This window comes from Saccopteryx bilineata, chromosome 6, assembly GCF_036850765.1.
Source record: "Saccopteryx bilineata isolate mSacBil1 chromosome 6, mSacBil1_pri_phased_curated, whole genome shotgun sequence".
NCBI classification, from domain to species: Eukaryota; Metazoa; Chordata; class Mammalia; order Chiroptera; family Emballonuridae; genus Saccopteryx; species Saccopteryx bilineata.
Window position 1 is genome coordinate 157,883,418 of NC_089495.1, and position 144,179 is coordinate 158,027,596.

At 42.0% G+C, this 144,179-nt stretch overlaps 1 protein-coding gene across 8 annotated transcripts; it reads left to right on the forward strand.

Moving 5' to 3' along the window:
• The first annotated feature begins 2,145 nt into the window (after positions 1–2,145).
• On the forward strand, positions 2,146–120,322 carry MAP2K6 (mitogen-activated protein kinase kinase 6). Of its 8 annotated transcripts, none has more exons than XM_066237368.1 (13): positions 32,450–32,544; positions 73,980–74,046; positions 81,115–81,163; positions 81,766–81,879; positions 83,489–83,608; positions 84,764–84,880; positions 85,914–85,965; positions 88,989–89,116; positions 90,027–90,104; positions 91,509–91,648; positions 98,900–98,945; positions 105,610–105,728; positions 120,301–120,322. In XM_066237368.1, the coding sequence occupies exons 1-12, from the start codon at positions 32,484–32,486 to the stop codon at positions 105,688–105,690; spliced, it is 1,053 nt and encodes a 350-aa protein (XP_066093465.1). In that variant the 5' UTR covers positions 32,450–32,483; the 3' UTR covers positions 105,691–105,728; positions 120,301–120,322. The 8 variants fall into 8 exon arrangements, with proteins under 8 accessions (XP_066093467.1, XP_066093466.1, XP_066093465.1 ...); XM_066237365.1 differs by lacking the exon at positions 120,301–120,322 and adding an exon at positions 117,542–118,061; XM_066237367.1 differs by lacking the exon at positions 120,301–120,322 and adding an exon at positions 117,715–118,061.
• The last annotated feature ends 23,857 nt before the right edge of the window (positions 120,323–144,179 follow it).

Consider the following 144,179-nt stretch of genomic DNA (forward strand, 5'->3'; position numbering starts at 1 on the left):
TGACCTCATGGTCGCTGGCTTGAGCCCAAGGTCGCTGTCTTGAGTAAGGGGTTACTCATTCTGCTGTAGCACCCTCCCCATCAAGGCACATCTGAGAAAGCAATCAATGAATAAATGAGGTGCCGCAACGAAGAACTGATACTTCTCATCTCTTTCCGTTCCTGTCTGTCTGTCCCTCTCTGTCACTGTCACAAAAAAAAAAAAAGAAAAAAAAAAAAGAGGTGCTGAGATAGAGCATGCAGGAAAGCAAGGAAGAGAGAGGCAGCAGGGACTTGCCCAGGACAGTGAAGTGAGCTAGTAAGTCCCCACATTAGTGCACATGGGACAGAAAGCCCTTCCTCTTAGGAGCAGAAATTGATAGGAACATGATGACTTTCGTTCACTATCCTGTCAGTAGAAAGGATCAACTTATCGAAGTTAATGTTTGTTCCATGACCTGTTGTGTATTTGTTTTTAAGAGCTGATTTGTAGCTGAGACATGGTGGCCTTCTTCACTCAGATTCATCCACTGCTCAGAAGGCCCTCATTTCCTGGAACTCGTCAGAAAATTCCAATAGTTCTCACCAGCCGTCATCAAATCTAGCTGAATCTTCTTTCAAGGGGCCTCATGCCTCATTTTGCATTTCAAGACTGACTTGACCTATCCCTTGCCTCTCCCAGTTTCAGCCCACCTTGATTGCAGAGGGAGAATTTATCTTCTTAAAACAATGCTTTCATTAAGCCATGCCTCTTTTCAAAAATCCTCTCACCACCTCTCAAATACCTGCAGGATACAGTTCAAACCTCCAGGCCTGCCTTTAAGGCCCTACAGTCCTCACCTATAAATTCCAACCACCCCCACTCCTTTCATATACCCGACAATTCAACATCCTTTGTGTTCCCTGAATACGCTGTCCTCATTCCTCCACTGTGCTTGGCTCATACCTCAGAAGCATGAAATTCTCAATTCTTTCCTCTACTTTTTTCCTCTTTTTGGATTTTTTTAAAGAGAGAGAGAGAGAGAGAGAGAGAGAGAGAAAGAGATTTGTTGTTCTACCCATTTATGCATTCATTGGTTGATTCTTGTACTTGCCCTGGTGGGGGATCGAACCTACAACCTTGGCCTATCTGGAAGACACCCTAACCAACAGAGACACCCAGCCAAGGCTTTCCCTCTGTACCTTAAAAGCACATGTTTGAGTCTGGTCCTACTATGTGAAGTAGAAGTCTGAGCTCATTTAAGCCCCCGCCTCCTCACTCCTCTCCCTTCCCTGCATGGAAGTGTCTATGCATCTCTGTCCTCTGTTGCAATCCATACCCTAGCCATGAGCAATAATGACAAATGGGTGAATGACTCAAAGCCCCAGAAAGGTGCCAGGCACATCTCAAGAGCTCAACAAAAGTCTGTTAATTTTAAGAAATTCAACAGATCAAATATTTGCCATTGTTAATTTAAGATTACCACCCACTTTTCTCCCTTATGTTAGGGACTTTCCTCGCCCCAGGTGAGAAAAAGCTTCTAAACATTTTAACTTTGATAAAGTTAGCTTTGATATATAAAAAGCAGAACTTCCTCTTTAACCCTTCAAGAAATGAGAACTCCCTAACCCACCCCCACATCCCTACTACTGAGTTTCAGGTTACTTTAAAATAACCAACGTGGGTCATTTCTTACTATTTAGAAATCTTCTCTGCAGTTGCAAAGGTAACCTTACCACTGGCCAGCCAAGCCACCAACACATTCTCCGTGCGAGAAAAATGTTTTAAAAAAATGGAGGTAAGAGAGAAAAACAGCTTCAGGCAGGACCAGAACAACAGGTGCTCCCTGCAAATACTAGACACCCAGACCGACTTTCTGAGCGATCCGAGAGCTTTTAGCTAACATAATGTTCTTAGCTGTTGTTTCAGGGGCTTTTCGATAATAAAAATGCCCCCCTCCCCTTGGCCTTGCCATTCTTCGCCCACCACTTACTACCGTGTACGTGTCTGACTTCTGATATGGGCGCAATCTTTGTCGCACCCAGTCACCTCGCTCAGCGACCCGCGCAACCACGTTTCCTTAAATCAGAGCCCTGTGGACTCAGTCGTGAACTACATTACCCAGAGGCTCCCCGCGCCCCTCGCAGGAAGAACGTCTGCGCACAAGATACTCAGTTCCAAGTTTGGAGCTTTTAGCTGCCAGCCCTGGCCCATCATGTAGCTGCAGCACAGCCTTCCCTAACGTTGCAACTGGGGGAAAAATCACTTTCCAGTCTATTTTGCAAGGTGTGCATTTCCATCTTGATTCCCTGAAAGTCCATCTGCTGCATCGATCAAGAGAAACTCCACTTGCATGAAGATTGCACGCCTGCAGCTTGCATCTTTGTTGCAAAACTAGCTACAGAAGAGAAGCAAGGCAAAGTCTTTTGTGCTCCCCTCCCCCATCAAAGGAAAGGGGAAAATGTCTCAGTCGAAAGGTAAGAGCCTATTTGCATTAATTGCAAAAATGCAAAGTGTTGTGCATGCATTTATGAATGCATGGATGCAATTTTCGCCTAGCGATTGCATGTTTAAGTTTGAGGTTTTCCACAGCTCAGTTGCATTTCCTGTTTAGTATGTGTCTTTTTTTTTTTGCAGACACAGAGAGTTCCTGTAAGGCAGGGCTTGCAGTTCAGCTGTGCATTGACGTTATTTGCATTCTTCTACTAGGATTACTGAGCTCTTTTTGCCTTTTGCACAGTCAGGAGAGATAGAGCAGGTTGGTAGTGTCTAAATGTGCAATGCTTTATGTAAGTGTAAAATTCTTTAGTATGCACGCATATTATAAGTAATTTTCTGTGCAACAGAAATACAAACTTTTAAAAAGTCTGTGGGTGAAGATGAAAGGTAAAACTTGAGTTCAACTAGTAGGAAATTAATGTAATCTTAGATTCCTTTGGGAGTGAGCCGTGCTGTGCCAGTATTTAGCTAAATTTCCATTGATACGCTTTGAACATTAAGCAACTCTTGATTTTTAAAGGAAGTAAAGGTGAAGTGTGCATAATAGCATAGTACAAAGAAAGAAGCAGACAAGAAGTCTTTCTCTTCCGAGATTTCACACTTTATACTAATTGCTTATTGACTCACGGTATTTAGAAACAGCGACGAGGACATTGATGTTTTATGTCTTACATTTGGGAGATGCATTGCATCTTGGGGTGGGGGCAAACATTAGGGAAAAAACTGTCCTTAGAAGCATTATGCCAATGTGGAGGGACTATCTTATTTCATTAACGACTATAATGAAATCTTTCAAGTGTAATTGCATATATTTAGTCAACTCTAATATGTCAGAAGTTCAGGGTTATGGTTGTTTTCTTTCCTTTTCTATTTTTTTAAACACAGTTTTATTTGGAGGGCTTAATGTCATGCTGGCGAGGGGATTAAAAATATGAAATTTCTGACATGGCATCAGAGAGCTGAGGTGGTGTTGTCAGGTGCTCTAGGACCCTAAGTCACTTGTTCCAGAACAAATCCTTGACCGTAGGTAGAGAAAGCATATGCCATGTGACAATGTATGCATTGAAAAGGCCATTTAAGCATTAGGTGAGTTAGGCTACCTGAGGTAGGCAGTGTAAATGTGTTGAAATGAAAGTGTCTCATAAGCTTTCTGCCACTTTTTTTGGGAGTTGTTGCGCCACTTTTTAATTCTATTGGACGGGAATCATACATTTCAGCCCAAGAAAAAAGTGATCTATGTTTTCAAGAGTTTGCGGTGGGGCTCTGCTTTTCTTTGAGTATTAGGGGAGCGTGAAAATCTAAAAAGCTGAATGCTGAAGAACCTTAGTATTTGGCATTCTAAGTTGCAGAGTTTCCTTAACAAAAAGGACATCTACAGTCTCCTAACTGAGCAGAGAAGTAACAGCTTAGAAGGGGCATTCCATGCTTTGATGTATTAAAGAGATGGCATCTAGTTAGTTTGTAATTGATATATATTCACTCATTCAGTTCAGTTTAATATATGTATAAATATATTATGACATATATGTATATGTGTGTATGTATATATTATATTATATTATATAATATAATATATATCACCACGCACTGCACAGGATTCAGGTGCATTCAGAAAGTACTTTAAAATGTAGTCGTTTGCATTAGGGGACCTACCACGTGGTTGATGATAGAAAGCGTGTATTGCTAAAAGAAAGCAAGTCATTTTGTTACAAGATAAATTGCATTGATACTGAAGAAAAATGGCAAAGTTGGAGTTTAAATATAAAAGTGATCTTTTTTCTGGGAGATAGGCAGGAAGGTTTCATGAGGAAGGTGGTGTTAATAGTGATGTTATCTTTGGACTGTAGGGTCTAAACTACCGTAAATCAGGTTCCTATTTGCATTTTTTGGGACACACTCCTAAGGCATAATTCTTTCCTAGTAGAGCAGTTTTTGAGTTGGGAAGCTAAAAGAGATTAGCATGGTACACTTCCATTATGGATATGCCCATGATCAATCAGGTAGTTTTCTTAATTGGGTCCCATTTGGAAGGTGCATCTGGTGTGAACTTCGGGTTCCTGTCCAAAAGGAAAATTATTGATAGAAAGAAGTAAGTGATCATTTCAGAAATGGCAAAGGAACCTTGGCCTGGACTTTAAATGTGGAATTGGCCTAATTCAGCTACAGTATTCTCAAATGGCTAAGACATTTTTTGCAGTACCAAACTTTTTTGTAACACTAAAACCAAATGAAATGGGAGGAAAAGTGAAAGGTGGATACAACCTCTTAGCACTGAAGAATTTAACAACATGTTCAATTCAAGGACCTTTACGAACTTTCTAGATCACTATAATTCGGTTTTACAGACCTCTAATTTAAGGCATAGCACAGGCACAAGAATTACAGACTCCCTGGGAGCTGGAAGGACTGGGTTACTTCTTTCCAGCTTTACCAACAGTGAGATTCCGAGAAAGAATTTCTTAAAAAGAAATTTTGTTTTCCACTGTTGTAACTTTAGGTGGTATGCTTTTCAGCTTGTTTATATTAGCAGTCTGGGGTTGAGCTGACATTTTTCAAATATTAAAGTGGTAGAATGCCTTTTGAGGAAATCTGAAATGTAAGTTAACAGGAAGGGCACCCAGAAAGTGCAGGAATTCCTGCACTTTACAGGAAGACAGGCTACAGGAAAAATGTGTCATCTACATTACCCGGGAGAGAAAAACTATTGTTATCAGCCATAATGATCCCAGGGAAGGAGGGAGGGAGGGAGGGAGGGAGAGAGGAGAGTGACTGGTCTGGCATCTGCCTTTTCACCTGAAAGTATGCAAAAAGTTTGACCCTGTTAAAATGTACTGTTTTTCACCTTTTCCTCCAGTCTCCTTTTAAAAATACTAACTTATCTTAGTTTAAGATAGTAAATATTAGATATTCACCTTTTAAAATAACTTAAAATAAAAAAAAACCCTTTAAAAATATATAGTTATAGGTCAATCATGACGTGAGAAATGCGTGTGAGACATAATCCAAAGGCGTGTTGGAGAGTGGCAGGCGGGGCTTAACCTTACGATGGGTTCTTTGCTTCTGTAATTCATTCTTCCCAGGGAAATGAGATGTGTTCATTTCTCATTTTCTGTAAATGCCTTCGTTAGGTCGTATCAGACGGACTTGTCATGCTTAGCCTGTAATCTGAGCCAGTATGTTTTATAACCTCGTCCATCTCAGGACACAAAATCAGAATAGGTACCTTGGGTTTCCTGAGCTCGTTTTGTATTGGTGTGGCTGCTAGCAGTTCAGACTGGCGGGGGGTCTCTGGCGGTCAACTTCATGCTGGAGGAAATGGTGAAGGTTCTCATCCCTTGGTTTTTCTTAGATTTGTATTATTGTAACCACTTTTCAGTGTTTTAAAATCTGAAAGGTATATAAGGAATATATGCAAAACTTAAAAAAAAACCCATAAATAATACTTGTTCATTGTAGAAATATCCAGAAATATAGAAAAGTAAAGTAAGAATCACCAGTTACTGCAGTGTACATTTTTGGCATAGATCCTTCTGGACATTTCTTTTCATATCTGTCTATCTATCTATCTATCTATCTATCTATCTATCTATCTATCTATTATCTATCTATACACACATACATATATGAATATTTGTATATATATATATATATATATATGAATACAAAGTATGTTTAAAACTAATATATATTACCTTTTGTTTTACTTACCAATACACTGAAATATTTCCAAGTTGATTTGTTTCGGCGTTTATAATATCCCAATCATTTTTGTATTTATTTGAATAGAACCATAGCGTTTATTAACTTTTAAAATAACTGAGGAATAATTAACATGCAAAATTCTATTAGATTCAAAGTGTATAACATGGTTCAATATTTGTATATATTGTGAAATGATCACAAGTCTAGTTAACATCCATCACCATATACTGTACAGTGTGTCTGTAAAGTCATGGTGCACTTTTGACCAGTCACAGGAAAGCAACAAAAGACGATAGAAATGTGAAATCTGCACCAAATAAAAGGAAAACTCTCCCAGTTTCATACCTATTCAGTGCAGTTCGATGTGGGCTCACGCACAGATTTTTTTAGGGCTCCTTAGGTAGCTATCCCATATAGCCTTTACAGACTCGTCACTGACTGATGGCCTACCAAAACGAGGTTTGTCCACCAAACTGCCAGTTTTCTTCAACTGCTTATCCCACCGAGTAATGTTATTCCTATGTGGTGGTGCTTTGTTATAAATGTGCCGATATTCACGTTGCACTTTGGTCACGGATTCGAATTTAGCGAGCCACAGAACACACTGAACTTTCCTCTGTACCGTCCACACATGCTGCCACATCATCCTACAGAAACTGGGAGGGTTTTCCTTTTATTTGGTGCAGATTTCATATTTCTATCATCTTTTGTTGCTTTCCTGTGACCGGTCAAAAGTGCACCATGACTTTACGGACACACTGTATTAGTTACAGATTTTTATATTTGTGATGAGAACTTTTAAGATTTTACTCTCTTAGCAAATTTCAGATATGCAATACAGTATTAACTGTAGCCACCATGCTGTGGGGTACATCCCCATGACTTATTTATGTTATAACTGGAAGTTTGTGTCTTTTTGACCACTTTCACCCATTTTGCCCACCCCCACCAGTGGCAACCGCCAAACTGTTCTGTGCATCTACTAACTTGGTTTTGCGCTTTCTCTTTTTTAGATTTCACATGTAAGTGAGATCATATGGTATTTGTCTTTCTCTGTCTGACTTATTTCATTTAACATAATACCTTCAATTTCTATTCATGTTGTTGCAAATGGCAAGATTTCATTCTTTTTTTACAGCTGAATATATTCCATTGTATATATAGAATATTAAAATTATATGTATATCTAACATTTAAAAAATTTTATTAATTTTATATGTCACACTTTTTTTATCCATACATCTGTTGGAGGACACTTTGATTGTTTCCATATTTCCATATCTTGGCTATTGTAAATAATGCAGTGAACATGGAGGTGCTATTAACTTTCAATATTATGAGTTGTTACCATGATAATCATCCCAATTTCTGTTATTGTGCATGCTGTGACTTTAGACTAAATTGCCATGGTTATCCAGTTCTTCTCCACTCTCCATTTTCTTCTCTACCTCTTAGAAATAGCTTTTGAAGTTATTGTAAAATGATATATATATATACACTGAAAAATAAATTCAAACCAAAGAGAAATTTATAATAAGAAAATAAGAGTCACTCAGTCATACCACCCAGAGCTAATTACTGTTAATGTTTTGGCAACTGTCTCTTGCATTTGCACAGACATATATATGTATATAGGTATGCATGCTGTTTTACACACTATATATGACAGTTTGCAACTTGCTTTATACTCTTGATCATCTTTTTACCTCATATAGTTACCTCATTCATTTTAACAGTTGCTTATTTTAGTTTATAAAAAGGTAGCCACTTAATCTCCAAATGGACTTTCTCAAAGTTTTAATTTTTTTCTTTTTTTTACAATTATAAACAAAATTGCAAGGAATACTCTGAATATACATCTTGGCTGCTCTATTGTCTCTTTAGGATGAATTCCTAGAAGTGGAAGTGCTAAGTCAAAGGGCGTGCATAGATATATTGCCAAATTGCCCTCCAGAGAGCTAGTAACACTAATTCTTGTTGCCACCAGTTTGCAAGTGTCTATTCTGTCCTCTTAAATATCATGGTAAATATTGCCAAATAATTGCTCCCCAGAAAAGAGAGCCTACTTTTCTTCATCCTGGGTAGAATAATTAAAAAAAAAACAAAACTCTACCAATTCTATAAAAGGTACTAATACTTTAATTTGCTTTTCTTAGTAATCAAGAAGTTGAATATCCCTTCCTTTTTTTAAACATTTATGTTTCATATATTTGAAATTTTTTTCCCCGTAAAATGTATCTTTAAATTTTTTAAATTGGGTATCAAAACATTTTCGAAGTTAGGTCAGAACATTCCAAAATTGCAAAGCTGAAGTAATCATGGGTGGAAAGATGGGTTCTACGCATTTAAACAGTTATATTCGCTGGTGAATTCTAAGTTTAATTTTAATGGAAATGTCTTATGTAAACATCACATATTTTATAAACTCATTTTGTTATACTGTCTATCGCTTTTGAGAACTGTATGAAAATAATAAGGAAAATGCAATGATCTGATTAAAATTCCAGTCTGGGAAATAACTTACTACTGGACATTTCTGTATTTTTCAGTTATCTCTACAGGTGAAAATAGTTTTTCCGTAGTTTCATATATAATTGTTACATAGCATATGGTTGTACTATGTGTATTTTGCAAAATAATTTAAAATTTTTTTTATTTTCAAGTGCAATGTTTAATCATAAAGGGTGTTTTACTTTAGTTTACTAGATTTGTTAGAGGAATTCAGATTAGGATCTCTTTTTATGACCTCACAAGTAAATAAGTCAGTCACACTTAACAAATCCTTAACATAGCCTCCCATAGTAAATGTGCCTAATTATTATGTATATGTGACAGATTTTAGAGCTGTGAAAGAAGTTTTGTAGTGCCACCATATCTTTTAACAAATGAGCCAGTGGATGCCTTGGAAGGAAGTGCTTTGCCAGAGGTAGAACTTATATCTCTTGACACTTTGTCCCAAAATTCTTTTCACTAAACCACACTCCAACACTAGTAATCCACATTCGCAGAAACATTTTTTTTCATCATAATCTTTAGTATATTTCACATTTTTTATTTTTGTAGCTTTTGTGGGGAGCAGATTGGCAAGGGGGCTTATGGTACAATCAGTAGGGTTTTTTTTCCATGCCTAAGAAATGATGATATGTGAATCATGGCGGTGAATTTTCTTACCAGTTCCCTGCCAAAGGATATTTTGCGAATGCTCTCATTGTAATTCCTATGCCTACCCTATACAGCTGCAAGTTTTAACCACTGTAATCCTTGTTTGACTTTTTCCAGACAATCTCTGAAAGCCCCTGCTGGGTAGCTAACTTTTTCCTTTGCATCTCTTTTAGCACTGTGCTTATAAATGATAGGTGCTCAATGGATGTCAGACCATGATGGTATTTTTCATGAATAGGGATCTCTATCATGCCCCTCCCACCAGATCTCTATAATGTCCCCCCACCTTTCATAAAAGGTTTGGGGTAACTAAATTATCATATAAATCTCTTCCTATGCTTCCTTGTTTGCATTACTATTCCCATTATATCCTTGCTTGATTTTTTGGAAATTGCAAGGATAGCATAAAAGGCAATTTAGGACAGTTGAAGAAGAGTCATTTCTCCTACCAATGCCCTCTAAACAGATTTAAAGGTTGCAGGATCCTTGGCTAACTAACTTTTCTTTTTAAAAATATGCAGAACTAAGATGAGTTGTCCAAAGAATCTAATGGGATAGAGATGAAGTGAATTCTTCCATTCTGTGCTGGTGTCCAGAACTGGTTTGCAAGTTACCTTTGAACTTGAGCCTCTGAAGAGTTGTCAGAGATAATTTGAACGTTTTTAACAGCTGGCTGCCCTACGACAAAACAGGGAACTCTGCGTGGATAATCCCCTAGTGAAATGAGTTCCTGCTTCCTCCTTGACCACTGTCTCTGTCACTGCTGTCCACTTCCACCGTAGGTTTTGTTTCAACTCTGTCTACTTAGACCAGGGGTCGGGAACCTTTTTGGCTGAGAGAGCCATGAACGCCACATATTTTAAAATGTAATTCCGTGAGAGCCATACAATGACCCGTATATGTTACGCATTATCCAATAAAGATTTGGTGTTGTCCTGGAGGACAGCTGTGATTGGCTCCAGCCACCCACAACCATGAACATGAGCGGTAGGAAATGAATGGATTGTAATACATGAGAATGTTTTATATTTTTAATATTATTGTTTTTTATTAAAGATTTGTCTGTGAGCCAGATACAGCCATCAAAAGAGCTACATCTGGCTCCCGAGCCATAGGTTCCCGACCCCTGACTTAGATGGTCTTCTTTTTCTGAGCTGCTTCATCCAGTTTGGTATGCAGTCCTTGAAACTTTCTTTCTACAGTTGTGGGATGTTCGGGTTGTCTAGCACAAATCATCGTAATTTAGTCAGCTCAGTTCTGAGTTGAAGTATTACATGGGCACTTGTGGAACTCCCGTCATCTGTTTTATTTTCTATTCTACCCATCCCTCCTTGAGTTGGGTTAGTATCAGCCTTTTTTAAAAGACTGTTATGTGCAGATCTAGATGCTGAGCATAACCCACACCCCTACACCCAATGCTATCATCATCATCATCAAAATGTATTTTCTGGGAGTCACTTTCCAAGTATTATGCTTTTGAATGACACATTAGTTCTATGGGAATAAATTCTATTACACTACCATCAGTTCACAAATGGAAAAAACTGATGCTCCGGTGAGTGAACTCACTTGCTCATGGTTGGGTAGCCAGTAAGCAGCAGAGAGGGTGCAAAGCCAGGCTTGTCTGACCACAGGGTTCATGGTCATAACCAGGGGTAGGCAATTACAGCCTGTGGGCCACATCCAGCCCTACCTGTTTTTCAGTTCAGCCCATGAACTAAGATTGGGGGGAAAAATCAGAGGAATAACATTTTCTGACACATGAAAATTGTATAAAATGCAAAATCGGTGTCTACAGATAAAGTTTTATTGAAACACAGCTAGGTTCATTCATGTATATATTGTTCATGGTTGCCTTTCGCTCCTCATGGTAGAGTTGAATAGTTTTGATGGAGACTGTTTGTCCCACAAAGCCAAAATATTTATTGTCTGGCCCTTTTTTAAAAAAAAAATCATTTGATGACCTGGTCCTTTATGACTTGACTTAGTCACTGCCTGGAGTCTTTTCATGATGGGTCCCCTGTATTACATTCCTCTTTGGCTTTAATTGGAAGTTGTTAACCTGGATAACTACTTGCTCGCTACTCAGCCAGTGACCTCTGAGGCCCACCCACAGGAAATGTCTGAGAGATGTTTCTCCTGGTTATGAGATTTGTAGGCCATTGCTCACTTCCGTTGAGCTGAACTGCTGGTCTCCTTTAGCCCATACTGGGGTCCTTTCTCCTCAGCTGCACTCTTCCTGTTTGCTTTATTTTTCTTTTCTTTGAGAAGCTGCTCATTAGTTCTTTTCTTTGGCCCTGCTTGCTTCCTTTCTTGACCCTATATTTTGTTTAAAAAGCAAATAAGTGAAAAGCAACTCTGATGCGACCCTGTTACCTGGTTTGTTGGTTATCATGACCCAGGTCAGAGGGTCCATCCTTTCTTTTGCGTGGTGGAAAGATGGATGGAAACCCCCCTCCATGGTAAGACAGCCTCCAACAAACCCAGAGAGGTTTCCGGTTATCATCTCCTGCAAAAGTTAGAGCTATTTTCTCACAACCCAGGATGGACAATATTTTCAGGGGAGTGTGAGTATCCTTTTGCTCACAGAGTCACTTAATTTGTGGGTATTGTGTGTATTTAGGAGGGAAGGTCACGTTAAAGCTTCTGAAAATGACGGGAGAAAGGGGTGGGATGGAAACTGCATGGAGATGGAGTAGCTTTGGTGGGATGAGCCTGGTATTGTTCACTGTGTCCAGAATGCGGTAAGTTTAAGTCACATACAAGGAAGTGCTAACTTGTGCCCTCTCAGAATGTAACACCCCTATGGATTGTTTTCATATCCCAGATACTGTGCTTGGTGATGCACAGGAATGTTCTCATTCTTCCGTCACTGGGGCCTGGTGAGGTGATACCACATTTCGTATATGAGCAACCTGGGGCCAGAGAGGTAAAAGGACTTGCCTTTGATGGCAGAGCAGGGGCTTTAATCAAGGTTTGTCTGCTCCTAGAAGCTGAGCTCTTGGCTACTCCTCCTGATTTGTCACTTCATGATAAATTGATGAACCTATTACCCAAAAGATATGGTTGGAGATAGGACACATGAATGGATCCCATGGGGATTTTGGCATGTCAGGGACAGGGATGCTGATTAAGATGGGCTGACCTGTGTCTGTGTTCCCTTTGACATATTCCTTTAAGTCTCTGTTGAACGTAGAATGCTGAGTCTGACTCATTCTGACTGTTAACGGTTGAATTTCAAGTATGAATTGTCCACTGGTTGAAAGAAACTAGTTACAGTTGGTTTACTGATAGATATTGGTCTCTACAAACTGAAAGTGTATGGTATGTTAAATATCAGCAATGGATATTGATTCTATTAGCTATCCTATAGGCTGTAATTAAGGAGACCCAAACTTTGTGTTTCCCTACCCAGTTAGGTTACGTTATTTAAAGCAGTAATAAAAACCATTATCCCACCATACCTAACCAGAGGAATACTGCAGCTCTTTTTTTTTGGCTTAGAGATTTCTTTTCTTCATGGTTATTTCTATGTAAATGTGACAAGTGTTGTTTCCTTGAAATTGTGAATGAACCTATGTCCCCACTGTTTTCCTCTTGTACTGTACAGTGTGGAAGGAACTAGAATGACCTCTTTTTATAGTAGAGGGGGTTTGGGAATGAATTTTCTTTTAAACTAATGGGTCTTCTCTCAGCTTTCTGTTTTGCCAAAGCAGAACAGCCATGCCTATGCCTGAATTCTTTCCCACGATCCACGCTAAAACCATGAGAATAGATGGTCTGGATGTTGAGTGACAAGTTATTAATTCACTTTCTCTCTTCCTCCTCCTCCAATCCCACATGGGAAGGATGAGTTAGAGAGAAGGTTAAGGCTAGAATCTGAAGAATTGATGAGAAGAGAATGGCAAGGAATCATTTTGCAGTGAATGTGCAGAGACAGCCTTTCTGTGATATTTGGGAACTTATATTTGGGAAAATATGCCTATATTTTCCCTACTTTATTTACTCCTGCACCCCAAACTCCTTTGCCATTTGAAAAAATAATCTCAAAGTCTCTGAATATACCTAAAGTGAGCACTTGGATAAGGGATTTTTTTTTTTTTTTGTATTTTTCTGAAACTAGAAACGGGGAGAGACAGTCAGACAGACTCCCGCATGCGCCCGACCGGGATCCACCCGGCACGCCCACCAAGGGGCGACGCTCTGCCCACCAGGGGGCGATGCTCTGCCCCTCTGGGGCGTCGCTCTGCCGCGACCAGAGCCACTCTAGCGACTGGGGCAGAGGCCAAGGAGCCATCCCCAGCACCCGGGCCATCTTTGCTCCAATGGAGCCTTGGCTGCGGGAGGGGAAGAGAGAGACAGAGAGGAAAGAGAGGAGGAGGGGTGGAGAAGCAGATGGGCGCTTCTCCTGTGTGCCTTGGCCGGGAATTGAACCCGGGACTTCTGCATTCCAGGCCAACACTCTACCACTGAGCCAACCGGCCAGGGCCTGGATAAGGGATTTTTAAAAAGTGTTTTAGTTTATTTTTTTGAGAGATGAAAGATAGTGCAGGGGGGGGGGCACCAACTCACAGTCGTTGCTTCTCATATATGTGCCTTGACCTGGCAAGTCCTGGGTTTTGCACTGGTGACCTCAGCATTCCAGGTTGATGCTTTACTCACTGCCACCACTGATCATGTGGATAAGGGATTTGTTTAGATCAATTCAGTAAATAAATTCCTGATCTATTGTTAAGACATTTAGGCCATTGTGGCAGGTGAAACTAGACAGAAATACATTTTGCTCTGCTGTTCCACTTAACTAGCTATGACCCTTGAAAAATCTACTTAACCTCTAGCTTTGGCTTACTCATCTGTTAAATGGAGAGATTGACCCTCATTTACTGGATTCTTATGAAACTTAAGCAAGGTCATGTGTGTGATATGCGTTGGCTAGTGCTTGGCATTCATTTATTCAACCATTATTTACTGAGTGCACTATTGTGTTTGAGGCATTGCCCTATCATAAATGCATCATGAACATAGGTTTGCTTCATGCTTCTTTTTTCTCTAGCCCTTGAGGAGCTCATAGTCTTTAGACGGAGGTAAGAAAAGCAGAGAGAGAGGTACAGAAGACAAGCTAGAATCCTAGATAGGCTTAAAAGAGGTGCTATGAGTTGGGAGGTTCTGTGGATGAGGGGGAGATCAGGAAAGTTTTTACAATGAGCGTGGAAGGACCAATGTGACTTTTAGAGTTGATGAGGAAATTGTGTCCTAGATCCAAAGTTAGGTATGGGGAAGGAATCTTGACTTTAAGTATCTAAGGGCACTAATAGAGTGTTAAATATAAGCAGAGCTGTTCTTTAGAAAAAAAGAAAAGATGCTCTAACAACTATCTGGAGCTTAAAAGACCTTACTTGTGTTTTCTAAAAGCTTCCTTTTCCTCAGCAAACTGTAGTCTCTGTTATTACTTACAATCAAAATAGGTCAATAAATGGAATATATCATATCACATACTTTTAGGTGTTTTTGGATTGTGGAAACTCCAGGAAATTTAGCAGTTAATAGTTAAACAAGTATATCATCATATCAACAAAGTTTATAGGCACACTGTAATTATAGAAGCAAGCTGTTGGTTCTATAATCAATGTCTAGCTAGGTCAGGGAATATTTACCAGAGCTTGGCCAGAGCTGTAATTTTAATTTTTCATAACCTGCCAGTCTGCCTTTTCCTTTTTTTTTTTAGTGCTTTTCCCTTTTGTAGAATCATCTGAAGTCAGTTCAGGAAGGGGAAACTGTTTAATGGACTTCTGAATTCTCATTTTACTAGTGGAGCTCGAGGTGGCTTTTTTTTTTTTTTATCAGACTTACTTTCTCATGCATGATATTGGATCCTGGCAAGGGAGTTGATAAGTTTTTTTTTTGTGTGTGTGTGTGTTTGTGTTTTTAATTTAGGAAAAATGTCATTGAAAATATATATTTAATAAAATGGACAGATTGAATTAATTTTTCTTGCACTATCTTCATTTCAAACACATAGCGACCTAAACTCCAGAGCTACGGGAGGTTTTTTCTTGGTGCGACTATTACTTCGTCACCTTCTTTCTCCTCAGTGGCTTTATTCATCTCAGGCTCAGCGGAGTGGGTCAGGTGGGTGGGCTGAATCAACCAGTCAGAGCCTGGCAAGTCGGGGCAGTTTTTACCTCACCTTGCTGTACAGTTAAAGAGAGCATCTACCTGGCCTGTCGTGGTGCGGTGGATAAAACGTTGACCTGGAATGCTGAGGTCACCGGTTCAAATCTTTGGGATTGCTCAGTCAAGGCACATACAAGAAGCAACTACAATACATGCTGATGCTTCCCGCTCCTCTTCCCTCCTCTCTCCTGTCTCTAAAATCAGTAAATAAAACCCTTAAAAAGGAAAATAAGAGAGCATATGATCCAGCCAGGTGGATAGGACTTACCAACTATATTCTCTCATTCAAATAGCTTGCCAGATTTTCTTGCATGGGACTTTATTGCTCCTGAATGCACTTCTATTTTTATAGGTACAGTAGAGGGGAAAATGCAGGTTTAATACTAGAATTGATTTTTTTTTTGTATTTTTCTGAAGTTGGAAACGGGGAGGCAGTCAGATAGACTCCCGCATGCGCCCGACCGGGATCCACCCGGCATGCCCACCAGGGGACGATGCTCTGCCCATCTGGGGCATCGCTCTGTTGCAACCAGAGCCATTCTAGCGCCTGAGGCAGAGGCCATGGAGCCATCCTCAGCGCCTGGGCCAACTTTGCTCCAATGGAGCCTTGAGGGGAAGGGAAGAGACAGAGAGGAAGGAGAGGGGGAGGGGTGGAGAAGCAGATGGGCACTTCTCCTGTGTGTCCTGGCCGGGAATCGAACCTGGGGACTCCTGCACGCCAGGCTGATGCTCTACCACTGAGCCAACCAGCCATGGCTTGGAATTGATTTTAAAATGAGACTGAGAAATGTTGATATATTAGGAGTAGAATGACTTTTGCCAAATTTCAATTTCTTTTCCCTGGTTATGACCCAGCTAAGAACAAGAGAATCAATGTTAGTGGGATGGGGTGTGTGCAGTGGATGGGTGGACGGGTCAGGGAGCTGAGGGCCATATGTTTTTTGGTTGCATTTAGCAAAGCTTATTATCAAAATTAAATCAATAGTCTTCATCCAACACTGTGCTAGGTGAATGCAAAGATGAACAGGGTTCTGTCTCTACCCTCAGGAAGCTCACAGTTTTTTAGCAGGAAGCATTCGCTTGCTAGGGCTGCCATCACAAACTCCCACAAAGTAGGTAGGTGGCTTGCACAACAGAAATGTACTGTCTCACAGTTCTGGAGACTAGACATCTGAGATCCATATGGTGCCAGGGTTGGTTCCTTCTGAGGGCTGAGAGGGAAAATTTCGTCCACGGTTTGGGTGGTTTGCTGACAATCTTTGGCATTCCTTATTGCATAGATGCACCGTGGAGATCTCTACCTTCATATTCACGTAGCATTCCCCCCTGTGTGTGTTTCTGTGTCAAACATCCCCTTTTTATGAGGACACCAGTCATGTTGCGTTAAGGGCTGACCCTCATTCGGTATGACCTCATCTGAACTAATCATGTATGCAACAACCCTATTTCCAGATGAGGGCACATTCTAAGGTACTGGTAGTTCGGACTTCATATAGGATCGGGGGTAGGAGGAACTCTTTGTAAAGTACGTGATTGTCTAACTGCTATGTTATATATTTACAACTAATGCATTGAATAGAAACTGTGATTAAAAAATAAAATTTAAATAAGAGAAAAAGACTTCAACGTAGGAATTTGGGGGGAAGGGTGACACAGTTCAACCCATACCATGAGAAGACATACATGTCAGCAGACTAGTGCTACTCTGTGCGATGTACAGGTCAGTTTTGGTACAAGATGGTGAGATGCTAAGGAAGGCGGAGGGTATAATTCAAGCTGGGAAGATCAGGAGAGCCTGTTGGTAGAGGGAGGATATTAACTTGGTATATGAAACTTTACTGTGGTTCTTCTCATAACAATAACTAAGTAAAGAGACTTACTATCTGGTCCTGGAGCAGACTACCTGCTCTTTCTTCTGATTTTCGATTGTAATAACAGACTAGATGCTTCTAAATGGGGTAATTAAATTAGAAAGCATGTGTGCACCCGCGCGCGCGCACACACACACACACACATGCTGTTGCTGTATTGATTCCCCACACATTCAGCTGTCACAAGCAGCTTTCATGTATACAGGTGGCACTTGGAGTTTGTTCCCTTTGTAACAAATGGTTCTAGTTCTAATGGAACAAAGCTTAAGAGAGAAAGAGAGCAGGTAACCAAGGATCTGTAGCCAGGAAAAGCTTATTTTTAGAAAAGACCCGTGAGCTTTAAAGGAAAACATACTACTCGAGCATTAACAAGCTCTTCCAATATTAGTTATTAACAAATGGTCTTTTCAACTGTGTGTATGCTTGATAGAGTTAATAGGCAGCTGTACAGTCTTAATGTGGTCTGAGTATGTTTAGCATAAAATTATATATAAAAATACCAGGATCAGCTCCAATAAGAGGAGACTGACTGTAAGGGATGAAATTGTCAGGACATGTTGTGTGAGGTGGTCGGGGATAAGGTCAGTGGAAAGGGACTTTCCCAGCTAAGAACAGACATCTGTCATCGGTCAAATTGTCCTGCCAGGGAGTTGATGGTGACATGCTTCAAGCGCAGGGGCCACGTGGGCACCCCAGAAAAAGCCACAGGAAGGTGAGGAATCTGTCAGAGCTCAAGGGATTGGTTGCTGAGAGTGGTGACCCAAACAGCACGAGAACAGGTGGGCAGCAGACGTGAGGCAGAAAGTCAAGTACTAGATGAGTCAACATGGAGGGGAAAGAAAGAAATTGTAATCAGGGAGGTCAGTGGGAGAGCAGGGGTCAGGGAGTGAAACGGTCCGAGATACCAGCCTGCAGAATCCAGGCGTACATGTTGTTTTTCTCAATTCCATATAAGCCCTGAGTATAAGGAATGAGGATCCACCTCACCTGTTTCTTTCTTTCTTTTTCTTTTTTGTACTTTTCTGAAGCTGGAAACGGGGAGGCAGTCATATAGACTCCCGCATGCGCCCGACCGGGATCCACCCCGCACGCCCACCAGGGGGGCGATGCTCTGCCCATCCCCCATCCGGGGCGTCGCTCTGTCGCGACCAGAGCCACTCCAGCGCCTGGGGCAGAGGCCAAGGAGCCGTCCCCAGCGCCTGGGCCATCTTCTGCTCCAATGGAGCCTCGGCCGCGGGAGGGGAAGAGAGAGAGAGAGAGGAAGGAGAGGGGGAGGGGTGGAGAAGCAGATGGGCGCGTCTCCTGTGTGCCCTGGCCAGGAATCGAACCCGGTACTCCTGCACGCCAGACCGACGCTCTACCACTGAGCCAACTGGCCAGGGCCTCTTTTTCTTTTTTGTATTTTTCTGAAGCTGGAAATGGGGAGGCAGTCAGACAGACTCCCGCATGCGCCCGATGGGGATCCACCCGGCATGCCCACCAGGGGGTGATGCTCTGCCCATCCGGGGCGTCGCTCTGTTGCGACCAGAGCCAGTCTAGCGCCTGAGGCAGAGGCCACAGAGCCATCCTCAGCACCCGGGCCAACTTTGCTCCAATGGAGCCTTGGCTGCGGGAGGGGAAGAGAGAGACAGAGAGGAAGGAGAGGGGGAGGGGTGGAGAAGCACATGGGCGTGTCTCCTGTGTGCCCTGGCTGAGAATCGAACCTGGGACTTCTGCACGCCAGGCCGACGCTACACCACTGAGCCAACCGGCCAGGGCCTCACCTGTTTCTTTCAGCTGCGGAAGCGTTCTTTGTTCCTCCGGCTATTGTGTGCTGATGCATCATAGGAAGCCTGGGGAGGTTGGGTGTAGAAGGGTACACAGAAAAGAAGCAACAGAAACTACTTTGGGCTTGTTTACAACAAGCCCAGACTCATCCCCACACTGAGTACCTGGGCACAGCTCTCTGAGTGGGACCAGCAGAGTCAGAGGAAAACAGGAAGTGGCGATCCAGGTGGAGTGGCAGGCCACTTGGGTGAAGACCGAAACCAGGTACTGGTGGTTCTCTCTCAGGTTAGGGTGTGGAGATGCAGCCCTGGCTTCTGGATATCCCATTCCAAGGGAAAGCTGGGAAGCAGCAATTGTTCTGAAGGTGTATCCTGGGATGCTGGCTCAGGCTTTGCGAAAATAGTTGAGCCTTAACAAGATCCTGTACAATTTTTGTTTCCTTTGGGTCTAGCATTTCCATTTCTGAGAATCTATCCTATGATAGCTAGTGATTTTTTTTGAGTGCCTACTATGTGCAAGACTTTGTGATAAGCACTTCGTTAGTGCTAACTTTCATACAAAACTGCAGGGCAGGTGAAATTATCCCCGTTTACAAAGAAGGAAATTGGAACTCAGGTTAGTAGTAACTTACCCCAAATTATACAGGTAGTGGTGGCAGAGCTGGGATTTGAATCAAGTTCATTTAAATTCTAAAGTTTGTGTTTTCACTACATAACTGCCATGTCAGAATAGTGAAAAATAAAAACACTTTATTACATAATAATAAAGGAATTGTTTAAGTGACAGATACCCACCAGATGTAACAGGTTACAAAGAGAGGGCAATGACAGTAATGGAAAGATGCTTATGGCCCAGTAAGAATGGATAAATATGTGCCTATATGTGAATATATGTGTGCGTGTTGGTGTGTATTTTGTTTTCTGTCAATTCAGAGTCTTTATTAGGGAGAATTTCACTGAACCCAGGTGCAGCGGGGCCTGCGTTTTCTGACTCCCTCTTTCCCTCTCTCCCTTCACTGGGGCCCTCATTCTGCTTTTCTGAGTCTTTTCTGCTTTCCCCTGTGGGTCAGGTTCTTGCTAACTCATCAATGTGGACATGGTTTAAAAGAGCTAACAGCTCTGCATCTGTCTGACTTTGTTTTAGTACCCACTGTACTTTGACTAGTTATAGTCTCTGGTCTGAGATCAAATTCTGTATCTTGCAGAGAAAAAAAATTTTTTTTTTCCTGATCAGAAGTGGCCGCTGGACTGGCCAGACCTGTGTCAGGTGTTCATCCCTGTGTACATGAGGGGTGAGTAAGCCCGTGGCCCATGGCCCACTTTGAGGTGCTGTAGAAACAGGTTTTCCAAGCAGGGGGCACAATTGCAACAGACAAACGGGTTGATCTACTAATGCATGTGGGAAGGAAATACATGAGAAAAATGAAAGCAAATCTGGCTGCTTAGACTTAAACTTGAATGAAGCTTTGACAGTATTGTGACCTGTGGGGTTTTGTGTCATTTTAAAATTTGCATACTGTTAACTATAAAGAACTTGATTATTACAGAAGGCAGTGCATCTCTTCAGCTTCTCTCATTTTCTTCATGTGTGAAAGAGGCCCAGACCACACCCATCATCCTTTGTAGATCATGGCCTTTTTTTTTTCTTTTTTAAGTGAGAGAAGGGAAGAGAGTGAGACAGATTCCCACATGTACCCCGACCAGTATCTACCTGGCAACCCCATCTGGGGATGATGTCCGAGTACTGAGCTATTTTTAGCACCTGAGGCTAATGCACTTCAGTGGAGCTATCTATCCTCAGTGCCAGGGGCCATGCTTGAACCAATTGAGCCACTGGCTGTGGGAGGGGAAGAGGGAGAGAAGGGGGAGAGAGAGCAGTGGGGCAGAAAAGTAGATAGTCACTTCTCCTGTGTGCCCTGACTGGGAATTGAACCCAAGGTGTCTATATGCTAGGCTGACACTCTAGCCACTGAGCTACCAGCCAGGGCCTCATAGCCTTTCTAAAGAGACCACTTGAGCTGTAAAAAAAAAAAAAAAAAAAAAAAGAAATAAGACAAGAACACAAAAAAAGGTGCACCAGTCCTCTCTGATGGCTAAGTGATAAATACAAGGTTAGTTTCTTGATGCTGTGACAGTTGCCCAGTTGCATGTGGTACAGAGTCTGGGCAATAGATGTAAAGAGTTTGGAGCCATAAAATGTTACAGGTAGCAAGGACTTTGGAAATCATCCAGGCTGAACACCTCATTTTACAGATGAAGCAATTATGGTCAAGAGAGATTAAGTAACAAAACCAAGGTGATGGTGAGCTAGGTCTGGAAGGCCACTCTCCTGACATATCTGGGCTATTGTTAGCATCCCGGGAGCATCCTGATGCTAAGCCTACCATCAACTCTGCAGAGCCCTTATAATCTTCTGATAAAGATAGAAAGTAACTCCTGAGTCTTAAAGATAAAAAAAATAAGCCAGGGCACCAGGCACGGTGGACATCAGGACCTCTGTTGACTCCACCTGTCATCAGATGATTGAATGGGTCTGTTCAATCATGCAGGCAGCCAGCCATGCGTCCATTTATTCATTCCCTGTACATTGATTAGATTCTTCTCAGTGTGGTTCACGGTGAGGCACCAAGGAGTGTGCAGAGTGACAATTTCTACTTGCAAGAAGCTCACATTTCATGGGTACAGTTGTGTGTATCAACATTTATGATTTAGGGGTAGCTCAAAGGAAAATGATTAATTGCTTTGATCTTGGAAAGTAAATGAGAGAGTCAGAGATTGGAGGTGGTGGGGGAGGGCCATAGCAGGCCCAGCTCTGGTCTGTGGAGCCTTATGAAATGGCAGGAGTGTCCAGAAAATCCTACAACTCTTTGGAATGTAGGGGTCATCCAGTAGAGCAGTGAGAGATAAGGTAGGAAAAACAGAGCATGGTATGGAAGGCCTTGTACTCCTGGAAGCATTTGTTGCCTGATTCAACTACACAGTATGAAGTACTACTGAGAGAGGGTTTCTCCTAGAAGCTATATTTAATATACTTTCACATTTTAGACTCAAGCATGCATCTATGTCCCTGAGCAATAGGTTTTGTTAATATTCTGAGTTCAGTATGAAATGGAGAGCCAAACTGGCATTGAAAAGCTAGCCTTTGACATATCTAGGACTAGCTCTCGTAATCAGGTGGGTGCGAGGAGAAAGCCATTGACCTTTATAAGGAAGAAGAGTTCACACAGGTTGATTAGTATTGAATGTAGTTTTCTTTAACTTACCATCTGACGACTTGATTCATAATGACATTTTATTGGAGTTTCACCAACTTGCACTTGCCACAGTTCTACAGGGCGTGCCTTGAGATCTGATTATACGGTTTTCATTCATATGGCCCTGTCTCCCTGCCTGCCTTTATTGTTTTTTAGCTAACTTGACATTCCTGCCTGCCAGCTTGACGGGAGCTTGACGGCTCACCATTTGCTTCTGCCTTGAGCTCGCATTTGAGTGCCTGCCATTCTGGAGGTTTAACAGAACAGAAGCTCTAGCCTCTGTGTTCTAGAGCCAGAGATTCTCACCAGCTGGATCTTTGGAGGTCAGTCTTGATCTCTGGAAGAGGAGACTGCTCCATGGTTCTAAAGTCTTACAGAAATGCAAAACCAAATCTAAGGTGATTTCATTACAAATTATAAAGCAGTTAATATTATGTTTCAACTTTCTTCTTATTTTTTTTCTTTTTCTTTTTTTTCATTCAATGAGAGGAGGGGAGGCATAGACAGACTCCCGCATGTGCCCGACCGGGGTCCACCCGACATGCCCACCAGGGGGTGATGCTCTGCCCATTTGGGCTGTTGCTCTGTTGCAACCAGAGCCATTTTTAGCACCTGAGGAGGAGGCCATGGAGCCATCCTCAGTGCCCTGGGCCAACTTGCTCTAATGGAGCCAGGGTTGCAGGAGGAGAGGAAAGAGAGAGAAACAGACAGAAAGAGAGAGAGAGAGAGAGAAAGAAGCAAGCAGGGGAAGAGTGGAAAAGCAGATGGGCTTTTCTCCCATGTTCCCTGACTGGGAATCGAACCTAGGACATCTACAAGCCGGGTTGACGCTCTACCACTGAGCCAGGGCTCTTCTTTTTTTTTTTTAATGAGTAATTTCCAAAGCTTATATCCACAGCCTCGCATAGGCATAGTTCCTAGTAGTAAACTCAGCAACAATCAGAGAAGAAATATGAACCTTGTTATCTGCATTTTAAATTAAATTTGTCATCTCCTCTACCTCATCTAACCTCCTTGGGCCTCTTGTAACTAGGTGGTATGTTGTTCCAAAGAAATTCCTAATTCCATTGGGAAGATGCAGTAAGACTAAAACATGTGGAGATAATAAAGATATATGCGGTGCAAATAAAGAAGCATAAAATCAAGAAAGGTGAATGCCAGCAGATGGAGTGTTTCAGACATTTCACCTTTCCTCAACTCCAGGTGGGCTCAAGAGAATCATCCATGCTCTTCTTGGTTTTGGTAGATGTTCTTGGTTTGGAAGACATCAGCTACTTAAACTGTACTCTCATATTTCACTGGACTCTTGTTTATGTTCCAAAATTCATTTATGCATTTTCACTCTGCTAAGAGTAAAACGTAGATATTGGAGCTTGAGGAAGAACTTGGCTCTTTGTGGAACAGTTGTACATGTCAGGATACACGGCTAGGAAAGGATATGAAGTCTATAAGAAAAGGACAGAAAGCAGTTTTCCGGCTTCCTTTAGACTTGACGATCCTAAAAGTTTTTTTTATTCTTTTAAAATCTAAAATAGATTCCATATCATTTGGAATTGATTTAAAAGAAGAGAATGTCACGTCCTGCTAGCAGTGTTAGACTGTTAGACTGCAAACTTGATGCTTTCAAAGGAGCGACCAGCTGTCACACTTCTCTGTCCTCAGTGGAGTTAGCTTGGGAAAGATAACAGATTTGCTAATTAACGGATCTCATCTGAATTCCATCCTTTTCCCCTGGAGCCCTTGCCGCCTTGACTCCACTCCTCCCAGGAGCACAGACCTTGGGTTCTCTGAGCCAGACTGCATTCGCTCCCATTTTCTCATTGCTGGGTATGCTAGCTATTAGGCCGTCTTCACATGAGAATTGATGAAGAAATGCCATCCTTTTTCTTCTTTTACTTTTATAATAATGATTCTACAGTAAATAGTCTGCATGTATTTTTTATAAATATGGCTACATGGAGGCTTTTGCTCTGCTTAACTATAGATTGGAAAGAATTTTAAGAACTATTTTGCTATCTTGGTTACTCTTTTATCTTCAGAGCCTGCCACATAGTAGGTGCTCAACTAGGACTGTGATAAAAAAATGATTTATTAACAGTCTACAGGATTAGCCTTATGCAGACTTGTAAAGTGGACTAAGATGGCCTTTGATAAATTCAGTCTCCTTTTTTAAGTTCTCTCCAGTAAGAACTTCTTATCACACCTGCAGAATCCTCATGCATCTTCTATATATTTTCTTAAGTGGGGTGAAATACACAGAATATAAAATTTGTGATTTAAATAATTTTAAAGCATACAACTCTGTGGTTTTTAGTATATTCACAGGGTTGTGCAACCATCACCAGTCTCTAGTTCTAGAATGTTTTTATCACCCCAGATGGAATGCAGTCACTCCATACCCCCCCTCCACCCAGCCCCTGGCAACCACTAATCTATTTTCTGTCTATGGGTTTGCCTGTTCTAGATGTTTCCAATGAATGAAGGCATGCAGTGTGGGGCCAATTGTGTCAGGCCTCTTTCACTGAGCAGAATGTTTTCGAGGTTCATACATGTGGTAGCAGGTGTCAGTACTTTGTTCCTATTTTCTGGCTGACTAGCATTCCATTGTATGGATATATCCCAATTTTCCCTCTTTATAGCTTCTATCAAAATCTAGCATCTAAAGAACTGATTGAAAATTAGTTAGTACATTGCATATAAATGTAGATAATAGAACTTAAAGGAAAAATTCATTCAGGAGAGTTTGCCCTGCTAAATAGAAAACAGCTTAAAAATAAAGTAATACATTTCTCAGGGATGGAGAAACATTCCCCAAGAGGATAGGGGACTTTTTTTTTCATGTGCCACTGAATTAATACATTCATGACTATCTGACTTCTTGTAAAGCCAAATCTACCACTGGCAGTGGAACTGGAAAAGCTATTGAATTGAGTGTGTGGGCACAAGGGTTAGTTTTTAGTTTACTGTGTCACCTGCATTTTCCTGGGCCTAGTGTTTTGTTTGTTGTTTTGGTTTTTTTTTCTTTTTTAAATGAAAGGAGGGGAGATAGAGAGACAGACTCCTGCATGTGCCCTGACTGGGATCTATCCGGCACCCCTCCCCCCATCTGAGGCTGATGCTCTGCTCTTCAGGGGCCATGCTCACATTGAGCTATTTTTAGTGCCTGAGGGGGAGGCTCCATGGAGCCATCCTCAGCACCTGGGAAGATGCTCTCAAACCAATCGAACCATGGCTGTGGGAAGGAACAGAGAAAGAGAGAAAGGAGAGAGGGAGGGGTGGAAAAGAAGATGGTCGCTTCTCCTGTGTGCCCTGACCAGAATTGAACCTGGAATGTCCACATGCTGGGTCGATGCTCTACCACTGAGCCAACCGGCCAGGGCCTCGGTTTGAGTTTTGAACCTCACCCTCTGCTAAGTTCTATTGCATGTATTATCTCATTTAATCCTCACAAAATTGTATGGGCTTGGTTTAATTTTTATCTGCATTTTATAAATGAGGAATTAATAAGTGAGATGTTGAAAGACTCAATATCATGACTGAAGTTTAACACTTAGTAAATTGTTAGGGCAAAACTTAAACTTCTGTCTGCTCATCTTTAGCCTGAGCTTAAGACCACTGCACTGCAGGGGTTGGCAAACAATGGCCCACCACGTGTTTTGGTACAGCCTGTGAGCTAAAATGTTTCATCCACTTTTAAGTGGATAAAAAAAATCAACAGAAGAATATTTCACGACACATGAACATTATATGGAGTTTCAGGTTTCCGTGTCTGTGAATAAAGTTCTATCGGAACACAGCCACACTCAATTGTTTATGTATTATCTCTGCTTTCGTACTGCAATGGCAGAGTTGAGTTAATGGGCCAGAAACTATGGGCCACAAACCCTAAACTATTTTGTGTTCTGCCCTTTATGGAACAAATTTGCTTGTTTCATCATCTGTAAACTGGAGGCAGGAAAACAATTCAGTTAAGTACCTCAAGTCCCCTGCAGCCTTAATGTTTTGAGAATGTTAGAGAAAGTTCTTTAATCTTGTGCTTTGATCAAAACAATTGAGTCCATCTAAAATAGAAATCTCCCCATCCCCCCATTTCATACATCCATGGCCTGACCTCCCATCTCCCACTGCATCTAGCCTTTCACTGATTCATCTATTCTGAGTAATCACAAGGTTACCATTCATTAGATGTCTGTGATACCCAAGCACTCCATGGGATTGTGAAGAAGGTTCATAGATGGTATATGTAAAGTCATTTATTTTTTCTATTTTAACTTATGTTTAATGTTTATTTCATTGATTTTAGAGAAAGAGGAAGAAAGAGAGAGAGAGAGAGAGAGAGGGAGAGAGAGAGAGACAGGAACATAGATCTGTTCTTGTGTGTGCCCTGACTGGGGATCAAACCGGCAACCCCTGCACTTCCGGATGATGCTCTAACTAACCGAGCTACCCGGTCAGGGCCATTCTTTCTATTTCAGGCATGTGAGAACTGAAGCTTGGGGAGTTCAGATTCTCTAGTAAGTGCTAGTTAATAAGCTGTGGTGCCAGAGTCGGAACCCCAGCATGAGTTCTTCTGACCATTCTGACCATTCCCAGTCCCCACCCCATCTGAGATTCCTCTCCTCTTGGATGTATTTGGGGCAAAGAGCCATGAATTATATCTGGTTCTTCCCCTGCAGCTCTGCCACCTTGAACACAGTTCAGTGCTAATTCTGAGTATCCACATCTGTAAAATGGAATGATGATAATAGCAACCGCCAGAGGCTTGATTCAAGAATCAAATAAGATCAGTTACACATGCCTGAAACCTAATAGACACTAGGAATTGTAGCTCTTGGAGTTCTATTATGATAAAACAGTGTTTTCTATCTTATTGCTCAGTCCCTAGCCCAAGAATTAATTTGCTCAGTTTTCTAGGGTGATTTGTTGTTTCTTTCTACCCAAACTGTCTGATTTATATTCACCATATTTTTGTCCCTAACATGCATTCTTTTTTTTAAGATTTTATTTATTAATTTTAGAGAGAGGAGACAGAGAGAGAGAGAGAGAGAGAGAGAGATGGGGGGAGGGAGCAGGAAGCATCAACTGCCATATGTGCTTTGACTAGGCAAGCCCTGGGTTTTGAACCTGCAACCTCAGCATTCCAGGTCGATGCTTTTACCCAATACGCCACCACAGGTCAGGCTAACATGCATTCTTTTCCCCTAGTCAGCCTCTTATCCTTCTTTCCCCTTAACATCTTACCCCTCCCATACTTGGTACCTATACTTAGATTGACAGTTTTCCCCTCCTTCCCTTCAAGTCCTGCATATGTTTTAGGCCTCAGCTTAAGTGCTAGCATCTCCTCTGACTGATAACCCCATCCTAATTTCTTTCTCTATGAACTTTGTTTGAACTTGGAGTTCCAGAGCCACAGACTGCCGCCGAAAGGCACCGTACCATGCTGTTCTTCCTACTTGGCCAGGTTAAGTGTCTTCGGTAAGGTTATTCAACAAGTCTGTCCGACATTACTATCTCTGTATCACATAAATATCTGCATCATGTACACTTTTCTTGTATTATTCACCATTTAATGGATAAAAGTCTGAATGCTTATTTTATGATAGGCTCTGAGTTAAGAAACAAAGACACTAAAGACCAATTTTATGCACTTGTACTTGAGAGTGAGTGCCTCTTTAAATACCTTTCTTGCTTTAACCTAATCCCAGCCCAGGTAAGGACCATCACTTGTCCTATGTGCTCTATGGTGGGTGGGGGTTGGGGGGAATGTCTGACACTCTAAAAAAGGGACAGCAAAATGGCTACAGTAGAGGTTCCAACAACACAGAGGCAGTAGTGATTAATTTAGGGACATTACAAAAACTTCATGATGGAAATGACACTTGAGCTGGGTTTTGAAGGATGAATAAGAGTTCACCAGCAAGCAGAACACATTTTAATCAGAGTGAAAAGTATAGGAAAAGCAAAGGGGACATGAACGTGCATGTCCTGTGTGGTATGTAAGCTTTTCACACAACTGGGTTGTGTCTGGGTTGCAGTGTCCATAGGGCATTAGAGGAGAGGAGGTGATGGAGTAACCAAAATTCAAATTTTCTCTTTGACTAGAAAACCTCCATGCACCTCTTTTAGTACCTTATTCTATTACATATGAAGGGTTTGAATAGCCTTGGCCCTAAAACATTTTTAAGTAATCTAACCTTAAATTAGATTGCTTAAGTCTAATTTGTCTCTCTATACCTTTGAACTACCTACAGTTTGGTTACTTGCAGGTGTTTTTTCCTTTTTTGTCCCTGTGCTTGCGGTGTGATGTACGTTGGAAATGGAAAGGTTGAAGAGGGTTATGAGTTTTAGTGGCTCCTCACTTGGAAGTTTCTGAATAGAGCAGGATGCCCTGCTGGTCTTGGTTGGTTTCCTGACCTTAAGGATGATTTTTGAGTCAATGAGAATTTGTTGTCCAAAGGTATAGAAATTGATTTTTTTTCTGTATAAAGCTTTTTAATTTGGAGTAGCTTCTAAAAGCTGCCCGAGGACCAGAAAGCTAGAATCAGGGACAACAGAGCTAGAACAAAGCTCCTAAACACACCAAAAAAGGGGGCTCGTAACAACGCCATGGCTTCCAGCACTGGGCACAGGTGGGCAGCTTGCAGTTTATACCAGCCTGCCAGATGGAGGAGTGGCTGTCATTGGAACTCTTGCCTGGAAAGCTCCCCCAAGCTAAATGGAGGTGTGACTACCATCGTCAAGTACTGAAATGGCTGGCTCCTGTGCTGCCCCTGCCTGTTGACATCTCCAGGGACAGATCCCAACTCACAGTGGTTGCCCTAGCTTACTCTAGGGCAAAGGATGCTGGGAAAGTGAGTATTCAGCACTTTTAGCTTCTATAATGGGTGACTGACGCTGCCTCATGAGGTGTGGAGGACTCTCCAAACATAGGAAAGGGACTCAGAGGCCAAACACATGACAGATGTCTACTGCCACCTCTAAGCTGGCCATTGTATGCATGGCACCAACTTCCTTTAGCTGGAGACTTATGGGAAATCCAAAGTGCATTTGCATCAAGAAAAGATTTTACCACCTCTTTGAGAGAGAGAAAGGAAACTTGACTCGGGGAAGTTAAGCATTGGAGAAAAAACTCTTGAGTCTTAGATTACATACTGACCTCAAAAGCAAAAGGGCTGGCTCAGCCTTCGCTAGGTCTGTCAGAAGCTAATTCTGGTTCACTTAATAAAAGCAAAATCTTAAATGGGGACACATTGCCTTGATTTGTGAACACTGTTCAGAAACCATAGATAAAATCACAGGTAAAAGTTTGTTTTATCCTTAGGAAGAACTTGATGTAGCAGTGTAGTTCTTTTTCTCATTTCACAGAGGGAAACATTGTGGCTTGTTTAAATATGAAGTAGCTTGTTTGAGGGATTCTGTAGCTACCAGGTGGTAGACCTGAGGCTAGCGAGGTCCTGGGTTTTCCCATTCTCACCATGGGTATTTCCCTGTAAGAATTCCTCTTCCTTTGGGTAACAAATAAATTGTCTGTAAATGCCCGAGTTTCATAAGGAATATTAAAAGAACTCTCAGTTTGATGCATAACGTATGGGCTGGTAGGTCATACACAGTAGCTTTATTACTCATGGGTGGTTATTTGGATGAGGGATCTGTTGCATTTCTATATGCTGGCTTGAAAAAAAGTAACCCTCATGAATGTCTCTCTTCCTTATTTTGAGATATTTATACTGTAAGTTCAGTTTCAAATGTATCATATCAATCTCAACTTTAGTTCAAGTTTATTTCAATTCATGTATGTCTACATTGCACAAGAAATCAAACAGGTATACACACACCTAAGGAGTTAAGACTTTAAGCAAGAAAAAAAAATGTTTATTTTTTTTACCCTGCAACAGAGGTATTTTGGGTACATGGCATGTTGTCTCACCAGCTGCTGCCTCCTTTAGTTGTTAGATGAGCTTTCACTGCTTTCGTCTCTTCCGATGATTAATGGAAGCTGGGGAGTTTCCATTAATATCAAGTTTATATAATCGAGCAGTAATCGACAGTTTACTGTTGGGTGACCGAACCCTGCATTCTCCTAGGGAATGAGAACAGAGTACAAGGGCACTGCTTAGATTTACGTTAGTCAACAAGTGTTTTGAGTGACGCACAGGAAGCCTAATACTAAATGCTCGGGGATTGAATTGCGGGAGTAAGAATCGTGTTACATTGGCTAAATCAGTAGTAGCAGAACTGGCTTTGCCGAGTGACTTTCTGTACCTCAGTTTCTCCACCGGTATTTCACCCGCTGTGGACCAGCCTTCACATGTGTGTGTGTTAGCTCACTACTTCACTGCCAGCCTACTAAGTGGGTGTTTTCTGCCTTTCGCAGGTGAGGAAACCAAAGCTCACAGAGGTTGAGTAATTTTCTTTGAGGTCATGGAGCTTGTTAATAGCAGGGTGGGGAATGCAGACTTAGATCAGGGGCTCTCCAGAGCCACTCAGCCTAATTGCCTCTTCTTATCCTCTGCCTTTAGGGCACTTTGACTACTCCCTCTTTTTTACGATGTCTGTGTTTTGGGTTTATTGGGGGTATGGGTTCTTGAAAAACAGAGTGGCTGGACTTCAGGATGATTTTTAAAGAAGATATTGAATTATACAATTCTGAGACGGAGTCATGGAATCTGGTACTTTCAGCAGGTTTGAGGGTGTGCATGATTTCTGTCACTTCATATTTTATCGTAATCTTTGTTACCTACATACAGAGAAGTCTTCCCGGGATTTGATGATTGCTGGAGGCAGTGTAGTAAACAGTAATTGGAAGAGGGAGGAGATGAAGAATTGGAGCGGTGATTTCACTTGTTGCCATGGGGGGCATTCAGAAGCGTGAGCATTGGAGGACCTGAGAGGAGTCAGTTAAGAAAGACAACAGGAGGGAGCGGCAGACCTGGGGCATGGAATTCTAGCAGGGAGTCAGGCTGGGGAGATTTGTTAAAGAGCCGGGGCCGTGTCCAGGGAAGTACAGACCTGCCAGACTATTGAGGTCAGTTGGCAGACGGGTCCCTTTCAATCCGAAATTGAGAAACTGCATCTGGAGCACAGCAGAAGCAGAACCGCGTAACTCTTAGGGTGAGGATGAAGGGAATCGGTCTGTCAGCCTAGGACTAAAACAGGAAGGCAGACTTACCTAAATATCGTTGCAGCGTACCTCTCATTTCTCTTGCTGTTTCTAATTGATATGCCCAGGACTGCTCACCCCATCATGAAATCAAGCAATGGCTCAGTATCTAGCTCTATAGGGGAGATATTCTTAGAGCAGTTTTTTTGTTTTTGTTTTTGAAGTGTAGTCCTCTAAGCACTGAGACCTAATTTAACCCTGTTTTTCTTGAGACTCTAAAAAGCACTCTCTTTTCTTTCTTGTCACTTAAAGGTCATCTAACTTTTTATTAAGAAACAATGACCGTCTTGCACGGAGAGCTCAGGAGAGCTTGCTAAGGTGTGGGACATTCCTGTTCAGCTGCGCTGGGCTCCTCTTGACCTCCCAACCGGTCCCTCTTTTCTGTGGCGGTCAGTATCACCATCCTGGTCCCGCTCCCAGTTGCAGCCACCACCAGCCAATTCCCTTTTTGTTCTCCATTGTGGTTTTCTCCAGCTCTTCCCCCACCCCATCCACATCTGCACTCTTGGCCCCTGTGGCTTCCTTCTTCAGCCATCCCCAGGTAGCAAGAGGCCTCTTCCTTCTGGTCAGTGCATGGACTGTTTGCAGGGCCGGATGTCCTCTTGGTGTTCTGCCTCATCTTGGCTCTTCTCTGCACTGCTCAGAGCGGTTGTTTTCATTGACTCCAATTTCTTCTGTCCTGGGGGTTCCTGGCTTTTCCACATGGTGAATTCGCTAGAAGAAAGGCTCCCTTGACAACGTAGGTGCTGGACGGGGTTGTAGGGCTGGCTGCGTGTAGCTGTTGCAGGTGATCGGCCTTGCGTGCTGTTCCAAGACCAGGGGCAAAGGTCAGCACTCCCGGGTTACAGGCTTTGAAAGGGACATCGTCAGTCCTTTGATGACAGTGGCGAAGGTTAGAAAGGAGCCGGTGTTTCTCCTTCTCTTAGTTTGATTAATAATGGATTTTGGAGCCAGGCTGCCTGGGTTCAAATTCTGGCTCTTTCCCCAATTAGCCTCAGGTAAATGACTTAACATCTTTGTTTCTTAATCTGTGAAATAGGGATACTAGCACCTAGGACAGGGGTCCCCAAACTACGGCCCGCGGGCTGCATGCGGCCCCCTGAGGCCATTTATCCGGCCCCCACCGCACTTCCAGAAGCGGCACCTTTCATTGGTGGTCAGTGAGAGGAGCATAGTTCCCATTGAAATACTGGTCAGTTTGTTGATTTAAATTTACTTGTTCTTTATTTTAAATATTGTATTTGTTCCCGTTTTGTTTTTTACTTTAAAATAAGATATGTGCAGTGTGCATGGGGATTTGTTCATAGTTTTTTTTAATAGTCTGGCCCTCCAACGGTTTAAGGTACAGTGAACTGGCCCCCTGTGTAAAAAGTTTGGGGACCGCTGACCTAGGACATAGGGCTGATGTGAAGATTCTGGTATATCTTTATCTATATCTATACATATATGTCTTATTTATATATATAAAACATTATATCAAATATAAAATAACCTCATATGTATATTTATTATATTAACTTGCATATATTCATGTTATATTTTATATATTATTATTTTATAATGCATAACCTAGTATATGCTATTATATACAATAACCTTATATACAAGATATAGTATATAAGCTATTCATATAATACCGGTAGATAGTAAATAAATATAAAGCCTTTAGGACAGAGCTGGTATACAGCAAGCAGGTGATATAAGAGTTTACTATTACTATTTTTTGGTTTTGCGGAGATTGGTTTTTCTTTAAAGAAGGAAGTACATTTTTGTTTTTGACTTATAAGCAAGCTGATTATTATTCCTCAGACTCCCCTGAGTGGTCAGTTGTCAATTCTGTCCTTCCTTTAAGATTTAGTAGTTTGCACGTACTAGGCACCGTGTGAGTATGTGTGGCTTGATTTAAGTCTGAAGCCCGGGAAGCCTCTGGTTGACTGATTTCTGAGGCAGTCGTAGTGTTGGGAAAGGTTGGTCTTCAGGTTGCCCGGCCAAGAGACAGCCAGTCAGTCCATTGGCCCACTTCCTGGGGCCTGCAGAGGACACTCTTCTTTCCAACTCTTTCTGTTCTGTTTCAAGACCCTTGGGATGGGGAGGAGGAATTAGAGGCCAGGCCCTGGCCCAGCCTCCGTCCATGCTTCACCTCTGCAACCTTCTGGAGGTGGGGAGTCAGGGACCAAACCCTGTGTTCAAATTTGGGGTAGTAACAGTATTTTTTCCTTGAGTCATTTTTCTTCTTAAGAGCTGCATTTCATGATAAAGTTGAGCTGGGAAGTGAGGCAAGTTTTATTTTATTTTTTTAAATTCAGAAAATATATTTTGTGAGCATGTTCCATGCCAGAAAAATCTGAATAAGACCATACCGTCAGAGTAGTTCTAGTCTAGAGTACAGTTTTATAACACACATACACACACACGCACGCACACACAAACATGTAAGAGGAACACTACGATAGGAAAGTATATTTGGTACTTGTAGACACAAAAGCAAGATGGTTCTATTCAACCTGTGTGTGAAATGGGATAGGCAGGAGTGAATCTGGAAAATGTTTATGGAAGAGATTTTATTTGAGCTGAATCTAGAGAATGTTGAGTAGGTTTGCATGAGTCAGACAGGGAAAGGAAGCGTATCTGAGACGGAAAACAACATGAGTAAGGGCACAGAACCTCAAAGCATCCTGGTGGTCTGAGCATTGCAAGAATCTGCCAGGGCTGGACTGAAGTATGCGTTCAGGAGAACAATGAGAATTAACAATAGCTAGTGGTCAGGGGTTATCAGTGGCATGCGGGAGCTGGCTTGTGTCTGGCTTATGAGAGAGAGCCATTTATAAAACAGCCCGTCATTTTGCAAGTGGGTTGGTAAACTGTTGGTCACTTGAAGTTGACAGTGGTGGAAATATTTACATCATGGGATCAGCAAATGCTACACACCAGAGCTTTCCCCCTCCCAAGAGTTGCTGTATCAGCACTCTACTGATTATGAGGGCCTTGTGTGCCCCTCTGATAATTACTTTTTAGGGCCCTGCCATGTAGGCTGGGCGGAGCCAGTGCAGGCTGGCTGGCAGGGGAGTAACATGACCAGATTTGTAATTTAGAAAGATAACTCTGTGTCTTTGGTCCTGTCCCCGAGGAAACAGACCCAGGAAGAGAGCTAGTGGGGAGTGTTCTTGCGACTAGCATTTGAAGGGAAGCAAATGAAACAGGATTGGACAGGAGGAGGAGTGGAATGATGAATCAGCTGTAAGGCTGGTCCCGTGGGGACACTTCAGAGCTGGAATGTCCATCAGAGTGGTTCCACCCAGAGGCACAGGGGTCAGGCCTTTATATACCTGCAGTCACTGGATGAAGGCTGCCCCTGTCGTGGGGCACATCACCACGGTAAAGTAACTCTCTTCAACTGAGGGCGATCCCAGAGGAGGCTCAGCAAGTGGGGGGGAGGGTGCCCCAGGCTTGGGGACCATTCTGGGTGGGGTGCCCCTCATCCATGGCACTCGGAAGCAGTTTGGAGGCTATATGAGCTCCATGGCAGATAGGAGCCAAAGGAAAATGGTTGGGAGATTATTATAGAAGTCCAGATTAAAATGATGAAGGCCTAAAGTAAAGCAGCAGCCACGGGGATATAGGAGGAGGTGGGGATGGGCAGTGGGTAGTGGGTAGGGAGGGTCTATAGTGCTGGTTCTTCTAACACAGTGTTTCTTAACTCAGGGTGAGGTCTGTCCTCCAAAGTTGGGAAACGTGGTTATCATAACTGGGTGGTAGGGGGGTCTTGTGTCTCTGTGTATGTAACTGGTATCTCATGGGTAGATGTCAGAGATGCTGCCAAACATCTTACAACGCATAGGACATCCCCCCAACTCCAATAAAGAAATATCAGGAACCAAGTGTCAGTAGTGCCAAAGATGATATTGTATCAGGAGTAAAGGAAGTGGGAGAAGCCTTCTTTCTCTGTTCCTGCCCTGGAAATCTAGGACTTGAGTCCATGATTCAGTACCAGATGGTTAAAGTGGAGACAGTCCTTTCCTGATAGAGAAGATAAGAAATTTTATCAGCAAAAACACTTTGTCTCTAACTCCCTGCCTGGATTCTATGAAAATTTTTATTCTAGGTAGCAGTATTTTCTCATCTTTCCCTTCTGTCTCCCTACCCAAAGTTTAAAGTAAACCAGACCTTCATTCTGTATTTAAAACCACAGAGGTGAAAGCAAAAACTAACAGACTAACAAGGGGGCTCTTACAGTAGCCTCTGTTTTCTTTGTGTGTTTGCTTGTTTTTTATTTTATTTTTTTGCTACCATAGTAAAAGTTTTGCAGAGAAATGAACTTTGGGGATTATTTTAAAATGCACTACTTAGGTTTTAGCAAAGAAGTTATCAGAATTAAATGAAGAAAATTAAATATAATTAGGCAAAACCAGAAGTTGACTGGGAAAGTTTGACTTTAGGTTGTGGACAAGCCCTATAAAAAATCATCTTAGTTTGCTTCTTAACATGAGCATATTTAATTGTAGCAAATTGATGAGGTCTGGTTTTTGTTTATTTGTGTGTGTGTGTGTGTGTGTGTGTGTGTTGGCTGAAAGCAGGTTATTGTAGACTAATGGGCTCAGCCAGGTGCTCTGAGGTGTACTGGTCAGAGCTGAGGAACCAACACCAGTAGGTTGGAGCAGAGGGTGACTCCTGGCGACATGCCCTTTTGATGGGACTGACTAGGCAGAGCAAAGGTGTTTGGCAGGAGCACAAGTTCAGGTTTTGTTCTAGAATGGGTGCTGGTGGGAAAAGGGGAAAGGGAGGTATATGAATTCCTGGTACTAGAATACTAGATACAGATTAGGGCAATTGTCTGAAAACTTTCTGTAAAGAGCCAGATAGGACAAATTTAGGTTTCATGGGTCGTATGGTCTCTGCCACACCTCTGCTGTTACCATGTGAAAGTGGACAGATACCACCTAAATGAGTGAGCGTGCTGCATTCCAGTGAAAGTTGATTTACCAAAACAAGTGACCAGTCCAGTTTGGACCACGGGCAGGAGTTTGTTGACCCCTGGACTAGGGACTTGAGAAACTGGGTGCACTTAAAAAATGATTTTGATGTCCTGATTAAGGAAGAGTTGGTTAGGGAGTCATAGGTATGACCGTCAGATTTAAGACTAAAGGAGTCAGACACATTCATTCACATTTGTTTTTTTTCCTTTATTTTGGCCTCTTTCTCCTGGTCACCTCTCTCCTTTAAATAATTTCCAAATGGCTACATGTATATCATATCTTATATATACATGATATGATATATATATCTTGTTGGTTGATAGTAATTGATTTTCTATTATTTTTAGAAGTGTTAACTACATAATAGGAGGAACCTTTTCTAGTCCTTTCTCTTAGGTTAAGCCTTTGTAAATGCAAATTGGTGATTTTCTCTTGGGTGTAGCTCTTTAATTACATTTTATTCTGTTTGCCATTGACCTTGGGTCAGTGGTTCTCAACCCTGAGTATATATTAAAATTACCTGGGGGGAACTTTTAGACATCCCAATGCACAGGCTACATTTGAAACTATTAATCAGGGATGGGACCAGGCATCATTATATTTTAAAGCTCCCCGGGGACTCCAATGTGCAGCCAAGGTTAAGAACCACTATCTTGGATTTAAAGAACAACCACAACAAAAATTGTCTTCAACACTAGCTTTAGATGCTGGAATAAAGAGGAAAATTTAACCTGTTGGTAGCTGTTCATGGCCCACAGGTTATAACTATGAAAATAAGAGTCTTCGGGTTTTAAGCGCTGTATTCAGACAAAGTTATTTCCCAGTGACACAGTAGAAATTCTTTGTTGTGGTTTGGCAGAGGAAATAAAAGAAATATCAGGAAGCTATTGTGACTTGGCTGATGTGTGTATTTCTAGCCAGAAGGGCTTTTTCCATCAACGAGTTTGGTGACAGCCTTTGAGCACGGGGAAGTCTTCCAGGTTCTTGGGATTAAGTCATTATCCACAGAAGCCAGTTTTACCAGAATAAATGATCAGGACAGATGTTCCAATGGGGCCCAGAGTGAATAACCTTCGAACATCATAATGGACGTATATATGAATATGATGGTATTTCTGAAAGAGAACCTAATTGACCAAGCTAAAGGTGATTTTTGTTTAACATAGGGAGACATAGGGCAGTTCCCAAAGGTAAATTCAGTGAACTTTTATAAAGCTATGTTTTGATATTTTGAAATGGTAGATGTGGGAATACTGTTTGTTGATAGGGACATTTTAAAGGGATCCAATAGCATTTTCCTCACAATGTTTTTGTCATGTTACAAAGAAAGATTCTAACCTTGTGACACTGGGGATTGCTCAGGCGTTTAATGTTTAAGGCTGAATTTGGAAGACCTACTGCTTTCCTTTCTAATCAAGAATGAAGAGAATTATGATTTTCGGGGGCAGTGAGGGAGGTGGCCCGAATGCTCTGAAGGGTTTTCCAGCCAGGAGCAAAGGGTCTATGGACTACTGCAGATTCTCAGGTTTCATTATACTGGAGGTGTGAGGGTTGCTTTGTTTACTGAGGGGTAATAGCAAGCCAATAGAATTTAGTCCACTGCAAGTAACTGAACACCCAACAAAAGTAGTTGCAACAACAGAGGTTTAACCCCCTCTTTGAAGATATCTGGATATGCATCCGTGTTCCAGGGCAGGTTAACAAAATAATTTAGGTATGCCCTGGCTTTGGATAGTATCTGATTTGGATCCACCTGGCAAACCCTGCCCGGGGATGATGCTCAAATCTACCAAGCTATTTCCAGTGCCTGAGGCTGACACTCAGAACAATCGAGCCATCTTCAGTGCGGGGGCCAACACTCAGGCCAATGGAGCCACTAGCTGTGGGAGGGGAAGAAGGAGAAAAGGGGGAAGGGAGGTTGCTTCTCTTATGTGCTCTGACTGGAAATTGAACCCAGGATGTCCATATATTGGGCCAACACTCTATCCACTGAACCAACTGGCCAAGGCCTCTTTTTTTTTTTTTTTTTTCTTAACTCTGTAAAAATGTAAAAACCATTGTTAGACCTAGGGATGTGTGTGCCAGGCATTAACTAATCAATTATGTTTTATTTCCTGAGGTTGGTGGAGGGACCCACCATTGTCACTTTTCTGAACAACACTGTGATTTTTGCTAGCAAATTGAGTGGGCAACCAACTGTGTTTGCCTCAGTACTTAATTTGTAAAATTGTTGTAATGATTATTAAATGAGGGAACTAAATAAAGCAAATAATCTAGTTCTGGGTACATCAAATGCTCTCAGCAAATAGTTTCTGATGTTATTATTATTGTTTTGTTCATTTTCAGTCTTCCTGTGTGTCACTGGGGAATTCCATCTCTTCTTCTAAACTGCCCAGATAGGTATGCCTGGAGGTCAGATTAGATTGTAACAAAACATTATTTCATGATTTTTTTGTTGGTTCTGTTCTCTATTGCAGGGAGGTGTGGCTTCCAAATTCCATACCTTATCCATTTATGCAGATTTTAAAGTAATTTGTCAATAGGCAATTTGATGAAGGAAAATGGAATTATGAATTCTGAGAACTTTAGTAGTCCTTTCATTGGAGCAGGGTTATTATTCTTACCATGTTAGGTAAAATAGGTAAGACCCCCCCCCCCCAATATCAGTGACTTAACACAGGAAAAATGGTATTCTTTGTTTATGCTCTATGTCCCAGATGAATGTGCAGGGAGCCCTACCTCCCAGTCACTCAGTGACCCAGCTGAATAGAGGCTCCGCCATTGTGCAGATGCGCCATCAGGAATACATGACCTTCTTAGTCTGCATGACAAAGGAAAGAGGGAGATTGGAGACCAGCTCTTGAGCTTCTCACTCTCTCAGCCTGCAAGGGACATATTTCACTGGCCAGAACTGATCATATTGATTAATCCAACTGCAGTGAGGGCCAGGAGAGATGGGGGAACAAATAGGACAGTGAGTATTACTATCCCTTCCATGATTCCATTGCTTCACCTCTATTTTCAGAGGGAGAGAACTGAAGAAGTTACACCATTATAATACCAGTAGCTTCTAGTCCTTTACCTTCTATCATATCTTAAACTGTTGTGTTTCCCATTTCATTTTATTTTTTTACATTTTAGATTACACTCTTCTCCTTACCCATGCCTTTTTCTTTTCTTATACTGTTTGGAATCTTAACAACACTTTCTAGAAGTCAGAATGAATGAAATAGAAAAATGATAGAAGTGAAAAGTATGTCGTCATTGGATTACTCCAATATAAAAGTTCAATAGGACTGATCACTGCAATGTCAAAAGGACCTTTGAATACTCCTCTAACTGAGTAAGCCTCACCTGGGAGAGTTTTTACTCCCTAGAGTGGGGGTCCGGAACCTATGGCTCGCAAGCCAGATGTGGCTCTTTTGATGGCTGCATCTGGCTCACAGACAAATTTTTAATTAAAAAAAATAATAATTTAAAAAATATAAAACATTCTCATTTATGACAATCCATTCATTTCCTACCACTCATGTTCATGGTTGGGGATGGCTGGAGCGAATCACAGCTGTCCTCTGGGACAACACCTAATTTTTATTGGATAATGTGTAACGTACATGAGTCGTTGTATGGCTCTCATGGAACTACATTTTAAAATATGTGGCATTCATGGCTCTCTCAGCCAAAAAAGTTGCCGACCCCTGCCCTAGAGTATATCAGGCAATGTCTAAGGATGTATTTTGGTTGTCACAGAGGGTGTGGGTTGCTACCAGCATCTAGCAGGGAGAGGTCAGATGTGTTACTAAACACTGTGCAATGCACATGACAGCCACTGACCACAAAAAATTATGAGCCCCTGAAGAATCATATACACATTTAAGTTTGAGAAGTACTGCTCTAGGTTGGACTCAAAATATGGTCCCATTACTATTTATAACACATTTACCCTAAAATACAAATGCTCCATCTAAAAATGTTATAACATTCTTCCTTCCTTCCTTCCTTCCTCCCTTCCTTTCCTTCCTTCCTTCCTCCCTCCCTCTCTCCCTCCCTCCCTTCTCCTTCCCTTTTCCTTCCTTCCTTCCTTCCTTCCTTCCTTCCTTCCTTCCTTCCTTCCTTCCTTCCTTCCTCCCTCCCTCCCTCCCTCCCTCCCTCCCTCCTTTCCCTTCTCCTTCCTTTCCTTCCTTCCTTCCTTCCTTCCTTCCTTCCTTCCTTCCTTCCTTCCTTCCTTCCTTCCCTCCCTCCCTCCCTCCCTCCTTCCCATACTACCTACCTAACCACCTTTATTTTATTTTTTTTTAATGTACATGCACAGGACCTGCCCTAGACTTACTGAGTTATAATCCCAGAGGGTTGGGCCACAACCCATTAAACAGATAGCCCAGGACATTTATATGACCCTGATGGTTGAGAACCACATCCCAAGGACAATTCTTAACTCTGTGGTGTCTCTGATTTCCCCCAAAACTACTTTGGACTTAGGAGGCCCATACCACAATTAGCATCAACTGTGTTGGATTTTCATGTTGTTGCATTAGTAGGGCTGTCATTCTCCAGCTGCCCCAATTGCTACCTGGCTTTCATCCCGTTATTGGGATGCTCTTTTATTTGCATTAAAAAAATGCAGTATCACCAAGATTCAGAAGAAGAATCTGAATGTTTCCATTCGTTGCCTTTGTAGTGTTGGTACCACTTCTTGGCACATGGCCTTCCACCCAGCTTCCTGCTGGGTTGCCACTGTGTCTGTGTTCTGCGTTCACTTGGTGCCACTCATCTCTGGCTGTCTGCAGTCTGGCTGCTCTCCCCACTTTGCCACCAAGTCTCTTTTTTTGCAAAAGTCACCAGGGACTTCTTTATTTTCATTTTCGGTGCCCTTCTGAGTGCTTGAAAGCAAACCTCTCAGAGGTTGGCAACCTTATAAAAAAGTCCTATCTGAACGCTTCTCACCTGCTTTGCTGGTGCACACAGTTGAGCGTGAGCCTCTAAGCCAGGGAGCACCTGGGCCTCCCTCTCCCTTTACTTGCCAGCCCCCAGGGTAGGAAAGTAGTCAGCTACAGATCGTGTTGATACTTAAAAACATGTTTTACAAGTTCAGGTTTACTGTAAAAAATTTTTTTAGCATTAAGTTAGTTATATTAACTTCTAATTCATTTAATTACCAAATTTCTTCAGATGAGTAATTGCCAGTATGATTCTTGTGGTACATATTCTTTTGTGGTTGATTCTTGTGTGTGTGTGTGTGTGTGTGTGTGTGTGTGTGTGTGTGTGTGACAGAGACAGAGACAAACAGAGAGAGGAACAGATAGGGACAGACAGACCAGAAGGGAAAGAGATGAGAAGCATCAATTCTTTGTTGCAGCACCTTAGTTTCTCATTGATTGATATCTCATATGTGCCCTGATGGGGGGCATACAAGGGGTCTACAGCAGACTGAGTGCTCAAGCCAGTGACCTTGGGTTCAAGCTAGTGAACCTTGCTCAAACCAGATGAGCCTGCGCTCAAGCTGGTGACCTCGGGGTTTCGAACCCAGGGCCCTCTGCATCCCAGTTCGACACTCTATCCACTGCACCACTGCCTGGTCAGGTTTGTGGTGATTCTGACTAGATTCTTCCCTTGTTTTGTAGAATGCACCTATATTCAGAGTAGCTGAGTAAGTCATTATCTTCCCTTTGTAAACCTATAAACTAAATCTTTGCAATCTAGTGGAAGGGGAAGTACTCAAATAGAAAGGAAAAAGAATAAGACTACACTGAGTGCAGGGCATCCTCCTCCTCCCCAATCTCTTTCCTCCCTCCCTCTCTCCTCCCTCCCTCCTTCCCTCCCTTACTCCCTCCCTCCCTCCCTCCCTTCCTTCCTACTCCCTCCCTCCCTCCCTCCCTCCCTCCCTCCCTCCCTCCCTTCCTTCCTCCCTCCCTTTCTCCTTTCTTTCCTCCCTCCCTCCCCCCTCCCTTTCTCCCTGACTCCCTTTCTTTCCCTTCCTTCTTTCTTCCTCTTTCTTACATACTCAGCAAACACTTTCCAGACATATAGACTCTGGGGAGAGAACAATGAAACAAACTTGGCCCGTTGCCCTCAAGATGCTAAGGACATAGCATAGGACAGTATTGTCATCAAATAAAACATTTTGCTACACATACAGAGAAGGTGAGGGTCCAGTGGGCCTGGGAGGGAGCAATGAAGATGGGGTGCATGGAAAGCATGTGGAGTCTCAATCTTGAACATGAGCAGCTGCCATGCAGTAGCATCAGGAGGCAGGAGGCAGAGGTTTTTCAGGCACTGCAGTCAGTTGCATGAGCACATCCAGGACCTGGAGGTGTGAGATTACCTGGTGTCCCTGCGGCATCCTGAGCGAGCATTGACTGAGGAGACAGGGATGGAGGGGTGTGCAAGTCCGCATTTTATTGTAGAAAGCATGACCATGTGTCTGTGACAGCTCAGAGGATCGTGGCTTGGACAAGTATGCAGTCCTGAAAAATAGGAGGCCAGTATGAGGACCAGTGCAAAGCCCAGCTAAGACTGGGTAGACTGGGGTTTGGTATTGAGAAGTGGCCGAGGGTCATAGAAACCTTGGCCGTGCTACAGGTGAAAGGCCCAGGGAGAGAAGAGGCGAAAAGACAGAATTGTAGGTTGGGTCAGCTTTTGATGTGGAGGGTAAAGGAACAGGTGCTTAGAGGAGGAGGCGGAAAGCCTGTGTGGTGTGGTCTATAATGCTCACTGCCCTTTCCAACTACAGTGTGTCTGTAAAGTCATGGTGCACTTTTGACCGGTCACAGGAAAGCAACAAAAGACGATAGAAATGTGAAATCTGCATCAAATAAAAGGAAAACTCTCCCAGTTTCATACCTATTCAGTGCAGTTCGATGTGGGCTCACGCACAGATTTTTTAGGGCTCCTTAGGTAGCTATCCCGTATAGCCTCTACAGACTCGTCACTGACTGATGGCCTACCAGAACAGGGTTTCTCCACCAAACTGCTGGTTTCCTTCAACTGCTTATCCCACTGAGTAATGTTATTCCTATGTGGTGGCGCTTCGTTATAAACGTGCTGATATTCACATTGCACTTTGGTCACGGATTCGAATCTAGCAAGCCACAGAACACACTGAACTTTCCTCTCTACCATCCACATCTCGACTGGCATGGCCGTGGGCTGCTCCACTGTATACACGGTGTTACATCATCATCTGTGCATGCGCACATGGTGCCACATCATCCTACAGAAACTGGGAGGGTTTTCCTTTTATTTGGTGCAGATTTCACATTTCTATCATCTTTTGTTGCTTTCCTGTGACTGGTCAAAAGTGCACCATGACTATGGACACACTGTACTTCTATGAACATCCTTTTTAGATGAAACAACTCATGTCCCTTTATTCCTCCACCTCTGGGGGTAACTCAGAGCAAATCTGCTTCCCTGTCAACATGGCAGCTCTGGAAATGATTGGAAGAAATCTCTCCTGGTTTCCCTTGACCTTTTGCTCCCAGGGCACACGCTCCCTGTAGGTCCCCCCTGTGTGTACGTGACATGGACCCCTGTGTGTATGTGACATGGTCTCACACCCACCGATCTGTGCTGCTGACCTGGCCAGTGGTGGTTGCCGTGGACTGGCACGAATAAGGGAAAATGCCTTTCCATTGTCTCCCTTCGTTCCTCCTTCCGCAGACATTTTTTTCTTACAATTTTTATAGCCAGCTCTGTATGAGTTGTTGGGTCAGTGAGCCCCAGGGGTGGAAGAGACAGCTTGGGGACTGCTGAATAGCCTCCCTTTGTCTAGAGGCATGTTTTTCTGACTGTTTATGGTGCCTGACAGGGTCGTTTTTGTTCTAGGGAGAGCTGGTTGGAGAAAGCAGGCTGCTGGGAAAGCTATGGGGCTGCACTTCCCCGCGGGGTGATCTCCGAGGCCCTCCTAGAGAGCTGCCAGTTAGCACCCCGAGGGTGCCCCTTGTCCAGGGGAGTTCATCTGAGGTCTCTGCAGCCGTCCCAACTCGAAAGCTGATAGGGAGGGGAGGAGAAACTCTCACCAACTTCACCAGCTTCATAGTAGCCAGAAATGAGCACCCCCACCCAGGGTAGCAAGATTCCATTTTAATCATTAATCATATTCCAAAAAAGAAAGAAAAAAGAAAGAAAGAAAAAAGAATCCAACAGCTGTGTACCACTTTTCATAACTTTTCCTCCACGGTTGGCAGTCAGATTGCTTTCTTTTGCAGAAAACACGATGTCAATTTTAGTCAGAATTTATGTGTAAAAACTTGAAAGGAGGCAATTTGGAAAGGAAAGTGAAATTAGTGAGGTTTTCAGTTTGCATTTGGAATGAATCACACACAGTGGGATTGTAATGTGCAAACATAATGCTGAATTTTCCTGCTTGGGCCTTCCTGCTTTCTCTCAGACTCCTGAGCACGTGGAATCCTTTCCAGGCAGGCTCTGACTGGAGCAAAACAGAGCTTGGGAGCCTCCGCCTCACTCAGCAGGGAGCAGGTTAGCATCTCCTGCAACCCTGGGGTGGACTCTGGGCAGCAGAGGACATGCCCGCAGCGAAGAAATGTTTGTATGGTCTCTGTGGGTCCCACAACATGCAGTCCTTCCATAAATGACCAGTGTTCACAGTGTGCTCTGAGGGCTGCTGTATTTCTAGCGAACCCTCTACTTTTCTCCCTCGAGGGTCATGACAAAGGTGGCTTCTTTGAGTAAATTCTAGACCAGCAGTCTAAAGAACTTGAGTTTCAAGTCCCAGTCGTCCCCATTATTATTTCGGTGGCCTTGGGTAAAGTTCTTGCCTGTGTAAAGTTCATAACCACCCTGACTACAGCTCTGCCTTCTTTTCGTTGGTACACCATAGATATTTTTGCCTTGCATTTGCTCACAGAAACAGGTTATACTTGGTGCATGGATTTCAAGGCTTATTCACAGGACTTATAGGACCTACAACAGTCTCAGTTTCGTCATCTGTAAAGGGTAAGGTGACTTCCACTCCTTGAAGGCCTAATTCCAGCTTTGAAGATGTATGATTCACTTGTATTATCAGTTAAATGGGCAATTGGTAAGCAGGTATAGGAAACTTCCTATTGGACTATGGTATATCTGTCAAAATATATTCAGTGTTTTAAATAATCAGATGAACAAGTGAACTTTTTTGATACACCATGTGTTTATTGAGGCCAATTCTGCCATGAAGTCTGCTGCAGGTAATACTAATAAAGCAGAAAAATGCATTCTCATATTTACACAGATTAAAATAAGAGTCAGCAATGACTCACGAACAGGTCATCTTACTGCATCCCATGCTGTCCTTGTCGGTGCTTTCCTTGAAGCTGGGTATTACTCAGCAGTTATTTCTTTCTACCTGAGCACTAGGCAGGGTGAGAGAGGTCTCAATAAGTAAGGCAAAGAGTATGGAATTCAGTAAAGGAAAGAGTTACCATAAAGGATGAACATATATAGGAAGAGATTAGAAATGGTTAGAGTTTGTGTTTTAATACATCTCAGGGAGAAATCCTGAACTGGTGTTGAATCTAATACTTAGGAATACCTGATTGGTCTGCTCTGCAAGCATCCTAGCCATTTGGTGCTCATGGGCTAATATTTGTCAGGAAGTGGTGCATCTGCAGCAGCAAGGTTTGAGATGCTCAAGGGGAAAGAGGTGGGAGGAAAGCGGGTTGTATTGCACTCTGCAGTGCCATTGTGGCGAGTTTCCTTTCATTGTGTATTGACTGATTCTTCTAGAGGAAGGCTCTGGACTGAGCCCCTTTCCAGGACTGAGTCTCTTTCCAAATGCACTACTGCTCTGTTGACTATTAAACAATGGCTTTAGATGTGGATGATTTTTGATGAGATGACTGGGAAGATTCTGGAAATAATATACCACAAAAGTGTTACCGGGCACAAATCTGTAGCTAGCCATAACCCTCAAATATTGATTGCCTGTATAATCCTCTTTTATTATCTGGATGACCCCTCAATTTCACTCTAGTCGACCCAGATCCATCCCTTCCCATGTCCCCTGTTTCTCTTGTGTTCTTGTTCTCAGATGGGACCTGCCATTCCTCCTAGGATGTTATTCAGCTTTCCTCCTCTCCGTCTGTACTATTGCTGATCAAGTCCAGGCCCCTCTCTTCTCTCACTTGGAACGCTGCAGGAATCTCTCAGTTAGTTTTCCTGCCACCAGTCTTGTTTCCTATCTTGATGTACTCTCTGTTTGCCACCAGGATGACTAAGGAAGTAAGTAATTCAGCAACTGTTTGGAGATTGATTACTCTTTCCTCAGGGCTGAGTATTACACGGTGAACTCATCACAGTTTCTAGTCTCACTTATTTTCTAGTGCTGACGACCAACAAAGCCAGGTGCACAGGCAAATAACTAACATGTATATAAACTATTTCAAGAGGAAACAAACTAGGACTTGAGGTGGAAGATAAAAAGCGTGGACATAGTGTAGATGAGCAAGGCTCTTCTTGAGTATGACATTTAAACTGACATCCCAAGGCTTAGAAGGAATTAGAATGGAAAGAGGTAGAGACATAAATTTTCCAGGCAGAACAGACTCAGAGTTTGTGCAGACTCTGAGATTTGTAATAGTTTGAGGGGCTCAAAGAACTGAAAATTAGGAGAGACTGATTAATACACAGAGCCTTCAAAGTGATTTAAGGGATCAAATAAATGGGCAAGATCCTATCACACTAGGCCTTGAAGGCTATATCGTAAGGAATACATTTTACTCCAAGTTCAATGGGAAGCCATTAAGGAATTCTAAGCACAGGAGCAGTTTTATCCCATTTAAATATCGCTATCACTCTTGCTGGTGGAGCATGTGTCAGAGGAGAATGAAAGAGGAAGTGTGGAGACCAGGTAGGAGATGGCTGTGGAATTCCAGAGAAGAGAAGATGACGGTGTAGACCAAGGCAAGAGAGACAGAGAAAGTTGGACAGATTTAGAATAATCTTTGGAGATAAAACCAGTGGGATCTCCTATTGGATTAGACACAGAGGCAAAAGAATGGGAGGAAATTAAGGATGGCTATTTTGAACAACTGGAGGGAGGGGGTCATCTACTGAGATGAAGAAGATTTTTTTTTTTTTTTTTTAGTTTTTTTTTTTGTATTTTTCTGAAGCTGGAAACAGGGAGAGACAGTCAGACAGACTCCCGCATGCGCCCGACCGGGATCCACCCGGCACGCCCACCAGGGGCGATGCTCTGCCCACCAGGGGGCGATGCTCTGCCCCTCCGGGGCGTCGCTCTGCCGTGACCAGAGCCACTCTAGCGCCTGGGGCAGAGGCCAAGGAGCCATCCCCAGCGCCCTGGCTATCTTTGCTCCAATGGAGCCTTGGCTGCAGGAGGGGAAGAGAGAGACAGAGAGGAAGGAGGGGGTGGGGGTGGAGAAGCAAATGGGCGCTTGTCCTATGTGCCCTGGCCGGGAATCGAACCCGGGTCCCCTGCACGCCAGGCTGACGCTCTACCGCTGAGCCAACCGGCCAGGGCCTTAACTTTCTCTCTATACCTGCCCTCCTGCCCCCAAGCACAACGCTCCCAGAACCAGCCTCGAGACCCAGGCTCGCCCAGGGTGGTTCACTGCTCCGGTTCTCTCAGAACTCCCTGTCTGCACTTCTGTTAGTCCTGAGATAACTATTTGTCGCATATCTGTAATCTCTCAGAACTCCCTGTCTGCACTTCTGTTAGTCCTGAGATAACTATTCGTTGCATATCTGTAATCGCTACTAAAATGTGACTTCTTTGAGGGTAACGACATGTCTCTTTCATCTTGGTAGCTACAGCACCCAGCAAGGTGCCTGCACATAATAAAAGCTCAATAAATGTTTGTTGAATTTAATAGCATCATAGCAGGTAAACTGATTGAACACAGATATCAAACAATATCAAAGTTCGGATAGGTAAAAAAACCTACTTAGTGGACAGGAACTGTTATTCTACTCTTCACGGACCTGTCAGAACATCACTTTGCCCACTCCCCACAGCTGGATCTCAGCAGGTGCAAACCTTCTAAGTGTCAGCTTTGAGTCTGTATCACCCTATAGGCTGTACAGTCCTTCAGAGAAAAGGTGATGTCTTAGTCATCTTTGGATCATCGTTACTTAGCACAGTGCTGAACCTGTAGAAAGCATAAAAGTACATATTCGCATTATTTTACATGAGTTTAAAATTGCTGTTCTGGAAGCTGTTATATCTAGGAGATCTTCTTCTTCAGGGTATGTCTTTCTGTTCTCTGGTCTGCTTTTAGTCAGATACAACTCTTCATTTGAGCTCTCTGTCCATTTCAGAGGACTGGGGTTGTTCTGAGTGGACTGGGTCCAAATTCTTTAAAGCCGAGGGACTTAGCATAATTGTTCTTCACCTTGTTCTTTTCAAAGAGGCAGACGTATGTCACACATACTACTAAAAAGCACGCTAGCTCTACAAGTGGTCACGTAACAGTTGCAAATAAATATACATCTTCATAACCAGTATCTGTAGCACTTTGAACGGGATATTTTGCACTCAAAAAAGAAGTTTAGGAAAATATGATTGATGCCTGAAGAATAAAATGCCAAGGGATGAAAGCACTTTAAAAGTTGTACCTCTAGTATGATCTAATTTTATGAGAATGTCCTGTATCGAGGTCAGTATATCTAGTGAGGGATATGTGTCCTATAATGACCACTAGGCACTACACTGAAATATGGACAAATGGTTTTGCCTGGTGGTGGGAATTTGGGGACTATCATTGTTCTTTTTTATATCTCTTTTTGTTTTCTAGATTTCATAATAAATATTTCTACTTTGGAATTCAGGGTATCTGTAGTATTGGTTATTAAGAGTAATTCATTATTTCTGGCAAAAGTTACTATTAATATTGGCAAAAATTTAAGATCCACACCCAAAGAAGCATGCTTTCTGAATGTCCTCCCCCCACCCCTCCCAGCATAATGGCTGTCGTTGAGGCCTTGTATTCCTAAAGCATCGGTGTTAAGGTGTTTTTTTCTAAAATTTCATTTTAATGTTTTATACTGGCCAGTGATGAATAGAGCAAGAAACCGGCCCTCCTAGATTTGAAATGCTTTTTTAGCCAAGAGGACTGAAGAATGGAGGTTAATGTGCCTGAGTGATTACTGACATAGGAGAGGCTTTGCCGATGACTTAACATGTGAAAAGTATCACCAGAGTGCAAGAGCTTTCCGAGGTGTGCCCGATCGGAGCTGCTTGACTCCCCAGTCACAGGTGGATGTTCTAGAAGTTTCTGAGGCCGACTTCTGTCTGCCCTGGTACATGAGCTGGCAGCGAGACTTTCTCAATGCAGCTTAATTCCCAAGACCAAAATAGTCCAGTGAGTCACTTGGATATATTCTGAATCAAAGATTTAAAAACCAAAGCACACAGAAGATCCTGATGCCTTAGCTCAGAGCAAACGTCATGTTCATTTTGGTTTCATGGCTACCAAAAGGGCTGTTGCTCAAGGCATCCAGGGTAACATTAGAGCAAGGAGAGGCTCCTTATGGGTGAGGACTACGTGGTACGGTGTGTTATGGTATACTGTTGTATTTTAATTATACTTGTCATGTTCTCTGTGATGCTTAACACAAGGTAAGGCACCTGCCAAGTGCTGGCTGGATGGCAGGAGACCAGAGCAGAGGAGGGTGTTACGAAGTACTGACTGAGTAGGGTGCCAACCATCTGGTTTGCTGGGACTGCCTCTCTTCACAGCTCTTGTCGTGGTTTAATCATGAGCAGTGTCCTCTTTCACTCTCCAAAATGTCTCATTTGGGATGTTCGCTTTATAGTAGGGGTAGTCAACCTTTTTATACCTACCGTTCACTTTTGTTTCTCTGTTAATAGTAAAATTTTCTAACCGCCCACCGGTTCCACAGTAATGGTGATTTATAAAGTAGGGAAGTAACTTTACTTTATAAAACTTATAAAGCAGAGTTATAGTAAATTAAAGCATATAATAATAATTACTTACCAAGTACTTTATGTCGGATTTTTGCTAAGTTTGGCAGAATAAATCTTTATAAAACAACTTACTATAGCATTTGGTTGCTCCGCTACCGCCCACCATGAAAGCTGGGATGCCCACTAGTGGGCGGTAGGGACCAGGTTGACCACCACTGCTTTATGGGGTCACCCTGTGAACCAAGGTGTCTAAGAACAATCTAGATTTTGTGATTTCATCTCTGTCTGCAAAGCAGTTGTCTGCCTGGCAAAAATTTCAGAGCCACATCCAAGGGCACATGCTTTAGAGTGCCCTATCCCCCTCCCTGGCCGGCCTGAGGCCTGCAGTAGACGCCTTTGTACTCAGCCTCTTCTGATAGATAAATGGCACTGTTGAAGGAGCCCTAGCAGATGAAAGCCCTGGCCATGTTGATCTCTTTCTATTACCACAGCTGTCCCAGATGGTGGTAATATTTCTGGGACTCTGAACTCTGCATGCAGGGCCAGTGGCATAAAATCCTGAGGACACACTGAAACTGACAAGCTGCCTTGACATTTGCTCTCTGGCTCCTAAGCCACAGATTTTCCTCTTCTTTATGACAGTTTGCACTTCTGTTTCCTTTAATCCTTTGGGGACTCCTGCTTGATCCCCCTTTTTCTTTAGAAGAGTAAGAGTTTAAAGGCAGCATGTCTAATTCATGGAGGATTTAGTGCCCCTTAATTGCCCCAGAAGCCCAAAAAGTCAGTCCCTAGGAACCAGCTCAAGGGGGACTCAAATTGAGACAAACGTTTGTATCTTGACAAAGGCCATGCAGTTTTCTGATTCCTGCCCTGGGAGCAGCAGTGTAATAAATGAAATTGGGAACATACTTGCCTTTTCTGAATTAGGGTCTAAGTTCCTAGAAACCTCTTGTGCTCTGTAAATGAAAGGCTGTGCTAGTTTAAAATGAAGAAAATGGTTCTAATCTTTTCCTGGGTCCCTGGGTCCTCTGAGAAATGATGAAGGCTGAGAATGTTCTTCCTGGAAAGTTACTCATGTGCACACGCAAAGGAAACTTTACATGTCATTTCGGAGGTTTTACGCCGCCCTGTCTACTCCTCTCTGACGCACATGCTCCACGCTTCCCTTGCATCTCCCTGTCAGAGAAAGTGTATCTTACTGTCCTCCATGTGACTGTGTACTTGAGGGGAAGCCCTGACCCCAGCCCTGGGGTGATGACAGGATGCCTGGTCTAAACCAATCGTGACGGTCCTTTGCCACGGGTTGGTTCTGACAATAGGTATGTGCTCCTTCATTGGCTAGTAAGATGGGAGTGTAATTCTGCAGAGGGAGCTTGGGATAAAATTTCATCCCTCTGAAAATGAGAAACATAAGGTTGTATAGAGCAACCAGTCTGGAGTTATAAGATTGAGGAAATGAGAGAAGTCAAAAAGAGCCCTGTAGGGATCGATTGGTAATGGCCGTCTTGGTGCGAATTCATGATTTCTAAGATAGGCATATTGGATGTTCATGGGAAGATGTATTCATTTGTGTGTTTTTATGTATGAGTGTATGTATATTTATATGTACAAATGTGTACATGTATATGCACATTCATGTATTTTCTACCTTTGATGGGTGAAAGGGCCAAGAAAAAGTGACATCGCAGTAACAATGAGCACACCTAGTACCCAGATCTTAACACCATTGACCATTGAACAACTTTCCTTGCAGAAATGTCAGGGGTGGGGCATGCATCAAGGTGATTCTGGAAGAGGAAGTTGTTCTCATGCTCTTGCCCTAACTGACCCTTTCCCAGGCCATTCCATTATTCAGTTAAATGGGCAGCTTTTTAACAATTAAGTTTATGACCAAACTAGTGGCTTCCTTGGTCGTATACTCATCGTTGTACCTCCTTTGATAGTAATCAGCCCCTTGGTCTGCAACATGGTTGGATACTATGCTGGTAGATTAGGCATTTCTTCTTCTTCTTCTTTTTTTTAATTTATTGATTTTAGAGAGAGGAAGCAAGAGAGCATGCATGTGAGAAGGAAACATTGATTTTTGGTTCCACTTATCTATGCATTCATTGGTTGAATCTTCTTTTTTATTTATTTATTTATTTATTTATTTTGAATCTTCTAAGTGCTCTGATTAGGGATCGAATCCTTAACTTTGGCATATTGGGATGATGCTCTAACCAACTGAGCTACCCAGCCATGGCCAGATTAGGTATCCTTATATCTTGCACAGTGTGCTTACATAGGCTGTTCATGCGGCAAACCCACATTGGGAGTAGGTAAGCATGAGTTGCAGTAAGAGTGAATTGAAATCTCCTTCCCTCCAGGGTGGAAGTGGTCTGCTATAATCAGCCTTCCACCAAGGGGCTGGCTGATGCCCTTGAAGATGCTAGAGGGATCGGCATCTATCTCTGCTACTGATTCACTGGCCATTCAGTAGTGGCAATGGCTACGTCATTGATAAGAATGGTAAGAGGGAGCCCATACGGGACCCATGCACAGCTTCCATGCCTGCCAGCTGAGCCATTTCATTCATGGACGCATGTGCCAGCACATGTGAGAAGAAGGGCTGGCTGACATCTGCAGGTAGGTCATGCGTTGTTCCAGGAACACCTCAAGCACCTTTGGATCTGCTGATTCACACGGCTTGAGGGTCAGAGCCATTGCACCAGAGCCTGCACTGTCCTCATCTGTTTGGCCCACATTTCTGCTACCTACTGATTGAATTCAGAACCTGAAACAGAGGATCATGTGCAAGAATCTTGTTTGTCAGTGTGCTCTCAGTGAGTGAGAGGGACAAGGTGGATGAAATAGGGAAGGAGGGAAAGCCCGTGCAGCCGTCACTGCTAAGAATAACTGATGCTTAATCCCATTGGATCTTCTAAGAGCCTCATGAAATGCATTCAGAACTGTGTGCCTAGGGGACTAATCCTCACTGCCTCCTGCCTGTCACTGTTCACTGATCACAGGTGGCCCCACATCCTTTCACCCCCAGGTTCTGCATGGCAGCTGGCCCAGCAGGTCCCATCAATTGTCAGAGAAGCCTTATAGCAGGAATCCAGGGATAGAAAAGGGCATCTGGTGCAGACAGAGATGAGTCACTGTCACGCTGCCTCTGTTGGGAAACGGGTCAGCACCTGTGCTGAGTTGGAGAGCCACATCAGGGTATGGAGTCGAAGACATCAGGAGCAGTGCACTGGAGCTGTCCTGTGCACACACTAGACTCCAAATGGTTGAAGGAGGGGACACTGAGGATTTGAGCAAGCCACATTTGGTTTTACTCTCATCTGCTGAAACAGCTTGGCGTATTTACCTGACTACTCTAAAGTTCAGTTTCTCATCTGCATAATGAAGGTAGTAACTCACGCAATTAGAGGATCAACAGAAGTGATATCTGTTAAGTTTCTTGCTTTGTGCCTGGAGTAAATATTAGTGACCTCTACCTAGCCATGCAAAGCAGTAGATGCACAGTTAACTTCCTAGACTTGTAGGTGGAGGGGCAGGGCAGGAGACAGGAGGGGAGGGATGAGGAAAAAGCTGTTGGACCAAAATTCAGGAAGAAGAGCTCCTGGGCAGAGGACTCCGCGTGTGATTACTCAGGGCGGGGCTAGGTACCGTACCCAGGTGGCAGGAACAGCATGGCCAGAGAGGAATGGAGTCAAAACCAAGGTTAGATGAGTTCAAGGAAGTGGGAAGAGCCTACATTTGGCTCGCTCTCAGTTACTTCTTAGACGGAGAAGTAGAAGATACTACAAGTGTGATAGGCTTTTGAATGCCAGTTTAAATAGTTAAATTATCCTTAACTGACAGGCAGGAGTCCTAGACAGACTTCTTCCAAGATCGGGAATTCAGTCCAAGGGCCCCCTTGCTCATTTCGCCGCCCCTTGCTCATTTAGGCCATGTAGGAAGTAACCATTGTCTTTGACCTTCCTGGGGCCTCTGAGGATATCCCAGTGTAACTTAATCATTCCAGAAGCAACATCCTGGGGGTGGGCTGGACACGAGGGGGTGCACCAGGAGGAACAGGGGGCTGGTTCTAATTCACTTACTTTTGGGGCCTGACTGAGTGCTGGCGCACAGTACGTACTGAGTAAGTGTTTGAGGAGAGGATGAAAGAGTGGAAGCACCGTGTCTTCCTTTCTCTCCTTCCTCGGTGGTGCTGGTAGCTTTGTGCCTTCTTGGGGAAGATGTTGGCCCTTCTTTTGCCAGCACCGGCTGTGAGGGATCAGTTGGCCTGTGTCCTCTCTACTTGTGGAGGCGAGTTCTCTTAAGCCTGGAGGATAAAGACTCTCTGAGGGGTTTCGAGCTTAGATACCTGTCAATTGTCTCTGTGTTCCTTCCAGGGTCAGATCAAGCTGTGTTTCAGCTTGTGTTTGCACAAGCGTTCAGTTCACTGAAGAATCATGCGGTCTTGTAAATACTCAGAAGGAATATCTGGAACAGATAGCACTCTGCAAAAGAAAGAGACACTACAATAGCCACGGCCATTTATTTTATATATTTAAAAAGGTCTTAGTCCTGGTTAATGGCCTACTTACTTACAGCAGTATTAAATATTGCAGAATTTCACTACTGCCATGGAATTGATACTTGGATACTTAGGGCACATATTTTTGACTTGCCATGAGCCTATTTGGGGAGCCCAGGAAATGTGCTGTTATTTCCTATCCTATCTCTTTGGCTGCATGATTACTTGACTGTTTGCTTTTCTCCAATACAGAAAGATTTGGAGAGTTAACCTGATATTCCCAGGTTGAATGTTTTCTTATTTGTTTATACAATTTAAGAAAAAAAATATAGTTTGTAAAAAATAGTTTTAAAAAATAGTTTGCAGGCATTAATGGGGCTTTTACTCTTGAGAGCAGAGTACTCTGTAGAACTTGGTGTCATTTCGTCCAGTTTTGCTTCTCTCCCCTCAGCCCCTTCAAGTTCTTTCACTTTCGATCCACAGCACAGGATACTCCGTGCCAGGTCCTCTTATTGCTTGTGGCTACCTCTGGGCCCCTCCTCTTTTGTCATAGGACATTCCGTTCTTCCCACCAGCCCCAACCTGTTTGCGACTTGGCACACAGGGCGAACAGGACTCTGCACAGTCTCACCCCCTGGGACAATACTCGTTTCAGCTTTTCAGAGACCAAGTTCAGAGACCAAAGCTTCTGGCCAAACAGCTTTAGGATACTGAGACAATTGGGAGAGGTAGGAATACATTTAACTTCAGAGAACGTAGTCTTGGCATAGAAGGAGGAAGATATCTTGGCATCTGTCACGATAGCCCCTGGGTATTTTGGAAAAATTCCACTTCATTCTTTCTTTCTTTTAAAATAGGAGGCCCTAGTACAAGTCAGGAACATAGAGATTGTTAGGTGAGACTAGGTAAGAGAACAACTCAAGTAGCCTTCCGAAGAAAATGTTTAACCTCCAAAGCAGCTGAACAGACAAAATGCTTGTTGGGAAAGCAAAAATCATCTGAAAACAACCTAGTTAGGAAGGTATCAGAAAAAGAGAATGAAAAATAGTGTTCCTTCTTGATTTAAAATTAAAAACAATGTATTGACATTGTAGGAAATTTATGTGTCTAGCTTGGTCTTTGGATTCAGACCTGGATGAGAATTACTGACTGTTGGAACTTAAGAAAACGTATTAGTTTCTGCACCTGTAAAGTGAGAATAATATTTCATTTTTCTTTACTTAAAAATTAAAAAAAAATTTAATTGTGGTAAAATGTATATAACACAGAATTTACCATCTTACGTGTTGGTAAGTGTACACTTTAGTGGTGTTAAGTACACTCACATTGTTGTGTTACCAGTTCCATCATCTGATACCTCTAGAACATCTTGCAAAACTGAATCTCTGTATCCAGTGGACAAAAACTTCCATTTCTGTTCCTTTCTCTCCTCCCCGAGTTACTATTCTCCTTTCTGTCTCTATGAATTCAACTGCTCTAGGTAACTCATGTCAGTGGAATCATCCAGTATTTGTTTTTTTGTGACTGGCATAATGTCTTCAAGGTTCATCCACATTGTAGCATGTGTCAGGATTTCCTTCCTTTATAGAGCTAAAGAATATTCCATTGTATGTATATGTCACATTTTATTTATTCATTTATCTGTCAGTGGACATTTGGGTTGCTTCCACCTTTTGGCTATTGTCAGTAAAGCTGCTGTGATCATGGACGTGCAGATCTCTCTCGGAGACCTGCACATTAATTAGTTCTTTAGGGCTGCGGATACAGAGTACTCTAGGCTGAGTGGTGTAAGCAACAGCATGTTATTTTCTCACCATTCTGGAGGCTAGAAGTCTGAAATCAAGGTCTTGGTTTCTTCTGAAGCCTCTCCTTGGCATGGAGATGACTGCTTGTGTCTGCATGTGGTCTTTCCTCTGAATAGGTAAGGCATTTACATGGTTCAAATGGAAAAATTTCTCTTCTTTTAAGGGCACCGGGTATGTTATATTAGGACTGATCATAATGCCCAGATTTTAATTTAATTACCTCTTTAAAAACCCTGCCACCAAAAGCAGTTTGAGCTGTGGGGATGCCCTTCAGCCCGTAGAACCCTGCTTTCCCTAGTTTTGGGTATACATCCAGAAGTAGAATTGTTGGATCATGTGGTGAATGTATTTCTAATATTTTGAGGGAATAGTTTATTTTTTACAGAGTGGTTGTGAGATTCAGGTGTATGTGACGAACTTAGCATATGGTTGGTTGGCCCCAGAAAATGTTGCACAGACTATAAACTGTCTGATCCCAGAATTTGCAGGCCAAAAAATCGAGTCCAGAAAAGTTAAGCAATTTATGTCTCCAAGTTCCTAGTTAGCAGCAGACTCAGAAAAAGAACCTAGGTTCCAACAATGTCAGGACTCTTGTATCACCATGCACTACTTCTTTGCATCCTTTATATGGACTGAACTGTTATTTGCTATTGAGTATTTGCTGACTTTTACGGCATGTGATTCTATTTTTCAGTTTTTAAACTTAGTTTCCTGAATAGGTAACATATTTATGTGGTTTAAACTGCAAAATTATACAAAAATTGTGTCTTTTTTCTAATTTTTGTCCTCAGTATCCTGGCTGCCTTCTTTATAGACAACCAATACTGTGAGTTGCTAATGTAATCTTACAAAGATTTTATGCAGGTACAAACAGATCTGTTTATGAATTTTTTGTTTATTTATGATTTCTTTTGTCATATTTAAATTCAATGTAGTGTATAGTTTTCTGCATCTTGATATTTTTCACTTAATGTATTTTGGAGATTTCTGTGTTGACATATAAAATACCTCCACATTATTTTTTGTTTGTTTTCTTTGTGAGAGGAGGGGAGATAGACAGACTTCTGCCTGCATGCACCATCTGGGGCTGTTGCTCAGCAACTGAGCTATTTTTAGTGCCTGAGACTGAGGTTCCGCATATCCATCCTCAGTGCCCAGAGCCAGCTTGCTGGACAAATTGAGCCATGGCTGCAGGAGAGGAGAGAGACAGAGAGGGAGAGGGAGAGAGAGAGAGAGAGAGAGAGAGAGAAGGGGAGGGGGAAGGGTAGAGAAGCAAATGGTCACTTCTCCTGTGTGCCCTGACCGGGAATCGAACCCCGATATCCAGATGTTGGGTCGACGCTCTACCACTGAGCCAACCAGCCAGGGTGTTTTATTTCTTTTTCTGACCACATAGATAGAATCTCATTGTTTGAATGCTTTATACTTACTTCATTTAGTCTGTTCCCTGTTGTTGGACCATTGGTGTTATAGGCAGGGCTGTGTTGAATAAACTTGTACATATGTGATTTTGTGTGAGTGGAAGATCTGTATGATATAGTTTCAGAGGTAGTATTGCTAAGTGAAAGGGAGTCTGCATTTGTAAGATGGATTTTTGTCAAACTACCCTTCATAGGGCTTTTGCTAATTTATACTTTCACCATCATCTTAGAAAATTTTCAATAATGAAAAAAAACTACTACACTAGGTTATGCCCTACTTTATCTATTGATGGGTGTTGACATGAAGGCTTGTCATGGGTCAAAGCAAAATCAAAGGGCATCTCCCTCAGATCAAGAACAAGATAAGGGCATTTGATCTTACTGCTTTTCTTCAACAGTGTACTACCAGGGCAAGAAAATGAAATAAATGTCATCCACATTGGAAAGGAAGAAATAAAAATATCTCTATTTATAAATGGCATGATATTATTATATCTAGAAAATCCTCAGGAATCCACTAAAAACTCTTAGAACTAATAAGCAAGTTCATCAAAATTGCATTTGATATGCAAAAAAATTATATTTTTATGCACTAGAAATGAACAATCTAAAAATACAATCAATAAAAAAGTATAATAGCATCAAAAATAATAAAATACTTGGAAACAGATTTAACAAAGTAAGTGCAAGTCTTATACTCAGGAAATTACATTGTTAAAAGAAATGAAAGAGGGCCTGAATAAGTGGAGAGATGGGCAAATCTGTAGAGACAGAATGTGGACTTGTTGTTGCCTAGGACCAGAGAGGAGGACAGTACTGGTGGGGAACAGAGAGTGGCTGCTAATGGATGTGATGTTTCCTTTGTGGGTAATAAACATGTCATCAACTTGATTGTGGTGATGGTTGCACAACTCTGTCAATGTGCTAAAAATCATTGAATTAGGCCTTGGCCAGTTGGCTCAGTGGTAGAGAGTCGGCCTGGCGTGCAGGAGTCCCAGGTTCGATTCCCGGCCAGGGCACACAGAAGAAGCGCCCATCTGCTTCTCTACCCATCCCCCTCTCCTTCCTCTCTGTCTCTCTCTTCCCCTCCCGCAGCCAAGGCTCCATTGGAGCAAAGTTTGCCCGGGCGCTGAAGATGGCTCTGCGGCCTCTACCTCAGGCGCTAGAATGGCTCTGATTGCGGCTGAGCAACGTCTCAAGATGGGCAGAGCATCGCCCCCTGGTGGGCGTGCCGGGTGAATCCCGGTCGGTGCATGCGGGAGTCTGTCTGACTGCCTCCCCGTTTCCAACTTCAGAAAAAGAAAAAAAAAAATCATTGAATTATATTTTAAATAGGTGGATTGTGTGTTATGTGAATTCTATCTCAAAAAAGGTGTTATAATAAAAATTGGAAGGCAAAGGTCATGTCCTGGATCACTTGTAGATCTTGGGGTTTGCAACTGGAGATTAAGAATTCAAACTCTTTTTTTTTGTTCTTTGTTTTTTTAAATTTTTATTTACTGATTTCAGTGAGAGAGGAAGGGAGAGACAGAGAAAGACAGGAACATGGAGTTGTTCCTATAGGTGCCCTGTCCGGGCATCGAACCAGCAACCTCTGCGCTTCAGGGTGTTGGTCTAACCAGCTGAGCTATCTGGCCAGGGTGAATTCAAACTCTTTAGTAGCAAACTTTCTAATATTTCTCAAGGAGTGAAAGGTATCCCACACACACATGTGATCTTTGAGACTCATGGGTAGTTCTCAAGCTGGTAACCACTCCGGACTCCTTGGTTTCCACATTTTATGATGAACAGCTTTGAAATGCAGGCGGTTCTTAGAAGAAATAAGGAAGTATGTAGAACCCACCTACTTTCCTGCCTTACATAGCTGAGTTGCCTATTGGAATTTTCTCCTATATTTCTCATGGAACATGAGCTTTTTCCTCAGGAGCTTGTGCAGGGCAAGAGGACTTGGTAATATTTCAACTGAAACTGCAGGAACTCCTTTGCTGACCTATTCTGGCTGTTTCTAATGTGTCTTGGCTTCTGTTTCCTTGGACCCCATGGGAAATCTTGGCAGAACACCCTGTTATATGTCAATATGAGTGGCTCTCTCCACTTCCCTTCACATCGAATTTTCTCTTGGTTGTCACCCTTTAAGCCCTTCTTTCCTCTTCTTGTCTTAAAGAGAGACCTTTTCTTGTTTCGGAGTCTAACCTCGCTCCACTGTGCTGTAAATCTGATGAAGTCCACTGGGACCTTGCTCCGTTGTTTCTGTTCACTTCTCTGCTCTCTTTATCCCCTTTTCCCACTCGCTTCTTCTACTCTCTGCTAGCCTGTTGCTCAAATTTCCTATCATTTTTTTTTTTTTTAGAAAACAGTAACAAATGGACAAAAACCAAAAACAAAACAAAACAAAAAAATAACATCCGAACATCCTCCCCCCCCCCCCCCCCCCCCCCCCCGCCAACACCAAAAATTTCCTTCGATCTTTATTTCTTCCTCAATAGGCTTTTTTTTGTTCTTTAGGGCTTTTATTTTTTTTCAAAATTACCTTTTGGGAAAAGTCTGTGTGTTTTTCTATTTTAATTGATGTCTACTTCTGATGAAGAGACCAAAGTCAGGATTTTCAGAGCCCCGTGTTAAAATTAAGTCTAGAACATATCATACCTAGAAAAATTCTGGATGTGAAAGTGAAATGAGGTTGCAACAGGAGGCGAGCAGAGTTTCGAAAACTGTTTTCCCAGGCATTACGCTAGAAGCCCAACAACCACAGCGGACTCACATTCCGGTTGCACAGCCAGATGCAGCCAGAGTGCTACTTGGTGTGAAGCCTAGTTTTCTTTATTCTGTAGACATTGGAGAACAGAGCAGTTTCCTGGAGAGAAGAATAGTGTCTTCAGTGAGAGACAGGGATTCTTCCTTCACAGAACATGTCCCCAAGATACTTGTTGAGATGCTTTTGGGTTTGTGCTTTTTTTTTTTTTTTTTTTTTTGCACATTAAGGTTTTTGGGATGTAGCCAGATGTAAGAGTCTCAGTGACCTTCAGTGCTTAATCTAGTCTGGGACCAGTTAATCCTTCAGTAAGAAGAGAGAAGCATCAGGTAGAGATTATAATCAGAATGAGGTGATCCAGGAATCCATTAATGGACAGAGAGCCCCCTTTTATGACATTGAGTGGGGCCGTCAACAGCGAAAGTGATTGATGTCAGAGCAAAGGCTTATCAATTTCAACAGAACTCCCTTAGGGCAGGGGTGTTAGTTTATAAACACATCATAGAGCCCTCTCACAGTAGAAAACTTTATGACGTTATCTATAAAGCTGGTGTCGTGTTCCTCTCAAATACCAGAGCACCATTTAATGAGCAAATTAGCTCGTTTATTGACGGAATGTTTTCCATTTTAGCGTCGAGGAGCCAAAGTCCAGAAATGTTAAAATATCTTGGGCAAAGTTCATGGCAATATAGCATTTATGACTGAGTCTGGATCTCCCAATAGACCTGGCCCCTGTCACCATGGTTCCTGGTAAACAGCTTTCTCACCTGCATTTGTTATTTAGAGAAGTCTGGACATCGGAGTAAAAGCCTGTATGGAGGATTTAATCCTGGACTTTTTTCTTTTGTCTCAGATTTTATATATAGCTTCGACATGGTTCAGCATTAACCCTTTGAACTGGCAGTGGAAATAGTCTTGTGAAGATGAGTTGTAGCACTAAATACAGTGATGTGGGAGAGCTGCCTGCTCACATCTGTACCAGTTCCATGTGTCTGGAAAAGGCCCTTGACATCGAGGAAGAATGACTTGCCCCCTGAAGCTGTAGTGACCCTTGCATTGAGGATTTATGTGAAAAGCTGAGCACTGTGTGTTGCGTATCATAAGTTCTCCATAAACATTAGTTGCTTTTATTATTCTCATGAGCAGCTACTTGCTAATAAGACAGCAGCTGCCAAAAACAGCAGTGTAGCTGCCTTGGCCACTTTCATTTATGTAGCGCATGCTTGCCCAGTGGCACTGTGTATGTTGCTTAGCTCCTTTAAGTCCACTGAGGTCCATAGTGGTATTTCAGTTTTAAGGGTGAGGCTTAGATTAATAACTTCCCAGGGTTTTACAGCTGACTGCTATGGTTTGGTTCCCTTCACGTTAATTATAATATAATTTTGATGGATACTTTAAAAAAAATCTTTTTTCCCCCATTGATTTGAGAAAGAAAGAGGAAGAAGGGGGAGAGAAGCATCAACTCACTGTTCTACTTAGTTGTTCCATTTTCCATTGTGCACTCATTAATTGTGCCCTGACCAAATTGAACCCATGTCCTCAACGCACCAGGGTGATGCTTTATCCCCTGAGCCACCTGGCCAGAGCCTAACCAGCAGAAATGCTGGCCAGACAGTGAGGGCAGTGCAGGCTCTGGTGCACTTCCCTTGCTCCTCAAGCCGTATGAATCAGCAGATCCAATAGTGCTTGAGGAACAAGCGTGACCTACCTGCAGATGTCAGCCACCCCTCTTCTCAGCATGATGGACCCCTTTGCTAATACCCATTTTTTTTAGTTTGCAGTTAATTTCCCAATGTTGCTTGTTTTGCCCCTTTATGGTCAAGTTTAAGACTTTCTCTGTGTGTCTTGAATCCATGGGTTAGCCTGCTCTTTTAAGTTTGAGTCACCAGTGGTAATGCAGAATCCCAGGGTGTGCCAGAAGGCCAATGGCAGAAACAGTTGAGATGAAAATAGAAGGAGAATGAGTTAGCAAGCGAAAGAAAAAGAAAAGGAAAGCTGGAAACGGGGAGAGACAGTCAGACAGACTCCCGCATGCGCTCGACCAGGATCCACCTGGCATGCCCACCAGGGGCGAAGTTCTGCCCACCAGGGGGCGATGCTCTACCCCTCTGGGGCGTCACTCTGCTGCTACCAGAGCCACTCTAGCGCCTGGGGCAGAGGCCAAGGAGTCATCCCCAGCGCCCGGGCCATCTTTGCTCCAATAGAGCCTTGGCTGCGGGAGGGGAAGAGAGAGACAGAGAGGAAGGAGGGAGGGTGGAGAAGCAAATGGGCACTTCTCCTATGTGCCCTGGCCGGGAATCGAACCCGGGTCCCCCGCACGCCAGGCCAACGCTCTACCGCTGAGCCAAAAGGCCAGGGCCAAGAAATATATTTCTTAGAGAATGTGGTGGCTTGGGTGCAGAAGAAGGAAGCTCGATTATTTTAATAGGTGTTGAAAGGAAATTTGGTAAAATTTACCATTTTTGCAGCTCAGGGTATTAGTTTCTTGTAGCTGCTGTAACAAGTAGCCACAAACTTGGTGACTTAAAGTGATAGAAATGGATTTTCTCCCATTTTTAGAGGCCAGAGGTCAGACATCAAGGTGTGCAGGTAAGTCTCCCTCCAGAGGCTCTGGGGGAGAGCCCATTCCTCGATTCTCCTGGCTTCTGTGAGCTGCTGCCATTCCTTGGCATTTCTTGGGCTGTGACTGCATCACTCCAGTCTCCGCCTCCTCTCCACATGGCCTTCCCTGTGTGAGACTAATCTCCCTCTGCCTCTGTTATACGGACACTTATGACGGCATTCAGGACCCAACTGAATAATCCACGGCAATCTCCTCATCTCAAAATCCTTTATTTGATCACATCAACAAAACCTTTATCATGTAACAGTCATAAGTTCCAAGGATTAGGATATGGGGCATATTTTTGAGAGCCACTGTAAGCCTACACACTGAAATATGAATAGCTAAGACTTCTACCAAATGCAATCCCAAACCAGCATATTTTCTTTTTTTTTTTTTAACATTTTATTATTTATTTTTTTTTGTATTTCTTTTTTTTTTTAATTTTTAAATAATTTTATTTTTTTAATGGGGTGACATCAATAAATCAGGATACATATATTCAAAGATAACAAGTCCAGGTTATCTTGTCGTTCAATTATGTTGCATACCCATCACCCAAAGTCAGATTGTCCTCTGTCACCTTCTATCTTGTTTTCTTTGTGCCCCTCCCCCTCCCCCTTTCCCTCTCCCTTTCCTCCCTCCCCTCCGTAACCACCACACTCTTATCAATGTCTCTTAGTTTCACTTTTATGTCCCACCTACATATGGAATAACCAGCATATTTTCTTAAGGTGAAAAGCTAGAAAGAGTTCTCTCAAAGTCAGGATCAAGTGAAGATGTCTGTAAAAGACCATATCTATTTAATAATTTTTGGATATGGCAACCAATGAACTCATACAAGAGCATTATGTAAGAGGAATAAATTCTAAAAAGGGGTGTAAAGTTAAGGCAAAACCAAGTGGACAGATTAACAGATGGTATTGGGACAACATTTGGGGAAGAGGAAAAAATGTTCTTGCCTTATAAAAATATAGGAGCTATAAAGTATGCAAAATTTTTAGAGTTTGTTTAATCAGAAAGGGGGGAACCCCAAGCGAGTGAAGATGCTCATGCATCTGTGTGTGTGTGAGTGTGTGTGCTGCAGCACAAACTACAAAAGGGCCAGTGTCTTCTCTTAAGAATAAAGCAACACCCTGACCAGGTGGTGGTGCAGTGGATAGAGCATTGGACTGGGATGCAGAGGACCCAGGTTCAAACCCCTGAGCTTGCCAGCTTGATCGTGGGCTCACTTGGCTTCAGTGAGGGTTCATCAGTTTGAGCGCAGGGTCGCTGGCTTGAGCGTGGGATCATAGACATGACCCCATGGTCACTGGCTTGAAGCCCAGGGTCACTGTCTTCAACCCAAGGTCACTGGCTTGAGCAAGGGGTCACTCACTCTGCTGTAGCCCCCCAGTCAAGGCACATATGAGAAAGCAATCAATGAACAACTAAAGAGCCTCAACAAAGAATTGATCCTACTCATCTCTCTCCCTTCCTGTCTGTCTGTCCCTCTCTCTGTCTCTGTCTCTGTGTTTCTGTCACACACACACACACAAAGAATAAGAATAAAATGACAGTAACAATAACCAAATGTAAAAATGAGCCATTGACTTGAACAGGCAGTTTATAGCAAAATAAACACAGATGTCAGTAGACATACAAAAACACTCAGCTTTATTAAATTTTAAAATGTGGTTGAAAACAATGAGTTACCCATATTTATTAATTAAATTAACTCAGATGAAAAAGTTTGTTGAATACCAAACTTGTTGAGGGATTATTTACTTATTCATTTTTTCCATTAAACGTTTAAGATAGCTTACTTAGGGTGCATAAAATTTATCAATTTAACATTAATTTAAAACAAATGAGACCACCTGTGAAGTAATTTTTTACCAAACAAAAATGCTGAGTTTGAATCTGATTAAGTTCTAACTAATAGAGGAATATGTTAATCAGCAACAAGGGATATGATCAGCAGTGTCCACTGGGAAAATTTCTAGGACAAATGAACATATTTCTTCAACAAAACAATTGCATGGAGGGGAGGAATGGACATCAAGAAATGAAAGAAGAAAAAAAAAAGAAATGAAAGAAGAGCTTGTAGATGAAAAGAGATCTAAGAAACTTCATCAACTAATCATAAAACTTGGACCTAATTTTGATCTTGATTCATACACACTAATTTAAAAATGTTTGCGATATCTGAGTCAATTAGAATTTTGAACATGGAGTTCAGTTAAGAAATTGTTTATGTGTGATAATGTTATGATTATTTTTTAAAATAGTCAATATCTTTTAGAGATATTTGGTAAAATACTTATGAATGAAATGACCTGATGTCCTAGAATGGTAATTTTCAATACTTTTCATCTCATGGCACACAAACTAATTACTAAAGTTCTGTAGCACACCAAAAAAAATATATATTTTTGCCAATCTGACAAAAAATAGGTGTAATTTTGATTGATTTACAAAAAAAATAATACTAGTAATTACCTACCCTTTTTGCTCCAAAGTGATTTATTTTTTATTTTTAACAAATCGGGTGCCTATACTTACTTGTAAGGATTTCTAGTATGAAGATTTAACAAATCTGACACCACCTTATTAAATGATGTGACCAATAAGATACAAATTAATTATATGACCTATATATAATATTTATAGTTCAAGACTGGGCAGTCACATTGGATCACGATTGTTGTGTTGGTTGTTGTCATTTTTTATTTGACAGTCTAAGGAAAAAAAGATCAGTGCCCCTGACTAGTCAGGTAGTGCATGTTTTAAAAATTATTGCAGTCCACCAGTTGAAAATTGCTGCACTAGAAAGTAAGTGGGGTATAAATGAAGCAAAATTGGCCATGAGTCGATATTTGTTGAAGTTGGGGACTGGGTCTATAGGAGTTGATAATAATCATTTCATTTACTTTCTCATATATTTAATAAAATGTCATCAAAAGCATAGGTAAAAAGAAACAAAACATATTGACTCAGAAATGACTGTGGATATGGGGCCCAGTTTGGTCCTAAGATTTTTAGCCAACCACCTGCGGGAGGAAAGATGAAGAAACATTCACATCTTCCACTGGCAGAGATAGGTCAAATTATACAGGAAAGGTCAAGTCTTCTTGTTATTGATAACATCCTTTTTTTCCTTGTAAAAGTTAATGAAAGGTATTAGCGAAGGTAATGAAAAGCATCCTTTCAGAGATGAATTTAAGAGCCTGTTTATAAGGTGTACCACACATGGGTTGATAGCATCATGGTAGGATGCAGCACAATGAAAGAGATTGAATAAAGCTGGGAGGGAGGGACAGTGGCCTCTATACTGATTACACTCGAAGAAGGGATGTAGGTGAACAACTTTTCTCTGTATCCGTTGCTTTGTGTTGACAATTATCAACTCCTGGTGCATCTTATTTCATCCTGTCTCTGTTATCCCGCCCACCCCACCCCCAACACATTATGTTGAAGGAAATTTGAGAATCATGTTATTTCGTTTGGAGACATGTCAGTATTTATCTCTAAAATATGAATGCTGTTTTCAAACCTAACCAAAACTCAGTGTGCATTTTGAAAAGATCAAACATCAAGAAATTTTTTTTGAAACCTGTTGCCATATTTATATTAGAGTGGCATATTTTAACGCTCTTATGACTGACAGAGGAAGGGAGAGAGAGAGAAAGGAAAGCATTCATTTGTTGTTCCACTTAGTGGTCCATTCATTGGTTTATTCTTGTATGTGCCCTGACCCAGGATAGAACCCACAACCTTGGTGTTTTAGGATGATACTCTAACTGACTGAGCTAACCAGCCAGGGTTGACTACATTTCCTTTTGATAAACACTCATGAATGAAGTAGTGCATAAATGAGGAAGGAGATAGTACACAGACGGCGGGGATTTCCCATCTAACCACTGCCTGCCTTCTACCTTGGCTCTGGGCTCAGACCGCAACTCAAGGGCACTGGCTGTGATTTGCTTTTAGGTTCTTTCAAGAGCATGTAGCACCAAATTGTTACCATGACAAAACAAATTTCAGCTCTATGCACTCTAAATAAAAGAGCTTTAACCACATGGAGCTGTAGGAAAACCCTCTGAGCGCTTTTGGTCTTTGAAAAGGACCTTTAGGAGTGAGTTGTTAGTGTTGCTCTCCACAGGCTGACTTATGCTCTGTTGACTGTCCAGAGATTCTCTGGTGCCCCTCACTGATTCTTCGGATTCTTCACTTGCATCTTACTGTCTCCAAATGGCCTGACCTTGGCTGCCCCTACTCTTGTGCCCCTTGTGTTTTCTTGCCTGTCTCATTCATTTTCTGCTTCCCTGTCACTCCCAGACCTACAAACTCCCTCCCACCCCCTACCTCTTAGGCTCCATTTGCCTGCGTGAAATCTTCCATGCCCCTCCAGCATCCTATACTTAACACATTTGGGTTTTTTTATAGTGTTTTTATTTTTTAAGTTTTTAAAAAATATTTTATATTTTATTTATTGATTTTTACACAAAAGAGAGAGAAAGAGAGACAGAGAAAGGGCAATAGGAGCAGGAAGCATCAACTCATAGTAGTTGCTTCTCTCATGTGTCTTGACCTGGCTGGCAAGCCCAGGGTTTTGAAGTGGCAACCTCAGCATTCCAGTTCAATATTCCATACACTGCACCACGACAGGTTAGGCTACTTAACACATTAGAATTACAATTCCTTCTCTGTCTTCTCCTAGTACTACCTCAACTGTCTTGACTTTCCTTTTTCACTTAATTCTATCTAGGTGTGGAAAAGCCAGATAACTCCACTTCTAAGTGCTACTAACTACGACCATCACCTCCTGCTACAGTTATTGCTAACTACAACATCTACCTTGATGACTAGTAACTACTACTATTGCTGTGCTTATGATCTTCATACCTCTTATCCAGTAAATTGCCAGAGCCTGTGGATTGTGCCAGTTTATTTCTGAGCTGATTGCTGTGGTCGCTGCCACTTATTTCTTGGGTCTAATGCTTGCTCTGTACATGGGCAGAACATGGAGTATGGCTGTGAAAGAGATGGGTGACCAGATAGATCAATTAGTATAGGAAGGAAGACATTAAAGGTTTGTCCAGTGAAAGGTGACCACACAGATGGGGGGGTGTTTATTGCATGGTTTGTGTTTTGTTGTTTTTTGTTTGTTTGTTTGTTTGTTTTTTGGTAGAAGACTTTCGGAGGAGAACATGTTTGAGCTGAATGTGAAGTTGACCAGTGGAGACAGGTGATAAGGACATTCCAGGGAAAATAGGAACAAAGACTGGAAGCTTAAAACACCAAGGTGTGTGTATATGTGGGATTTTGTGTGTGTGTGTATCAGAGTTTCAAAACATCCTATAGCTATTAGATGCATTTTCTTACATTAATTTTTGTTTGAAACATAGAGGACATGGCATGCCACTCTCCTACTGAAGAACAACGATGATGTCTCCTCTTAAATCTGAAATTTAAAAATTATTAGTTACAGCCTTTTAATCTCTGGGCAAAATCCCTGCCACAATGGAATTTATATGGGGGAAGTTAGATAATAAACAGGTAAGAAATAAATGCACGAATAAATACATAAATGCAAAAACAAAGTAATTCAAGACTGTGAGAAAAGATACGGGGACTATAAATGGAAAACGGTCATAGCGATCTATTTTAGACACAGTGGATGTTTTAAACTAAAATGTTGGAGATTCGGTCAAGTTGTACCGGCTTCCTATTGTGTGCTATATGTCAGAATGTGAAAGCTGGCACGTGTTTACAGTGATCCTTAAAGAGCGTGTAGGAAGGTCTGGGAAGGTTCTGTGGGGCGTGCAGGAAGGGAGGTGAATTTAGAAGGTCGAGTTCCCGTCCACAAGAGGAGAGTGAGTGGCCCTTTAGGCAGAGGGAACACAAAGGTAAAGTTAAGATTCATCAGCCTCCTTGAAATCAAAATGACTGCACATTTTAAAAGGAGCATTGCAGTGTTTCTTCTCTAAACCTTATGTAACCCCAGAGAAATCTGGCATGCTGGTCGGAGCCTCGGTGGTGGTTGAGATCCAGCGTTTGGGGAACGAACGCGTCTGTGTCCATTTTCACATCATAGCCGGAGAACCAGCATTCTCCCTCCGCTCTCGTCCCTCTGCCCTGCTTCACTAGTGGCGTTGCATCTGATCGTTGCAATTTAATAACATAGAATGACACTTCCCTGCCAATTTACGTGCCAGCTAGCTACCCTTGGAACTTAAGCATAGATGCGAGTATGAAGGAGAGGGCAGCCAAGGTCTCCAAGCTGCCAGTTCCTTAGCTGGCAACCTCATTCACATTGGGAAACAGATTTTTAAAATAAATTTGGCACTGGAAGCAGTTGTCATCCTTTTGTAAAGCTGTGTCAATAATCATAAACCCTCATAATTATGCTCCCCCAACCCTCGGCCAAGTTGACAAACATATCCTCAGGATGCCACCCTCTGTTGACCCTGTGTGGATTCTCATGCTGTTTGGGTTGGCATAGGAGTGTGGTCTTCTGTTTTATGTAATAAGGCACATGAGAGGAGCCTTTTGTGCTGAGCTTCTCTGAGTGGGTGCTGAGCAAGAGGTCTTATGCACCCCATCATTTTCGGTACAGGCAAAGCTAGTGAACATTTCTGTGGTCTGGTAAATGTTTTCTAACGATGGGCAAGTTTTTTTCCCCCCAGTGCCATTTTGCTTTAGGCCAAGATCATAGTGACCCAGCTTTGGTTTAAGATGAATTTTGCGAGTATATGAGTATGTGGGGGGGTGCAGGGGAGGCCCCACAATGTTTTCAGAGAAAACAGGCATGGGTGTGACACAGGCTGATGTCACACAGTCTTGCATATGCTTTCAGGCCAAGGAGGCTGGTTAACCCTTTGCAGATTGCACTGGTAAAGGGCAAAGCTTGCTGAGATCTCTAGAAATGGACAGAATTCTCTTTCTGAGAAGCCTTCTTACTAGCATGTCACATAATATAGAGCCTATGTTTGGATATATATACTTTTTTCATTTTTGCTTTAGAGTATCGGGAAAAAGCCGTTTAAAATTATCGGCCACTTAACTTTATTATTCATATTGCTTCCTCATTAATTTTTTATAACACAGTATTAAATGTTACCGTCAGGGGTTGGCAACCTTGCTAGGGGTAACAGATTGCTTTGAAATAAGCACAGCTGGAAACTGACCACATATTGTTTTTCTTTCTTTTAAGAAAAGAAAGAGGCATTTATAGAAAGGCTGGAGAATGCTGTACGGTGCAGAATTGCTTTATAGATTGATTCCTTCAAGACTGGTTAATGATTAATGTCAGGCCTTGCCGTCCAAATGGTCCCACTTCCCTTCTCTCTTCCTGAAGTTGTGGTTTCCCAGGAACAATAAACTCCTGGAGGTTTGCTGCGATCCTCACTTGAGGAGGGGGTGGAGTCTGTTCGGGGCTGTTTCCCTCTGCTGAGCTGTAGCCTGCGAGCTAACGAAAGAATGCCTTCTGTGGGGTTTGCTCCTGCTAGCCCTGCTTGCAGTCTTGCAAACCTCATCAGAGTCACTCCTGCTGGCTCCCCACAGGGCTGTGTTTTCAGTGGTGGGCACGTAAGTGAATGATGGAATGTTGGTGTGTGTGTGTTTGTGATTTTGGTGTCACTGGGTCCACTTTTAAAAATGAAAGTGGGGTCTTTTCTAACTGTATTATTCAACTAGGTTTTGTTTCTCCTGCAATGACTTTTCTTGCTGCTATCTGAAGAGAACCTAGGGCCCTTCTTTTCTCAGACCTTGGAGAATTTATTGTTGTTTTGGTAATTTATTCCATTAGTCTCTGTGCCGAAGGTTTCTCTCTCCTTCCCTCATTTGCTGTTTCTTCATGGAGGTGTGTTGATGGTTTGTGGAGTTACAGTGTGATAATCAATTGCTGTTAATGAATGGCTAATAATTCATTGCTATGGTGTAATAATTCATTGCTATGTTAAAGTTTTGTGGAGGAGACTTTCTCCCTAAATGTGTCTATTATGATGTCTAGCTTGTAAGAGCTGAGTTAGGAATGAAGAGGATAGAGATGTAGGAATTAAGCGTCACTTCTGCTTCTGGTTTGCTGATACGGCAACTGGAGAGCCTTTATTAAAGCTAAAGTAGTTTTTACTTATGTGTTTTTTCTTTAGAATGTCAAGGGAATTATCAGGTTGCATCTGTTGGTATTATCTGAATCACTTGTCACCTGTATTGGCATATGTACTCGCTATCCGGACAAGTTGAATTTGTTATTTATTGCGTGCTAGAATATTTCGTTTTAGAATAGCATTCTCCATCTGTTTGAGGCCCACAGATGGGAATTGGTTCATATATCTAGTACCTGGATTCTCACGATCAGATCCCGCACTTCGTGTTGCTCCTGCTTCACCAGGCAGTTTGGTGTGTTGTCTAGAACTGACGAATTTAGAAACCTGTGCTAAATGACCAGCTGCGCTGCAGGAGTAGGAGAGTAAATGGTGAGTGTTGAGTCTTAGAGAATGTGCAGATAAGCCTGAATGAGGAGGGAATTGAGGAAACCTGTATAATGAAGGTGGCCCCAAAAAGCTATTTTCTTGACTTTAGACAACTTGGTAGAATTGATCTAGATTTTGGATTTGAATATATGGGGGGGGGGACGACTCAGTTATACATTGGGCTTTGATATTATGGCCAATTTTTTTATAAATTTCTTAAGTGACTTACTCATTAATGTGGCTGTACAGATTCTTTCTCTGAATTATTATAATTAACAGCTACCTAGGGCAGTAGTTGGCAAACAGTGGCTCGTGAGCCACATGCGGCTCTTTGGCCCCTTGAGTGTGGCTCTTCCACAAAATACCACATGCAGGTGCTACCTCGATAAGGAATGTACCTACCTATATAGTTTAAGTTTAAAAAAATTGGCTCTCAAAAGAAATTTCAACCATTGTACTGTTGATATTTGGCTTTGTTGACTAATGAGTTTGCTGACCACTGACCTAGGGTAGTTCATTGCTGTTCCATATGTTACCTCATTCGATTGTCATAACAGTCTAATAAGGTAGGTATGTGTTTACATCCTTATTTAACAATTGAAGATATAGAGGGTCAGAGGAAAAGTGACTCTGAGGTCACTATGTGAGTGGAAGAGCCCAATGTAAGCTGCTTCTTAAAAAAATACCCTCAAAATATCTCTGGCCGGGTGGCTCAGTGAATAAAGTGTCATCCCCGTGCATTGAGGTCACTGGCTCAATCCCCATTCAAGGCATGAATGAGACGCAATTAATGAGGATGCAACTAAATAGAACAACTAAGTGGAACAATGAGTTGCTGCTGCTTTCTCTCTCTCCACCCCCCTCAAATCAATAGGAAAACCCCCTCAAAATCTTATACTTCCTCCACCCTTCCCCGTCATCTCTAAACTTCTTCCATTGTGAAAGAGTGGAGAGAGCTCTGACCTAGGGGTCCAGAGACCTGGATCCCAATTCTGCCTGGATCATAGCGGACTCTGTAATGGTGAGCAGTGCCTAAAGTCATTGGAAGCCATTTTCTAGCCAGCAGGTTCCTTTGCAGTTTCAGAATCTCTACCCAGGACCTTGTCCAGGGCTTTTCAGCTCTGTGGGCTCACCTGTGGCATACTGGGTAGGTGGGGAAGTGGAACCGAGGTGTTCTGTCTTGTGGTGCTTTGGCATGAAGAGACACACAGGCTCTCCACAGATGAGGAAGATCCCGGGCCCTTCCACGACAATTGTCTCTGGTCTGTTTCCTGAGTTGGCATTTCTCAGTCCGTTCTTTTTCCCTCACCAGCAGAAGTATTGGAGCCAAGCTATCTTGTGGTTTCTGCCCTGGGATGAACACATCAGTTACATGCCCATCTGGCTCCCAAAGAAGTGATAACCTCCTTGCATGAGCCCATCTGTTATCTTAATCCTTTCTGAGATGGAGCAAATGTAAATAAATATTATTCTGTTCTTCTTTTAGGTGTTTTAAATCCTGGAAGTTGGCTGAGAATGGGCAGGGCAGATGGTGGGAAAGTATTTTTTTATTTTACCTCCATGGTTAACTCTATCAATTGTTCACATGTCAATTTAGACAATTGTGGGACACTGGGATAGGATGACTATGTTTGACTGACATTAAAAACAAAACCAAACTATAACCAGCACTGTTTACCAATACCATCACTGTGTATGAGAGAGAACAGAGAAGGTGGAGTGGCAAATCCTCATCAGGGAGGAAGGCCAGGTCTTCCTCGGTAGAGAGAATTGGCATTGTTACACTGATATTTTCACCTGTGACTGGTGAGGAACTTCATCCGTGACCACAGACTACATTTGGGGAGCTCTGCTCAGCCTGGTGCGTGGGTGCTTTTTCCCTCACAGATTTCCCTGGTCAGGAAGTGGAGTTATGCATGGGGGCTTAGAGCTACATTCCTGGGTCAGTCCTTCTGCTGCCATCCGTCTCTGCCTCTGTACTGGTGCTGTGATACTACTGACCTTAATTTTATCCTTACGTCTTTCCCCCCAGGTAAGAAGCGAAACCCTGGCCTTAAAATTCCAAAAGAAGCCTTTGAACAACCTCAGACCAGTTCCACGTAAGTTGGCAAGATCATCATCTTCATCCAAACACTCGCACTTTGCAGATTTCTGGGCACTGGGGGATCGTTTTTGGACTGGTGAACAATACCTTGAGTATGGAAATAGTTGTTAGAAGGAAGAGGCCTTTAAAGGGGAAGCCATGTGCTCACTATTCTGAGACCTGGAATAATCATATGTGTTCAGTCAGTTTAGATTGAATGGGTAGCTTTGATCTCAGTGTCTCAGGTTATAGGTTGGCTGAAAATTGATTGTCACAAATGCATTTGGCAGATGGGGACATATGTAAGTCCAGAAAGGTCCCTGGATGTGCGCTTTTTGCCTTTTTCCATATACATTTGAGCAAACAAGTAAATCTTTGTGAGAGCCACTACTATAAAACTTGGGTTGAGATGGAAAATAGTATTTGGTGAGAACTCAAGCGTCCTGACACCTAAACCCTATCCCACATAAACAGAAGGCAAAATGAGGTAAAGGAATACTTTTTTTTTAGCTGAGGCTTTGGCGCAAATCCCCAAGTGCGCTCAAGTCCTGGTGAGACTGGACACCCTCTCCCTGAGGGTTAGGTTGAGCTTTATTTTTGTTGCCAATGGATTTTCAATCGCTCCAGCACCATTTGTTTAAAAGGCCATCCCTCCTCCAGTTACTTGCTCTTGCTCCTTTGTCAAATATTAATTGAGCGTACTGTATGGATCTATTTCTGAGCTCTCGCCTGACCAGGTGGTGGCGTACTGGATAGAGCATCAGACTGGGACACAGAGGACCCTAGTTTGAAATCCCGAGGTTGCTGGCTCGAGCAAGGGGTCACTCGCTTTGCTGTAGCTCCCCGGTCAAGGCACATATGGGAAAGCAGTTAATGAACAACTAAGGTGCCGCAACAAAGAATTTATGCTTCTCATCTCTCTCCCTTCCTGTCTGTCTGTCTGTCCCTATCTGTCTCTCTTTCTCTGTCTCTGTCTCGTCACACACACAGAAAAAAACAACTCATAGTATTTCTGGGCTCTCTATTCTGTTCCATTGATCTGTATGTCTATCCCTCTGCGAATATCACACTGTCTTGATCATTGCTGTTATATAGTAGGCCTTAACATTGGGAAAAGTCTTTTCTTCCATTTTGCTTGTCTTTTTCAAAATTATTTTGGCTATTTAGGGCTTTTCTCTTTTCATATAAGTTTTAGAATAAACTTGTCGATGTCTTCCAATAAACATGATGAGATTTTGGCAGGAATTGTATTTAACCTATAGATCAATTTAGAGAGAATTGACATCTTTTACTACATTGAGTCTTCTAATCCATGACCAAGGTAGATTTCTCTAAGTATTTCAATTATCTTTGATTTTCTTCATTAGTATTTTATAGTTTTCAGCATAAAGATTCTCTGCATTAGGTTTTATTCTAAGTATTTTATTTTAGGGAGGAGCAATTATAAATGGTATTTCATTTTTTTTTTACATTTTTATTTATTCATTTTTTTAGAGAGAGGAGACACAGAGAGAGAAAGAGACAGAAAGAGGAAAGAGATAGAAAGAACAGAGGGAGGAGCAGGAAGCATCAACTCGCAAATGTGCCTTGACCAGGCAGGCAAGCCTGGGGTTTCAAACCGGCGACCTCAGCGTTCCCGGTCGACACTTTTACCCACTGCGCCACCACAGGTCAGGCGGTATTCCATTTTTGATTTGGGTTTCCACATTTTCATTGTCAGTATATGGAAATGCAATCAACTTTTCTGTGTTGATCTTATGATTTTTTTGTTGTTGTTGTTGACAGAGAGAGAGAGAGACAGAGAGAGGGACCTATGGGGACAAACAGGAAGGGAGAGAGATGAGAAGCATCAATTCTTTGTTGTGGCTCCGTAGTTGTTCATTGATTGCTTTCTCATATGTGCCTTGACGGGGGCGGGGGGCTACAGCAGAGTGAGTGACCCCTTGCTCAAGCCAGGTGAGCCTGTACTCAAAGCTGGAGACCTCAGGGTTTCAAACCTGTGTCCTCTGCGTCTCAGTCCAATGCTCTATCTACTGCGCCACCTCCTGGCAGGCTTATCCTATGATCTTAATAAACTCACTTATTAGTTTTAGGAGGTTTTGTAGATTTCTTCAAGTTTTATATGTAGGTAGCTATGCCTTCCGCAAAAAGAGATTATATTATTTCTTCCTTTTCAAACTATATTTTTAAGCCTTTCTTTTCTTAACATATTTTAGAGGTTTGAAGTGTACTGTGAGTTTTTGTCATGAATGTATGGTGAATTTTTGTGTATCAGTTGATATAAGCATAAATTCTTTTTCTTTGTCCTGTTGACATGGATTATATTGATTGTTTTTTAAAAATAATTTGAGCTAGCCTTGCATATCTAAAATAATTCCCAGTAGGTTGTGGCATATTACTTTTTTGCATATTGTTGAATTTGATCTGCTAAAATTTTGTTGAGGATTTTTGTCTAAGTTCACGAGAGATATTCTGTAGTGGTTTTTTTTTTTTTTTGTCTGTTTGTTTTGGTGTGTGCTATTATTTTCTGGTTTTGGTATAAAGGTAATACTGGCCTCATAAAATGAGTTGGTAAGAGTTCTTTCTATTTCCCCTCAGACTCTACATAAAATAGGTGTTAATTTCTTTTTAAAAATATTTTTGAGTTAAAATGGACATGTAACATTATCTTAGTTTCAGGCATATAGTATGGTATTTCAATATATGCAGTTCTTTTTAAAAGACGTTTTCTAAAATTCTCCAGTGAAACAAAATGAGCTTGTGTATTTTTTTCTCTAAAGCTTTTGAACTACAAATTCAATTTCTTTAATAATTATAGGACTATTCAGCTGGTCTTTGTCATCATGAATAAGTTTTGATAGTTCGTGGTTTTTAAGAAATTGGTCCATTTCTTCTTAGTTGTTGAATTTATGAGAGTAAAGTTATTCATAGTATTTCCTGAATACCCTTTTAATGGCTACAAGCTATGTTGTGATATCATCTGGGTTTTCCCCCTGATATTGGTAATTTGTATCTTCTCTTTTATCTGTGTCAATCATTTTTATTGATTTTTTTAAAGAACCAACTTTCTGTTCTTTATTTTCCTGTTTTCATTTTTATTGATTTCTGCTCTTATCTTTATTATTTCCTTTAAGATACAGTCTTATATCAACCTCTCAGCTGTCTTATATTACTTCCCTTTCAAGCTTTCATTATTTGCCTTCTAATTTATATTAGTTTTCTGTATTTTATAAAATTTTCAAAACCACCCAGAAATCCTTCCTTTATATGAACAAATGAATAAAAACCGGTGCAAGGATAAAAGTAGTTTCTATGCTGTCTTTTCCTCATGTGCTAGAATAAACTCGGAATATACTTTCCAGTTTCACTTGTGTAAAGCCAAGAGCATCACTTCATTATTGTAGCTGGACCACTTTAGCTCCTGGAGAGCCTTATTATTATAATTGTTGTTTTAATGCTGAGGCTTAACTTTTTACTCCGAAAGAAGTAGCTTCCACATTTTGAATTTTTCTTGGCAATCTTTGGAGCTTGGCTTGGTAACTCTTAGCATTTATGCCCTGCCTCGTTCTGCCGTACTACACAAAGATAAATAGCCAGGAACAGAGCTCCATTCTCCTTAGCTCCATGTGTGTGGTCCCTCTGCTTCTCTTTGAGTAGCTGATGCCAATGTGTCTTTGACTCAAGTTTCCGAGCTGTCCCTTCCCTTGATTGGCAGTAACTAATTCTAAATTGATTCTGTGCCAGTCAGTATTCTTTCATTTAACCCTCACAGGAAATTTGGGAGGCAGTTACTGTTACCCTCACTTGATAAGTCAGAAAACAGACCTGTGAAAGGGTCAGGTGTCTTGCTCAAAGCCCTCGAGCATAGCCTTATGGGTAAAAGACTTCAGGCTCTGACACTAGAATGGCAAAGTTTGTATTTGGGATATGAACTTGACCAGTTGAATAACTTAGGCAAGTTTCTCGAACCTGCTAAGACTTAGTTTCCCCTTTTGAAAAACAGGAATAAACAATGATGTGGTTGCTAGGAAAATTAGATGTCATAATCCATAGTAAGTGTCCTAGGACCAGTTTCACTGTCGTTTCTCAGGGAAGGTACCTCTAAACATTGCTGTTATTATTATTTCTCTACTATTATTAGGTAGAAGAACTGGCATAGAAATTCAGGGCTCTTTGACTCTCAAGCATGTCCTTTTAGGCACATGTTAGATTGGTAGAGACTATGGCCAACAGTCCTTGGCTTTGAAGTGAGTGGCGGGATCTTTTTCTTTTGCAATTGAGAGAATTTGATGGCACAGCTCTGGGTTCTGATCTCCTCATCTCTTTGAATGACCTTAAATTATTTTGTCTGCTTCAATGTCAGTTCTTCATGTTAAAATGGAAATAATAGTACCTCTAAGAGTTGAGAAAATTAAGATATTTTATGTACAGGGTCTAGCCCAATTCTTGGCCCAGGTAGATGCTTAATAAATATTGTTGAATAGAAGAAAAATAATTGCAATGATAACCAGTGAACTAATTACTCATTTAGTATTATAAATAAATAATTATGCTACACCAGGGCTGGTTGTTCCTATAAAAGAATAACACAAGGTGCCCTCTGGAATACCTTCCAGAGAAGAAATTTTGTAATAAGCTTGGTTCTTTCCCCAGTGGACTGAAACATTGAATAAGTGACAGAGAACACCCTCCCACCATATAAATGTCCTACAAAGACTCAGTGCCCCGGGCACACTGATGTGCCCAGCCTTGGACAGAACACAGTGTCAACTAATCCCCAGTAGAATCTGTCAGTCTTGGCCCCATCACTTGATGCTTTTGGCAGACCTGATGGGCCCTACAGCCTGAGGCATGGGTGGATTGATCACTTTCATTAGAGGAAGCCTGGGTGTTGAGAGCAGGTCAGACTTGGATTGGAAATATGGGTTCACCTTTTGGAAGCAGGTTAGCTAAACTCATTTGGAACATGGCAATAATAGTACTCATAGCTAGGTAGGTGTGCTTTAGATAATTAATTCATGAGACTCAGGTAAAGTATTTAACCCAGTTTTCAGCATATATCTTTTCCTCCTTAGGCCAAGACTGAGAGTCAGGTAGTATGAGTTTTATTTTCACCTCTGTTGAGGACTATGGCTTCAGCAAGTCACTGAGTTTTTCTGTGCTTCCTTTTTCTCAGAATGGAAAATGGCACAAAACCCTCTCATTAGGCAGAGGAGTAATACAAAGTTAGTATAATGCTGCAATCAACAAACTTTTTTGCAAAAGGCCAGATAGTAAATATTTTAGCCTATCTGGGCCACAGTGGCCTCTGTTGGGCATTCTTTGTTGTTCTCGTTGCTGTTTTAATAACCCTTTAAACTTGTAAAAATCATTCTTAGCTGGGCCACAGGCTGTCCTTTGCAGAGCCCTGGTGTGAATACTAGACTCTTAGACCCAGAAGAGGTCTTACTCAATACCCTCCTTGGAGGACAAAAAAACAGGCGTGACCCCAAGTACTAGTGACCTTTCTGTTGCTGTTAAAAGGAAGAATGCTGAACAATAATAGCACAGGACTTTTTTATTGTTTATGTTTGTCACATATGTCAAGTAATAGTTGCCTTTAGTTCAAAGTTCCACTGCAATGAATATGTACAAATAGTGACAATGAAAGAAAAAATAGCTTTGGGAATTTTAAGAAGGAGAAATCAGATTTTTACTAATTTAATTTCTCTGGAGAGTGTTTCTGAAGAAACAGTCCCTGCTCAGAAATGCAAGATATATAAACACGTCACTGTTTTGTGTGCATGTGTGTGTGCATGCGTGTGTGTGTTTTCTGCTCTCTCCTTCCCTCCCAGGCCCTGGTTTGAAGACTGATTTTAGGTATTCTGTGCCTTTCAAGGGGGCTTCGAGGTGAGAGGAAGCTGGCCATGAAAGCCTGAGATTCATGTTTGTAGCTGTGTTTTCATTTCTACATTTCCCTTATTGTTGTGTCTATTTATTTCATTTCAGTAGAGGGGGTAGAATTATATAAACACCAGGTTTGGGAAACGTTGTCATTGCCAAAGCATCTTTTTCCCTCTTCCTTTTGTCTTCCCTCCCTGCCACTTCCCCTCGTGCTTCTCTGGAGACAGCCCTGGCATGGACAGCCCCTCTGTTGCTTCATTACTTGGCCACATTAACAGTAGGCTTCCTGGCATTTACTGCTTGTGTCGTGAGGTTTTTGGTGCATTTATTTCAGGAAAATGCTTTTCTAGGCTCCTTCTGAAGGGCACAGCCAAAGCCACACATCAACCCAAGCAGCACTGAAATCGTAGGAATAAATACACATGACGTGGCTGTGCCCTCCCTTCTGGAGACACAACGTCAGCAAATCTCTGGTTGCTGATGTGCCCCTTGGATAGTGTGCGCCCTGTGTGGAGAAGACCTGTCACTGAATTACACAGCCTGATAGAAGAGAAAGTATTCTGACCTGAAAATCAGGGGACCTGTTAGTTGTGACTCTGGACAACTTGTTTCACCTCTCTGGACCCTTTTTTCCCCCCATCTGTAAAGGCAGGGACTAGACAGATTTCGAATTCTTATGGTCTATGAATTTTGTGAGTTAAGATAACCATACTTAAAGTATCGTTTTCTTAAAAACAGTTGTAGCAAAAGTGTATGTGTGTGTGTGTGTGTGGGGGGGTTCGTCAGGCACATTGATATTCTTGGATGGAAAATAATTTGAAGCTTACTGGAATAATAGAATTATATAACTATATACATATGGATCAGACTTATTGGCGCTAGTAACTGTGTATCAGGCGTTCTGCTAAGCCCTTTACTTGGAATATTTTATTTCATACTTCTACTCCATGAGGTAGATATACTAATATCCTCACATTAAAGAAGAAACAGAAGCTCAAAGAGATTAAGTGATTTAAGTGATTGAAATCCAAATGTATTTTATTCCAAATCCCACACTGTTAACACCTATTTGCTCCTTTATTTGATTTATAAATTTCCTCTTTATGTCTAAGGAAAAATCTCAAATTGCATATGATTCGGGAAGGATATTTTTGATTAAAATCTCATGTTTTTTTCTCCCCCCTTCTCCTTTTTTCCATAGGCCACCTAGAGATTTAGACTCCAAAGCTTGCATTTCTATTGGAAATCAGGTAAGGAAGGTTGTGTCTGGCCCATTATTAATACCTTCACCATGTTACATATTTGCTTTCTGACTGCTCACTAAAAAATTTATGCTCTGTTATATGCTGTCACGGTCTGGGTTGAAAGTCTGAATTTAAAAGGAAGTAGTATGTGGACCTCTTGATATTTTTGAATGTCAAATTAAACCCAGGTTGTTTTGGTCTTGATGGAAGACATTTGAGAATAGATGATTCTTTTTGGGGGGGGTAACATTTCTCAAAGTCCAAGCATAAGTCTAGTTGCCATCAGTCTGTTCATGGGTTACACATGCATTAATGGAGACATGGCTGATGAACCCCAGTGTAGACAACTGAATATGAGCAGTTTCGAAGCTGACTTGGAGCTGGATCTCTCTGTCTTGCCTGTCACAAGCAGGTGGCATGCTGTGAGAGTCTAAACATCTCCTGATGCCCTTTGCTTTCTGTGGCTGCTTGGAAAAGCTTCTAGACGAGTAGCTTCTGGACTAGAAAGGATCCTTAGAATGTTGCAAGAAACCAGAGAGGACAATATAGTCTATGTCAAGTTTTTTTTTTTCCTCTCTTTGTTATTGCATGACTTTTCTCTCTTGCAGAACTTTGAGGTGAAGGCAGATGACCTGGAGCCTATTGTGGAACTGGGACGGGGTGCATATGGGGTGGTGGAGAAGATGCGACACGTGCCCAGCGGGCAGATCATGGCGGTGAAGGTAGAGTTGATGCTCCCCAAACATTTTCTCTCTGTGTTTCTGTTTGTCAATCCCAGTTACAAATCAGCTTTCTTTGTAGAAGCAGAGCAATCTTCAGTGGGGTGAAATAGAAAAGACTGTTTGTAGGGAACAGATAACCCTCTAAATGTGAGGAAAATACTTCTTAAACACCATCTAATACCACGTACAAATGAAAATTATCTTGATTGTCTCGAATTGTGTTTTTTTTTTTTGCCTATTAGTTGTTCAAATTAGAATCCAAACAAATCTGGTTGTTATGTCTCAAAAGCCTCCTCTGTTCTATATTCTATTTCTTTTAAAGAATTGTCCATGCATGACCAGGCAGCGACACAGTGGATAGAGCGTTGGACTGGGATGCGTAGGACCCAGGTTTGAAACCCCGAGGTCGCCAGCTTGAGTGCGGGCTCATCTGGTTTGAGCAAAGCTCACTAGCTTGAGCCCAAGGTCACTGGCTCGAGCAAGGGGTTACTCGGTCTGCTGAAGGCCCACGGTCAAGGCACATGTGAGAAAGCAATCAATGAACAACTAAGGAGCGGCAACGAAGAATTGATGCTTCTCATCTCTCTCCCTTCCTGTCTGTCTGTCCCTATCTGTCCCTCTCTCTGTCTCTGTCACACAAAAAAAAAAAAAAAAAAAGAAAAGAAAAAGAATTGTCCCTGAAAATCAGAAAATCAGAAATGAGGGAGAACATGGTCTCCGTTTGTGGAAAAAAGGAGGGTAAAATACATCTTGAGTGAATTTGCATAGTTTCTGCACTATAAAGATAAATGTCTAATCATTGCATATTTCTTGCGTGGGGCTGGAAGGACCTTGGAGAATCGCCATTTCTAGATGAATTAATAGATTTGGGCCATCGTTAGGAATTTGGATGGCCGATGACATGGATCCCTTTATTTTTGGAGAATGGGGGTATCTCACCTTTAGCTTGTAGAGTTTTAGTTTTGCTGCCTGCAGACTCTTCACTAAGTAGGCAAACAGTGCCAAAGCCTGGTGACCTAGATCGCTCCTGTGATTTCATAAAAAAATGGGCTATGTTTGCTGGTGGGAGAGGTTTTTCTTTTCTAAGAAGCACTGGGACAGGAATGAAGGATGTCTCTATTTCTGTTTGATTCCTTCTATTTCCCACAGCTGTGCCAGTTCTCTTACAGTTGCTGTTTAGTCCAAATATTCCTATTTGTTCCCAAAGAGTGGCTCCTGGCTTTTATTGTAGGACTCCAAACCAGCCGCAGAGTAATTTATACGGGGCCTCTTCGCACTGAACAGACAATACAATCAACCAGACTGTTTTTGTAACTTGGAAATATAATTTCCAGACATCTGCACATTTTCCAAAATATATTATCAGCTTTATTTATTTGTTTGTTTGTTTATCTATTTACCAGAGATTATTTGGGAAATTAAATTAATAACAACAGTCTTCCTTATTTTTCTTTTGTTACAAGTAACTAATCAGTGAGTGTGGACATGGGAAAGGTAGTTGCTAGAGGCTGGGCTATTTTCAGGATGGTACACTTTTAAGGTCCCTGCATTCTTAACTGCTTCATCCTCAGAGCAGTAACCATATATTTTCCCATGCATTCCCATTCAGCGGATCCGGGCCACAGTAAATAGCCAGGAGCAGAAAAGGCTACTGATGGATTTGGATATTTCCATGAGGACAGTGGACTGTCCTTTCACAGTCACCTTTTATGGCGCACTCTTCCGTGAGGTAGGTGATCCTTCAATTCGAACTGAAGGAGAACAGTCACTTCAAAAGAAGAGCCTCTGATCACATAAATGCCAGGCACGGTCACGGTGCTTTTGTTTGACATGTCTCCCTCCCTCTTGTGCTTGTTCATTGATAACATGATGCCCTGGTGCAAAGTTGGCTGGAAATGGTGGTATTTTCCAATGTGTTGAGCCCCGTTAAAGGCGCTGTACTCCCTTCTTCCTGTTTTGCTTTGTTCTTTTGGCAGAACTGTCTATACCAATTGTCTATACACTGATTTTGACAGAGTCCTTAAAATCTGAGCTATTCCAGCCTTTTGTCTACTTGCTGAACTGTAGGTAGCTTGCTTTTGTACCATACAGGTTTAGGGTTACTTCTTTGCTCTACCTCTGCTATTCACTTTACTATGCTATGGATTATGATGCTTCCACTCACTCTTAAAAGCAGCTCTTTGATTAACTATGGCCACCGCTCCGTGCAGGAGGTCAGACATGGAGTAGGCTTCTAGACGTAACTCCCATGGGGCAGTTGCAGTAAAGCCTTGGGTTTCCGGGGTTCTATAGCTTGTGTCTGTTAGTATTTCCATGCTAGTTTTCATTAAGGCAGGGGTCCCCAAACTTTTTACACAGGGGGCCAGTTCACTGTCCCTCAGACCATTGGAGGGCCGGACTATAAAAAAAAACTATGAACAAATCCCTATGCACACTGCACATATCTTATTTTAAAGTAAAAACAAAACAAAACAGGAACAAATACAATATTTAAAATAAAGAACAAGTAAATTTAAATCAACAAACTGACCAGTATTTCAATGGGAACTATGCTCCTCTCACTGACCACCAATGAAAGAGGTGCTCCTTCTGGAAGAGCGGCGGGGGCTGGATAAATGGCCTCAGGGGGCTGCATGCGGCCTGCGGGCTGTAGTTTGGGGACCCCTGCATTAAGGAGTAGGTGATCACATGCCAGTTCTGTTTGGCTATCTGCAAGTTTGCTCTTTGGAGATGATCTTGCTTGTTTATGAATTCCTTTGAGATCGTGGAGAGAAACCATGCACTTCCTCCCACAACTCAAGCAAGGAGCAGTTCTTCCTGACAGGTGTTCATTGTTTTTCCTTTTCTGTCCTCTCTAACAATCTCTGAACCAATTGGTCTCCAGGGTGATGTTTGGATCTGCATGGAGCTCATGGATACGTCGCTAGATAAATTCTACAAACAAGTGATTGATAAAGGCCAAACAATTCCAGAGGACATCTTAGGAAAAATAGCAGTTTCTGTGAGTACATCCTGAACCCTACAAGGGGAATGTGAGATGTCTGGGTCTCCTATGTCTTTGTATCCCTAATATGAAGGAACACTACCCTAGAACCATCAGTACAGGATTGAATGCAAGAGTGCATCTGAGGATGGATACAGGAACGCTTTTTTGTCCGAGCACTGTAGAAGATTCTCCCACTGGCTCGGTATGGAAAACTCTTAGTTCAAGTGCCTTTCTTTTTTTGTATTTTTCTGAAGATGGAAACGGGGAGGCAGTCAGACATACTCCCGCATGCGCCCGACCAGGATCCACCCGGCACACCCACCAGGGGGCGATGCTCTGCCCATCTGGGGCGTTGCTCTGTTGCAACCAGAGCCATTCTAGCACCTGAGGCAGAGGCCACAGAGCCATCCTCAGTGCCCGGGCCAACTTTGCTCCAGTGAAACCTTGGCTGCGGGAGGGGAAGAGAGAGACAAAGAGGAAGGAGAGGGGGAGGGGTGGAGAAGCAGATAGGCGCCTCTCCTTTGTGTCCTGGCCAGGAATCGAACCTGGGACTCCTGCACGCCAGGCCGACGCTTTCCCACTGAGCCAACCGGCCAGGGCCTCAAGTGCCCTTCAGTGGTGCATTCAGCTGCTATGACTATATTCCTGCTGTCAGTATTTTGATATTAGTTAAATTTTCATTTGTAGATTTTTACACAATTTCTTAGGACTAATTGGTATAGAAGAAAGCAGAAAAATGAAATGGAATGAAAGTTTTTGCCCTTAAAAGTGATTGAGGTTCAGGAAGGTGGAAAGAAAAATGCTGGAGGCCCAATGAAAAACAAGATAGATGAGTGGGACATACTCTCTACTGTGAGATGTGGTCCTCTTTGGTGGGCGGAATCCAATTTGTATAACTTCTTGTGTATCTTTCCGGAAAGGACCACCACTATTTGAGAAAATATTTCACCTCATGACCTTAAGTCAGGAATAATCAACCTGGATATACTTATCATTCAGTTTCTTTCTGGTTATGGGGCACATATATCTGCCTGTGTTTCTCTTGCAGATTGTGAAAGCGTTAGAACATTTGCACAGTAAGCTCTCTGTCATTCATCGAGGTAAGCATACATGGAACTACTTTGGCTGTTCCTTTTCTAAAGTTTGTTTCTTTTCCTTGAGTTCCATCCTGTGAGGGGTGAAGTAGAATTGAATCAGGCAAGAGAACCAAGGGGTTCTCCCTTGGGTCTGCATACCAAATCATAAAAGTACACGTTCTTTATCCTGTCCGAGGGCATTGGAAGACTTGAGCTCTATATTACACCTAAATTGGATATAGAATGCCTGTTACCAAGTCGAGCTGCGGGATCACCCCACTGATGACTTTATAGACTAAGGCAGTGGTCGGCAAACTCATTAGTCAACAGAGCCAAATATCAACAGTAAAATGATTGAAATTTCTTTTGAGAGCCAAATTTTTAAAATTTAAACTATATAGGTAGGTACATGCTTTATCGAGGTAGCGCTCGCACCTGGTGTTTTGTGGAAGAGCCACACTCAAGGGGCCAAAGAGCCGCATGTGTCTCGTAAGCCACAGTTTGCCGACCAGGGGACTAGGGTACAGATTCATTCAGTATTGGCCATCACCTGGAAGCTTGTGGAAATGCAGAACCACGAGTCACAAAACCAACTGACTCTTCATTTTAACAAAGTGGCTAGGGAATTCTTGTGCACATTAAAGTGTGGGAAGCTCTGGTACAAAGTGTAGACTTTTCAGACAGTAGGAAGCAGGATAAAATGAAAACAAATGGATGGATTTGTCTCTTCTTTCTTTCCTTCCTTCGCTGTCTCTCTTTCCTGTTGACCTTTTGCCTCTTCCATCCATCTACCCATTTATCCCTTCTCCCATCTTTTATCATCTGTGTATCCACCCATTTATCTCTGGTAACCATTTTTCCAGCATCATAGCGCACTGTATTCTTACAGCACTACACTGGGTGCCCTGAGAGGTAGCTGAGAAGAAAGCGTATTCTTATTAAAGTTCTATATGGGAATCCTTGATAGGAAAATAAGCAAATATACAGCAAACCCATGAGAACATGCTACATATTCTTATTAAAGTTCTATATGGGAATCCTTGATAGGAAAATAAGCAAATATACAGCAAACCCATGAGAACACGCTAGAAATACTAAAAGTACCAGATGTGGAAGAAGTATAGGTAGCATGTAAAACGAGGAGATGATCGGCACCGGTGACTGTGGTCAAGGAAAGGTCCTTGGAAGAGATATGCTCGACTAAGGTCTTGAAAAAATTAATGTAAAGTATCGACAGCTAGCAGAGCATTGTCATTTGGTAATTTTTTATATTCTCTGAGCTAGGAAATAATTAATGTACAATACCTCAAGAGTATGCCTATTGTTAGTGTTAATATTAAAAATTGGAAACATAAGAAGGAGGGAGAGGAGGAGAAGAAAATGGGATGGAACCCGGATAGGAAGAAGAATGTGGGTTACCAACAGGTGTAAAACTGATTGGTAAGGGTTTGTTTCAAAATTATGAAACATGTCATTCATGTTAGAGAATGTGTATCAAATTTAAAAAATAATGAGATGAAATGTGTATATCTGTTGTTCTACTTAAGGGGAAAAGTACAGTGTGTTGGTAAAGTCATGAAAGCTGGTCACAGGAAAGCAAAAGACGATAGAAATGTGAAATCTGCACCAAATAAAAGGAAAACTCTCCCAGTTTCATACCTATTCAGTGCAGTTCGATGTGGGCTCATGCACAGATTTTTTAGGGCTCCTTAGGTAGCTATCTCGTATAGCCTCTACAGACTCGTCACTGACTGATGGCCTACCAGAACAGGGTTTCTCCACCAAACTGCCAGTTTCCTTCAACTAGTTATCCCACCGAGTAATGTTATTCCTATGTGGCGGCGCTTTGTTATAAACGCGCCGATATTCACGTTGCACTTTGGTCACGGATTCAAATTTAGCAAACCACAGAACACACTGAACTTTCCTCTGTACCGTCCACATCTCGACTGGCATGGCCGTGGGCTGCTCTGCTGTATACACGGTGTTATGTCATCACCTGCGCATGTGCACATGCTGCCACATCATCCTACAGAAACTGGGAGGGTTTTTCTTTTAATTGGTACAGATTTCACATTTCTATCATCTTTTGTTGCTTTCCTGTGACCGGTCAAAAGTGCACCATGACTTTACAGACACACTGTATAAGGCATAATTTCAAAAGTTTTTAGAATAACTTTTTTTCTGATTAAATGTGCTTTGTGGAAAGTGTCTCAATGAAACAATTAACTATAATTTCTAATTCCATCACCCAGAGATAACAACGGTTCACCTACTTGGAAGTGGGTGGATGTCTTATATCTTTTCAGGCTGAAGGATTCAGCAATAGCCCTTCATCTACATGTATGTTCTGTGATCAGCCTCATGGTCTGGAATATCTGAGTTTATGATGAGTTCCACACTGTGAGCTCTGAAGCACCTCTTGACAGGGCTTCAATCAAGATTGATTGTTTGGTTAGGGTTTGGTATACTGTTATGTCATGGTATGCCTTCATTCCATGATCTATTATTCTAACAGTAGAAACTGGGCTTTTAACAATGACATTATTGCCATAAGAACACTTAACACGAGATTTACCATCATAACAAAAATTTAAGTGTACTGAATAGTATTGTTCATTATAGGGACAGTGTTGTACAGGAGATCTCTAGAACTAGTCATCTTGCATAATTTGGACTATGCCCGAGGATTCGGGCATTTGATTCAGAAGTAGTTTTTCAAGTTCTTACTACCTGATTGGGGTGGGGGGGGGAGGAGGACGATGATATACTGATGGGAGATGAAGATGATGAAATAGAGGAAGCAGTTCTTATCCATTGATGAGTTCACAATCTACAAGAAAAGGAGACACAGAAATAGAAAATCAAGTTGAAAGGAATAAGAACTACAGTATGTAACTGAGTCAGGAATGGCATTTTGCATTTTACTTTTCTGTCGGGCATGGGAAAGCTGAGGGAGAAGTGGAGGTTGCAGGCCCTCTGGTGGCAGAGCAATGAAACTCCACAGGAGGCTGAGACGGTGAACCCGTGGTTGTTCTTGCTCTCAGATGTCAAGCCTTCCAACGTGCTGATCAATACGCTGGGCCAAGTGAAAATGTGCGACTTTGGAATCAGTGGCTACCTTGTAGACTCTGTTGCTAAAACTATTGATGCAGGATGCAAACCGTACATGGCGGTGAGTATTCAGATGGGGGGGGGGAGGGTTATGAGAAGGCAGCCCGAGTCAGGAAATAGGGATTGGAGGGAGAAATGCAGTGTAACTAAGGTGCAAGAAATATTCTGCATCTCCGGTTTTCTTAAAAATTTCAGGTCTAAAATCCTTAGTCCCTTGCTTCATTCACCTGTATAATTAAAAAAAAAAAAACAAGCAAAAAAAAAAAAAAAGGCACATTGTTTGAAAACACATGTAAAGAATGTGTACAGCCCCCATCGTTTCCCACCCGGAGTGGTGGGGGACTGTTCCCTTGTTTGCTGAGGACAGAGCAGTGAATGACATTGAAATTACCCAAATAAGTCAGGTTAGTCCTGAGAGAAGCTCCTAGCCGTGAAGAGTCATTGTCATTAGCAGAGACCTTGGAACCCCCTTTCACTTAAAGGAACTCTGCTGTATTCATTGTTGAAATGGACTTGTGCTTGGAATGGAAAACCTTCTTGTTCCTGTTTAACAAAACGTGTTTTGTTTGTTAACACCAGGCGGTAGCCCAGTGACTTGCTGATTTTTTTCTTTAAAATTTTTTTATTATTACTGAGTTCTGTACTGTTGATATTTTTAACAAGGAGGATTCTACCCTGGCAAAGTAGCTTTGTATCTTGTTTCTTCTGAAGGAAAATTGAAATTCACTTTGCATTGTCAGGAGACTTTGATTTATTATTGTCTCCAAGAAAAAGACTAACGTAGAATGAAAAAAAAAAAACTGGAGAGACATTGATATTCATCACTGTTCATGAGTCTTCTTGGCCCGAGAGGCAATGTTAACAGCTTCAAACAACTCGCTTGCCAGCGCCGGCCACCCCCACCCTTACCCCCAGAGACTCCATTGAGCTAAGAATGTCATCTCAGTTGTCTTCTTCTATCTCTTTTCCAGCCTGAAAGAATAAACCCAGAGCTCAACCAGAAGGGATACAGTGTGAAGTCTGACATTTGGAGTCTGGGCATCACAATGGTAGTGTATGATGTCTATCGTGGACGATGAGGTTGTGGGCATAAGCTGGAGTGGGGCGGACTTTGAGATCGAGAGGGGCCAGTGCCCTACACGCTGGTCTTGGCCATCCTTCCTGCATGAGACAGCAGGAGAGTCCGAGTGACGATGGTCTGCAGGATGGTGTAGAAGAAATACTAAACCTAGATTAGGCCAACCCAGTCTTTCTCTTCCTTCCACCTATAAGTAGTTGTATGCCCTTGTGTAGAGGAGGGGTGCATGTGGACAGTAGTAGTGTCCTCATCTGTAAAAAGAGAGAGTCTGACTCTAGTTCCTGATAGTTTTCTTAAAATTAAATCATTCTAATTGAGGTACAAGGAGGCTTCTGTGACTCAAGGAACGCTAAGGTGCATGGACCCTGGGAGAACTGTGTTATCCAGGACGCAGGCTCAGAATGTGGTTATGAGAGGTCCTGGCGATGGAGGTCAGGTGGAGCTAAAAGATGTGATACAATAGAGTAATGTCCTTAGGCACAGCCCTAAAGTTGTATGATTAGTGCCTTGTCACTGACTTCGGTGGTCATCCACGCTCAGGGTGTCACCAAGGTCTGGAGTTTTCCACTGCGGCCCTGGCTCTTTCTCAGGCACGGCAGCTGACTGAGTCCCACGGGCTATTTCACATTCTTGTCCAGAAAACATGTGACCCTCCCTCTAACGGCAAATTGGACTTTGTTTCCCAAATAAGATCACTCTTCTGGTCCCCGGTTGTTTTTATTTCATTGCAGTGAGGGGCCAGTAGGTGGCAGCAGGTGTACATAACAGCTCTGTAAACATCCTGGGCGAGGGTCACTGTTCAGACTATAAACAGTTGAAAACCTGCAGGGCAGCCCGGTGAGGAGGGAGGAGGGGTAGGAAGTGGGGGTGGAGAAGCGTATGGGGGGATACATGGTAATGGATGAAGACTTGAACCGGGTGTGTGTGTGAACACAAAACTGTGTACAGAGATGTGCTGTAGAATTGGGCACCTAGAACGTGTATAATTATGTTACCTAGTGTTACCACAATCCATTCAATTAAACTTGAAAAAATATATAAAGAAACAAGGAAGGTATCAATAAAAGAAAAGAAAGAAGAGAAAACCTGGTTGCTTTACATCCCAAAGCAACTGTTGACTTGTCATTTTAAAGTGCCACAGTGGATTTTCAGGAGGAACCAGTTTTAATTAGGCTTAGTAAGATGATATTTGAAAACTCCTTAGCCCTTGGAAATGGCGGAAGTTTGCTAGAGAACATATTAATTAATTTCCCCCTGAAATTTTGCTTGAACATCCCTTTTGCTCCCTTCCGCCGGTTCTCCTGAGAGAAGACGCAGTGCGTTCCATGAGGGACCTCTGTTTCAGCCGTTGTCTCCTTGTGTTCCTCCCCTCTAGATTGAGTTGGCCATCCTTCGGTTTCCCTACGATTCGTGGGGGACCCCTTTTCAACAGCTCAAACAGGTGGTAGAGGAACCGTCGCCACAGCTCCCAGCAGACAAGTTCTCCGAAGAGTTTGTTGACTTTACCTCACAGTGGTAAGACAGCCTTGGCTTCCAGATGCCAGTGTTGAGGAGGAGGAAGAGTTCTCATAAATTTTCCTCCCTCAGGTTTAATCCATTCTGCATACATCCATTCCGAAAGCATTTATGGAGTGTGCCCTCAGTGCCGGAGTGGCAGAGATGACTCTATCCAGTCCCCGCCCTCCCTGAGCTCAGAGTCAAGTAAGGGAGTCTGACCAATCAATAATGATAGTACAATACGGCAGGTCCAGTGATGGAGATATTCGTAAGGTATGTGGGCAACTCAGAGAAAAGGCATTAGAAGAGATCCTGAGCTGAGACTATGTGAAGAGGTATTTTTCAAGCAAAAGACAAGTAGGAGAGGGAAGGGTATTCCAAGGAAGAAACATCGTGCCTCATGTCACAAAGTGAGAGACAACGTTATGGGAGCTTGAAGCAATGGGATGTTGATTAGAAACTCAAGAGAAAGGTGGGAGGGCCCGTTGGAGGTGTGGGGTTGGGAAGTAGGTGAGATGCAAAGAATTACCTTGGATGAGGAGGCAGTGGTACCCAGAAGTCTTGCAAAGTAGTTGTAGTGTTTTGTAGGCCATCTCCTGCAGAGTGCTTGCTAACTGTGGACGCACATGATGGCGTGATGGACAGCAGTAAGGGTCTCCATTTCTCTTCCTTTTTTCTCTCAATTTGAGACCTAGCCATTATAGTTTCATACATTTAAAAATTTTTAGTGCATAGGCATTTTCCAGCTTTTCTAGAACTGTTAATTCCACGAATTCTGTTAATTTTGTGTCTTTTCATTCACACTCAAGTCAGCTAGTCTGGCTTGTTTATGGGATTTACTAAAAAAAGGAGAGAAACAAAGCTCAAATCACATCAACACTGAAGTTGGCAGAGAATACATTCTTCTGCAAACTTTCAGTGTTGTAGAATCCGGTACTCAAGAACATCAGTTGTGCAAAATAGGAATCATTTTGTTGGTATGAGAACTGCTGAGTGGAAGGAGGGGCATTAATGTTCTGAATTTTATTATTACTTATCCTCAGCCGGATTTTTTGAGTCTAGGCTTTTCTATTTCAGATGCCAGGTCAATAGCTTTTTGCCTATCATAAACCACCAATACAGTTTCTTTGATTCCCCCTTAAGAATGACCATTATTTTGAAGTCAGTTGAGTTGGAAAAATTATGAAATGCTTCCAAAAACAGTGCTGATTTAAAAAAAAAAAAGATTTTATGAATGGCTTAGATCTTTATGGAAGTAATTTTATTTTCATATGTATTAGCATGCAGATGAATAGCTCCCCCTCTGGTGGTCTAATGATTTTATTTTTTATCAAGAGGGAGCAAGAGAGAGAGAGAGAGAGAGAGAGAGAGAGAGAGAGAGAGAGAGATAGGAAGGGAGAGAGATGAGAGGCATCAATTCATAGTTGTGGCATCTTAGTTATTCATTGGTTGCTTTCTCATCTGTGCCTTGATTGCGGGGTGGGGGGGGGCTCAAGCCAGTGACCTTGGGCTTCAAGCCAGCAACCCTGGGGTCATGTCTATGATCCCATGCTCGAACCAGTGATCCCGCGCTTAAGCTGGTGAGCCCATGCTCAAGCTGGCGACTTTGGGGTTTGAAACCTGGGTCCTCAGCATCCCAGGCTGACGCTCTGTCCACTGCACCACAGCCTGGTCTGGCTTTATTTATTTTATTACTGGTAGTTTTAAGTTTGATCTGGAGCTGGGTAAAAAGAATGGAAAAATAATTCTAACCTTAGAAGCTCCTCTTCTCTTGTGTGATGAAGAGAAGGATATAGCCTCTGAGCATAATTAACTTTTATAGCTGTATCTCCATTTTCTTATGTAGAAAAACTGTCATTTGGAGACCCTTTTCTGAGGGAACTCCATATATTTCTTTGTATTTTAATGACATAGTCAGGCTGTGATCCTTCAAGACATCTCAAAAAGCCCCAGCTATTTTGTTGTGAGGGAAGGAGACTACAGATTTGGAAAGTGAAAGATTTCATCTCACATTTCTAGATAAATAATACATCTATGTTTTCATCTTCTACATCTGTCTCTGGGCTAAATATAGAACTAGAAGAAAAAGGGTGCATTACTCATAGCCTAGGACCTAGGTAATCCCATCAGAGTACTTGTGACCTTTCATGGGACGCTTCCTCCCTAAGCATTTCATGACATCCCAGGGGTGCTACATTCTATACGCTTTCCTCCAGGGAATCAACTTGGTAGCCACTCTCCTCTGCTCGCTGTTTGTTGGTTGACAGTATTTTGTGGTTTGTGGGGTGGAGAAGAGAGCATTTACAGGCTATCCTCATCACATCCTAAGTTAGATCAACAGCCTAGAGATCCAGCTGATATATTTCTTTTGCAATACCATCAGAGAAACGTGATCGTGAAGGGAGGGGTGGGGAAAACAAAAAGTTAATGCATTTATTCCTTACAAACTTGAAGGAAAAATACTCCCACAATGATAGCTTGTAAACCCTTCCTTTGTGTACTTATTTTGAAATTGGGACTATAGGGTGGTATTTTTTCCCCTTTTTTTACCCTCACACATGGCTTTCTTACCATAGGGGTTTCAAAGAATCCTCAGGGTGAATTGTGCTGACCATGTATGCCTTGTTTGGGGTTTCCTAATAGAGAAGTCTAATAAAAAAGTCACGTATTTTAATCCTGCTGAAGGCTTGATGAATGAGTTTTTCAATACAACGGAATCTTTGCAGGCTTAAAATTTTCACTTCAACCTCTTCCTATAGGTTCACAGGCTTGGAAAAATCAACTCCTGAGCATTAGAACAGCTTAACTTCCTCTTAGTTTTCCCTTCAGGTCGATTTCAGAGGCTCAGTGCTCAGCTGACTAGCTGGATGGCATGTTGGCGTGTGTTGGAGCCTCACCCAGACATTGATACTGTCTGAGTCAGAGGGGCTAGTATAAAACTGAGACAATCAAATATAGTTCCCAGCTTGTTCAGGAAGGACAGTAAAAAGAGGCCCCGGTTAGGTATTTAGCTTATGACATATGTATGGCTTGAGAGGCGTAGTGTGTTTTTGTTTTGTGGATGGACCACAGAGCCTTCTTGGAAACGATGGTGGTGGGGGGGGTGAGATTCAAATAGGCAGAAATCCTCTGGTCAGCACAAACTTCAAGCTAGCAATTCTCATGACAGCACGAAGCTGTTTTTTAGTGTCAGCTATGGTCAGGAGCGTGTGTTGTGGCATTTGGAAGAGGAATTAGGGCTGTTAGCTAATTGCACGCTTGAAAATGACAAGCCACTTGAAAATTCAGAAGTCTGACTCACATCCAAAGAGAAATCAGTGTAGCTTTGAACTCCACAGTTGTTATTTTATACTGAATTTCAAGCACTTCCTATTAAACATGGAAAATTTACTTTTTCCCCTAGCCTTGTCCTGAGTGCTTTGCTATTCTTAGGCCATGTTTTGAAGTGTTCTCAATTTAAAGGAGAGAGAGAACAGGTTCTATCAGTTATGTTAATTCAATAAACAGCCCTGGTTTGCTGTGTCAGTGTTTTCCATCAACACTGTAGTGGTGCTTAGGGTAAATTTTGAGCTTTCTAATCAGGGCCTTAAGTCAGGAAATAGCTTACATGTCAGTAATCTCTGAGATTTCAGGAATCCTTAACACTTCATAATGGATCAGTTTGGGACTTCCCCTCCTTTTCTTATACAGATTAAAAAAATATTGGAGAAATTTTCTTAAAGTCTTCCAGAAGTGAAAAGACATGTGACTTAAAATTACCTCTCCTTGGCCTGACCAGGCGGTGACGCAGTGGATAGAGCATCGGACTGGGATGCAGAGGACCCCGGTTCAAGACCCCGAGGTCACCAGCTTGAGCGCAGGCTCATCTGGTTTGAGCAGAAGCCCACCAACTTGAACCCAAGGTTTCTGGCTCCAGCAAGGGGTTACTCAGTCTGCTGAAGGCCCGCCATCAAGGCACATATGAGAAAGCAATCAATGAACAACTAAGATGTTGCAACGTGCAATGAAAAACTAATGATTGATGCTTCTCATCTCTCTCCATTCTTGTCTATCTGTCCCTGTCTATCCCTCTCTCTCTCTCTGACTCACTCTCTGTCTCTGTAAAAAAAAAAGAGAAAAAAAAAATTACCTCTCCTTGAAAAAATGGAAGTTTTAAGTTCTACCTGAAGAGAAAGGAGATTATAATTGTATTATCTACTAATCGAAAGGTCAAAATTCAGCAACATCACAAAGATCTGTGGTCAACAAAAAAGGCCATTTAAAAAAAATGATTTTAGAGAGTGAGGAAGGGAGCGAGAGAGAGAAAGAGAGACACAATGGTTTGTTGTTCCACTTATTTGTATATTCATTGGTTGATTCTTATATGTGCCCTGACTGGGGATTGAACCCACAACGTTGGCATATCAGCACAATGCTCTCACTAACTGAACAACTTGGTTAGGGACAGAGGGCATTATTTTAACATTTGAGAAACAAGTTTTTCTTCCTCAATCTTATTCCTATGGGTCTTGGTCCCTAAGGAGAATATTTCAGAGTCAATGTAGAGTTAGAGTATGTTGACTGACTCATTATTGAGTGTGTTTTTTTTTTGAAATTAGATTTAATGGGATGACATTGATCAATAAGAGTACACAGGTTTCAGGTGAGTGTGGATTTAATGTAGAATTTGTGCTTTTCATTATTGATTTTTAGCAAGTTAAATTGTTCAGATTATAGAGAAGAAGAGAAGATGATCTGGCTTTATATTTGCTTTTAAATGATAGTTGGAGCCCTGGCTGGATAGCTTGGTTGGTTAGAGCATCGTCCTGAATTGTAGAGGTTGCTGGTTCAATCCCCAATCAGGGCACATGGGCACATACAGGAACAGCTCGATGGTTCTCTCTCTCTCTCTCTCTCTCTCTCTCTCTCTCTCTCCCTCCCTCCCTTGCTCCCTCCCTTCCTCTCACTAAAATCAATCAATTAAAGTGAGTATAAAGATAGTTGGAAATTCAGGGCTTTTGTACATTAGCTTGTTTTGTTTTTGGTGGGGAGAGGGTCTATGTGCATGTCAGCAACACTGCTAGGATCGCATTTCTGCCTCTGTTTCTCTTTTTTAGTGAAGTTGCTCTTGAGTTTAGAAGGAAGAACTTTTGCCTGTTGGGGTGGGGGATAGGGAGGGATAGTAGTGGCAAGAATGTGCCCAAATGACAGACAAGTCAGATTTTCAACCGATGTGCCACAAAAATTTTAAAATATGCCCTTACCTGAATATTTAGCCAGGGACACTGACCTCTCTTCCTTTAGCTTGTTGAACGAGACAATGACACCAACCAATACAGCAATACCTGTCCAGTGTGGATGAATCCAAATTATACCCATTATTTTTGTCAGATTGACAAAAAGGTTTTTGTGTGTGTGTGTGTGTGTGTGTGTGTGTCACAGATTTGTTGTAATTAGTTTATGTGGGCCATGAGATGAAAAGGGTTGAAAATCGCTGTTCTAAGTGAATTTCACTCAGAGAAGGGGATCTTAGGCAGCAGTGAGGACGAACACCTAGTACACGCAGCCCGGGGTTTCTAGCCTCGGCATCAGTGCCGTTTGGGGCTGGATCAGTCTTGGTTACGAGCAGCTGTCCTGTGTATTATAGAATATTCAGCAACATCCCTGGCTTCTACCTAGAGATGCCCATACTACCCCCCACCACCCGCTGTGCCCACCAAAAATGCTTACAGACATTGCTAACTACCCCTGAGAGGGCAAAGTGCCCTGCAGTGGAGACCCACCGGGAGAGCTCTGTGGAATCTCAGGATATAGGGGCATGCAGTCCGGTGTGGGAGTGACAAGGTCTCATTCCCTTCACTCAGGCACACCTTCCCATGTCAGTCTGCTCGGACAGTTGATAATTCCTCTGTCTAATTCCCTCTTATTTTTATCCTCAGTTGAGATGAAACTTTCTCTCATAGGTTGTCTGGTCACTGAGGTCACTAGGTCCTAGATCTACCCTCAGTTCCAGATTGAAACTTCTCTCCTCACATCTACCTGTACCCTGTCTCAGGTTCCCTGGCTTCTACCCACAACATTGCCTGGAATAAACTGGTAGGCTGCTTTAAGTTGTTTCGGTTCAAAAGCTTTCTCTTTTCTTCATGTCATTTTGTTTTACACCACAGTTTCTCAAAGCGTCTCAACTATGTCACTCTCCTTTGGTTCTGCACCCTGCGGCCACCCCCCTCATTACTGTGGAGCTGTGTAGGTGGAGCACACAGCTCATGTCACACAGAGTAGGTCTCATTTGCTCAAAGTGATCCATCAACACAGATCCCAGCAACCTAAGAATCAAGTCACATTTTGCCTCCTTCAACACCAGACAGAGTTCTTTTTCATTCATATGTGATTTTGTGACCCAGTGGGCAGGGGAGTCTGCAGGTTGCCTTGCAAATCATAGTTTTTGAAATCATCCTTTTCTCCATTCTGTAACCTGGGATTCCAACTCCAGATAAACCACTTCTTCTTTTTTTTTTTTCCCATTTTTACGCCGGGGATGGATGCAGGGGTGGGTGGAGGGGCGGGTCTCTTCAGATTGTAGTTGTCTTACTGTTATCTCTGGTATCAAATGTTATTAAATGTTAGTATGTATAGAAAGCTGAGTGAATGGAAGCCACTTAAAGGAGTGCATGACACCAATGTATTGCTGGGAAGAAAAACTGCTAAGTCATGGCTGGGTGTGCTTTCTCTCTCAGAGCATGCAAAGGGGTCGGAAACAGGTAGCGTTACCTTAGACTTTTTATTGGTTCTATTGCTTCTATCTCAGGCAGGTTTGGTTAAGAATACATAAACAGAAATTATACATTCAGGGGATTCAGAAGCAAGGAGAACAATGTATTAAATGTAGTGAAGACATAACAGATGCAATATAAGAAACACCTGCCAATTTCTTTGTCATCTGGGGTGGAGTAAAAATTGTTTGAGGGAAATTAGATATGTTTTTTGAGATACAATGGCTGTAGACCAGAGAAGCTAGTTTATATGTCATTGGTAAAGGATCAAAGGAAATTAAACACACCCACACCCACACATCTATTCCTTCCCTTAAGGTCCACCTGGAGGAATTTAAAACGTAACTTGTAAGTATAACAGAAGAGGAAAGTCAAGATATAGCAGATCTGTGTTTTCAGTGCGTTTTTAAAGCTGGTTATTTATGTGTTGTTTTTTTTTAAGTTCTGAAATTCTAGTCTAGTGAAAATACAGATGGCTTCTAGAGGTTAATGTGATTAATTTTTTTTTCCCTTTAAGCTTGAAGAAGAATTCCAAAGAACGGCCAACATATCCAGAGCTTATGGTGAGTATTGTGAGCAGAGTGAACATGTCCAAGCGAATAGCTAGTAAAGGTAAAGTGACTAAGACCTAAATTGTAATTGAAGAACCGTATTGGAAGAACTGACACATTGAGATGCTGGTAACCAGAGCTTAACTGAAGGAAAAAAGAGTTGAGTCCTTTGTTCATCATAAATCCTTCTTTAGTATAACCTGGTGTGTGTCACCAGTCTCAGCAGTTTTTTCATGCTGATAACATCATACAGACCAAATTATGTCTATAAAATTTATGTTTCCCAACTTTAAAGACACACAGAGTCACAAATTACTACTATAAAATGAAGGAAAGTGTGACTTAATGGATTTTAACAATGAAACAAGTGCTATGTGACTGATCAGTTTTTGATAAAATATTTAGGATTAATGGAACAAACTTCTTTTTGGTGGATGTTTATGAAGGAAAGAATCTTTGTTTTTTCCTTCTGATTTTTAATTTAGTGGAAAAAAGACAAAGCTTTAATGATTTGATATGACTTCAGCATTGAGTTTGCCATTTGTACAACCTGTGAAAATGGAGTATAAATATGACTTAAAAGTTGTTTTACAATAATTTCTCTTAAATATTGGTGCTTACATTTCTGAGCTAATTACAAGTGATTCTTTAACATAGATGTCATGGATCTAAACTTGGCAATCCTTATCTCAGTATATGTTGAACTTGGGATATATATTTTATTTATTTCTTTTTATTAATTGATTTGAGAGAGAGAGAGAGAAGCATTTATTTGTTGTTCCACTTAGTTGTGCATTCACTGGTCCCTTCTTGTATGTGCCCTGACCAAGGATTGAACCCACGAACTTGTTGTTTCAGGATGACGCTTTAATAGACTGAGCTAGTTAGCCAGGGCCTTTTTTTTTTAATATTATAAAATTTAGACTATTTCCTTCTTTGGTTAACCCCTCCTTAGACTTGTTATAATTATCAAGTTTTTACTTTTAGCAGGGAATGGAAGAGTTCTGTTCATGCATAATTTCAGAAGAGATAAAAGAAAGCATTGACACCGTTTCTTTCTGGGGCACAGTTAGTCAGTGGGCATTAAATGATTGCTCCTACCACATCCCACCCACAGGCAGGGCTCAGCTTCAAGGCCGACTCAGGGCAGGTGGAAGAGGTACAGGTTCCTAATAGCTATTAACAAATGATGTGGTGAGGTGGCTCCAACTTGGAAAAAGTATAGCTTGTTAGCCATTTGTATATCTTCTTTGGAAAGATGTCTAATCAAGTCCTTTGTCCATTTTAAAATCAGACTGTTTGTTTTTATTTTTGCTATTTAGTTGTATGAGTTTTTTTTATATATATATTTTGGATATTAACCCCTCGTCAGATATATGGTCTGCAAATATTTTTTTCTGATTCTGCAGATTGCCATTTCATTTTGTTGATTGTTTCTTTTGCTGGGCAGAAGCATTTTTGTTGGATGTAATCCCACTTGCTGATTTTTTGCCAACAAGTACATGAGAAGGTTTTCAGCATTACTAATCGTCAGTGAAATACAAATGAAAACCACCAGGCTATATCATCTCACACCTGTTAGAGTGGATTTTATCAAAAAGACAAGAGATAAGAGGTGTTAGTGGGGATGTGGAGAAAAGGGAACCCTTGTGCACTAGTGAGAATGTAAATTAGTGCCGCCATTATGGGAAACAATTTGGAGCTTCCTCAAAAAATTAAAATTAAAATTACTATATGCTCTAGATATTTCATTTCTGGGTACAGATTACAAGGAAATGAAATCACTGTCTTGACGAAGGCTCTGCACCCTCATGTTCATTGCCGCATTATTTCCAGTAGTCAAGGCATGGAAATAATCTAAGTGTCTGTTGATGGAGAAATAGATAAAGAAATTGTGATATACACACACACAGAATGGAGTATTATTCAGCCACAAAAGAAGGAAATTCTTCTTTTTGCAACAACATGGATAAAGCTGGAGACTATTATGCTAAGTGAAATAAGCCAGAGAGAAAAAAAGACAAATAGTGTATGATCTCACTTATGTGGAATCTTAAAAAAAAGGAGAGGACTCATGGAAATGGAGAGTGGACTGGTGGTTGCCAGGGGTGACGGGTGGCGAAATAGGTGATGTGATGTTGGTCAAGGGCACACACTTCTAGGTGAAGTTCTGGGGGTGTGAGGTACAATGTGGTGGCTATATTTAGCAGTAGTGTGTTATGTATGTGAAAGCTGCTAGGAGAACATATCTTAAAGGTTCTTACCACAAACAGAAACTGGTTACTGTATGAGGTATGATGGAAGTGTTCACTAACCTTGTGGTAATCATTATTTTGCATATATAGATGTATCATCATCACATTGTACACTTTCAACTTACACAACGTTGTGTGTCAACTATATCTCAATAAAGCTGGAAAAAAGAGAAAAAGTTTAGTTTGGAGATGTGAAGCCAGGAAGAATACTAGAAAACCGATTCAATAATAGGTGATGGTCGCGACCAGTAGCATGGATATTTAGTTCTGTTGGTTAAGCTTCGGTTTCAGTCTGACCTGTTCTCCGACTGGGTGACTGAAAAGGAACTCTGGGAACAGTTCATGAAGAAACAGTGCTTCTTGGGCCTCCACTGTCCCCTCTGAATAGGCAGCCCTGGCAATAGCCCCTTACCAGTTTCATTCAACTAAGACTCACAGTTGAGGGAGAAAAGAGGAGTAATGGTCAAGAAGATCTTAGCATATTGCATGTTTGTGTTGACTATTTCGGCCCTGATCAGGTTTTCAGTAGCCAGCCAGGGGCCATTTCAGCCCAAGAAAAACATTTCCTACAAAGTTCTGACTATTTAAAATGCAAAACTTGGCCCTGGCCGGTTGGCTCAGCGGTAGAGCCTCGGCCTAGCATGTGGAGGACCCGGGTTCGATTCCCGGCCAGGGCACACAGGAGAAGCGCCCATTTGCTTCTCCACCCCTCTGCCGCGCCTTCCTCTCTGTCTCTCTCTTCCCCTCCCGCAGCCAAGGCTCCATTGGAGCAAAGATGGCCCAGGCGCTGGGGATGGCTCCTTGGCCTCTGCCCCAGGCGCTAGAGTGGCTCTGGTCGCAACATGGCGATGCCCAGGATGGGCAGAGCATCGCCCCTTGGTGGGCAGAGCGTCGCCCCATGGTGGGCATGCTGGGTGGATCCCAGTCGGGCGCATGCGGGAGTCTGTTTGACTGTCTCTCCCTGTTTCCAGCTTCAGAAAAATGCAAAAAAAAAAATAAATAAAAAAAATAAATAAATAAAATAATAAAATGCAAAACTTTTTTTCCCCCAACTAAGTGACCTCTTATCAGAGGTTTCAATGAAACACAGTTGAGAAGAAAATGCTCATTCTAGCTCCGTACACACTGGCAGCTGGTGTTGAATTTTACCTTTCCAGTGTATTCTAGCCCTGTGGTCTTTTGTGGCCTCCATATTAATGTTGTAAGGCCGTGTGGACAGTCCTTTTCTTTTAGGGCATTCGTCTTTGTGGTACTGGGACTGGACTTGCCTTTTAAGGATATATTATAACTGCTCCCTGCCTTCGTGTGGAAGTGAGGTTTCTTAAGTGGAAAATCTGAGTCCAAACTCTTTTCCTTTAGCCTTGGGAAAAATAAAAACAAGGCATGCAGAGAGGCCATTATTTAGATTGTAGGAGTTGGTGAGGAGGTAGAAAAGAAAACAAAATCCTTTTTTCCAGGTGAAGGACACTGTAATTAAGGCTCCAACCCAGACATGTCCCTCTTATAGGAATCTCCCATGTTTTCCTTTCTAAGTTGGATGGAGTTGGTGTTTTTGCTCTTTTGTCATCTCATTTGCCTGTTCTCTCACACTCTCGTCAGGGAACACGGCTCAGTAAAATGTGTTCTTCTGGAGTGGAAACCAGCCAGCTTTCCCTGTAAAGGATTAGCTAGTAAGTGATTCAGCTTTGTGGGACTGCTCAGTTCTGTTGCTCAAGTGTGAGAGTAGCCATACTCATATGTAAACAGATGGGTGTGGCCATGTGCCAATCAAACTTCATTTGAAACAGGCTGTGGGTTAGAGTTGGCCCCTGGACCATCAGCTGTCAACTCTGCCCCAGATGATAACCACCAGAAATGATACCTGCCGAGGTGATCATGTTCTTCAGATATCCTGGAACATTCTCAGTGGTCCCCAACCCCCGGGCTGCGGACCGGTACCAGTCCGTGGGCCATTTGGTACCGGTCCGCAGAGAAGGAATAAATAACTTACATTATTTCCGTTTTATTTATATTTAAGTCTAAACAATGTTTTATTTTTAAAAAATGATCAGATTTCCTCTGTTACATTCATCTAAGACTCACTCTTAACGCTTGTTTCGGTCACGTGATACATTTATCCGTCCCACCCTAAAGACTGGTCCGTAAAAATATTTTCTGACATTAAACCGGTCTGTGGCCCAAAAAAGGTTGGGGACCACTGTTCTAGATGGAATGGCCATTTTAAGAATAATGACTGAACCCATAGAAAACCATCGTCTTGAGGGATGAGGCGTTGTACGTATGACATGGAGACCATTGGTGACTGTAGCTTGTCCTGATGCTCCTGGCCTTTGGGTCCCATGTTTTCTCTGGGCACAACCAGTGGTCAAACCTTTCCTTCCTGTATCTGGCTCTTTGTTTTGTTTGTTTTTGAGAAACCCAGCTTGGAGATGATTTCATGGTGCCTAATTTGCTCATCTCCTCGTTGCTGTCCTTGCTATTCTCAGTGCACTGCTTATAGAAGGGACTGGGTTCCCCCCTAACCTTTGCAGCCTCCAAACCCACACAAGAAGACGAGTCACACTTTCCATTTTGCCCGGCCTGCCCGCCTCCCCTCTTCACTGCCCTCTGGCTCACACAGCGTTTTCCCAGCCTGAGAATAAACTCAAAGATGTCTGAGAAGTTTTTTTTTAAAGATGTCAGGTCGGGTTATTGAATTCATTCACAGACTTGGGCTTCATCCACTGAGCTAAAAGCCACCAGCAGACAAGAGGCCGGCTGGGGGCTGCCAGGCCTGGGAAGCAGTCACTGAGATGATCTGCGGTTTCACATGTCCTGTTTTGATAGTAAAAGGCTTTGAAGTACATTAAAAGATCGCCAAATGTCAAGAGGATGTGGGAAAGCTTATGGTAGAGCACTTGGTAAGTGTGCTGTGTAAGTGGTTAGTAATCAAAAGTGATGCTGTATTTATTTATCCGGAGAGCTCGGGACCCAGGACCCGACATCGAGGGCTTCAGTTAATATCGTGGTGTGAGGCTCTGAGCCAACACCCAACCTATACCTTCAGATGGACACAAGCAGAAAACCTCTTTTCCATTTTCTGTGTCCTGATACTGAACAGTGGCCGCCTACCTTCATTGGGGTTTCCGTTTTTTGTTCCTTTCCCATTTGCATTGTTTCCTAAAACTTCCACGGTTGGGCATTCATTTCCCCGCAGGGCTGACTCATCTGGCCCTTTGCTGTCAGGTTTAAAACAAATATAATTAGAAATCCTACAGCTAGGTTATAAACTAAAATCCCAAGTCAGGGGAAACAGAGTGAGTCATCAACATACTTGTCTGCATGCAAAAATGGTCACATTTAACTGCTCCACTAGTCACTGAAAATAATACCGGCAGACAGCAGGAAGGGAGCCACGCAGGGTGGCGGGGGTGGTGGGGAGCGGTCCAGGGCACTGGTTCCGCCTGAAGGAGTCGTCTGTTTTGATTTGGTCATTTGGTACTATTACCCCTCTCAGAACTGTGGATCATGGGCTGATGTATCTCTTTCTGAACAGAGCCATAAGGTTCCAGTGTGACAGCCGGGCACTTACTGTAACAGTTGAGCCATTCGGGGAGAATGGTTCTGGTGCAGAGAAAATGGCTTTGTTTCTTTCAAGATTGTTTTTGAAATGAGCGGCTTCTCGTGTTATGCCGTGTCTACTACCCCAGCAAAGTTCTGGACTTGATGTGTTTGTGAAGTTTGTTTCACCTAACCTGGTTGAATAGAGGGCCATTTCTTTTGCTTTTCAATCTTCAACCTTCCAGCTGACTTTTCTCCACACGTACCTGGAATTTGGCACTCTGCATTATTTTTCTGAAGGACCAACGCTCCCTTGAGGAGACCTAAGTGTAACTTGAGGCTGTAGATCTGGCTTAGAAAGTGGCCATGTCAACTCGTTTAGTCCATATTCGCTCTCCAATGTCAAGGGCAGACAATGCCTTGCCCATTGGCTGTTTCACAAAATTGGTTTTTTATTCTACCACCTGTTTCCCAAGAAATGACTGTGCATAAACCTAGGAAATTTTGAATTATTTTACTACTGTATCAGTCTAAAATTACTTTGTAGGAGACAGGGCTATCTGTAAATTGGAGTTTGTATTGTCTTTGTTAATCCTTGTATTTTACCATAGAGGGGATCTTATGTAGCCTAGTTACATATATATTTTTAATCAATAGATACCCTGTAGTGGAAACATTTCAAAATGGGAGAATGGCAACTAAGAGACGATCTCTTTAAAATGTTTGCATCGCTACATGTGTACTTGATTTGGGATGGGGTAGGAAGAGTCCAGTTTAGCCCTGATAGAGGTACTTGATGTGCTTACCAGTGGCTGTTAATTAGCTAATCTCATATGTTGTCAGTGACAGATACTAATACTGTGTATTTTTTTTCCCCCCAGCAACATCCATTCTTCACCCAACACGAATCCAAAGCAACAGACGTGGCATCTTTTGTAAAAGCGATTATTGGAGGAGACTAAAAATAATGAACTCAGTCGGTTGACCCTCCTGTGGATTGGTGGGTTTATGGGGTGAAGCAGGTTCACTAAAGCGCCAATAGAAACTCATCCTCGAGATAATTTAACACTGCCTCTCAAAAGGCTTTTTTTCTCCCCATTTTCTTTTTTTTTCCCCTCCAGAAGGGGCCTTGGAATCTATAGTATAGAATGAACTGTCTAGATGGATGAAATATGGTAAAGGCTTAGGACTTAAAAAGGTGATTAAATATTTAATGATGTGTCATATGAGTCCTTAAGCTTCTCAGACTTCTCTTGTTCTTTGTAAAATGAATGCATTGGCCCTGGTTAAAAAAAAAAAAAAAAGGTGCTACAGTAGTGACGAAATTGTAATTAGATTTGTAGTCTGTCCCACTTATTATTTTAATATTTATGTTTAAGCGCTTGGTTGAAAAGATTTTCATTTTATGCGAGAGGGAGAGACAAAAGACAAGGTTGGGTTGTCAATATTTATAGGGCTTTTATTTTTTAAGTTCCATTGTGTCTGTGGTCTAGAAGAAGTTATTTAATATGCATTTTTAAGAGTATTATAAAAATATCAACAAGCGGCTCTTCTTGTGAAATATCTGTTCCAGCTGTTGTGGCTGCGATGTGTTCTCCAGTTTCTGCTCAGTCCTGGGTAATAACCACATATTTTAGGTGAAGGGGTAAGGTATGCTAGTCAGACTCTTTCCCCAACTTTGGAAAATAGAAAATCACCTTTATCAGTGCTCAAAGTCCCAAATTTGGTTCTCTTGACATTTGTGGTTTAGTATCAGTAAGATGTGATTTGTGTTGTGATTTTTCTATCAGCTGTTTATCTTCCTGTCTGTGTGTGTATGTGTAATCGATAAGTCACATATTCTGCCAAGTGGCTTCTGTGAACATCCGTATTTAGTAAAGAGGACATTTGTTAGCCCCAAGGGAGACATCATGTCAAATCACCCAGGGATTCAGTTCCTTCTGCTGTGGCCTCTCCTACAATGTATATACCGCAAGAATTGCCTTGTAGTTAACATACTCTCTTTTTTTTCTCCAAAATTAGAAGCAGGGAGGCAGTCAGACAAACTCCCACATGCACCCGACCAGGATCCACCTGGCATGCCCACCAGAGGGCGATGCTCTGTCCATCTGGGGCCTTGCTCCATTGCGGCTGAAGCCATTCTAGCACCTGAGGCAGAGGCCATGGACCGTCAGCACCTGGGCCAACTTTGCTCCAATGGAGCCTTGGCTGTGGGAGGAGAAGAGAGAAACAGAGAGGAAGGAGAGGAGGAAGGGTGGAGAAGCAGATGGGCGCTTCTTCTATGTGCCCTGACTGGGAATTGAACCTGGGACTTCCACATGCCAGGCCAATGCTCTACCGCTGAGTCAACTGGCCAGGGCATAGTTAATATATTCTTTTGCTCTTTTGTTTTATTCTGTTTTCTTGTTCAGTGAAGAAGCCTTACTATTAATGGAAGGGCTGCAACAGCAGACAACTAAAGGCAGTTGGTTGTTCTTTGCTAAGATGAGGTGATAATGGGGAGGGGTGAATCCATTCCTAAGAATGGACTGCCAATTTTCTGCAACTTGAGTTAAGGCCACATCTTTCTTCTGTGGCATGCAGTAGCTTGCCCTGCAGTGTGCGTTCCTGGCCAACTGAGAAAGCAACAAACAGGAACTCTTCCTCGTGGCCAAATACACCAATGGGTTCTCCGATGTGGGGCTTTAGGTTCCTCAAAGATCAAGGAGTGAAGTGATCCACAGGGGAAATACTACCAGTAATAACTAGGAAATACTGCTTTTGTACATCCTATTAACACAAGGCTACTCTTGCAATACCGGGGCAGAAGATGTTGATGAAAAAAGGAAGAGGACACATTCTGTTTCTTTCTTTGCCTCAAGTTCACAAATATGGAGAGAGGATTGTGTACTTGAATCCTCCCCTTCTTCCCATTTTAGATTTTGAAATGCAATCACATATTTTTCTCTGTTTGCATTTTCTCATTGTTCTTGACTTCTATTTCGTAGAGGTTGCCCAGAGTGAAAATGGTGTTTCTGTACTTATCTTCATGTTCAGTTCCAAGAGATAACTTGTTTGATTCAACATCAGTTGCATCTGCTCTGAAGCTATCTCTGTTTTAATCTTTTTTTCCAGCCAGGAAAGGGGTCCTCTCCTAGTGATTATGGCCATTCATTTTCCTACCTACCTTCCTAAATCTGCAAGTTTCTTTCTGAGTCAAAGGGAAAAAAAAATCACAACTGTATATTTTGCTTTATTCATCCATCTTAGGAAAAAAAAATGTAGTAGAAACAAATCTGAGATCATTCTGTTACAGCTTTGTGAACTCTGTAAAGCAAAACATCTTTCTGGTCTGGGTCAGATGGCTCTTACTGTTTGTTGTTCAGTGTGGTTTCTACTTGGAAATATTCTTAACCAAGTATGTTTCTCATGTGTACGCATCTCCAGTTGGTGAGCCCAGGGCCTGAACTTGCAGAACAATCATTCTGGGGTAGAGAAGGAATTAGTCAATGGTTCTCAACCCTGGCGCACATTGGGATTGCAGGGAGCTTGGAAGCACCATCAATGTCAAGGTCTCAGAGATTTTTATTTCATCAGTCTAGGGTGGGGCTTGGAGAGTTGGTATTTTTTAAAAGCCACTCATGTGATTCTGATGTGCGCTGAGATTGAGACACTGGTCTAGTACCTCCTAAAGGAGAGTTGGTCTACGGCCATACCACCCTGAACGCGCCCGATCTCGTCTGATCTCGGAAGCTAAGCAGGGTCGGGCCTGGTTAGTACTTGGATGGGAGGAGAGTTGACTTAAAATGTCTTGAACATTTGCAGAGTAAAGAGTGACTGTAGAGAGGAACAGAGCCCCCACTCTTTCCCTGTCCTCATCATGGGGACATCTTTCCTACTATCAGAGAAGGCATGTCCCTGGAATACTGATTTAAAATTTGGGGTGTCTTTTCTCATAAAAATATTATACTACATGGTGATTAAATAGCTTCTGTACCAAAGTAAAATGGCTTAATAGCCTTACAAGTCTAAATTTTAGAATGTGTGTTTTTTTAGAACTGTGTTATATGTTGTAAACAACTAATTTAAAAATAAGTATAGAGATGCATAAATTATATTTAAATTTATATAAGTTGGGCGTCTCCTGTACATACATACATATACGTACATATATGTATATGTATAGGTATATATACACACACATACATACTTACAGATGTATACATATACATCCTCACACATATGTGGGTGCATATATATATACGTATATGTGTGTATGTACACACACACAGAAATAGAGAGCGAGAGAGAGAGAGACCATTTGAATATTAGTCCTGTCTATATCTATTGGTATATTAGAAAGTCACTATATCTCTACAAAAGAGATCATGCTCTTTTTTCCAAATGTATTTCATTTGGTAACATATAATTGTCCATATTTTAAATTGGGTTTATAAGTCTATACATCTATATATACTGTTAATTTCCAAGGTATGCCAAAAAGTAATGTGAATGACTTTAAGACACCTGCCTTATATGTGCATGCATCAGTGAGTATTGCCCTTCAGAGCAGCTACCTTCAAAGACTAGATATTTATATAAATAATGCTGCTAAAATGTTTTTGCCAATTATCTTTAAGAAAAGCCTTCAGAATTCATTTCCTCTTCCATCTGTGTGTCGTGCAGAATCATCACTGTATAATTACTCCTTGGCTGTATGTTTGTTTTACAAAAATCCTTACCAGGTATTTTTTCTTTGTTCTCCCTGCCTTTTATTATCAGATTTGGCAATTTCTAGAATTCAAATCTGCCCTCAGAACTGAAGTTTTACCGTGACTGAGTCTTTTTAAAAGACCATGCCATAGGCTCTGAAGATCATTTCAAATGTATATTTTCCAAAAAAACGTGTTTGTGTTTTTAAGTAATGTCCACCTCTCTGGAATAAGTGTAGCGTCTCCAAAATTGACTTTTCAGGAGAAAGAACTCACCTCTTGTGCATATTTGATGAGAAAATGCCAGTCTGATTGTCCCTGATTTCATGGATGGTCCTCATCTTTTAGTCACAGTTGATGGCCCTCGTAGAGAGGCACTGTCCGTTATTCTAAAGACTGTCTGGTCACACTGACATCTTCAGAATAAATTGGTTAAATAGCAGCATCTCTCTTCGTGAATTCATCTGAAGTTGAAAATGAGTATGTGTGGCTATAGCTCAGTACTGTTTGCATTTTACTGTTCCTGTCTGTCTTCCAAGCCACACACACACACACACACACACACACACATACACACAGAGCATATGCCAGGGACTCCCAACTCTTCACGGTTGTCTTAGTAATTTTTTTTATGCTGGCCTAGGGGAAAAGAAATATTTAATAATTCCACTTACTGGGTAGCTAGGTCCAAACAACTTAATAGTGGTAGTCTGCACACTGTCCTACAGATGTTGCTGTGTTGCCTTCAAAAATTTACAATGTGTGGCGGTTCTTTTGTGAGCTCACTGCCTTGCCCTAGTGTGTCTCAGTACACAGTTTGGGGATCATTAGTATTTGTTAGACTGATGTTTGCACTGTCTCCAGTTGGTGACCCTCACAATGGAATTCTTGGCCACTCAGTTTTCTGTATTCATTCTTTGGGTTTCAGCATCATTATTATTGTTTTTGTGTGCCTCTGGTTGATTAGTTTTTTAATTGAAGTCCTTTGCTGTCCATCAGACCTCAGTGCCACATGTTATAATCTAGAAAATGAAATATTCATTAACGCCCAGCTTTAGAGGAGGCTGGCACTAAGGCTAAAGGGGCCCCTGGTTTCTCCAATTGCAGTTGATTTTGTATCTTTTGAATATAATCACCAAGGAGGTGAGGAGAGTCTGGTGTTTTCATAGTTGGACATGTAAAGGGCTTTCGTTGGCCGAGAAGGTTCATCAGCTCTGCTCAGAAACTAGTCTGTTTTTTCCGGAAGCGTCTGACAAAACACTTTATCTCTTGCACAAAAGTGCAACAGATGCTTAGTTCCTGCTTTTCTACCCAAATGTTTTTTTGGTGATGTAACTCCCTCAGACCTTGAAGGTAGGATATTCATATTCATAAAATTTGTTGGGGGCTGGTGGTCAGGTTTAGTAAAATGAATTAAACCTCTGTTGTGATGGGGATTTTGCCTTCTTTAATATATATTACTGGCTTAATGAGAGATTTGCTGGTTTAAAGGAATCTTACATTTTTATAGAATCACAGTTTTTTCAATTGGACCCTTGAAATTTACATATTCTGATAGGAAAACGCCAGAGTAAATCTAGAAAGAGGAAGCTACCAAATCTGATTAAAGAGGAAAAAGAAAAGATACTTTCTTCTGGAGGGATCACATTTCTCTCATGTATAGAGAGAGAGAGAGCGCGCGCGCGAGCGAGAGTATGTGTGTTTTAGCGCTGTTAAATGTCTTAGCTAAAAACACCTTATAGTTTTCTTTGGCTTTATTTAGGGTATTCTGGATTTCTCTGGGAATCTGTTAATTGCTAGGACCGTTTCCCTAGGAAAATGCACATTGTTTATGGCACACATAGTTTTGCAAACCTTTTTTGTTGAGGGGGGAGGGAGTAGAGTACAGTGTAAAGACCCCATAAGACCAATAACCCCTGCTCGGTAGAATGTGAACTGTGACATTCTAGACCAAGGGTTGGCAAACATTTTCTGTAAAGGGCCAGAGAGTAAATATTTTCAGCTTTGTGTTCCACTAGTAGGTATGAAAACATCCGTAACAATATGTCAAGTGAATGAGCTCAGGGTTGAGTTGCAATAAAACTTTATTTAGAGAATTGAGCAATGGCCTTGATTTGGCCCCCAGACCATGTTTGACAACACCTGCAGAAGACCATAAAACCAAAACTCTAGCTGGCTGACTCTGTGTATAGAGTTCCTCCCTTAGTGAGTATTTAGCTCCGCTGCTGTTGAGGCAGATGAGGAAGCTGGACATAGGAACATGAATTCAGAAAGGATGGAGGCTCTTCAGTCCCTTGAAAACTGCCATTTGATTTCCTCAGGTAAGTATTTCTTGCTCTGGAAGCGAATGGGACAATTTTCTTCAGATTAAATTGAGTAACTAGTTTTTCCTTTTGTTTCTTTTTTGCAATAATTAACATAACTTACTCCATCTTGAAAATGAAAGGCATACTTCTCTTCGACATCAACTGCATTTTTTAAAAGAATTTATTTATTGATTCCACTGAGTAGGAGGTGGGAGGCGACGAGTAGTAGTTGCTTCACTCTAGCTGTTCATTGGCTGCTTGTCATATGTGCCTTAACCGGGCAAGGCCAGGGTGTTTTGAACTGGTGGCCTCCGTGCTCCAGGTCGGTGCTCCATTCACTGTGCCACCGCAGGCCAGGCTTAACTGCATTCTTATCTCTCAGCTTTGCCGTTTGCTTCTCTCTGTGGTGTGGTTCATGTGCAAGGAGAATCAAGCACCTAGACACTAATCATTTGGTTTTTCTCTTCCTTGACCTGTGTCAGGATTTGAGACTTTGGGAGGCCTTACTTATACCTCAGAAGCAGAAGACAGGAAAACTCTTAACACCTTCCAATTCATCCACCTCTTCTATTTGGTCATCTTTTAAGAAAGTGAGAAAGGCTTGTTTAGGGTCAAAACGCTTGTTCCCAGTGGCATTGGTGTGCCAGCTCTCACTGTGACAGGAAGGCTGAGGTCCGAGGCCTCCCCCTTGAGTGTCATCTCGGGGCTGGAAGAGATGGGACTACTTTGCCTTAACCCTTTTTCTAAATCATCAGTAAATTTCTATTTTAAGGGGTCTGTGCAAACACACCCCTTTCTGATGTGATTATCTTGGGTTGCCAGCCCTGGTTGGATTTCTGGGCCCTGTAGCCTCTAGTGAAAACTCCATCTTCCTTCTGGGACTGCAAGTGTATAGTTGGCTCTGCCTTCTGTCAATACACCCTCCTTTGTGTACAGAACACTGTACAGAGAACTGCCTGCCAGTCACCCAAACTGTGTCCATTTTCTTCCAGAACTGGACAACACATCTCACTTCAAGCTGTAATCTCTTCATTGTTCAGAAACGTAATTCCCCCGCTACTTCATCAGGCAAACACAAATTACACTTAGAATGACACTTGGCAGCTCCGTTAGAAAGCACATTTAAATATTTAATCCGGCCATTTACCTAAAGAGTGTTTTCTCTTCACTTAGGGAAACAAAAGCTGACTTTCAGAGCCTTCAGAATGAAAGCGTATTGCCTCCACACGCACCACTCACCACCTGTTTCTGGTGCCTGTAAAGAAGAGGTGCCATTTTTCCAAGGGTTAGAGATTCACTGTTTACAGCTATGCACATATATTCTACCCTTGCAGGGTTTCTGATGGAATCCTGTGGAATCAAGACTTAAATTGGGGTTTAGTTTTTCAGTTCCTCATCCAAACTCCTTTCGCAGGCAAAATTTCTCTAGAAGCCTATTTTCTATTCAAGGTAAAGAGGATTTGGGCCTAAGTAGAAACCTAAAACAAGGTCAAGGACTTTGTTGTAGGGATATATTCTTTTTAAAGAAAAACCAGTATCTCCTTGTAACACAAGTATATGTCAATAGAATTTAAAAACATCCAGCCTACTTCCCTGTACTGTCAGATTGATATCACTTGTATTGTCACTTGATCTAGGACATTAAGCCCTTTATTATTGGGAGATTGCAGTCAGATTTGGGGGAGATTTGCTCTGTCTGTCTTTCTTACAGTTGTCATTATGGACAGTTATAGACAAGGAGCAGCTAATATTGGCAAGCCAAGGTTTTTTCCTGGTTACACTTTTGCATTTCTGGGATTCAGGGTCCCTTTCAAGGAATGAGGCTCATGCTCTTATGACTTGAAGACTGAGTTCAAGGAAAACACGGGAAAGTTTAGGGACTTACTTTTGTCTTAATATAGGAAACAGAACTTCCTGACTTACCCCCAGAGTCTGTGGCTTCAGCCAGGCCATCACAATCTTTTAAGTTTTCCTTGATTGTACTTTCTTGTTATTCCTTTGCCTGTCACACGAGACCTGGGCTGACTTCACGCTTATGTGGAAAGGGACTGACCCAACTATTTTCATATGCCAAAACTCAGAATCAACAATTTTGCACGGTCTGCCTACAGGGATGCTACTCTCCCCAAATCTTGAAAATGTAAAGAATATCTAAGAGAACTTTTAGCCAAACCCTCATTCAAAATGTTAGACCTTATAATAAAACTTCCCTTTGGCCTTCAAAGACAAGCAGCTGGGTTGGGTATTTTTCCTCTTAAGTCATATTCTATGGTGGCCAGAAATGAGTAGTTAACATCATTATGGGTACTACCAATGTTTGTATTGGAGTCGCCAGGCTATTTCAACAAAGCAAGTCAGGCCACTGCCTTAGGGATTATCATTGGACTTGGGAGTTTGAAGCTGAATGGTGATGTGAAATAATGTTTTGGGGCTGTGGGAGAAGGTCAGTGCAGAGAACAATGTTAACCTAGGAAACTCATGAATGAGCAAGCTGAGAAAAGAAGTCAGAGGCAGGTTTATATTCCTTAACTTATTTTTAGTATTACTATAGAGATGATCTCCTTGGAAAAACGCACCAGAAAGCCGAATCTTTCTTTCCTCTAAAAATAACTTGAAGAAGATTCAAAGAGTGGCATTGATTTGGACAGCAGAAAATTTTCTCATGTTTCCCTGCTGTTACTGATAGTCCACAGTCACCATTTTAAAACATGGAAGCCAGACAAAATGGCAAATGATTAAAGGGGTGATACTGTACTTTGAGAGTGTACAATCTTCTGGCTCAAGAAAAGCAAATGCAGAACTGAGCCACTTAGTCTTTAGTTCTGGTGGCTTTAAGAATGGTGGACACCAAAGGTGATCTGGTGAGCATCTGTTTCCCACATTGAAGAGAGCTGTGAGCAGTCACAGAAATAATCCACAGATCTTCACTTGATGAGACAGAAGGTATTGTTTAAAACGACACTCAAAGCTAGTTTGAATTTTCAGAAGCAGTGAGTTGTGTGGAAAAGTCACAGTTTTATTTTCTTATGACCTCAAGTTGTCTGTCCTGGTGCACCTTCAATACTAGAGCACAGAAGTGGTTTCCAGGCTATCATCCGTGGTGCGCCTCGGGGTCTCTTGTGAAGAGAAGGGGAAAGATGTGCTGAAGGTCAGTCTTGCCCATCTGAAACCTCCATCAGCCTCCATTCAGAATATCTGGCTATTAATGTTTTCCCTTTTAATCGAAAGTCTCTGGCTATTCAAGGCTTGGGAACTTTGCATGAAGTGATAACCTGAAGACCCTAACTGGCCCAAGAATCTGGGCTATTTTGTAGCCAACAATGTCTGCAAGTTTTGGGCTTTTGCTGCCTTGAGTTTGCAAAGAATTTGGAGGCAGAAAGGCAGAACGAGAGGGCCATTTATTTTTTACTTGTAAGCCTCAGTTATTTGAAGGAAAACACAAAAATCAATGTGTGATGGCTGTGCATAGAGATCCTTAAATCAGTTATTTTTCTAAAGCAATTGAGGATAATCTGATTTCAGTAACAGGGGTGGCACGACTGGGCTCTCAAGGGGCAATGGGATTTCCAAATTCCTGTGTTTGCAGAGGCAGGAGTTGTCATTTTTGTTCATTGGTGTGTGGGAAAAAGTAAATCTCTTTGGACAGTTTTTGCACGCAGAAGGGTATGATCTGAGACTCAAGCTAACAGAATTACTATTGCTAGGTTTTAACAAAGCTTACAGGTAATGGGAACCTGGTACAGCCTTTGGAAGCTCCAAACTACGATGGTGTATCTGTCGTGAACTGAACATGAAGGAATGCTTCGGTTTCAATGGGATTGTAACTGGTGCCTTGCACTCACACATAGAGAGTCTGTGGTGAATTCTTCTAGTGGTATGTTTGCCACTAAATCAAATTTAACAGCTGGGGGTTCACAGCAGCCATCCCAGAACACTATATGTGTCAAAAGTCACATTGGGCAACAATTTGTAAAGTTCTCAGCCAATCTCTATGGAAAAGCCACCCAAGGAGGTTTGATGAAAAGACTTCTGATAATTTATCTGTCATAAGACTATGATGTTTGACTTATTCTTTAGTCTCCAATTTGTTTTTTGAGAGCAGTAATTTTTGAATGAACTGAAACAATAAAATGTTTTACAAAAGTAACAGGTATTTTTAGAGGAAAAATGGTTTCTTTATGTAATTAACTATCACAGTTGGAACATATATCTCAATGGACAGAATCATCCATTGAAAGCTGAAGGAGGTATTAGAGATGTCGATCAAATTTTTAAATACATGGAAAGTTTCCTATATGTTTTGTGAAAATCTCAATGAGATGCTAGATATAATTTCTATAGGGAATTGAACTTTACCAGCATTTTAGTAAAATAAGTGGGTTTTCCTAGCTTCCTTGATGTTTCAATTTTATCTCTGACAATGTTGCTTCCATTTATTAACCTGGTCTTTGTAAGGAGAAGAACCCCAATTTTCCCCTTACGTTGTGTGAATTTTATAATAGACCTTTCTTGTCTTTGTATATATGACTAATCGTTTTCCTGTGTTGCACTCCAGATTTGTTTTGAAGTTGTGTTTATTGTAAAGACAGCTGTCGGGCAACTGGAAAGATGCCTGGTTTTAAAACCCCTTGATGTTAGAATGAAGTAATTCCTCATGCTACTTAGGAGACTCCACTACTTTCCCGGTGCCTGAAGTATTCTGGAAGGGGAATGGAGGGTAGTGCATCCCTATCCCTTGAAACCCGTCTCCTACACAGTGTCTGGAGAGTTTGAAATGGAACGACTCCCGTGTTGTGGATTCTCTCATCCATGGGCATCCCTTATCTTTCCTGCCACGGATAGCATGCTGCTAGCTTTCCCTGGTGCAAATCATCTCTTTTTTTTACGGATTGAGATATCTTCTCTTTATGAATGAGGCAGGCTGAACTGTAGAGTATGACATTAATTAGAAGTGCATCAAGTAAAGACTTCACAAGGATGTGGGTGGCATGTGTCCATGCCTTGGAGGTGAATGTTCAATTTCTCCTCTGGCCCTGGGAATGTTTGCTTGTGAGCTGCAGAAACATAGAAGGAGCTGGAGGTATATACTTATGGAAATGCGCAGGGCAACTTTCTGAAGGTGGAAACATTTCTAGTCGTCATGTGGGGAAAGGGAAATTATGACTATCAATTGATAACTTGAGTCAGGCTGCAGGGTTGTATTTAAAAATACCTTTTATTTGGGGGGGGGGCAAACGTGCCTTTATTGTCTTTGCTGCATTGTCTTTGGCGACCCTCGTGCATTTTCATTTTAGCCTAGCTTTCCCGTTATCCAGGTTGTGTGCATTGTTTGTTATTTGTTTTTGTTTCTTCCTTTTAAACTACTGCGTATTGTAATTATTGATGTTATCTCAAAATCCTGAAAACCAATGAAATAGCTAATGCGTGGGACTTGGGGTAGATGCAAGTATTTGTACTGATGTAGGTTAAGTTTTTATAGAGTTACCTGAAATATAATGAATTGAGGATAATATGGCTTTAAAGAAATTATGTTTGTTTTTAATATTTCGAGAGGCCACCTGTCCTAGGTCTTTAGTTTTGAAAAGCTCACGTGTTCATAAACAAGGGATTGATAGTCAATAAACAGGAAATTATAATAATTGCCAAAGGTGGGGGTAATTTTGCCTTTTCTGGGTCATTCTGTGGTGAAATGTCCAGTCAGAACAGCTTGTAAAGAGCCTAACTTTGTAATTTCCCCTTCTCTTTTCTGATCTAAGAATGCGGTAAAGGAAGGGAAAGGTTCTGACATGCTGCGAAATAGCTCTTTGATTTCGTAGGTTTCACCAAGGAAATGGCTGAGATGTTGAACTAAGTGGTTGTTTCATGGCTCCCATGGCGACTGTGCTGGTTCCCCTCTCCCCACCACAACAGGAAAAATGACATTGAGAGATTGAGTCCCACTCAGACTCCTCCGTGGACGAGGAGCTTACACTTTGCTTTCCCATCTCAGGATATTCTTCAGTTTCATACTGCTGCTGAGGAGCAAGGACATGCTGGCGACACTGGACCTGGTCTCCAGATGTGTGGCCGTGTGCATGTGAAACTTCACACCATGTGTGTTGTGTTCAGTGTTGTGTGAACCTATGTACTTGACCCAGACAACAATTTGGAGATTGAGAAGGACAGTGACAATGGCAAAGAGACACCCGGCCACCTCTTTCTGTCGAAGTGCTGGCTATGACTTTCATAGCGAGGACACGTAACCTAAGGATTCAGGAGCAAGGTGTCCTTGAAAGAAATGGTGTGTCGATCTCATGGGAAAATGTACAGCCAATTAAAGACATTTTAAAAAGTGCAGTGAGTCTGGATATTAATTGAGTTGTTCGTGGACGTCCTTTATGCCAGGAATGATGCTTTGAGGTGACACGCCTGGTAGGTAAAACATTTGCTCGAACTGCTTATTCTTTTCCTTCCCCCGTCTCTATGGTCTCACTGCCAGAACACAATGGATCAAAACATAACAAGAAAATATCGCAGTCTGGAGGACTTCTTTGAAAGCCATTAGAACTTCTGACTAGTGTTCTTTTAGTCAGTATTGCTAGGTTAGAATATTTTATTATTAAAATCAGTTGGCTTATGGTGGGGATAGTCCAGATGGCTTAAAGAAAAATATTTTTATAAGTTTTTTAATGAATTTATTGGGTAACATTGGTTAATAAAAGTATATAGGTTTCAGGTGCACAATGCTGCTGTACATCCTCTGTAGATTGTATTGTGTGTTCACCACTGCAAGATGTCCCCTTCCATCACCATCGAGTCCCCCTCTCCCCTCTCCCACCTCCCCTGTCCACCACCTTTCTAGTCTGCAATCCCTACTCTATTGTCTGTCTATAATATTTTTTTGTTAAATCCATTAACCCTTTTCATCCATCCCCTCTAACCCCCATCCTCTCTGACAGCTTGTCAGTTCATTCTCTGTATCTATGAGTCTGTTTCTATTTTGTTTATTAGTTTGTTTTGTTCAAACCCAAACTTTTGGCCTTCATGTGTTCCTGACACTGAACGATTACTAGCTTTTGGATTGCTTTGATAAGTACCCTTATTCCTACATCTTTCCATGTAAGACTCGCTGTCTTGGAGAAGTTTAAAGGAGCTAACCGTCCTCAAACACGTTCCCAGGCCCGGACCCCAACCACGGTTTCACGTGTTGAACCCGGCTCTCTCCTCTTATTACTGCGGGGCCCACCCTCTCCAGGCCGGCCTTAGACTGAGAGGTCAGACTCACCTGGCAATCAACCAGATTAGAAACTTGCAGTGCTGGGTGGGACCTGCCCACACGGTGGTGTCCTGACAATGGTAAACATGTATTTCTTGAGTCAGTTGGAGCCTAAGGGACGTCTCTCAGGAACAGACATGGAGGAAGACATTATCAGGAGGAAGTGTGTGGGGGAAAGGTACAAAGCATGGAAATGGAAAGAGCATCTGCCTCTAAGACACAAAAAGTTGCTTTTTTCCTTTTATTAAATTTTTAAAAATTGAATGTATTGGGTGACACTGGTTAATAAAGTCCTACATGATTCAGGTGCACAATTATATAGTACATCTGTATATCACATTGTGTGTCCACCACCCCACATCAGGTCTCCCTCCATCACCCTCCCTCCCCCTCCCCCTCCTCCACCTCACCCCCCTTCCCTCCTGCACTCCCCACACTGTTGTCTGTGTCTATAAGCTTTTTTCTTTGGTTAGTCCTGTCACCTTTTTCATCTTGACTCCCCAAACCCCCGTCCCTCTGACAGCTGTCAGTCTGTTCTCTGCAGCCCGAGCGTCCATCAGGAGATGAGTGGATAAAAAAAGCCGTGGTTCATTTACACAATGAAATACTGCTCAGTCATAAAACAGAAGGACATTTTACCTTTTGCGATGGCATGAACGGACCAGGAGGTGATTATGCGAAGTGAAATAAGCCTGTCAGACAAGTAGCATATGATTTCACTTATACACAGAATCTAATGAGCAAAATAAATTAAGCCTTTCTTTTTCCATTTAACTTCTTGCAGTTTTGGTATAATGATTTATGAAATGTCAACTATAGGCCAGAGCAGAATTCCTAATTGGTCTGGTCAGCACTACCCATATAGGACCAGGTAAGTTGTAATGAAGCTGGAGCTAGAACTCCACAAGCAAAACTAATCATCACTTGCCAGTGGGCACTGGCCATGGGAAGTGTTTTCAGATGGGCTGTAGCCATGCCAGTTTGGAGCAACTGCACACCTGGAGTTTGCCTTCCACGCCCTTCAGTCTTGACATTGTTATCATCAGTCAGGAGCTTGTTAGCAATGTAGATATTATCGGTTGAGAAGCAGTGGTCCATCCATCTCATCCAATGTTCAAGTTTTCACGGTGAAACCTTAAACGTTGCGATTCTTTTGACCTTGATCCTGTGTCACAGACAAACGCCCCTGCCAGTGATGATCCAATGTATAGGGGAGGCTGTCCACATTGGATGAAGGAATATATGAACTGGAGCACATTTAAAGATACTGGCACTGATGTTTGCTTAAATGCAGTTTCCCCCCTTTTGTTTTCATTGCAGGACTATTGAAAAGAAGTATCATGAAGGAAAAAAAAATGACCCTTACGCTTGAACACCTTTATACCAGTTATAGATAAAAGTGTTTTTTAGGTTCCAAATGGTGTTGCTGGCTTAGGAATGCAGAGCACTGTGTAAGCTCCGCAGTCAAAGAGGTCAAGCAGACGGTGACCATGGGGTGCACAGAATGACCTAAACGCACGCTGCCTCTACTGTTTCCACATGCAGTGACTTCCTGTTATTATCTGGGCCTCAACGCACCTCGCCTTGGGTTTCCCTGCACTGCCAGTGTAGTCAGAAATTTTCTGGGCAAATGGTGGTTTTCTGACCCTCAAGGAAGGGCGAGAGGCAGCCTCAGCTTCATGCCACCTGCCCAGGAACAGGAAGCTCAGCGCAGAGTGCTAAGTGTGCCTCTGATCCTGCGTGACCCTCCGGCCTAGGGCGCCAAGCGTTGTTCTTAAGATGAGAACTTGCTGAACCAGTCGACATTTTCAACAGCTGCAGAACTGTTTACGGGGAGGAGCATGCCGTCTCTCCCAGCTCCTCTAGTTTGGCAGCCCAGAAAGATGCCGGTGACGTTGCGTGCTTTAGGAAACTCGTGAACAATTCACAGCTTTCACCGTTTGGCTAAATGGGTCTCTCTCGGCCAACAGTGATCTTTTGGGGGAGCCTGTTTTTTCCTTGAGCAGGTCGGCGCTTGGGACGCGTTACCTGGGATCCAATGAGTCATGGCTGGAGATAAACACAAAGACCTGCTGGCCAGAGCCTCCGAGTCCCTCCCCTGCAGCTCATAAGGGAGAGTAGATTTGGTTGATTTCAAGCCACAGACGGAGGGGCCGGTAGCAATGTCTCTTCACCAAGAGCAAACCTCTTTTTACTTAATTCTGTTTACTGTACTTAATATTTGGGGGCAGGGGGGACAGCCAGTGAATTTTCACTTAGCTTATATGAAAATAATGTTTGTGGGCCAAAATAGCCATGATGTGTGACATCCTTTTGCAGGAGAATGTGAGCTGAAATATGACTTGGCTGTGCGGAGAAAATGGGTGAAGAATTTTATTAAAATAGTGAAAGTAGCTGTCGAGGAACAGGCTGGGGGTGGAGCTAGTTTGGGCTTGAACATGGAAGATGCCTCCAGTCTAGAGCCACGCAGGCTGTTTCATGTCCCGGCCGCCCCGCTACTGAGTGTGACCCCGGACATACGGCGTCCACTCTCTGTCTCTCAATGTGCTGCTTCTTAAAACGGAAGCAGTAATAGGATCTGTTTTACAGAGTGCTCAGGAGAATGAAGTGAAATGTCTCCTGTAAGGCCCTGAGCCCCGTGTTGGCTGTGTTATCATCATTCACTACGGTTTTTCTTACTGTGGTCCCCTGCCGAGTCCTTTCTTGACAGGTAGAATGAAAAGAAAATGCATGTGAATGAAAGAGCAACAGGGGGTTTCAAGTACTGATGGGTTGAGACCATAGCCCAGAACATCACAAGAATACTTGGCTTCTGTTGGCAGAACACACAGGTGTATACACACACCCTGGACCCAAACTGCAGTGTCACCAACAGATGTTCATGTTTTTCAGTTGGTGTGTCAAGTTAAAAACACCATTCACCTACTCACGTATGTGATAAAAACTAACATCTTAATGTCTGTAAACCCTGCTTTCTGAGATTAAAATAGCGACATAGCCACCTTTGAGGTGTAAGCGACTGAACCCCGTCAAGGCCCCCATATAAGCTGTCACGATTCTGGCTGTGGGTGCAGAGGTCGACGTGTCCTGTGGTGGCCAGGACCAGCCTCCTTAGTCCCTTTTGCTTAGTAAACCAGACCCCTTGGCGTGGTCCCGGTCTCTCCTTGGTCTTGTCTTGTCCTCTGTGTATGGGGGTCAGTTTCAGATTTCACTTGGATAGCTCCTGAGGTTTCAAACCAACAAACAGAGATGATGTGTCACACAGGTATGTTCCTTTGCTACTTCCATTTTACAGTTGGAGAAATGATGTTGGAGGTCACCAAGAGGATGTGACTACCAGGCAACCCGAGGTTGACCCAAGAGCTGGATCCAGGAAATCAGAGGCTCCCCCATCTCACACTTGGATTGTAGGTTCCATATACCTTTCCCAACAATAGGAGCCATTTTCAAGCAGAATCTGGAAGTTGAGTGACCAGACCACATTTACCCAGCTCCTAATGCAGACAGTAGCCGTTTGACTCCCTGAAGAGGGACCAGCCTCTGTTGTGTATCGTTTAGATTTGCATGAAAACAAAGAAAATGTTTTCTAACTTTCTTGACCCTGAGAATAATCTTGCAGTCTTGACATTTTGCCAAGGAAACCAATCATTTAAATGGCCAACTTGGGGGGAGGGGTGGGTAAATGGGGACCTTGGTACCCCGTGTGGTCCAGAGAAGGCAGAAGAAAGAGGTGCAGGAAAAACTCCAGATGGTCTGGTCCAGGACCCACCTAGCCAGTTGAACTGCCGAGGCTCCGCAAAGGGGCAGGACGAAGGGAGTCTGGTAGGTGGGCAGATGTTATCCCAGTGGGCATGGGGACATATCAGCAGGACTCTAACAGTTGGCCTGGCTTTCAGATGATGACTTCTTTTGTTAGAGTGAGTCCCAGTCAGGGAAGAGGAAAGTGAATGTCAGTAGGAACTGAGACTGGTGGGTTAATCTAAAACAGAAGAGTAGTCAGCTCGGGTGAGCTGAACTTGCCCCTGTGTGCTCGATCTCATATGAGGGCTGCAGCGAAGGAGATGGTGGGGCTGAGGGTCAGGGAGAGGCAACCCAGCAGCTCCACAGACTTGATGGCAGGACCCCCAAGTCTGGGAGCAGGGCTGCAACCCCACTTCCCAGCGGTGAAGGGATGCAGAGGGTTCAGACACAACGGAAGTTGCCCACGTGGTTATTTTGCTCTTATAAACGGGCCGGCTTGAGGTCTAAGGGATTGGTGGATCCAGGTAAGGGAAAGTGGTAGAAGCCATAGTCCCAGGCTTGCAGCCACAGCAAGCAATAGCAACATTTCTCTTTCTCAGCTGGAGGCATTGGGAGACCCCACAGCCATCACATGTTGAGCAAAGGTCAAGGTGCCTGGGAGGAGATACCTCGGATCATTTGCTCTTCACTTTCAGGAGGTCCTTAAGAAATGGCCAAGGTGAAAGGTGGCTTTACCCTTTGGAACTTAAGGTTTGTTAGCAGGCAACCCTGACCAGAAAATGCAGATGGACTGTTGGGAACCAGGCCCACTTGCTGAAACCAGTGGCTGTAGAGCACATGAACTACTTTCATTCCCAGATTCAAAGGAGAAAAAGGAAGACGTTCATTCTCTAAGGGCCATGTCAAAGTCAAATTCTACTGTCATTCAGAAATGCAGACATGCTCCACTACTCAAAATACATCCTTTAGCTCCTTTACACGGTTAGAGTGATTGTCATGAAATGGTGACATTTTCTAATATCAGATCGAGAGACAGGAGACAGGAGAAGTTGTGGGTGGGGTTCAGCCTCCCCCAGTACACAATTCAGTTCTGATGAATGTGGGAAACCTCTTCTGTGTTACAGAGGGTGTGACATTTAGTGAATGGATGTATCTTGTGGTCAGAGTAAATTATGGAAAATGTAAAGTTAATATCTTTTGCACGTGACTGGAGAGGTTATTTGAAGCTAAGCGATACCAAACATTACTAGGTGTGTGTCGGATGGCAGGCAGGGAGAGGTGGGAAGATGTGGTTGGGAAATGCTCCATTGAAACTCTCCATTGACCCCGTTGTTAATCTGTAAAAGACTTTTTGGCATTGTCTAATGGAAACTTCAGAAGCAGATGGAAATAGTTTGAGATGGATAATACATATGGGCCTGTAACATGAATTTCCATTTTCCTTACAGGAGTGAACACGGGGAAGTTCTGCATTAGCTTTTGAATGTTAGCAGAATTTCAAAGGGGAAATGATATTTTATACTGAGGCTTCAAGGTGGTTTAGAAACAATAGCCTGATTTGCAAACAATAAATAACACAAAATAAGTGTTTCAATTCTTCCCAGTACAGTATAAAGGTCAACAGTTAGCTTTATATCAGGTGGTTGATAATCCTAACCACCTACTGAGAACAATTCAGCAAATTTCTTTTTTTCCTCTAAAGAATTAGCTCTTTGGAGGCAAGCAATTATTAAGCTCATAAAATATGGAATAGCCGTGTTGATGTTTGTTGTTGTGGCTTTGTTTTGCTTTAGATCAGAGAACTACATTAATTTCAAATTGTAACATGATCTTTGGAAAGATCCTGATTTTAACAATATACTGAGTGTGTAGTGTATCATTTAAAACATTAAGGTTGTATTACCATACTGGCAGCATTGCCAACAATAATATCCCTATAATATACTCTATATGTAGTATTTTCATGGACACGTGAATAGGAAAATAAGACTCTCTTAACACCAAAAAAGATTCTGAATAAAATTTAAATATTCCATCCGATGAATTGCATTTCTCAGCTTTGTGCATGCATCCCTATCACTGCTTAATGGTAACTGACATCTTTCTTCCTCAGCCTGGGTGGGCATGTGTTTTTCCCATCAGTGTAAGGGTCTCACTGGTGCTGAATGGACAGCTCTGGATACCGTCAGATTAACCTGTCATGGGGGCTTTGGGAACAGCAGTGGTTTCAAAGGGACTGTGAACTTCACAAAATTAAATGCAAAGTTGTACATGTATGTATGTATGCACGTTTTTCTGAGATCCATAGCAGTGAAACTGCAACCAAAAAAAGGGGGGGGGGATACAATTTGTTGCTTTACCGCTATCAACAGAAATGCTATTTTCATAGAGTACAATATTTATTATACATTTTAGTAATGTGACCAGTCTCATATCCAGACCGGGGAACTAAATCCTTTTAATTAATAACACCCAAATAGCCACATCAGCTTTTCCACACAATAAAACAAGATCTCTCCATGCACTATCTATAAGGTTTTTTATTAAATATACCTTAAAATATTTTTGCAGACTCAAAGACAATTTATTCCCAAACCTAAAAGAGTTTATTGACTCTTAATGTAAGAGGGATTGGAAGGAAGTGAATTTTGAAAAAAAGAGAGATCAACCAAAGTGCAAAAAGAAAAGTCATTTTTAATGTTTTATTACTGGTATTTCATTGTATAGCAGGTCCTTGAATAACCTAGTTTCATCATAATGTTGATGATATGCCATAAGAACTTAACCTTTCAAATTCTTTTTAAAAACCTTTATTTATTGATTTGAAAGAGAGAGAGGGAGAGAAACATCAATTTGTTGTTCCATGTATTTATACATTCACTGGTTGATTCTTGTATGTGCACTGACCAGGGATCAAACCCTCAATGTCGCTGTATCAGGATGATGCTCTAACCAAGTGAGCTACCAGGCAGGGCCAGAACTTAATTTTTGTTTATATCAATTAGTCTATGGCAAAATTGGTTTCATTACACATTGTTTCAATAAAAGTTGCCGAACCTAACTGACAACATTAAGTGAGCACTTGATGATGCATACAACTGTAGTTCTTAAAATGTTTGTTTCGAATGCATGTGTTTGGTGTTTCTGGAAGAAAGCCTATTAACGTTAGAGTATGTTTTGGGGACTCTGTGAATATGAACAAATGGTAAAAAATTGTAGAGAAGAGTTTGATAAATGTTTACATTAACTTATTATTAAACTAGTCAATAAAAAATTTCTCTTAAAATTTCCAGGTATATTTTGATCAGTTCATATATTGAGTAGTATTTTTTTTTCTTTCTGTACCAATCCCTCAGCCATGCTTGAACTTTCTAGAGTTCTACAGCATTGATGACCCAGCTATACTAAATGACCAGTGTCTCTCTGGTGCCTTCTGTCTTTCAAAGTAAAATGTCAAAAAATTTTAACTTTCTTATAAAAAGCTGTTTAACACAAGGATAAATTTGTATTTCTCCCCATGCCCCTTTCAATAGGAGGTTCTATTTATGTCAATAATATGGTGAATGATCATGTTCCAATACAAATTCTGGACAAAAAGAGATAACTGCATTGTGAAACTTTCACTGGAAATATCCCTTTCAAATAACTTTGAGAATTCGGTTATCACTGTAGCAGCCATATCTCAATTGAAATTCAGTGTGCTACTGTATATGCATTTTTTTTTAGAATATTGAACATAATGGCACAAAGACTACCTACTTAGTTCCCTGAACGGAGGAGTTTTAATTGGAAAATTTTAATCGTTTATGTAGCCCTCAAAGGCGAGAAATTTAAGAGGGCCACAAGGGGGCAGCAAAATACACTGGATTTCCTTAAGCGGTGAAGCAAAGGCACTCCGCTGGGTGCTCCTGGGAGCGGTTTAATGAAGGCAAATACTGATGGAAGTAGCTGGGCTTTGAGCCATACTCAAGCACAGGCATTTCCAATACAAGTCCATGGTATTGCAAATAAAAGTATACTCCCTAGGATCACTGGATAGATGAGACACCAGCTTTCTAAGTATTTCTCGTGGTGGGCTCTTGGTGATTGGCATGCCAAGTACCTGTACCTCCCGACAGAACAGGGTGTGAATTCCCTTCCCCTTTTCCCTATTAAGTGTTCCCTGGATTGTTTTTTTTCAGAATTAAAAAGTTGTTTCTTTAAATTTTTTTACTATTATTAATTTTAATGCAGTGACTTTAACAAATCAGGGTACATATGTTCAGTGAAAACATCTCCAGATTATTTTGACATTTGATTATGTTGCATACCCCTCACCCAAAGTCAAATTGTCTTCCGTCACCTTCTATCTGGTTTTCTTTGTGCCCCTCCCCTCCCTGGATTTAAGGGGGAGAATAACAATAGTGTAAAGTGTCAATAAGACTTATTTGTTTTTAAAATAGGGATACAGGCTCTCCTCTGAAGCAGCAGTGAATACTTATGAATCACTAATTATCAGGAGCTTACAAAATGCAGCCGAGTTCAGGATACTAGGAACACCTGAGCTCTGTTGTCAGCATTCTTGCATGTGGAATTGTTAACCTTGGGTAGATTTCTTTTGAAAAGACTTTATTTATTGATTTTAGAGAGAGAAAGAGAGAGAAAGAAGTGGAGGAGCAGGAAGCATCAACTCCTAGTTGCTTCTCATATGTGCCTTGACCAGGCAAGCCCAGGTTTTGAACTGGCGACCTCAGCATTCTAGGTCAATGCTTTATCCACTGCGCCACCACAGGTCAGGCTGATTTCTTAATCTCTAGGTATCTTAGTTTATTCACTTGCAAAATGAAGAAAATACAAGAAAGCCAATGGGAAAAAAAAATGCATGCTACTGTTTTAGCTCAGTGCCTGCCATGTGGTAAGAATTCAATTAAGTTAGCGGCTATAAAATCATTGGAATAGCTGATTGGCATGTGGGAGTGATCGCTAGTTATTTCTTGATAGCTAATGAGAATACACATTTTCTCACTTCATTCTCACAACTAGTGTGAGTGCTAGGTTTTATTGTCCTTCATTTTTAGAGATGACAAAATTAAGGTTCAGTCATCAGTTACCTTGAAGACCTGGAATTCAACCCCCTGGCTTTTTTGTTCCAAGCCCATGTACTCTCCGTCACACTTGGGTGGGTAGATGACTGTCATCACTTTTCTCTTCTGCTCTTAGTAACTCCTACCGTCACCTGAAATCATGTGGCAGTTCTTGAAAATAACTTGGTTGGGTTAGGTTGGGCTAGGCCTGCACAGAACAATCAGATGATGTTTTCCATGCACTGATCCGACCTACAGAGGGTGTGGGGAAGGAGGAGAGGGGAGGGCTTTCTTGCAATCATGAAAGAAGGAATTTATGTTCAAATGTCTCAAACCCAGAGCAGCCTCAACTAGGAAATCAGTCGAAGGCAACTTCCCTTCAACTCGTAATCACATGTGTTTGTGCCTCTCCCACATTATCCAGAACAATGCCCATCTATCGAAACAAGCCGGAATGAGTTGACTCATCTACAGTGGAAAGATGTGTAGATGACTGGGATCAGTGCATGTTCCTGAGGTCTTGACGTCTTTGTAAGAAATAACAGGTAAATGCATAGAATTTGCTCCACTTGGTTCTCTCTTCTCCTTTAAGGAGGCAAGCCCTCTCTTTCCAGTTTGTCATTGGAAATGACACCCTCACTTACAGAATACTGTTCCTCGCCATATGCATTGGAGAATTACAGTGAGGCTATATTTTAAATTAAAACAACAACAACAACAACAAAACAACCACACAGACCAACAAAGAAAAACACAAGACACGTATCCTCAGGTTAAAGCAGCTTGATAATGCACAAATTCTCTACTCAGACCAGCAATTTCTTCCCACTGGAGAGGTGAACAGTGCAAAGCTACCAACAAAAAGGCCACTAACCTATCAACACTGTTATTCTTAAAGAAAATTATGGATATGATACAAGGTATTTCCTTCAGCACCTATTGAAGTTAAAAATAAAAAAGTATTTGACAAAAACTCTGGTGTTTCCCAAATGAGTAACAGCGGTCCTGAGAGCCTGACCTCTTCACGCGATAATGTGAGCACTTATTGGGAGAGGTCTCAGGAGGCTGGGGGAGCACAGGTTGACCCCAGAGCTGAATCCAAGCAGTTGGAGGTTCCCATCCTCCTAGTCCTTAAAGTACAACTTCTGGCCACGTACCCACAATGGAAGCTGTTTTTCCAGAAGGCTATCTGAGAGCACAAAGTGATGTTGAGACCACTGGGACTACACAGTGGCTGAGCCCTGTTAAGGCCTCTGTATAAACTGTTAAGAATCCGTGGAGCAGGTGTGGAGGACATCTACTCTGCTGTGGCACCCAAGATAAACCTCGTAAGTCCCCTCGCTTCTTTTTTACTTATTGGTTCTTTTTAAAATTAGTATTCCTATTGATTTTAGAGAGAAAAGGAGAGAGAGAGAGAGAGAGAGAGAGAGAGAGAGAAGAGAAACATCGATTTGTTGTTCCAATTATTTAGCATTCATTGGTTGATGCTTGTATGTGCCCTGACCAGGGATTGAACCCACAGCCTTTGTGTATCAGGATAATGCTCTAACCAACTGAGCTACCCGGCCAGGGCCCAGGTCCCTTGCTACAACCTGCCACCTACCAATTTTTATCTCTAATTTCACTGGGAAGCCCCCGAGGTTTCCTTCCAATCAAAGGCGTCACCAGTGCTTGAGAGCCCAAATAGCTCCTGGCCACCAGGACATCAGTCTGAAAAGTTTAGTACTAACTGGAGAATGCCTGTAAAGGACCTTCTTGTATTCTTCAGCACCCTTGACCTAGACTCGCTGTGGTTTGGGGAGAATCCTCAGTACACTTTGTTTTTACTGAGGATAGGTGTTGAGAGGCACCCGGGCTTCCTACCCATTAGGCTCTCTGCTGAGGAAGGGGTCCTGGTGACCACGTCAGAATGTGGTGGTGAGGGAGGGGGTTGGATGGGGGTTAATGGCCTCTGCTTTCTCTTCCCTCCACTCTTTAGCTCATTCTAGAGCCAGGCATATCCTCTGAGGAGTACTGCCCATGTGCTCCGAAGAACAGCTCCATCATATTTCTTTCTGTCTCAAATCCCTGCAAGTGAAACTAACGTGAGACATCATGTCTTTGGTAGATGTTCTATCACTTGAGATATTGAAGCATATGGGAAGGAATTCTACATCATACGCACGTGGGACAATCAGGTATGGGAAGATATATAAATTATACTTCAATAATTCCTTTTTAATTTTACTTCCTCCTTTATTATTTTTTAAAAAATTGAATTTATTGGGAATACATTAGTTAATAAAATTACATAGGTCACAAGTGTATAATTTTATAATACATCATCTCTATACTGACATGTGTGTTCAAAGCCAAGCTTCCTTCTGTCACTGTGCATTCCCTCCTTACTCCCTTCTGCATTTCCCCACCCCCTTTCCCTCTGATAATCACCAAGGCTCCGTACCATTGTCTGTCTCTGAGGGTTGTTTTGTTTTTAATCCCTTTGTGTTTTTCACCCAGTCCTCCAATCCCCCACCCCTCTGACAACTGTCAGTCTGACTCTGTATCTATGTGTCTGATTCTGTTTTGTTTGTTAGTTTATTTTTTTCATTAGATTCCACATATGAGTGAAATCATATGGTATTTGTCTTTCAGGTTCATTCATGGTGTTGCAAAAGGAAAGATTTCCTTCCTTATTACAGCTGAGTAGTATTCCATTGTGTGAATTAAATGTACCACAACTTTTTATTTCACTCATCAACTGATGGGCACTTGGGCTACTTCCAGATCTTGGCTCCTGTAAATAACGTTGCACTGAATATAGGTGCATATATTCTTTCGAATCAGTGTTTTGGCTTCCTTTGGATATAATCTCAGAAGTGGAATCACTGATCATAAGGCAGTTCCATTTTTAATTTTTTGAGGAAACCCTATATTGCTTTCCACAATGGATGCACAATGGATTGCTTTCCACTCTGTATTCTCACTGACAGTGTGTAAAGGTTCCCTTTTCTCCACATCCTTACCAACACTGTTGTTTGTTAATGTGTTAATGATAACCATTCTGACAGGTGTGAGGTGATAGTTCATTGTGGTTTTAATTTGCATTTCTCTGATGGTTAGTGATATTGAGCATCTTTTAATATGTCATTGACCATCTGAATGTCTTTTTTGGAGAAGTGTCTATTCAGGTCTCTGCCCACTTTTTAATTGGATTTATGTGTGTGTTGAGTTTTAGAAGCTCTTTCTAAATTTTGGATATGAACCCTTTATCAGATGTCTCACTGGTGAATATGTTCTCCCATTCAGAGCATTGTCTTTTCATTTTGTTGATGGTTTTCCTTTGTTATACAAAAAAATTTTAGTTTGATTTTATTTTTCCTTTTGTTTCTCTTGCCCAAGGAGATATATCAGAAAAAAATATTGCTATGATAAATGTCTGAGATTTTGTAGCCTACTCTAGGAGTTTTTTGGTTTTGAGTCTCACAATTAAGTCTTTATTTTGAGTTTATTTTTGTATTTGGTGTAAGAAGGTGGTCTAATTTCACTTTTTTGCATGAATCTGCCCAATTTTCACAACACCAGTTGTTGAATAGACTGTCTTCACCCATTGTATGTTCTTGCCTCTGTCAAATATTAATTGACCATAAAGGCATGAATTTATTTCTGAGCTCTCTATTCTGTTCCATTGATCTATATGTCTGTTTCTATACCAGGACCATGCTGTTGTGATTACCATAGTCTTGTAGTAGTTTGATATCAGGTAGTGTTATTCCTCCAACTTCGTTCTTCTTTCTCAAGATTATTGTGGCTATTTGGGGTCTTTTGTGGTTCCCGATAAAGTTTTGGAATATTTGTTCTGGTTCTGTGAAATACACCATTGGTATTTTGGAAGAAATTGCTTTGAATCTATAGATTGTTTTGTATAGTATGGACATTTTAATGATGTTAATTATTTCTGTCTATGAACACAGTATATGCTTCTAATTATTTGTATCTTCTTTAATTTCTTTCTTCAGTGTCTTATAATTTTTCAAGTCCAGGTTTTTCTTAGGTATTTTAGTATGTGTGTGTGTGTGTGTGTGTGTGTGTGTGTGTGTGTGTGTGTTTGGTATAATTAAATTGTAAACGGGATTGTTTTTTTAGTTTTCCTTTGTGATAGTTCATTATTGGTGTATAGCAATGCAACTGATTTCTGGATATTTATTTTGTAACCTACTACTTTACTGAGTTTGTTTATCAGTTCTAGTATTTTTTTTTGTCGAATCCTTAGGGAATGTATGTATAATATCATGTCATCTGCAAATAATGACAATTTTACTTCTTTCTTTCCATCATTGCTTGATAAACTATTGGAAACCACTTCTCTTCTCACATTGGGCCTTTCATTTAAAACATGCGAAGATACACTTTCTAAATTTTTATAAAGGAGATTTGTAGGTCAGCCTTCAACATAGGAGCATGTTCTTGCTGAAGGGAGAAATCCAAATGGACAACATTAATTTACTGAAGCACAGATGTGTCTGTACAGCCCTTCCCACAAGCTGCCAGACCTGCTTAGTAGTCTGTCCATACCCAGGAGGCGCCTTCACAGGAACTTGTACAGTAAAGGAACTAGAAAGTTCATCACTGAGGTGCTTTTTCTTTTCCTTTCCTTTCTTGTCCCCCCCTTTACTTTCCTTTACTTTCTTTCTTCTCCTCCTCCTCCTTCTTTAAGAAATGACATAATTTAAGATGCCACCACAGGTGTTTTAAAAACATATATTTACCTTCCTATTTTGGAAATGACCTAAAAGGAAAAAATGATGTAAAGGAAGAAAACGACAGGTTAGACTAGTTCATCCTTTTCTTTTGTGAGGATACATTTTTTTGAGTGGAAGGATTGGTCTCTAGTAGCCTAATATGGTGGTAGCCGGAGACTCTCTGATCGTCATCCGGGTGATGTTTATGCTTGTTTGAGGAATGAAAAGGTGATTTAATTTTGCATATGTGTTAGTGTGTGTGGTGTGAACAGGATCAACACCATGCCCCATGAGAGTAGCAGAATAAGGATCTCATCCGAATGGTATAAGAAGGTATGATTATGGAACCTGAGAGATGTGTGGTGACCGTCAGTCAGTCCGGAACTTTATTGTGTTCACAGCGGTCCATTCCACACCCCTAATCCTCGCCTGGCTGGTGGACCTCAGCTGTGTTCTTTTCACGCTCCCATTGGGTGTTTTCCTCCCCGAATGCAGGTGAGAACTGCTTCATCAGGGCAGCAGGAAAATGTGCAAAACAATAATCTGGAGATTGATTTGGGAGAAATCCCTTTGGTCTATGAAATTACACGTATCTTAATAGCCTGACTTGTAAAAAAAAAAAAAAAACCCAGCAAACAAAAAATAAGCAAGAACCAGAACCAAAAACATTAATATCAATAACCAAACCAAACACACAAAAAAACTGTCCTCGGCTTCTCTGGGTTGCTAATTCTTAACAAAATTTTAAAAAGTCTTATAAAAATAAGGCAGTTTCCTGTAGGAAATGCAGATAAGCAAGAAGAGAATGAAATCACCTACAACCCGAGCATTCAGAGATAACATGTATCAGTTTGTGGTGCTGACTTTCAAGACTTTCAACTTGTGTGTATGTGTCTTTCTGTCCTACACACATTCAATATACAGAATATAAACTTATATAATATGTAAAATTTGTAAAATATATAATTAGAAACATTTTTGCTTTTATTTCTCTGCATAAGCATACCCACCCTTTAATAACAGCAAAATTTAAGACTGTTTGAATATACTACAGTTAATGTAACTGACCATTATTGGGTTTGTCAGGTGTTTTTCAATTTTTCCTTCTTACTATTTTATAAAAGTTGTTCTTGTAGCTAAATCTTTGCCCCATTACGAATTCCTAGAAGTAGGATTTGTATGGTAAAGGGTAAGGATGTTTTAAATAGCACTGAAATATTTAGCATTTGATGTTCAATAACACAACCCACTTTTTAGAAAAATCTTACCAACATATTTTCTCATCAGCAATGTATAAGGTTGCCCAGGTTTTCACAGTTCCTGAGTGTAATCAATAAAAAATATTTAAAGGTGAACTTGTTTCAAAAAAAGAGAACGGCTAAACAGCTTCATACCATTGTTCTGCATATGCAGACTTTATTGCAGGGCCAAGGTCTTTTTCAGGAATGCACTTGTTACCAAATGACTGAGAGTCATAGTGAAGGCAAAAGCCCACAGTGGTTGTGCCAAGGGTCTTGTGTATTCATTTATAAGAAAGGTCACGTCTTTCTTGCTTATTTCAAAGGAGCGGAAGCTGGCTTGCTTCCAGGTGGGATATCCTGATTGGAAGTCACCTCTGACACTCAGCTTTGCTCCTTCCTTACCGGGTTTTTGGTGCAGATCCCTTAAAGAAGAGTGGAATGTCTACAGAGGCTGCTTTGCACACTTACACGGTGTGACAGACACACGATCTACTTAGTCATCCTGTTTCACTTTGGGGCCCAAGGGGAAGGGGAGAGGAAACAGGCTGAGAAAATTGGAGGTTCTTCCTGGTAAGTCCATTTCAAACATTAGTGTTTGGCCCACAAACAGCTGTTACACGAATTATTTGTATTAAGAACAATGAGTAATAATTTAAAAAAATTGTGCATGCTTGCCAACACTACTGTTAGTGCTATACAGTATGCTTAGGTCAAAGTCCTTGTTAGACCTTTTATAATAGCCTTGAAAATAATGTCTTATGTTTGCAAAGCTCTTCAGACTTGACAGAGTGTTTTCTTATTGACAAGCTCATGTATAGTGAGTTGTTAGATCTAGATCTAGTGGCAGGCTCTTCGTGTTTTTACCTGTCTTTGAATAGTACTCAATTTCAGACATTCTGTAGGTTCCTTCAGTGCCAGGTTTATAATGCAAATCCTTACTTAAAAAACAATGATGAGCTCAAATCTTTTATCCTATTTCTTTACTGGATGGAGTGCAATAGCCAATGTGGTTAATTGTTATGGCACATTTAAATAAAAAGATATAAAAGTCAAACTGTGGCAAGATAGGCTTTCACTCAGTGTCTTGTCCACTGGGAGTCAACATAAAAAGTCCTGTGGGTCTTGGATTAGAAAAGTCCCCAAACATTTTTCATGCATGGCTGGAAGTATAAAAACTTGGTGTCCTGGCTCTAGTCCAGGGTAAAGGGGAATTTCAAGAGCTGGTTCACATATTTGTAATTTTCCAGTTTGAGGCACACACTTCCTATCCTGTCCGGCCACTTATGCTGTCTGGGAGCAGATAGCAAATTGATCGTGAAGAGGGCAAAATCTTCTTGATGGCTGTAGAACCATGAAGTGCTGCGAGATGTTTTCTGGATGAAACGTTCAGGGAGATGATTAATTTTGTAACCACTCTGTGGTCCTTAGCGCCCTTCTAGACTTACAACATTTTATTAGTGTGGTTTACACTATTAGTTTATTTAGAGAGTCATTATGAATTATTGATGGTGTCATTCCACTGTGGGGAAGGCGGGTAAAAGGGAGGAAACAGAAAGGCCTAGACATTGGTGTTTTTAATGCCGGCTCATGAGCAGCACTGCTCTGAGTGCTTGGGCGATCTACAGAGATATTTGCTAATTCCAGAAAAGAGAGGCTGGTGCAGAGGATGAGCAGAGGAAGAGCAGAGGAAGTTTCATGCAGCAGAATGGCCCTGGAGGGTCTTTGAGCAACAAAATAGTAGCATGAGCAACAGGATGATTGAAACAGAAGATCTTCACAAAAGTTGGGAGAAAATGAGTTAAGAAGAGAAAAACCAAGAGTCATTTAACTCCGCAGGTTGCTAGAAGCTTTTAAAGAGCCAGAACCCTAGCCGTGGCCTGTTTGCTCAGTGGATAAAGTATTGGCCTGGCATATGGGCTCCTGGGTTCAATTCCCAGTAAAGGCACACAGGAGATGTGACCGTCTGTTTCACTCCCCCTCGTTCTCTTCCTTCTCTCTCTTCCACCCTGCATCTAGTGGCTTGATTGGTTTGAGCATCAGCCTTAGGCACTAAAAATAGCTCAGTTGATTCAAGCATCCGCCCAAGATGGGTGTTGCTGGGTGGATCCCATTTGGTGCGCATGTGGGAATTTGTCTCTCTAGCTCCCTTCCTCTCACTTAAAAAAAAAAAAGCTAGAGCCAAGTGCTAAGAGAAATCTCTAAGAAGAGGGATGCCCCTGGTCTGTCCCACGTGGGCTGCATAGCCCATTGTGGGTGTTTTGTGGGTGTCTTCGGGAGAGGTTACTCTGTTCATAATTATAGGTGGCTCCTGAGAGTGGGCAGGCATCCCTATTGGGAGAAGGGGAGGGGAGCAGAGGGCATTTACATAAACATTAGTACTTTTCTCACTGTAAAAACTTACACAAATAAACCCAAAGCCCTTGCTGATGGCTACCCTCAATCTCAGCGTTCTTTTTTTTTTTTTTTTTTTGACAGAGATAGAGTGAGACAGAGAGAGGGACAGATAGGGACAGACAGACAGGAAGGGAGATGAGAAACATTAGTTCTTCCTTGCGGCACCCTAGTTATTCATTGATTGCTTTCTCATATGTGCCTTGATGGAGGGGGCTTCAGCAGACTGAGTGACCCCTTGTTCAAGCCAGTGACCTTGGGCTCAAGCCAGTGACCTTGGGCTCAAGCCAAAGACTTTGGGCTTCAAGCCAGTGACCTTTGGGCTTTAGCCAGTGACCATGGGGTCAGGTTTATGATCCCACGCTCAAGCCAGAGACCCTGCACTCAAGTCGGTGACCTCAGGGTTTCGAACCAGGGTCCTCTGCTTCTTAGTCCGACACTATCCATTGCACCACCACCTGGTCAGGCAATCCTGGCATTCTTGTCTGATCTTCTTATCCCTCTGCAGGGTCTGTGTGCTCTTTTGTGACTTTGGCTTTCTGTAAATGGTGCCCTACTGCACAGATAAACCAAAGCTTGCTTGCAGCTTGTCAAGTGTCTTTTGAAACTGTTTCCGTACCAGTAATATAGAGTCATTTTTGTTTTAAACTGCTGAATTGCATTCCATGATATACTCTACACCGCAGGTCCTTCCATAATGTCATTTCTTTCAAAGTTGTTTTGTTATAATGTTGATGAGAGAAAAAACAATCGATTCCTGGCTTGGACCACTGTGTGGAGTTTTCTCCAGGGGCTCTGGTTTGCTCCTTTGTCCCAAGAATGTGCACATGAGGTGAACTGGCCTGTTGACTCTGTCCCGGTCTGAGTGCTTGGGAATGTGGTTGTGTATGGCCCTGTGGTGGAGGGGGCCCTGTGCTGAGTGGGTCCTGCTTTGCCCTCTGAGCTACTGGGAGAGGCCCTGGCCACTCGCTGCCCTGAACTGGGATAACTGGGTTGGAAAATAATGATCCTATTCATTTTTATTCATTTTTCATAAATGCATGTATAGCTCACATTTATTTCAATGTTTACGATTAGAAGTGTTTGGCATCTTTATTTAGAAGTTTGGTGATGTTTCTGCAGCCAGACATATGCCACAGGAAGTAAACTCTTGTTTATATTAAGGAGCCTATGGAACGCTAGCTGTGTCATGTGTCATTTTGCTTCAAGTCCGTTTCCAAAAACCTATCGACGACGTAAAGTGAGGACTGATTGTACACGTAGTCTTCCTGTTAGAAATATTAAGGTTTTCTGAAGCTGCCTGTCCCATAAGAACGGTTGTAGATTTCAGGTGTTTGTTGCCAGCTATTTTCCTGCCCAGTCAGGGGAGAAGAAAGGCTATTGCAGTAATATCTAAGACTGGTCCACTGGCCAGCACAGGTAGGACTGTCAAGCACAGTATCTGAATGTGTGTTGTGTGAATAGACCTACATTATTCCTTCTACTTATCTGGAGAGGCCAGTGTCTCCACTAGAGCATTAGCATTAAGGAGACGTGTGAACATAGGGGCAGTTGTATTTATATCAACAGGGCAATTAGATTATATCATATTAACATTTTTCTGTTTTAGCCTATAAATACATGTTAACATAAATATAATTTAATCTATATTTTAGATCTTAGTAAGAACCTTCTCTTAAACCAATCCTTTTATTACTTTAAGTTTTCAATAGATTAATAGAAACAATGATGCAAACCTAACATTTTTGGCAGTAGTTTATGGCAGTGCTTAGAACACATGCTTTACAGCCAAAGGTATTGGTATTCGTTTCTGATGTTAATGACTGTGTTGCCTTCTTATTCTGTGGCTGAGACTTGACTGATCTCTGGTTACAATCCCTGGGTATCATTCAAGTGGCCATAAAAGGGGTTTATTTTACTCCTAAAAATAATTTAAAAGAATAAATCCTATTATGGAGAATAATGGTTTGATTGTAACACCTGTGACAAATAGCGAACTGACAAGTAATAACGACCTAGTTTAAAAGTATTTATCTTGTTCATGAGTTTCAATCATGGATATTCTTGTGTTAGCAGGAAGGGAAATATGTATCTAGCACCAAATGGAAAGTAATACAGGTAGTGTTGTGATAGAGGGCCCATGCAGGGGGGATATTTCATTTAAGGCTCTGAGCCTTCTGTATCATCAAGTAAATATTAGGTGTTTTCAAAAAATAATAAAAAGTAAGCTTTTCCCTAATGGCTTTGGTAACTGGCTCCATTTGGAATAGAACTATGAATTCAGTGCTGGGCATGTGAGAGCAGAGGTATGGAGGATTGCACTACCTTAAAGTCCCTAAGGGCACAGCGTGTCTTGTCTGATCTACTGCATTTGGAAATTTCAGATATCTCAAAAGGTTTTGATTGGACTGAACAATTGGCTATAAATTTTGACCTAACAGAGATAACTTGGAGTTTTTTGGGGAATTTGATGATGACACATGATGATTTTCTCATCTGGCAAAGAAGGTGTTTTGAAGTATTGTTATAGAGTGGGGTGAATCTTTCTGGAAGTATGTAGTTTGATTGTGCTCATAGTAGCTTCCCAACCATTGCTTGAAACTATAAAATCTTGGAGAATTCTTTTTTTTTTCTTCTTTTTTTAAGTGAGAGTAGGGGAGACAGAGAGATAGATTCCCATATGCGTCCTGACAAACTAGGATCCACTCGGCAAGCCCCCTACTGGTGATGCTCTGCCCATGTAGGGCTGTTGCTTGGCAACCAAGCTATTTTTAACACCTGAGGTGGAGGCTCCACAGAGCTATCCTCAGCACAAGGGGCCAACTAGCTCAAATGAATCGAGCCATGGCTATAGGAGAGGAAGAGAAAGAGAAAGAGAGAAGGGGGAGGGGAGAGGGGTGGAGAGGCAAATGGTCGCTTCTCCTGTGTGCCCTGACCAGGAATCAAACCTGGGACATCCACACCTTGGGCAGATGCTCTACCACTGAGCCAACCAGCCAGGGTGGAGAATTCTTATGTTGCTCCTAAAACAGGCAGGAGCCTTTGCTCACTCCCTGGCAAAGAGATATGGCATTTCCATCTACCCAGGCTCAGGACATAGAAAGCTCTTCCTCCCTGGGGCATTCACTCTGCACTAGGCGAAGGGATTGGCTTCTTTCAAGGAGTTTTTGATTTGTTGTGCCAGTTTGAGCAAGGGACACATAAGTAGGCTTGATTTGTCTTTGTTCATAAGAGGAAAACAAGAACCTCTCTGTTATCCTTCAAGTAACCAACAAATACTTAGGGAGTACTTACCAGGTACTTTCAGTTGCGCCATGTGCTTTTGGAAATGTGGAAATGAATTAATAGAAATTTCTGAGCCATTTCCCCCACCAGTGTCCTCCTCTCCAGGCAGGATCTTCCACTTATCTCTACCTAAAAGCCCCAAGTCTGATAACACTGGGAATTACATCCTGCCTTCTCAGAAACACCCAGCACATCTAGAGGGAAAACAAAGTCTGGCACATTCTGGAGCTCTGGCCTTGGGCTTGCTTGAATTGGACTCCTTGCCCCTTCTTCTTGTCTGTGTCCTGGACCCCTTGCCAGCCAGCTTTTTGTTTGGTTCCTGAGTCTATTACTGGTCTCTCCAGACTTAGTGCCTGTCCGTGTGTCTGCCTCTGCATGTTCCAAGTCAGATTCTCATCTTCCCCTGCCAACTCCTGAATCTGCCCCATGTGTTGACCTCACTTTGGTGACTCCAAGTCGAGTTTTGTGCTCTAGATTCCATCTTCTTTCCATGCTAGAGCCTGATCCTGAGCCACAGTTTATACCTGTCATACCATAATCCAACTGTTCATGGGCAGGTTGGTCAAGAGGGCATGAATGTCTTGTTGAAATATTATTACTGCTCTATGGAAACTGTATACCCCAGGGTAGCTGTGAAAACATATCAGTGATGTCCGTTATGATTATAGCATGGTGGTTAGGACCCTAGTCTGGAATTAGACAGCCCTGACTCTGCCTTTGCTTCCCGTCTGTTTAAGTTTGAAGATGTTTTTAATCCTTAGTTTCCTTATGTCAAATGTGCGTGACAAATAAATCTCACAGGATTGTTGTGAGCTCACAAATGCATACAAAGTCCATGGCAGTAAATACTTAGTAAACAGTGGCTGACACTTTCATCATCGTCTTGTAAATTACGAATGGCTGGGTGTTATTATTGCATGTTTTCATAACTCAGAAGTTATGACACAAGCTTCAGTTAACCCTAATCCTTACAACGGATATTTATTATCTACTTTCTATGAGTAAAAGATTATGTTAAACAATCTCCAGCATTTAAAGATGAATAGGATGCGATTTTCCCCTACAGGAGCTTATTATCTATTAAGAAACCCACAAAACAATGTTATCAAATGGCTAAATGGAATAAGTGATGCGAGGGAGGTACTACATCCAATGGGGAGAGGGAAAAATGGGATGTTGAATGGCTCAGAGAGTTGGGGAAGGCTTCATTAAGTAATGGGCATCTGAACCGCACACGGAAGGATGCCAGTATTTCTGTAGACAGAGAAAGGAGGTGTAGGAATTTGTGATGGTCTTTGAGTTAAGAGCATATTTAAGGAAAAATGGTGTGTGTTATTTAACTTTGAGATCTTCTTAAATGCACAGTTGGAGACTGGGGGTGGCCTCAAATGTGATGGGTTACAAGTTTAAATTTTATTTCATGGCAAGTGAAAGATGTTGAGCAGCATGGTGTTAGATGATCAGGTCACATTTGAGGGAAGATTGGGTAGAACAGTGCATGGGATAGGCTGGAGATGGTACAGGTCTTCAGGGAGTGAGGCGAAGGAAGAGATGACTGCATTTGTCTAGACTAAATTAGGATATACGCAGGGTACATATAAAAGTCATTTCAATGGTTGAAGCATGAAGGTAGATGAAATGTGGAAGGCCAGAAAGATGGAGAAACTGGAGAATAATTTGTTTCTGGGAGTCTGGGAAAAGGGTGATATTGTTAACACAGAAAGGGAAGGATGGAAGAGAAAGGGGTCTAAGGGACACAGGGAAACGACCAGTCCCACTTTGTACCTGTAGACGGGCCGTGGGGAGCCTGTGGGCCAGCCTGGTGGAGATACTCAGCACACAGCTGGAGAAGTCTAGTAGGGTGGTGTCGCTCCCTCCCTGTGGGATCTAGTTTGTGACTAAGTCCACATAGGCTAGCTCTTCCTCATACTTCTTGTATTCAGTATTACTTTTTGCACTACGCTCTTTAACATCCCATTAGGAGGTCTGCCCAATGGTGCAGCTAGAGAAATAACAATCCTGACCAGTATGTGTGTGTTTATGTTTATAATTAAGTTTATCAGAACACATACAATCCTTCACTCATCTGACCTCCCAACTGTAAAATGTGCTTAATAATAACCAGGTCATCTACCTCCCAGGATGGTCATATGTCCAAAGTAGAATGTTGCTACAACCACAACGTGCTATGCAAATAAAACAAACCACTCTCATACCCATCATTAGAAGTCCCTCACAGATGTCTTTCATCCGATTTTTAAACCCATTCCTCTACTGCTTCCTATAAAATAGGAAATCACGAAAAGAGAGCTCTTTTTTTTGGTCATTAGTCTATAAATCATAGATTTATTTCTTCTGCAGTGACAATTAAAAAACAAAGAGATAGAAAGCCCAACTGCATAAACACATCCCTTTCTATTTTAAACTCCAAGCACATCACTCAAACCGCAAAACCCCAAATCAAATATAGCTCCTTCTGCGCGCAGGCCCGGCCCTCCCTCGGGCTCTCCCAGAGGTAACCTGCTGGGAAGTGTCTGGGCGCCGGCCCAGGCTCCTTTCTGCGGCTCTTTCCTCTCCCCGCCCCCCGCCTTCCCTTCAGCGCACCTGTTTGCCGAGACCCTTCCTCTTGGTCGGGCACCTCGATTCAGTCTCGACCACCTGTTAAGGATGACGCAGATGTAGCCCTACGCACATCCTTGCCTTGTTGCTGTCTTTAGGGTCCCACACCGTGTTGATTCACCCCACAGGACGTTATTTTTAGCCTTTATCTCTCAGCGGTTTTGTTTTCTTTCCGCCACCTTTTGACCCGAGAGCTGGGAATAAAGTCCGCCTTCCTTAAGGACGAGCAAGTTGTCAGCTGTGTCTTTCCTGTGCACATGTCCTGGAGGGGAAGCCGCCAACAGTTTCAGGGCCCCCTCTTCTCGCCCTTGTACACCCAGCAGCCCGCACCGCGGCCGCCTGCTACCGGCAGCTGGCCTTGCAAAGGGTCTTCAAGATGCTCAGGGGGAAGAAATAAAAGCAAACCGTCCTTTTCCTCTCCTTCTGATCCTCGTGGCTGACCTCTGACCTCTGGGCAAATTGGAGTAGCCTAATTCTTTTGTTGAAGTAATTAAAAGCAATGCACTTGTTTCTATAGACAAAAGTGAAGTGTTTACCAGAGGGGGTGGGGTGGGGGAGCAGAAAGAGAGCCAATCACTGTGACAGTGATTTGACTGTGGGTGATGGGCACACAATGCAATCAACAGAGCAAATGCTGTAGAGATGTTCACCTGAAACTTATGTGCTCTTAATCACCCCATTAAATTTAATTTCTAAAGAAACAAACAAAATGATAAAAATTAAAAAGGAATGCACAAGCAACGAGAGAAATGACTGCTTTTGGAAAGAGATCCTGTGAAGCTATTGCTTCATTGGATGGGGGATCTGGTTGTTTTTATGGAATAAGGTACGTACGGGAAGGTGCTTTGTAAGTTGTAAAGTGTAAGGTCTATCAAAGGGCTTGAAAACTATGGTTTGTTAGCCCTGGTTTTGAAGTGACTATATGTGCCTGGGTCATTCAAATGCAATAGAAAGATAAACATGAAATTGAAGAATGTGGGAGCACCTGGCATCCTCTCTGATACTGGAATCCATTGTAGGACTATTATAATTCAAGCAGTTGCTTTTTGATGAACTTTATTTTTTAGAGGGGCTCTTATCAATGACTGCAACTAATTATTTTTTTTGTATCCTTCTATGAGTGAACTTTTCTCTCATTAGCCTTCAGATTAAATTCTGAGTGTGAAATTACGGACTCAAAAGGTGTTCACAAGTTTTGATACCCATTTTCAGACCCTCTGTAGAAGACTGTACCCACTTACAACTTCTCAGAAACTCTATGAAGATTTCCATTTCCTCAGCTTATGCGGACAGGGAGTTTTACTTGTCTTTTAAACCTTTGTTACTCTGACCATCTTTGTCATTGGGTAGTCTCAAGAGCTTTACATATACTTATTGCTATTTTTATTTTGTCTTTAAGGAGTGGATGTTTTTATCTTCTTCCGTCTTTTCTCCTATGAGGTTCTCTTTCACTAATCGATGCATAAGGATAATTTTTATTGGATATGAATTTTTTTCTCTTATACATGCAAATATCATTCCAGTTTGTTATTTGTATTTCAACTTTATGATAATCTTTTTGTCACTGCACATATTTTTTTCTTTTTTTTCAAAGTAGCTGCACCATCGGCCTTTGATGCCTTTTTGTTTCTCAGATGGCTTTTCCTGTCGCTGAATGGAAAGCTTGCTTCTAGACAGGTTGTGGAACTCGATAGAACAAGATCAGTAGTCCTCTCTGTTTCATATTGGCTGAGATACACAGAGCTGTCACTTGCTCAGGTTTGTCAATGGGAATGGTAATACCTATTTCATGGCATCATTCAGTGGGACAGAGTGGGCTTAGGAGTCCAAGGATCAGCAGTGGGATGGCCAAGAAGGAAGGAAAGGGTGTTAGCTTTCTTCCTCGCTTTCGTCTGCTAAATGAACTAGACACAGAGTTGGTTTAGTTCCTCTAAAGAGGAGAAGGACTGGGCAAGGTCTCTTTCACAGGTCTTGCTTCTAATTAATAAGTGCCCCATGGAGAAGTGACTCTCGGGATATAATATAGGTATCAAGGAATTGCCAATCTATTCTCTGCTTTAAAATCTTTTCATTTCTCCTGAAAAATCAATAGGGCATTCCATACCTGTGTCTTCATCAAATTATAAACTTTTGAAAGA

Coding starts and splice junctions, on each gene's coding strand:
- MAP2K6 (XM_066237368.1), top strand. CDS start 32,484: ATGGATTTTGGAGCCAGGCTGCCTGGGTTCAAATTCTGGCTCTTTCCC. Junction 81,164..81,765: donor GCATTTCTATTGGAAATCAG/GTAAGGAAGGTT, acceptor TCTCTCTTGCAG/AACTTTGAGGTGAAGGCAGA. Junction 90,105..91,508: donor GGAGTCTGGGCATCACAATG/GTAGTGTATGAT, acceptor CCTCCCCTCTAG/ATTGAGTTGGCCATCCTTCG.